General features: G+C 32.2%; 1 protein-coding gene across 4 annotated transcripts; it reads right to left on the reverse strand.

The window, feature by feature from the left end:
* Positions 1-4,212: 4,212 nt before the first annotated feature.
* Positions 4,213-115,430, reverse strand: LOC127737477 (neuroligin-4, X-linked-like). 4 transcript variants are annotated; one of them, XM_052248193.1, is made up of 7 exons: positions 114,828-115,430; positions 21,769-21,918; positions 19,017-19,202; positions 12,254-13,052; positions 10,178-10,275; positions 8,610-8,663; positions 4,213-5,363 (listed from the first exon to the last, which is right to left on the reverse strand). In XM_052248193.1, the coding sequence occupies exons 1-7, from the start codon at positions 115,270-115,272 to the stop codon at positions 4,432-4,434; spliced, it is 2,664 nt and encodes an 887-aa protein (XP_052104153.1). In that variant the 5' UTR covers positions 115,273-115,430; the 3' UTR covers positions 4,213-4,431. The 4 variants fall into 4 exon arrangements, with proteins under 4 accessions (XP_052104153.1, XP_052104156.1, XP_052104154.1 ...); XM_052248196.1 differs by lacking the exon at positions 114,828-115,430 and adding an exon at positions 54,901-55,369; XM_052248194.1 differs by lacking the exon at positions 114,828-115,430 and adding an exon at positions 53,971-54,459.
* Between the last annotated feature and the right edge of the window lie 28,749 nt (positions 115,431-144,179).

Below are 144,179 nucleotides of genomic sequence, written 5' to 3' on the forward strand. Positions count from 1 at the left end.
GTGTCGCTGACCTAAGTCTATTAGCATCCTCAATAATGGACTCTCTTAAACATTGTGGACTTGAATAGAATTCATGACAAAAACCTTTTGTTTTATTGATCTTGTATTGCTGATCATTTTTTCTGTTTACAGTTTCTCTCTATTTTCTTTAGTTTTATCCCAAAACACAAAAAAAAAATATCATTTAAAGGCAATCATTCCTATAGATAGTTAACCAACGTCTTTCTCATCATTTTTTGCTTTTAAAGAGTCTATCTATCTTTTACAGTTTTCAAGATAGTAGGCAAAAACGTAAAATATTGGTAAAAATCGTCATTAGAGAGTAAAAACTCCTACAAGGAGTCGACTGACGATTACAGCTATTTTGCTTATTTGTAGATCAAGTCTTGCTGATCATTTTTGTTTATTTATAAGTTTCTATTTATCTATCATAATTTTTCAGATATAAGGCAAAAACGCAAAAAAATGGTAAAAATCATTATCAAAGGGCAATATCTCCAATAAGGCGTCGTCAGAAAATAAACTAATTTGAAAATCTTGTCTTGCTGACCATTATTGCTTATTCAAGTTTCTAATCATCTATTATAGTTTTTCAGATATAAGCAAAAACGCAAAATATTTATAAAAATTGTCATTGAAGGGCAAAAACTCGAATAAGGAGTCGTCTGACGATTTCGACCATTAGACTTATTTGTAGATCGTGTCTGGCTGAATGATTTGTATCCTGGTGTTTTTCTTTTCATAGTTTGTTGTGTAAATACTATGTCTGTTTTTCTTCAATTTATGATGTTTGATTGAAACTAAAATAATCTCTTTTGTCGTAAGGTTTAATCATCAGTCATCCCTCGTTGTCAATTTATAGATGTAAGTCACCAAACATAAAGCCGACTCAATGGGATAAATGCAATCAAAATAATAACCAAAGTTTGAATTGTTTTTTACAAAGAATGCCATGTTCCTTCCCAAAAACATATTTGTATCTGCGTTTGCCATTTATTTAAGAAACAAATGTGAACTCATTCTTTCATGATGTCTTTTATGTAAAGGCTAAAAATGTCTTCATAATATTGTCCTCTCCTGGTCTAGTTCAAAGTTTGGTGACCATGTTGAACTCGTCGATCCCATTGATCTATAAGTAAAAGATACCATGGATATAGTTATGGTAGCTTCACATCCACACTTACATCTACAGATTTACAATGTTGGTCGGTTGAGAAATGTAGCGACAAAAGAGATTGTTTAAGCTTTCTAATTGTGAAGTTTCCAGTCTATGGTGCATCATTCCAGCAGCGTCTTCATATGAAATATATGTCTCCCATTTGATACGATATTCAAGACATTACTTTTTTATCATCATGTTTTTCTTCATAACGTTTTACTTCTAACAAAGAAGCTATTGAACAACCCGTTCCAAGCAGTAAAGTTGAATCCTCTCTTCAAAGTGTTTACGACGACATCACGAATATCTATGTCAAAAATGACCACGGATACGTTCCAATTGTCTTATCCACCAATCCACGATTGTGACACAATTAAATATTATCATCACATTTGTACTTATCATGATCCACACGAGGTGTCCTACAAGTGGAGTAGTATACTGTCCAGAGAATCTGAGAACACCCTAGGGTTTTTAGCGGGGTTCGTGTAGCTTAGTTTGTAGTTGTTTATGAAGTGGTTTGTGGACGTATGGACTTGTTCGTCGTTTCGTCGTTTTTCGTTTTTTGCCATGGCGTGTAAGTGTTTCTCCAACTTATAAGTTTTGAATGTACCCTTTGTATCCCCTGTCTGTTCTAATCACGATTTTTGTGTTTTACTTTTTTATTTAGTTGTTTTAAATGTGGCAAAATTAGCAAATCATTTAGGTTAACAAGATAGACGGTTGCTGCTTACAAGAACGATGTTGACCAATGGGTTCTGAATCGAAAAAGCCCTCCCGAAAGTATTATATACGCTTCACGATTTGAATGACTGGAATCCAATAACTGTGTTACAGACGAAAATATATGTTTGAATTGTCGTTGCAACCTTATTCCTTAATCATGCAGTTTATGTAATTTGAGTTACAAACAAAAACGGTATTGTCTGGGTCTTTGTTTTTGGAGCAAACCATTTTTCATGTAAGTATTAAAGATCCTTAGCAGTATTTGATTCTTTTGAGATAGATGTAGCATGAGAGTTCATAAACCTTTTTTTTGTCTGGCATAATCATTCTTGCATAATTATAAAAGTTTTGTGGATTTAAATTCAAAATGTGCCCTTTTGCAAACTTCGTGGTGAAGTGTTGTTGACAATGTTAATTAGGTTATCAGTTATAACAGGGCCTGTCGGATTATATATGAAAAATAACTTTGCACATTTTAAACGTAAAGTCGTGTTTGTAATTGAAAACATATGTTAGAAGCTATTAGGAATCGTGCTCGATATACCGAATTGCGGTCGTATAACTTATCGATTTAAGTAAATGGAAAAATGTAATGAAGATACCAAGGGGCAATCAAATCATTTAAGTAGAATAAAAACAGAAACTACAATGGTAAAGAGTAACACGCTCAACAAATATATAAATCTTCTGTATGCGTAAATCCATAACACTTGAACATGTGGAATTTTGAAATGTAAACGCAGTATTTTAAACAAGAGAGAATCAAAATTGACAATGCGATTTTGTCTTCGGTTGATTTACGTAAATTAATACATTTGAACCACCAAATACTTCATTCTATTCCATTTCATTTGTTTAAATATTACAGGTAATATTTCTTTTCAAGTCACGTGCAACGACGTAAAAGTACAGTGAACATGGTATTAGCAGAACGATGAAAGCTATCTTATGACAACTGTTCAGTTTTATGTGAGTGCATGTTGATCGAGCAATGCCTGAGCAGGGCTGGTTACTATATTGACAGTACAGCGGGAAAAAATATCTTTTTTTTTCGTATCCAGTCTAAATCAATGATGGTGAACTTTGATTTTCGAAAAGCGAAATCAGTTCTAGCCAGTAAAGCAGACATGATTGTTTGTGAAATATATATCATTAGAACATACTCACCCATTCTCGTCCAATGGAAAATCAGTATTTTCCCTCATATTTTTCATAGTACATGGCTTTCCATGCACTATAAAATACTATACATAAATGACTTTTCATTGTAGATTAATTATGAAAGTGAACTCTTAAAAACTGCTCTAACGAAGTGTTGATTCCCCAAAGGCAATTTCCAATGGAAAAGAGCCAAAAAAATCATTAGTACTGATGGTTGTCTAATTATTATAAATGACATCAGGAGAACAGAACTATAAAACTATAAAAGCATTTTAAGTTGAGATATTAACATTGTAAATGTTATTTAATGGTACATATATAGACCCCCTCCCAAAAAAAAAAAAAGAAATTGAAAAGGGGGTAAAGGTGTGGGTAAAATACATGAAGTATTTAATCTGATTTTATACGAGACCTTCCTTAAAATCAATGACTGTTGATAAAAGATAAAAGAAAGTTTTAAAAAAATGTATTCATCAATAAAAAAAGACAAGCATCTGATGTTGAAACGATTGTAAATGAAAATTCATTGATTAAGTTTTTTTTCATAATTAAAAATTATACAATTTAAGAAAAGCTGATTTAAATAACATTGTGTGCGTTTTAAAATAAAGGAATTCTCGATATATAAGATTAAATTCTACCTGAAGCAGAAAACATCTCCATTTTTGAATAATTTATCCTTTTTTGTTATCACAAAACTATATCATTGCTCTTTCATTCCATTAATTGAAATGATCATTAAAATGATTTACATCCCTTTTACTAACCATGTTAACAATTCAAGTGAGCTGATATCAAAATTTGATTATAACAATGAGAGGCTAATTTTGTTATGTCACTCGAAGGTGTGAATATGTTCTAAATTTGTCAGACAATACTTGGTCATGTTTTATGAACATTTAAAACCCTCGGCTACGCCTCGGGCTTTAAATCTTCATAAAACATGACCAAGTATTGTCTAACCTATAATTATTACTTGCATAGGATGTTTTTTTGTTTGTTTAGTGCTTATATACGTGACTGTGTCCCAAAATAACTAGTTAAGCTTTTACTGTATTCACTCATTTTTTTCAATTCTCTTTTTAAAGTTGTATTATAGTCTTTGATTATGTTTCCTTTATGATATAAAAACATTTTTGTAAAGAATATCTTGTCATGTAAAGTCCTTGTAGTTTTCAAAATTTTTATTTAATTATCGTCTCATTAAGAATGATATGAAATCAGTTCAAACCGGATATGTAAAGGAATGATATCAACACACAAATAGCACACATACACACTAATCCATTTGTCGCCATGTACACAATGGTAAAATGAAATATGTACAAGAAAAGTTTATCGTTAAATGTATACACACTATATACACAGTAGCTGACTACATACAACTATACTATCGTTATTGCATTATTCGAACCAGGACCAGAAGTTTGATTATGTTTATTTACACTTCGATCACTGCCATGTGGTGAACGATCCGGGGGTTTGCCGGAAATATGATTTAATGAATTGCCACTTTTACTCGAACTAGCAATTGAGTTTGTCTGCGAGTGAGGCACTCGCGTTCGATGCATAGGAGAATTAGTGTTCGTTGGCACTGGTGTGTAACTATATTTATCAGAAGTTTCTGACTGTTTCGATATAACAGAATATACAGGATTGTTTTGAATATCTGGTTTAGAATTCGGAAGTGGTCCAGATAAATGATTAACCGGAACTGTTGTAATTTCGTCGCCGTCTGGTTCGTTGCTATTTCCCCTACTTTGTGAATTTCTACTAGCGTTAGCTGCTTCACCTTGTTTTATCTTCTTAATTCTTTCTCTTTGATAATAAACTCCGGCATATATTAAAATATTAATAAATAATAAAGAACACCCTATTGCTACAGTGATACTTAATGGGACGGAACTTGTTGCTATCGATTCTTGTGTTCTTTCTCCAGCAATCGCGGGGTTCTCATTTGTAGTAATTTCTTTCGGTGGATCTGTAATTTCCTCTTGTGATGTTTGTCTCGGTGTCGATCGATGGTAATTTCGGTCCATCCCATCAAACCCCGGATGATTAGTCACATGAACATCATTGAGAAGCCGCGTTACTGGGGGAGTTGGAGGCGGTAAGGGAAATAAACGAGTGAATTTAGATACCAGTCCGTCTGGATCGTCAAACGTAGATATATTTTTCCAGTCGAGAAGTTCGTGTTGAGACGTCTCAGATTTGATACCGGTATTAGGATCTTGTTTCTTGTTAATTTGTGGTATTAGATTCAACCACAAAGCCAGTTCTGATCCTCTGTAGTGATGTTTTATCTGTGGACGTTTTCCTATAAAATATTACAAAACAAACGATCGTTTATATTTTTAATCATACTTAATAAAAATCGTGTGAATTACTTGGTATTGAAGTAAACAGTTTGGGATTTTGTGATGTACTAAAATTTCACAAAGCATTTTATAATCAACATAAGTTGCTTCAATTGGTTTATTCCTCAATTTTAATTTATCCTTACAGTACATATATTTACTTAAGTCTTTTTAGGGTGTTCTCCTTACAGTACATATATTGATTATAGTCTTTATAAAGTTTTCTCCTTACAGTACAAATATTTACTTTAGTCCTTATAGAGTTTTCTTCCATTATAACTTGGTGCCATTAATTTGGAATGGAGGATTTACAATTTGTTTTACATTCTTCAATCCAGTTCGACTTACTGATTATATTTTTTAATATAAAACATTCTGACAGCTTTTCTTTTCGATCCAATATATATCATTCTACTATTTACCCTGTTTTGAAGGAACAAGCTTGTGTTGCAATATGTAAGGTATGTATTTCCTCAATACTTGAAAATAAAATTCCGATATCTTCCTAAATTCGTGTAAAGATTTACAATATCTTAATTCATGTAAAAGACTATAACCTTTTTACCCAGTTTGTTACAATATTTGGTAGGAATAATCTCCAATATCTTAATAATCTCAATTTCAAACGGCGAATTTCAAAAATGGATATTGAAGTAAGAAAGTAAAAAATGTAAAAAAAAAAGAATGAAAGAACAAAAAAACCTGACAAGATGGGTCGTCTATTATTAGATTTTTTTTCTTTTTGTCTGCACGTTATGTGTATAACGATGTTGTCTGTCTCTAATATTTATTTTTTTTTGGGGGGGGGGGGGCTTTTAAAAGGTTGTTTTGGTGGAATATAGTTTACAGAATGTGTTAGTCTCGTTCCGTTGGTTGATAACGTTTGATTTTGTCATAAACTTCCCCTTTTTGGATTTACTTTGGAGTTCGGCATTTTTGTGTTTTACTTTTTTATTTAGTAGTTAATGTGGCAAAATTAGCAAATCATTTAGGTTAACAAAAAACTGCAATAATTTAGCAGATGTAAACTGGAATTCAAAAAGATTGATGAGGTAAGCAAAATATGTTTTTTTAAATTATCATCCTATACATCGAAACTATTATAGACTAAAAGACCTAAATAGAGGGATCTGTTTTAATCAAAATATAAAAGATATTCTATCAATAAAGATAGCATATCGTATAATTTTTCCAAAACATATGTTTTATACAGAAATATTTCGAGATACGCCTGTAAAATTTCCTATAAAATGTTAAAACAAACCAAAGCATCTGTTTTAACTACATTTGACGGTACTGGTATTACAGGAGGATTCTGCTTTATTATTTTCTGTTATTGTAAATGATGTTATCAATGTTTCTTATTTATGTTCATCATTCACAGCAAAATATATTTAAATATGTGCATGAGCTACTAATTGTGAACGTTTTCGTTATCAAGTCTTTCGTACATTCATGTACCTTTCTTATTGGCAGTTATGAACATCGGGTAAACTACTTCTGCCTTAATATATCATTGCCTTTATATTAATCGTAGGAATGAAAAAATAAATATTTAGAAAGGATTTGAGCAGAGTAATTGATATCTTAGTACTACATGTCTGTTATTCCATACCAAAGAATATAAAATGTGCGCACAAAAAAAAATCTCTTGAATTCTTAAAATAAAAATCTCTGTCTAAAAGATAAAACAAAGAAACTATTTTTTTATTGAATTTTCGATACACTTTTTATAGGAACTAAATGCATTTTTGCTTTTGGAAAACTGACTATCTCAACTCATATAGACTGAAAAAAACTGAATTAATTTAAGTTATTACTGAATATAATGTTCGAATTTCTTGATAAAGTCTAACATATTTTTTCAGCGGCACGTCTATATTTCATTATCAAAAGCCGAATTCAAATTAAACACACATAACACATGGTTCTTGTCTTCATCATGTAGATATTAATAAATCAAAATCGGAATTTTGCTAACATTATCAAAACTGTCTCACCTAGTTTACCCCTAATTACAACATGATCTAAGAAAAGTAAAATAACAAAATACCGAACTCAAGGAAAATTCAAACCGGAAAGAATTTATATAACGAGATTTTGTTTGTTTTTGCCAGCGCTTTGGTCCAATACAACATATTCTTATCAATATCTTTGAAAACAAAATTTGTTATCAAAGTTGTTTGATGAATAAAACTTAAAGAATAATACAAAAACGATTAATAAATAAGTCTTTTGTAAATCAAAGAAAGTCAGTGACTTTTTGTTTTGGACTTTTTGTGTTTTGACTTTCTGGAATACATTCTCATTATAACGACAAAATTAATTAAATAGGCTATTACATATACCTGAATATTAATGACAAAATTTCAAAAGGAGCCGGTTTTAGCAATTTTGCAGTTTGCCTTTAAAAAACGCAATGACTTTGAAGGTCTTAAACAAATAAATAATACAAAATTATAAAAAGATTTACTGGTACATGTATCTGACAGAGTGTCTTGTGAATATAGATGTCATTTGATGGATTTATAACTATACTTTCTCATCTTTGATTATAATGGGCCTAAACACAATTACTTATTTATGTTCTATGTATGCACTTTGTATAACCAAATGTATCTACTGTATCTGCAAGCAAATCTGTATAATTGATATATTGATAAAAATATTTGACCTTAGGATATTTTCTGTATGTAGTAATTAAGCAAGACAATATTTAACTTGATTATATAATATCCTAAACCTAAAAGCAATGCCACTACGTATAACATAGATAAGAAAAAACCTAAACTATCGATGTGTTTCAGAGTTGACACATTGGTAAATTCTAGAAATAAATATGTTAACCAACGAATACAGGTCTTAAAATTCTAATTGAAAGTGTCATGTTTCATTCTTATTGTTAAAAAACGTGCAATGAAGCAAATAAGCTTTTCTGACGGCCAAAATGATCAACAATTCAGAAGGCATTAGTAAGTTCAATATACAGTTCATTGGCAGAAAATATGAAGGAAAAAACCCAGAGTTATTGTTTTGGAAATGTAATTGTTTTTGTCATGCACTTTCATGTTAACATTTATTCTGAAGAAATGAATAGAGAGGACATTTGTACAAACATATTCTTATTAATTATAATGACTTTTAGAGAATATAATTGAATTGTTAGTATTTATTTTATATAGTTTGCATGCACACAGAGTACATACCCAAAGTATCCCAACACGTTTCTTCACCTATCTCCCCATAGCATGGATTAGTCTCTGATTTCAAAAGAGAAATAATAGTTTTACACTACTGATACTATTTGCCATTTTGTTGCAGGATAAGTTGTACTCCGGTACAAAAATGAACACGATATATATCTATATCAATATCTATATATAGCTAGGTTAACGAATTAAGTTGTCAGATATGGGAATTATTTCTCGAGAGTTCTTTACATGTTTAAGTTTAGATTTAGGAAGTTAATATGATGCCTTATTTTAGTTTTTAGTTAATGTAAAACATGAATTAATAAAACAATGATAAAATAGAAAAACCTGTAAATTTAAATGGAGGTACATGTAATATACTAGTAATAAAACAGGAGGACCATATGTCAAATTAATACAAAAATTTAAATGTCTAAAATATTGTTCTAGTCTGATGACTCATTTCCTCGACTAAAACTGAGCACGCAGATTCTACTGTTTCTATTAAGTAGTTTCTAACACTCTATCAGACTATTGACATATCTTTATTCTGTTTATGTTACTCTGTTGAGGAGGTTAACATAAACGGATTTAGAACCACGATGACTACATTTGCGATTATGTTTTCCCAAGTCAGACTGAAGGGTGGTTTAAAATTGGTAGATAAAATACGATCTGTGTTCTTATTTGCTATCATAAAACGATTGGTTATCGTGTACAAAATATCTGAGCCTGTGTTTGACTTTCCGATTGCCATACAACGGACTTAGTAATTTTGTACACATTTTGGTATGTGTTACCTGTTGTATCTGTCGTTTTATCGGTAGCCGGTAATAGGGTGTGATTGAACTATTTCATAAGTTTACATCTAAAACAGTTTTAGGTCCACAAAATAAATCTCTATATTTTGTAACTTAGAAATACAGTACTATAGATCATTATGACAGGTCCGTTTTTATTCCGTATCGGTGGAAAACTAGTTATTCTTTAAAACAAGGAATAACGTATGTGTATGTGTTATCTTAGAAATTATAAACAACAGTATATTTACAAGTACTTCAATTGTTAATATGTTGATTTAGTAAAAATGTGAAGTTATAAATATAAGAAAGTTTTAATAATATTAAGTTTGAAATTTCAACAAAAAAACAAAATGAGAAAAACAAGCACACGTGTTATGGAACTACAACTAATGTACATATAAGGCTTTATGTACCCCGATTGACTATTGCAATGAACACTTTAATAGCATGCAATTTTATATTAGCAAACTTATTATTTCATTTATATCAAAATCGGTTGCACATCTAAATTTTCAAAAAGTCAGTATTAAATTTTGTTTTTGATCAGTTTACTTGAATCAATTTTGAAGTTTCGTAGATAAATTTAACGATAATGAATTGTTTCCAGTGCTATGATGTCATTTATATGGTCTCCAATGAAAGAGTGATGGACTTGAGTAAAAACAGGCCGTTTCAAAACATTCAAAACATTTCATTTCCTACTCTAAAAACTGAAGACCTATAAAGAAAAGTCTACTAGAAGTAGTTGTTTGACCGAAATATACCTCCATTTATACTTACCTATATGAAAATATCTTTGTTTAGCCATGTCATACTTCGGCCAATACACATCGGAAAATTTGTCTTGTTCTGTATCCTTTAACGGAACGTTAGGATCCCTACAATATAAAAGAGAGGCGAAAGATACCAGAGGGACATTCAAACTCATATGTCGAAAATAAACTGACAACGCCATGGAAAAAAAAAGAAAAAGACCAACAGACAAACAACAGTACACAAAACACAACATAGAAAACTAAAGACTGAGTAACACGAACCCCACCAAAAACTAGAGGTGATCTCAGGTGCTCCGGAAGGGTAAGCAGATCCTGCTCCACATGTGGCACCCTCGTGTTGCTCATGTTAGTACAAACCCGGTAATAAGTCTAATTCGGTAGGTCACATTCGGGAAAAGGGGACGGGATTGTAGTTACGGAAATTCCATAACGGTCAACCAACTCGTGATGGCGTCCGTAAAACTTACGAAGGGATGGTTTCTACTTAACCACTTGGAACTCTTGGTTTAATAGCTTCCTTGTGAGTAACAACCCTCTATCAAGGAAATCATGATAGGAAATATAAAACTTCCTTATACCATGGAAAGTGTCATATAAGTAATGTTTATATCATTTATATATAGTCCTAAATACCATAGAAAGTGTCATATAAGTATGGTTTATATCATTTATATATATTCCAAAATACCATAGAAAGTGTCATATAAGTATGGATATCTCATATATATATATAGTCCTAAATACCATATAAAGTGTCAAATAAGTAAGGTTTATATCATTTATATATAGTCCTAAATACCATGGAAAGTGTCATGTAAGTATGGTTTATATCATTTACATATAGTCGTAAATACTATGGAAAGTGTCATGTAAGTATGGTTTATAGCATTTATATATAATCCTAAATACCGTGGAAAGTGTCATGTAAGTATGGTTTATATCATTTATATATAGTCCTAAATACCATGGAAAGTGTCATATAAGTATGGTTTATATCATTTATATATTGTCCTAAATACCGTAGAACGTGTCATGTAAGGATGGTTTATATCATTTATATATAGTCATAAATACCATGGAAAGTGTCCTGTAAGTATGGTTTATATCATTTACATATAGTCGTAAATACCATGGAAAGTGTCATGTTGGTATGGTTTATATCATTTATATATAGTCATAAATACCATAGAAAGTGTCATGTAAGTATGGTTTATATCATTTATATATAGTCTAATGATATCCGAAATTTAAATTGGAAACGGAAATTGATTGCGAAGTTTTTCGCTATTTTTGTCCACAAACCAGCAATATTACTAGTTAGATCAAATGTATTCAATTCAAAACGCCGCATGTAATGATATAGTCTGTGGCGAAAATAGTCACAATACAATTATAATGTAGAGACAAAAAAATGAAGATTCTACTTCTGTGTTTGAGAAATAAGTTATTGATATACTATTCCATCTACCAAACGGATCTAACTATCACATCTTATTCTATTAAGTTGTCAATTGGATACTGAAAACAACTTCTTATTAACTGTTTATAAAAAGGTTTGTTATGGACATCATGTGATGAAAGAACTACAGACAAGATTAGATTCTGATAGTTTAATAGATAACGTAGTGGTCTTCAAGTATTATTTGTGGTATTCATCAGAACTATTCCTCCTCCATACTGTGTTGCTTTATTTTTGAATGAACCCAATATTGTGAACAATTGGTGGTAACATACAGTAATATGTGAATAGATGATTTTCTTAACTATAAAAGTAATGAAATATATTTTGTATTGATCTTTAAGTGTATTGTTGAAGGCTGACAAAAAGAGACATGATTCTGCATAGGCGTAACGTTTTAAAGAAGAAATAAAACATGCTTAGTAAAGGGCCTACTGAAATACTTTTATTTGTTGACTTCATATGGTTCATCAAGATGAAAACAATTTTTCAAGTGATTTTTTTTATTTATAAGATATGTCAAAGATTTGAAGAAAAAAACAAGCAGGAAAATTATAGGTATAACGAACATTACTTGTAGATGACGCAGTAAGATTACGCTAGATTAATATATTGCCTTACCCTGATTTTGCGAAATTTGTCCAGAATCGCATAACAGCTGCACTCAATTTCTTTTCGTTTTTCGTATAACGACTCGGAAATGGCGATATACCATCAACAAGAGGAGCTCCAAATACATACGGTAATTCGTCACCATGGACACCACTAGACCATTGTGGAAAGTTTTCGGATTGTGTAGAATATCCAAAGTTATAAAAGTATGTACCAGCACCCCGTTTTGCATGTTCATGTGCCATTTCTACCACAGGAGCAACATACAATCCGTCACTCAGCATGTCCATGACATTATCACGGGTAGTATTTCTATCTTGCTCTTTATTCCACTCAGTGTACTGAAAGTCAATGATTTCATATAACTTCTGTCTATGGAATTTATACAAATTGTGAACGAAAGTACGAATTATCTGAGCTTTTCTTTCCTTTGTGATTCCTTCCTCAAGTTCCCGTTGCTTAAGATATGAGTAAGCTTCGTTTCTAGTTACACCGAACATAACAGGGATTTGAGAAAATACTGTGTCCCTTCTTTTTAAAAGTTCTCTAACATTATCTGGGAACATTTGACCACCACCGGGTGTTGGTGCAAAACAGGAATAATATTTTGGAGGTAAAGGCACGTGTTCTACTAGTTCAGTAGCTGTTTTATTGCGCAAACATTTAACAAGTAACTCTGAATCACTTAAATATTGAGAGCAGTTAACATTTACAGCTAACCACTGGGTACATGTTACAGCGTCAAATGATACTGCCCATGGACTGAGAGCTGAACCACTCTGTAAAATGGCACGCTGAATAAGTCGAGCTGTAATGAAATTTGATAACATATATTACAGAATAATTATTTCAGTTATAAGCATCTGTATTTCTTTTTTTAATTAACATCAGTGTAAAGTCAGAAGTACTGTAAATTACAAGATAGAAATGCAACTAGTACTCTGGTCTTCTTAATGTCATATAATCGTGATATCGGTGTATATGATATCGTTATAAAATTAAACATAGTTTGATAAAATCGTATTGTTTACTACTGGTTTTTTTCCATTGATCTCAAATAGTATCTCTTTGGATTCAAAATTTTAAAATACAATGATATGAAAATTATAAAGCTCTTAATATCGGTATTACAAAAGAGGATAACCCAGCAAAAACTAATGCTATTTAAAAAAAAAACACGTAACAAAGAATAAAAGCACAATGGAAACGATCTAAGAATATTGCATTTTATAATACATTCATGCTTTCTTATAAAACATTATGAAAATTGTTTTACGAACTAAATTGCGAATCATTGTAGTGATAACAGTTATAGAAAACAAAATCTAGTGAAATATCAAATCTCTGCAGGAAATTGATATATGCATATACAATGTATATATTAAAAAAAAGAGAAAATAAGCACATAAAACCAACCCTAAAATCTCCTGGTCAGTAAACCAGTGGTCAGTATGCTTCTTCAAAAACATTTACCTTTAACGGCGTATTCATAAAAAAGAGAGGCGGGAGTTACAAAAGGAACAATTAAAATTAACATATCGAAGAGAAACCGACAACATCATGGCAAAAAAACCCTGAAAAACGACGGATATAAAAAAAAAATTGCAGTCCAGAAAACACGACATAGGAAATTAAAACAAAAACCGGGGATGAAATCAGTTGTTCTGGAAATATGTAAGCAAATCCAGCTCCACATGTGGCATCCGTCGTATTGCTTATCGTAAAGTGTATTAAGCAAAATGCTTTTTATTTGATTCAGTTAAATGTTGTAAAAAATGATGTTATGTCATTACTTAGAAGTCACAGAAGTTTACCGGTGTTTAAATCTCATAAATTCATTCAGAAAATACACATCAAGGTTAAAAACCTAAACCCAAGGGAAAAAGTAAAATAACAAAAATACCGAACCCCAAGGAAAACTCAAACACCTTATCAAATGGCAAAATCAAAAGCTCAAACACATCAAACGAATGGAAAACAACACATTTTCAGCATAAAGTTTATTTTCGGTAACCTTTATTGTTGGACAAGGAATTGTAACGACTTCAGCAAATAAGTTCAATCCAAGATTTAGCGAACAATATAGATGAAAAAATTGTCATAAAGAGAGTTAAATAGAAATGACACGTAAGAAGGAAAAAATCGTGACAAAAAATTATTCTAAAAGGAACGCAGCACGTGCATGACATCGAGAAAAAAAAATTAGCAAACATCTATGCTAATTAGTTCCACTGATGATATAAACATTTCACCATTAATTTTTTTATGCTAAGATGGCTGGTGATCTACTGTCACAACTTTTGACTCGAATGACGTTTATTGTCTATAAACAGTTATATTTTGTTATTCTCGTTTACATTACAAAACGGGATAAAACTTAATAGTGAATATAACAAGGTTTTCTGATAATTTTTTTATCTTCCAACCTTTTGCATGATTGTCGCTGATTCTACAAATAGAAATCGGGGGAAAGAAATATTTCTATTGAGAATAGAATCACTTTTTATGATGCTTTTTTTTTAAACTGTCATAAGGAGTTTAATTTTGTAGGTTTGATGCACGAAGGATAATAAAAGGAGATGAGTGGGGTAAATGTCAATGAAACCGTAATAAAAGACACATATAACAAAAATACTTCTAGGTTTGACACAAACTGTTAACAAACGTAATTCTTCATTGACATAAATAGTTAACTGCAATTTGCTCAATCACGGATAAAGGAGGCTGAATAAATGTCAATGAAATAACAAACCAACAACATCGACATAACAATCATTTGGCTATATACAATTACAATACTAAATAAATAAATGTGCGTCCATATGTATCTTTACATTTTATCTATACTTTGTGTTATAACCGCTACTCGAGATAATAATGAAGGCTGAGTACTTATTAAACTATTGTACGATTATTGGTCAAACTATGTTTGAGACTATTCTTTAAGTTATAAAACAATTATAAGAGGTACTAGGGTCGATGGCTGGGTCCTCCATCTGTCTGTTCAGACATTAATCTGTTATTGTATAATAATTGGTTGCGATTAATGTAAGTATTACTTTAAAAGTAATAATTACATGATTAATCGTTAAGTAATAGTTTTACACCTAGTTTAAATAAAATCATAGCAAACATGTTGTCTTTTGAATATATATGTGCCTATTAAGAAAAATATAATCAAAGTGTTTATTGTTGTTCCGGTATTCGCGTTTTTCGTCCATTAAGGAATTTGGTGCTGGTATAGTCTCTAATGAATTCAATTTTTCATTTTTAAAATGTCAAGATACTTTTCTATTATTTAAGACCATATATCATATCAACCGAAAGATACATACTTCATATGCAAGTGTCGTGGGATATTGCTACATGTAAAATGAAAAAGAAAAATTGACATTGTCGCTTTTGTCGAACAGATTAGTCCTTCACTTATCCTCTCTGCCAATTTCTAAATGTGAGGCAGAGCTAGCTGTATATGTGGTTTTGATTATTTCAAGTTCAATATATGTGATCAATTGTACAGTCAACAAACTTTGTTGCCAGTTGTTTTTGTGCTTCGTGCCAATATGAAGATTTACGTTACAGTTTTTGTCTTAGTTTGTGTAGTTTCACCACTGTCAAAGATTCGTGGAAGGTTGGGCACTCATAAACATGTTTAACCCCGCCACTTTCTTCATGTGCCCGACTCAAGTCAGTAGCATGTAATTCAGTGGTTATTGTTGGTTACTGTCAGTCATATTTGTTTTTCTTTTATTGATTTGAGAGTTGGTATTACTTTGTTTCATTAAAAAGAATGGCGAACGTAGATACAAGAATCTTGTCTTGGAGAGGGATAAATCCTACTTTGTAAAGAATCACTCTGATTCAAACAAAAAATTCTCTGAAACTGACATTATCAAGATGCTTGATTTCTTGATTGACAAAATATTTGTTACGTTTTGAGGACGTGTTTTTCAACAGACTGTCGGAATTCCAATGGGAACCAATTGTGCCCCTCTTCTTGCCGACTTGTTTCTTTATTATTATGAGGCTGACTTCATACAGGAATTTCTTAGGAAGAAAGATAAGAAGTTAGCAATATACTTTAACTTTACGTTCCGCTATATAGATGATGTTCTCTCACTAAATAATATAAAATTTGGTGACTATGTTGAACGAATCTATACCATCGAACTAGAGATAAAGGATACTACAGATACAGTTAAGTCTGCCTCATATCTTGACTTACATCTAGAAATTGACAATGAGGGTCGGTTGAAAACAAAACTTTACGACAAAAGAGATGATTTCTGCCTCCCAATTGTGAACTTTCCATTTCTATGTAGCAACATTCCAGCAGCCCCTGCATACGGAGTATATATCTCCCAATTGATACGATATTCCCGGGCTTGTATTTTCTATCATGATTTCCTTGATAGAGGATTGCTGCTCACAAGGAAGCTATTAAACCAAGAGTTCCAAATGGTGAAGTTGAAATCATTCCTTCGTACATTTTACGGACGCCATCACGAGTTGGTTGACCGTTATGGAATAACCGTTTCACAGATGATATCGGATATGTTCCTTATGTCGTAACTACAATACCCTTCCCTTTTCACGAATGTGACCTACCGAATTAGACTATTTACCAGATTTGTAATAATATAGGCAACACGACGGGTGCCACATGTGGAGCAGGATCTGCTTACCCTTCCGGAGCACCTGAGATCACCCCCAGTTTTTGGTGGGGTTCGTGTTGCTTAGTCTTTAGTTTTCTATGTTGTGTCATCTGTACTATTATTTGTCTGTTTGTCTTTTTATTTTTGGCCATGGCGTTGTCAGTTTGTTTTCGATCTATGAGTTTGACTGTCCCTCTGGTATCTTTCGTCCCTCCTTTGACAATGTCGAAAATTAGGCTGTTGCTTTTTTCTATTTTTTTTCACATTTTGTAATGTTTGGCCTTTTATAGCTGACTATACATATATGTGTAGCTCATTGTTGCAGGCTGTACGGTGATCTGCAGTTGCTTATATCAACGTCATATGGGCTCTGGTGGATAGTTGTATCATTGTCAATCATACCACATCTCCTGATTTTATGTTTTATTATGTAGCGACCTTCTATATAGCAGTACGTGAAGTAAAACGATATCTTCTTTCCGTTTGTTTCTTTAAAGCCCCTGTATAAAGTCGTCCTCGTCTTAGAAAAAGAAGTCTACAAGAAGACTTATACCTTTTATTCCCATAGAAAAGCAACTGTCCGTTGAAAATAACGTCTACCAAAGCTAAAAAATATTTCACGAATAAGGCATCTTGATGTTAGTTAAAGAAAACTTTCTGCTAAAATCCTAATGTATTCATTTTACAGAGTATGAGAGAGGCGGAAGATACCAAAGGTGAATTCAAACTCATAAGTCGAAGATAAAGTTATAACGCCATGGCAAATTAACAAGAACTAACCAACAGACAAACAACAGTCAACAAAATCACAACATAGCAAACTAAAAACTGAGGTACACGAACCCTTCTAAAAACCGGGGTGATCTCATGTGTTCCGAAAGGTTAAGCAGATCATGCTAATGATTTGTGCTTTTCGTAAATACGATATTTGCATTTACCTACGCCATTATTTTAATGATGATACATACGAATTTACATATTCATCGTTTTCAAATCTTAAATGTTTAAGGGCATTCACGTAGATATTAAAATGAAATAACGTTTTGGTGTTTAATAAGGGAGCAACCATTTAACTTCAAGGAACAAATCTATTTAGTTTTTCGACAGTATCAAACAATATATTTTTTTCAAAACTTAACACTATAAGGTATGGGGGGAATCTGCATTCAGAATATTTTTTTTTTGTCATCTGCTTGAACAGAATATTTTTTTTCATCAAGTTGGGGATCAGAATAATTTTTTTGGAGTGTGAGTCTCCTACTGTCAGTGAAACACGGGTATTGATATGTAAATGTCTTGAAAAGCCAGTCTCCTCCTGCCAATGAAAGGTATTGATTTGTTAATGTCTTGGAGTGTCAGTCTCCTCCTGTCAGTGAAACACGGGTATTGTTTTGTTAATGTTTTGGAGTGTCAGTCTCCTCCTTTTCAGTGAAACACGGGTATTGATTTTTGAATGTCTTGGAGTGTCAGTCTCCTCCTGTCAGTGAAACACAGGGATTGATTTTGAATGTCTTGGAGTGTCAGTCTCCTCCTGTCAGTGAAACACGGGTATTGATTTTTGAATGTCTTGGAGTGTCAGTCTCCTCCTGTCAGTGAAACACGGATATTGATTTTTGAATGTCTTGGAGTCTCAGTCTCCTCTTCTTAGGGATTTAATCAAACATCATCAGTGTCTTACTGAATGTTATGGAGAATGTTAAGTTGTTACAAGATACACAACTGCTACTAAGAACCCTTACCACCGACCTGAACCAAACAAGTGATCTAGTAAAAAATCACTTCGTTTGAATATTTAAATATTGAGCACCAAAACGTGCAATGTGCAAAAAAGGAAATGCTTATTACGCCTTGTAAACAATAAGGGGACGACCATTTGAAATTCGGGATTTTTTAGGGGGGAGAAGGGGGAGTGGCATGAGGATTTTTTACGGGCGGAAAATTCATTTGAACCTTTTGTGAGTTTCGATCATTTTTTTGTGCGATTTGACGCACGAATTTATATTTTCACTTTTGTACACATTTATATCCTTCATTTTGTTGTGTAAAATATTCGTTTTCATTCTGTTTTGGGAAAGGTTATATATTTGCAGTTCTTACTAGAATAGATGAGTACTTACTTGATACCATTGGTGATAATAATAAAATATTGACCAATGCTGCACCGTAACCATGTCCAAATAATGTCACCCGGTTAGTATCTCCACCAAAGGCACCTATGTTATCATGTATCCATGACAAAACAGCAAACAAATCCCATAATGCATAGTTTCCACTGGCTTCATTGTCTCCAGTACTAAGAAAACCTAGGTGAGGAAAAGTATCATTATATTGTTAATAGAATATTTATAGTTTTATATTGAAAACATTGTAATTATATCTTAGAGTTGTTTATTCTTTAATGTAGTGTTACTGTGTAGAGTGTTATGTAGACTATGTTTATTGTCGTCGTATTTCTTCGCATTATGATTTTTTATTTCATCCTTGATATCCTCTCCCACTTTTGTAAGCATTATATCTAAATCTTCCAGAAATAAAAATTACTAGTTGAATGTACCTACCAGCTACATATGCAAGCGAGATCTTTTTCTGTCATGAAAAAAGTATTTATGAATTCAACACTACCGAAAAATAGGTATAATAAATTCAGTTTATGTACTCCGAACAAGATTTTTTGAGATTTTGTCCCTCTATTTGAAATTATCCTGGCCCAACAAGCTGATAGATTTTAACTGCTACTTTAGAAAACATCTTCCTGAGTTTTATTCTAAATTTCATGAACTAAAGGATTTTCAAGTATAAAACTTCCATTTTCTCCGAGAAAGTATTATTAAGTACAATTAAGTATATATATAATATAAAATGACAAAATAGCTGATAGATCTGATTATAGGCCAAGTTTAAAATTATCTCAGTTCTGATTCTCATATGTCAATGTCGGATGATAAATCTAGCTGCAAGACAAACTACAAATATTAAATATGCATGCTGGATACTTCTATTATTTTTTGAAAGAATATCTAATAAAATTAAAGTAGAAGCGTTATACCAGACAGAAAGACAGCGTTTACAGAAAATAAAGTAGGGCAAATATTATAAAACAGAAATGTAGATTGTCAGACCAAGACTGTTAAGATACTTCAGACAGAAAAACTAAAACCAAATCATAATATTCCTAATTTAGGCAGGTAATATAGAATACTCGAAATAAAGACACAAGTGTTAACACATTGTTTGGTATTAATCAAAAAGAGATATGAGAAATATGTCAACGACAGCAACCCTTCATTATAAAATAAAATGCTCCGCTGGGGCGCAGCTTGATACGACCGCAGAGGTCGAACCCTGAACAGTTGGGCAAGTATGGACACAACATTCAAGCTTGATACAGCACTGAATTTGGATTGTAATTAAATATTTGACACAGCATAGGTTTCTCACACAGAATGAAAGTGGTCTAAGAACTTAAAAAATTTTAATTTACCTATTCAAACCATATCATTATTATTTGCTTTTATATATAAATCAGAAATAACCAATTTAAAATGGAAAATTTTAAATAAAAAAAATTAAAAAAAATCCCCCCCAATTTTTTGAACCCCCTATGATTCATCACCCCCAAACTCAATCCCAGCTTTTCCTTTGTGGTATGGTACCTTGAAGTACAATTTAAGAGAGATCCAAACACTTGAACACAAGTTATTGTCTGGAAACTAGAAAAATGCTTGTTTTTTGGCCCCAAATTCCTAAACGTTTAGGGCAATTACCCCCAAACTCAAACCCAGCTTTCCCTTTGTGATATGGAACTTTGCAGTACAATTTCATAAAGATCCATACACTTACACACAAGTTATTGTCCTGAAACTAGAATAATGCTTGTTTTTTTGCCCTTTTATGGCCCCTAATTACTAAACTTTTGAGGGAATTACCCCCAAAATCAATCCCAGCATTCCCTTTGTGATATGAAACCTTGTGATACAATGTCAGAGAGATCCATACACTTACACACAAGTTATTGTCATGAAACTAGAAAAATGCTTGCTTTTTGCCCCTTTTTTGCCCCTAATTCCTAAAATTTGGAGGCAATTACCCCCAAAATCAATCCCTGCATTCCCTTTGTGATATGGAACCTTGTGGTACAATGTCAGAGAGCTCCATACACTTACACACAAGTTATGTCTGGAAGTTACAAAAATGCTTATTTTTGGCCCCTTTTTGGCCCCTAATTCCTTAACTGTGAGTACCATAACCCCCAAAATCAATCCCCACCTTCCTTTTGTGGTATTGAACCTTATGGTAAAATTTCATTGAGATCCATTCACTTAAACTAAAGTTAGAGTGCGAAAACTAATGTGTCTTCGGACGACGACGACGACGCAGGACGACGACGACAACGACGACGACGACGACGACGACGACGCCAACGTCATACCAATATACGACCACAAAAATTTTTTTGCGGTCGTATAAAAATGAAACGATATCTTAAAGTCCACACATACGATCTTCAACAACTGACTTAATGTAGTGTTTATATAATATGGCAAGTTCTGAATCTTCCCAAGACTTAAAAAGAAGTAGTTAATCCAAGAAGATATTAAGTTTGATACCAGTTAATGGTCGAGACAATTATAAAATTGACTATGCAAAATAAGTATTGGTAGAGGGGAATATATGTACTATAGTCTTCCATTTATTAAGATGTTGGATTACCTAATAAAGCTCCGTGACATTATAAGTTTTAGTTACACATGTATATTTGTTAATAAGTCTTTGGTGGATAGTTTTCTCATTGGCAATCATACGTACCAAATATCTATCCTTGTTGTTTCTATTAAAAACAATTAGCAACTGTGATAATGTTTCACATACCTAAGACACCCAATCTGTAATTAACAGTAACAACTATAACTTCTCCATAACTAGCAAGTACACTCCCTTCATATGCATTTCCGGTTCCGATTTCATATGATTCACCATGTACAAAGACCATCACAGGAAGCTTTGACGTGTTGTTCCAATCTGAAAAGACAGGGAATATGACAGTATAAATATATTTTCTATCTTATCTTTGTCTATTTTTTGTTGTGTTTGACATGATAAAACATTTAAATGTCTTTAATTCTATAACGATCTACACTAAAACCCTATTGTACATAAATTCCCACTCAAGAAGACTGAAGTCGGGAATACATTGGATTTGTATTTTGTGCAAATTTCAAAATCATTAATAGACGTAAATTCGACTTTTACTTTCTAAAGGATCTTACTTAAATACTTAATCAATACAGATTACAACAGACATGCCCTACTGATGTTGTTATAAAATTCGAAAGTCATGAAAATACAAAATTGACAGTTATTTGCTAAGTATCATTATATTATTTGTTTTAGTGTTGAAAGTAGACATTCACACGCATGAGCGTACGTATTACCAGCCTTTCCTTTGGTCTCCTTGAATATTGAGTTTGGAATGGCATTTTACAAGAAGGTCACGTACTACAAAAACAGCACTTTAGGATAGATAAATTGATCATCTTATCATTATTCGTCTGATTTATTTATAACGTAAATGACTTTTATCTAACTTATATCACAATTGTTATCACACATTTTTATATAATTTGTGATATTGCAATTATATCGTTCATCGGTTAAATTTCAATGAGCATTAGCAGCTGCGTTTCAGACTGTGAAAAAGAGATAAAAACTTCATACTACTCTTAGAGTATCATCACCTGATAGATTTCACTGAGTTTTAGATGAACAGGAGAGATTAGTAATCTTGAATATAGGTCTGTTTGATCACCATGGCAATAAACGAAAAACGACGAAAAACAAAAAAGTCCATAAAACACGACAAAAAAATCTATAAACCGAGCAACACATACCCAACCAGAAATCGGGGGTATCTCAGGTGCACCGGTAAGGAAAGCAAATTCTGATCCACATGTGGCGCCTGTCATGTTGCTCACAGGTAAGTTGGGAATGTTACAATTTACGCACCTATCTTATTGGGGTTTAGATTTCTTTAAATGTGATAAATACTTGAATCAAGGATAAATATAAATAAGAAGATGTGGTATGAGTGCCAATGAGACAACTATCCATCCAAGTCACAATGTGTTAAAAGTAAACAATTATAAGTCAAGTTTGTTTGGTCTCATCGATTATTTCGTAGTAAAAAGACGAAATAAAAACTTAATATTAACATAGTTTATCATGTAAGGAGTATACGCTGATATCTTACCTATATTTGCGTTTATGAAGAATAACTAGTAATACTAATTATAAAACTATTAACCGTTGTTTGATTTCATGGAATTTGTAAAAACAATAACATTTAATATCACAGTTATAGCTAGCCTCTTTGTATCTTCATTGATAGACTGTGAAGGGGAGTATGAAGTAACACATAAATTTATTTATTTCATTTCTAGCATATGTAATTTCGTCCCCCTGAAGGCTGTGATGATCAAAGCGAAACTTCACAGTAGATCTAGACTATATTTAAAAGTGTTTGATTTTTGTCTCGAAGGCTGTGAAGACGAAATTTACATCAGCTCTGAAACGTTTGTATCATGTGCTGCTTTAATGTTGCTACATAACAATTGCGAGTTCAGAATTAGAAAGTTGAAGACATCTCTTCTGTCGTTAGTTTTCAACCATCTCCAACTGTAAATTCATATGTGCAGGTCAAGATACCTAAATTTATCTATGGATGCCTTATTACAAGTTCGATAGAAAGGAGATTAGCCAACTTAGTCATCAAACCGTAAATTATCCAGCGAGAGGGCATCATTTATATAGCAAACTTTTAAGTTTAAAGATAATGCTAAGGGGCAAAACTCTGACTTGTCTGAAGTAAGCGAAAAAAAAACCCCAAAAAACAGATCAATCATTTCTTCCTATTTTATACGACGTCTTATTCGTCAGATTAAAATTTTTGAAGATTAACAGGAAAGTCTTCCTCTTTGAAACCCTTTTATTCATAAACTGTACATAGACAAACATTAAAAAGGGATTTAAACTGGAAATATTGCCGATATATTCGTCTTTCCGTAGCTAATACTTTCTTGTTGCACCATTACAAGTGCAGTGGTAAATACTCATTATAATGTTGCATATCATGCGGTATGGAATCGTTTGTACTACCCAAATGTATAGTAACATAGAGGATTTTCGTCGATATTATATTTTTATTGTCGAAAACAGCGGTAGGTTTAATTTTAATAACATAATGTATGAAACAAGCATGTACAATAAAACAGTAAGATTCCTTCTTAGAATATTCCAATCTCTCAATCGTTAAAAGGTTTGTCAGTTCATCATAAAATGGTGCGAAATTATTCAATGATTGATGATAGATTGGGTTCTCTGGTGTATTCATTACTGAAAACAAATAGTACACTAAGGAGTAAGTTATTGGTAAAACGTCTTAATAAATACCCAGGATGGTTTACTATCCAACATTAACTGCCTCCTAATTCAATTAGAGACGTGATAACCAATATAGTGTGCTCAAATATGCTCTAACATTTATATAGTTATATATTAGTTCCGATAGAAATTTGAACATTGCGAAAAGCCTCTGTTGTCCAATTATCAGAAGTAAAGAACTGTGTTCTCCTTGCAAGAATTTCATCTTATATGCCCTCATATTGAATACATAAAAAAAATATGGAATATTAAGTTTGTCAATGTATGAGTTGCAAGAATACAAAATTACAACAAAATATTGAATACTTGACTCGATGTGACACATCCATAATTCCAACAAATACAAGACATCAATATTCGCGACTTAGAATTTAACAAATTTTACATCTTATTTGTCAACTAAAACCATCGCGCGTAGCAATAACAAACTACTATCATGCCAGCATACAGACACTGGTAAGTAGATGATCGCAATACCATCAATGCAGGGAAACTGTTATACACGATATTATTTTCGTGGTTGACGAGAGGCAAGAAAGTCGAAGTTAGTATCATATGTTACGTACATCATACTTGTCATTCGAATGACATGAGAGACACTGAAGCCAATAATAACTTATTAGATCTGGTTAATTGTCAGTGAAAAAATAAAAGGAATGAACATATGACAATACATCACATGAAACAATATAAATGACAATAGGATGGAGGCAAAAACTTTCTAACATTGTAATATGCAAGTCTATTACAAACGCATTCAGTTGGTAACGGACCTGAACTTCTTTGTCTTCAGTGAAAAAAGCGTTAGCCAATTATACGCCTCGTTCTGATCAAAAGAAATTCTGTAATTTTCTTATAAACTGTGACAAGTAAATAATAGCAAAACTAGATCACTCGTGCGTTTGTGATTCATTGCTGATTAAGTTACCGATACGATATGATCTGTATATTGATTGAGTTGGCGTCCAGTAAGCGATTTTCAAAAATGAGAAAATGATGTTTCGTCAAAAGTATCGACCCGAAAGTGTTAGTCTACAAAGTTATTTTACTTTCTTCAGTAAGATATGAAATTGATAATCTTTAATGAATTTGACGCAGTTACTGGTTGACAAGTTTTATTAATTTTGCGTTGCCCTTTGAGCTTTTCTATATATAGAACTTTCAATACTGTTATCGGAAAATGACGTTATTATTTACCAAGGTTTTCCATCAGTACAAGCTTAGAAAATTCCAGACTGACTGAGCAGAAATATTTTAACATTTCCTTTCTAGTTTTTACATTTGATTTTACAGCAGGGATTTCCTTCTATAATCAACAGCCTGAATAATTTTTCTTGGCAGATATTAATTTACAATCGATACATCGAAATTTATAGAATCAAAACTGCTTGACCAAGTTATAAAAGAAGAATAGCATACACGACCGTTCGGTACATACATGCTGAAGATAGATCATTATTTTTTATTGATACAGTTAAACGAAAGTTCGCTGTACTTAATATCAACAATGGACTACAATTTAAAACTTGTAGATCTTTTAAAGTCCACGCAGTCATGTCGAAATTCTATTAGAAGGATAACTAATATAATTGAACTGTAATTTGAGTGATTAACACAGACACCTATTTACTAGAATGGCGTCATTTTAATTAAATCAAACTTCAAGAGATATCATTGGGGTCAAATAATGCATCACACACCCACACTTACTCACTCACTCAACACACACACACACACACACACACACACACACACACATATACACACCTAAATAATCAAATCGTTTCCGTTAATTTCTTCTAAAAATAAAAGAATACATATTTTGCGACATCCGGTCTCTGAGACAAGGCCTACAATTTAGAGCTTTCAAATTGATAAAAGCATACGAAGTTTAAGAATTTTTTCACGCTTTCTTTGTCCATTACATCAGATATTCTTAAAACTCATCAACGGACCTACTTTTTATTTCAGGACTAAAGAATAAAACAGTCCTATCAACTTAATCTTGTTAATTGATTTGACCCTACTATCATGAACTATTAATAATTGTATAAATGATTTCAAAGTCAAAAAGGTAATACCATACCACTATTCACAAATTGATATAGATAGCAAATCAGGAAATAAACACATGTCCCTTAAACTTGGTTTGCTTATAATATATAAATCATTGTTGCAAATACAAGAAGCAAAGAAAGAAAGTACAAAACCGTTCTGTGTGATCACTGTGTGATAACTGTACAATGCGTGTCATTTACTTATCTCCTAAGTCAAGATGAAGCAGAGATCACTTATCATTTTATCTTATACATGTTCAAAAAGCTTGCACTTTTCATCCACAAATGTTATCATGTGAAAGATTCACGATTCAACCTAAATCAAAGTATATCTTTTAATCAAATTGTATTGCATACTTCATTTACTGGATTGAGCTACATACATCAATCCGATATAAATTTATCTGACAGTTCTGAGAGGGCTGTATTGATGAGGGTCTACATTTGGTTTTCCAAATTTGATTAGATCACTATTCATGTTCTTTTAGACTGAGAATATCTGACGTGTGTTCATATACCAAATAAGAAAGGATTTAAAGAGAAAATTAAACGGTTTCATCTTAACATAATTTTTAAGAACCATATAAAAATCAAATTTTACACATGTTTTAACTCAATCTTAAATTTATTCCTATACGCAAAGTATTAGTTCACTTTAAATATTCGAGGAACATACTTTCAAGAGATTAAAACTTTGTTTAAATAAACGATGATAACCTATAGTAACTTTAGTTTAACTTCAGTTAAGACAGGAGGGTCATACTCATACTAAATTGGTCTGAACAAAACCCCACAATGATAAATATCAATGACAACAAGAAACTAAACCATGATAATTATATGAGGCAGCTAGAGAGGAAACAATGTCGGAAACAAAATATAGTAAGAGAAAAGAACATACACAATGAACACCAAATGCATAAAAAATCAAAGAAAAACAATGGTATATTTATAAAGCCACAAGATACAAAAGCCCAAAAAATCAGTATAAATACAAGTCAACAAGAGACACAATGAAACAAGAGACAAACCAAAACAATGGTGCTCAGATTGAAGGCAGCAAGTAAAACACAATAACAGACATACAAGACAGAAACCTAACAAAACCAATCCGATGATGAACAAACAAGAAAGCAACAGAACAAACACGAATCATTGATAATTATACAAGACAGCAACAGAACACAGGCCCAATAGATGATAAACATAAAAGGCAGAAACAGAAAAAAAACCAATCGATGATAAACATACAAGGCAGTGATTAGCACCAAATGCAGCAAATAATTTATAGTATGTCAAGGACCTGCGTGTTAAACAAAGGATATGATAGTAAAGTAAAGTCGTTAAAACCATTAAGGGAACATACAACGTGCTATGTGATGAGTTTGGTCTTACGAAATTATACCAAACAAGGCATTCTGCACTAACCCCAAAATACATCACGAAGCTCTACTTCTGAAATTCTAGTAATACAATTTGTTTGAAGTATGTAGCATCTTTGAATTTCAGTCCCAACTGAATCAACCGTTCTTTGTATCTGTTTCATAATAAATAGGAAATGTTTAGTTCAATATGGAAAATAACGTCATTCTTCAATTTGGTGGAACTGAATAATGCCCAAACATTTAGTTTACAATAATTTGCAATGTCTAACGGAGCTACATATTCATTACACAAGAGAAAAACAAATGCTTTATCGGCATGACATTGACATTTTCAAAGACGTTCTATAATTGTATAACCGAACTTATTTAATTTGATTATTAAAAGGAAAGAAATTTAGTCGCAAAATTATTACGCGATGTTGTGTTGTGAAGCAATTTATTCAATGGTTAGTCTTTGCACTTCACATTTCGGAGTATACACATGCCTGCAAAGGCAAATGGCATCATGCAAACATCAATTCCACTTGAAAGAGTCTGTATCATTTTGATAGCATCATTTTCATTGACAACATATCATTTCATTTTTAGACATATAACTATCAATTTGACTATGGAGAAGACTGAACTAAGTTGAAAAACTTGTGTCTAATCCATTTGTTTTGTACAATAAAATATGTTTAAACTATCAATTTGAAAATATCACTACTGATTTGAAATATGTTTCTCTATATTTGTCAACCATGCAAAACAAACAACCTAGACGTAACATGATGCCATAAAAATTGCCATTTCTAGAAATGATTATACATTTTATTTATCTTAGACATTAGAGCAGTAACATGAATGATTCAGTTCCAGTCAAGTAGAAGATGGTATTCTTATTTTAAATCATTATTTAAAAAAAAAAATTTTAACAACTGTTTATTTATTTATCGTTATTTTCAAAAGATGCATTCAGATGTAAAAGAGCTGACAATGAAAACAATAAGATGAGAAGCATTAAAGTGGTGTTAATAGTATGCCGTAGATTTATCTCTTAAGATTTGCAATCGGCCAAAATTTACTTGACTAGATGAATTTATCTCTTTGGATTTACAGTCGGCCATAATGTACTTGGCTAGGTGGATTTATCTTTTTATATTTACAATCGGCCATAATGTACTTGGCTAGGCGGATTTGTCTCTTTGGATTTACAATCGGCCATAACATACTTGGCTAGGTGGATTTGTCTCTTTGGATTTACAATCGGCCAAAATGTACTTGGCTAGGTGGATTTATCTCTTTGGATTTACAATCGGCCATAATGTACTTTATTAGGTGTATTTATCTCTTTGGATTTACAATCGGCCATAATGTGTTTGGCTATGTGTATTTACATATCGACCGTTATTGTACTTGGCAAGGTGGATTACCAATCGGCCATAATGTGCTTGGCTAGGTGTATTTACAATCGAACATAATGTTCTTAGCTATTTATGTACTTGGCAGGGGGGGGGGGGGGGGGGGTTTGTCTCTTTGGATTTACAATCGACATAATGTACTGGGATAGGTGGATTTACAATCGGACGTAATGTACGTGGCTAAGTGGATATACAATCGGCCATAGTGTACTTGGCTAGGCGGATTTACAATCGGCCATACTATACATGGCTAGGTGGATTTACAGTCGGACGTAATGTACGTGGCTAGGCGGATTTACATTCGGACGTAATGTACTTGGCTAGGTGGATTTACAGTCGGACGTAATGTACTTGGCTAGGTGGATTTACAGTCGGACGTAATATACATGGCTAGGTGGATTTACAATCGGACGTAATGTACTTGGCTAGGTGGATTTACAGTCGGATGTAATGTACTTGGCTAAGTTGATTTACAGTCGGACGTAATGTACATGGCTAGTTGGATTTACAGTCGGGCGTAATGTACGTGACTAGTTGGATTTACAGTCGGACGTAGTGTACTTGGCTAAGTGGATTTACCATCGGACGTAATGTACATGGCTATGTGGATTTACAGTCGGACGTAATGTACGTGGCTAAGTGAATTTACAATAGGCCATGCATAGTATACTTGGCTAGGTGGATATACTATCGGCAATAGTGTACTTGGCTAGGTGGGTTTACAATCGGACGTAATGTACATGCTAAGTGGATTACGTCCGTACAAAGTATACTTGGCTTGGTGTATTTGATTCTTTGGATTTACAATTGGATATAATGTAATTGGCTAGATGGATTTATCATTGTACAACTTGTAGGAATGTCGATATTTTGTCAAAATTTCATACTTAACACTAAACACAATATAAAAGATACCCAAGATACACTATGAATGAAAGTACTACATATGAAATGGAAATGGGTCCCTAAACAAACAGGGCCTTTTATGAAGCAAATTGATTCATCTTTTCTAGTTCACAACGCAAAGCTATACGTATTATGAAAGTTCTACATCTGTACTGTTTCCAAACGAAACTGTCCTTATAATGAAATTAATCATCTGTACTGGTTCAAAACGATCCTGTACTTACAATAAAAGTACTATTGGTTCACGTGAAAAAGTATACTTAATAATAAGTTAAAATGTCAAATATAATCATGGCTTAATGATAAATTGTTAAGTTTAGTATTTATAATGATCTTCTTTTTACAAAAACACCTTCAATATATATCTAGCAATAGAATATATATTAACAAAAAGCAAGACCCGTTCCATATAAGGCGAATTACGTATGCCATGAAAAGGAACGACTTCAAATGTATCTAATCTATTAGAAAAAGAAATCAGTAGGGAAAGCAAATATCAAAAGATTGTATCAATACATGTATAAATCCTCAGAAGAGAAAGAACAACTTCAGATTTAAACTATTTATAAAGTATTTTACATCATTGAAGATATCTCATTTATTAAATTGGAAATAACTTTTCACGCGATTACATTCGATTATTATTTACCTCACGCATCTAACTTAATTCAATAGAGATAACTGTTAACATCCCACTGCCAACTTTGTAGATTTTAAGTAGATTTAAACTTTTCTTGTATCAGTAATAGATAAATTTTAAATTTCGACTGCCTGGTTATAAGTTGATAGATAAATGATACATGCAGCTCTGGATATTTTATAATATAATTTTCATTTAAAATATTGACATTTATACAGAAACACCGATAACGTATTTTTTGCGATCTTGGGAACAATATAAACCTATAAAATGAACCGTACGTTAAAAATAATAAGTATTGGCGTCTTTTTATGGTTAATTTAGTTGGGGGCGGTTATCTTATTGGCTAACAGCCTACATCTATTTTTTTCAGTTTCGTTTAAAATCAAATGAAAACTAAATAAAAGAATTAGCGATTTGTCAAAATCTCCAAAAGATATAATAGTAGAAAAAATTTGGAAGAAAAGTTTTGAATGAACTTTTAAAATGTTTACAATTTTCTTTTGGTTCTGTTTGTTTTGTGCGTCTTTTTTCGACTTATGTTGTTCTTGCTGACTTGATATCTTCTTTTCTTTATAGGGTGATGCAAATTAATATATTACTTCAGTTCTGTTCTTCTGTTTAGTACTGTATAGAATAAGGAGACGTGGTATGATTGTTAATGTATCCTTTCAAAACCATAGGACAATGATGTGAACAGTTATAGGATTTATACTACAATTAAAGAAAAACAAATATGGCAAACAGCAACCAACTAAAACCACTATGTTACAGGCTCTTGGTTATAAACAGATTCATAAAGAATGTGGCGGTGAAATTTATGTTCGTGAGCGATCAATAGCCCCTTCCAATTCTGAGACTTCAGTGAAAAAATACAACATAAGAACACACTGAAAATCAATCTCAAAGGGCTTGTTTTGAAATTTGTCCTCATAATACACGTATTTTGTGTCTGAGCGTAAATAAAGAATGGGATTTAAAAAGACCGGTACTAAGCACAAAAACAAATCACAAATACACAAGTTCAAAAGGTCAAATATAATTGTGGCTTAATGATCAACTGTTAATTTAGCTTGGTAATTATCAAGATGCACTATTTAACACAATACATTGAATATCTAACAAGCAATATATGTTATCAACATCAAGACCTAGGCCAAAATTCTACAAATAAAAAAGTATTTTCTACGTGAAGCGAATCTGATAGCATAACAAAATTGTCTATTTCTTTCTTCTGATGAAGACAACAGACAGGTGCCAGAGAAATAGTTATGGCGGTTAATGAATCTGAGCCGTTATAATGTGACAAAGTGGGTTTTCACGCCATTTCTTTCAGTACCATAGTTCAAAGAACTATCTTTATTTTCAGTTTTTGTGTTTTTTTCTATAGAAACGTTTCAATATCAACCATCCATTCGAAGTTATTTAGTACATTTAGTCGAAAGATGGGATGCGAAAATGATTTGGAGTAACACGAATTATGTTTGTCAGATGAGAAAGTGAGAATGGGGAAACTTGTATAAATGTTAATGGAAAAACCATGCACCAAAGATTTGCTTCTGAGACATCGATGTATGTTAAAAAACATACATCAATATTTACATTCTTTGAAGGAAAGAATTCTTTTGAAATATGCAGATTCTTTCATATCACTCGTTTAAATCTAAAAGTGATTTATACTTGATGCGTATTTTCTAAATCATCTATAAATGATACCAGTCTTTTGAACGATTTCTTTAGTGTCAAATCAATTTTATTCCAATTAAAATTAATGTACCTTTAAAATAGGTTGTTTCCCTGGAATTATAGACGAACGTGCTGTTTGGACGTTCCATCGTTTTTTATTGTTTTTTTGTTTGTTAGGATGATTTCTTTCTTTCTTTACAAAAATGTCGACACATCCATATAAAATTTCAATATTTTCTCCATAACATGTGCACTAATGTGTGCAATATACAGAAATCAAATTATTCGCAATATACAGAAATCAAATTTTTTGAATAAAGTGTTCTCATATTTCATGGGGAAAATCTTTAATAAGAAACAAAGTTTGTTAATATTCATTTATCTAAAAGTTAACAATTAAAATTTGTGAACCAAAGTCTCGTCTGTCTTCATATTAAGGTATACTGAAGATGCATAGCAATATTTTTATTGTTCGTTCTTATTTTTATTACATACGTTCTTATTCATATTGTACGTTCTTATTTTTATTGTAGTTCTTATATATCTTTATTGTAGTTTTTATCTTTATTGTACGCATAGCAGGATAGTTACGCTTATCCCGTCGACGCATCCGGTCTCGCTCCGTTTGGAATCAAAGTGATTCCCTCCAGTTTTATTTTTGTTTTTTGTTTCACCTTGATTTGTATGTTCTGAACGGATTTTTGAGATTTGCATCTAACGTAAACGTGTATCTATTGTTATTCTACTACTTGAGACAAAAATAAAACGGGGAGAAGGAAATACTCAGAAAGAAAAGAAAAAAACAATGGATATATCTATGTACCGATTCAAAGTACGAATCCACGTAAGAAGTTGTTTTTACATAAAGGAAATGTAATTCTGTGGAGAAAATTGTTTTCGGGTACAACCTTACTTAGTAAAACACATATCGAATAATCAGCTATCAAAGGCCCCGACATAACAAACGAGAAAACCAACGGCCTGGTTTTTGCTAAGACAATAAACTAAAAGCTAATATTACAAATAGCAAAAAACGACAACCACTGAATTACATGCTCAAACAGTGTGAGAAAGGCATGACATTGTGCAATGCCAAAACATAAATGTTATAGTGTTCTTTTTATTTGTCTTTGTATATTTTAACCTTTACTGTTTAGTCCATTATTTGATATATACTTTTGGCGTGGCTAGGTATTTATACATCCTGCCATTATGTTATTGTGCAATGGTCATTTTGTATTCTTGTCTTTCATTTTTGCTTAATATGTACTTTGTCTATAGAGTGTCTATATGCTATTTTGTTTTTCTTTGTTTAAATAGTTATTTGTTTTTATAGTGATTAAGATTATACATAATGTTGACTGCTGTACCCCATGTTTTAACATATTTACCTATTATGTCTGTTTGTTTTGCTCACACATTGTTGTTAATGTAGTGGAATGCTATATGACTGTCATACAGGTGAGAGGTTTAGCTAGCTATAAAAACAGGTTTAATCCACCATTTTCTACATAAGGAAATGCCTGTGCCAAGTCAGGAATATGACAATTGTTTTCCATTCGTTTGATGTGTTTGATCTTTTGATTTTGCCACTTGATAAGGGACTTTCCGTCTTGTATTTTCCTTGGAGTTCGGTATTTTTGTTATTTTTACATAAAGATAGGCCAATAAGTGTTCATAACTGTATGGCAATACATATTTAGTTATGTTTTAATTTGATTAAAAAAAACACACAATCAATGTTAGTACCGATAATAACAACATTCAAAGATTATTCTAACTTTTTGTTAAATTGATAACCATTAGGAATAAGTTTATTCAAAGAATCAATGAGTCTACATGGATCGTATCTAAGTTTATTCAAAGAATCAATGAGTCTACATGGATCGTATCTAAGTTTATTCAAAGAATCAATGAGTCTACATGGATCGTATCTAAGTTTATTCAAAGAATCAACGAGTCTACATGGATCGTATCTAAGTTTATTCAAAGAATCACTGAGTCTACATGGATTGTATCTAAGTTTATTTAAAGAATCAATGAGTCTACATGGATCGTATCTAAGTTTACGTCATATCTGTTCCTTGTCAAGAAACTCGTCAGTACATTGTACTTGTCTTCAGTTATATATTAATGTTTTCTGTCATTTAAAAATTGATTTTAATGACAGATGTTTGCTTAGATCTTTACACAACTTCTCTAGACTGTAGGCGATTTAGAGTTTGACATATGGTATAGAAACTACTGTAAACAGTGGCATGACCTTCCAACTGAGTGACACCAGGTCTCCAGCAGGGTCTACTCTATTGTAAACAGTGGCATGACCTGTCAACTGAGTGAGACCTGGTCTCCAGCAGGGTCTACTCTATTGTAAACAGTTGCATGACCTTCCAACTGAGTGAGACCAGGTCTCCAGCAGGGTCTACTCTATTGTAAACAGTGGCATGACCTTCCAACTGAGTGAGACCAGGTCTCCAGCAGGGTCTACTCTATTGTAAACAGTGGCATGACTTTCCAACTGAGTTAGACCAGGTCTCCAGCAGGGTCTACTCTATTGTAAACAGTGGCATGACCTTCCAACTGAGTGAGACCTGGTCTCCAGCAGGGTCTACTCTGTTGTAAACAGTGGCATAACCTTCCAACTGAGTGAGACAAGGTCTCCAGCAGGGTCTACTCTATTGGAAACAGTGGCATGACCTTCCAACTGAGTGAGACAAGGTCTCCAGCAGGGTCTACTCTATTGTAAACAGTGGCATGACCTTCCAACTGAGTGAGACCAGGTCTCCAGCAGGGTTTACTCTATTGTTAACAGTGGCATGACCTTCCAATAGAGTGAGATCAGGTCTCCGGCAGGGTAAGCATTTCCTGATAGGAATCAGTCAGGGAATCCGATAACAATATAGAGTAATAAGTGTCAAAGCCATAACAAAACTAGTTTTACTATCACAAAGAAAAGATATTGAACAATTAGGATCTATGACAAATCAGAGTGTCTCTAGTGAGTACACATACATCGAGACACTGACACGATATAAACTGTTCACCAGAATTCGTGACGGTGAGCATACAACTAATGCAGTATTTCAAGTAGTTCATCCTCATAGTCTTGCTGCAGTAAATCCTAGTTTTTGATTTGTCTATCAGTGTCAGTGTCTGGATTTGAAACAGACAATCTTGTCGCAGTAATTTCCGTAATTTCAAACTTTATTGGATATATGTTCTCACTAAAATCAGGATTATTGAGCGATGACGTCATCAATACATTTAAAAATTAAATCAAATTAAGCAACAGTCGTTAACCGATGTTCAAATCTCAAATCGATTAGAGCTATTTTCCTAATGCATGTAGTTTAAAGGTTTGGTTGGCTTGCTTGCTTTATTTGTATAAATGTTTGCTCAAGCATTGTAATTAAGATTGACATCTGCAATCAATAGAAAGTTGGGCTTCAGAGTGTATACCTTTTACTTAAATGTTATTGGATGTTAAGTATAATGCATCTAGTATAATGTATACAAGCTGGAGCCCCGCCTATCTATTGATTGCAGATGTCAATCTTAATTACAATGCTCGAGCAAACATTTATATAAGCAAAGCAAGCAAGCCAACCAAACCTTTAAACTACATGCATTAGGAAAATAGCTCTAAGAAGACAAACCAAAGCAACGAACAAATACTGAGGGAATCGCATGAACTCAAAATTGGGCGAGACCGGATGGGTAATTTTGCTAGATGGTTTTCTTTCCTTTTTATCAAATTGGCTATATCCATAAGTTCAATGTTTATCCAGAAATTGACAAAACTAACCATTCTTTTACTTTTCACCCTTATCAAAATGGTCAAGGATGCGATACACCTTATTTAATCTCTCACAGTATCTATTAATGATTATGTTCTTTTTAGTTTTCCCCTTTTATTAGTCTGAAAATTAATCAGCGAATTGTAAAAAAAATATCGCCGTGTACGTTTTAGTTTAAATCATACCCTTTGCAATGCAACAATGACCAGACATGTGTACCCTTCTAATTTTATTCCATTTATGTTCCACGTAGAATTTGTTAGTCATAATGCATGTGACGTAAACGGTGCCGTTTTATGTTTAACATAACGAATATCAAATATGAAACGTTAATTTTGACAGTTTTAGGTAAATGATTTATTTCTATTACATTTCAAAACATCTTTGAAGTCAATTTTGCTTTCTAGGCCCTGCTTTGCCAACAAAGAACATACAATCTAGTTATTATTATGGTAGCAATAAAGTTAACTGGAAGCTTATCACTGAAGAGAGAAAAGTAATAACATTTCTTTTGTCAGAACCGCCAAGTATCGTCAATAGCTAAAGGTTCCTATAAAATGTTACGTAACCAAGAGAAAATCTGATTAGACTGTATACCCAATGTCAATTTCATCCTCGCTTGTAGTGAATGTAAGTCAATTTGCATGTAAGTATATATTCTACAGGATTTAAACAGTGCCATTACAAGTTGACATTTCAGCAAATATACTAATAAACAAGTGCTTCGATTCGGATATACATTGATTTTTTATGAAGGCCTCATTTGTTCTGGACTAGGGAGGTAAATTAAGGCAGCAGTAATATATCGATTTTCAAAGAAAAAAATTGATATATGAAAAATATTTAAATTGAAAAAATAATAAGAAATAAATGGGGAATGTGTCCATGGGACACAGATGATGCCCCCGCTTGCATATCATATAAAGTTATAAAGGGACATAACTAAAGAACAGTAAAAGTGACGCTGACCAAATTTGTACTTGATCTGAGTTTTGTGGTAATAAGCATTTTGTATAAGTTTCATAACATTTGGTTGAGGCAAACTAAAGTTAGAGAACGGAAACGAAAAATTCAGCAATTTTTATGTTTATAAAGGGACATAACTCAAGAAAGGTACAAGTGATGCCACCCAGTTTCATACTTGATCTGTATTATGTGGTAATCAGCATTGTGTATAAGTTTCATAACATTTGGTTGAGGCAAACTAAAGTTAGGGAACGGAAACGAAAAATTCGGCAGTTTTTATGTTTATAAAGTGGTATAACTCAAGAATTGTAAAAGTGATGCCACCCAATTTCGAACTTGATCTGTATTATGTGGTAATAAGCATTGTGTATACGTTTCATATCATTTGGTTGAGGCAAACTAAAGTTAGACAACGGAAACGAAAAATTCAGCAATTTTCCATTTGTAAAGGGGCATAACTCTAGAACGGTTATAGTGACGCCACCAAAATTCAAACTCGATCTGTGTTTTGTGGTAATAAGCATTGTGTATAAGTTTCATTATATATGGTTGAGGCAAACTAAAGTTAGAGAACGGAAACCAACTTTGGGGCGTACGGGACGTACGGACGTACAGACGGACAAGGGTAAAACTTAATGCCCCCTCTGCTACGGCGGGGGCATAAAAATGGTATTTGAGGAAAAATATTGACCCAATAATTAGTCACAATATTAGGACAAAATGTAACTATGGTCTATTTTAAGGTGTGTGTTTGTTGGGGAAGGGGGGTTATAACGAAGGAAGTAGTTATCATCGTTTGATGAGTTGCAAAATCTGTCTGTTTTCTATTTATGTGATTTGAAAATAATAACCATGTTGATAGTTCTTATGTAACTTAAAACATTTCTATCTGACATGTTTTTATATCAAATAACATAATTGCAGTCGGAAATATTTGCAACTAATAAAAGACTTATATATTGGTAAAACGTAATTATTCAAGAGATGATTTACCTAAAGGTCATATAAAGATGTAATTTTCTCTATTAATCACTTCTTATATCTTACAGAATTTTTCAAAAAACGTTTATGTGAATTCTTAAAGAAATTGTTGGGACACAGAAGTAATCGTTTAAAGAATATATAGAGAAACACATAATTCATCCAAATTTCACTTATTATTGTGAAAACTTAAACAAGCTTCCCAGTTAGAAACCTGTTTCCTTGAACGGTGAGTTCACTAATTTGTTTTTATCATTTTTGTTTTGTTTTAAGTGGATTGTTCCTCTACATGGATGTGGTTCAATTAACATGGATATGTGTTCTTCTTTTTGTCCTTGATAGTTTTACCTCGTCTATCAGATTGTTAGAAGGGAAATATTGTGACATCTTGACAGAAATGAGATTCATGTTTGATAAATACAATTAATGCTGGTCAAGTAGACATATCTGACAGAACTTTAAGTATGGTATCCACGTTATACAGAGTTGTTTCGGAAGGTTACTGTCATGTTCTGTCATATACGAACGGAAGTAACGTAAGCTAACATTAATGAAATCACCACATGAAACTCTCAGACATGATGGAATTTATTCAAAACAGCATTTACCCCCTGTTTTACAACGTGCCGTTTTCTAATATAAAAGTCTCATTTTGTGCTTTCTTTTGTCACATATAGATGAGTACCCATAAAATACACGATACGCCTGTTACTAAAGTGGACACGAAGATCCGGATACGACTCTTGATTTATGATTAGACTGTCGCGGACATGCAAACTATGAGACTAGCCATAAAAGACGTTTAACATGCAAACACGACATGTTTTGTCTGATTGACGTTCAGTTATTGTATGTTAGCATAAGTAAAAGAGTCATAAAGTATTCTCGAATTGATCGGAAATACAGAATGACAATCATAAAAGCAATCAAAATATACATAAAATTGTCTTCAAGCTATAAACGAGGTTGTTGTCAAAGCCTCAGAAAGAAGCGAACTCTGTTTAAACTTTATCTTTTACCAATCTACAGTAATATAGATTTGTTTCTATTCATGACTATTATTCGTCCGGAATCTCATGATTTTACTGTGACCAATATAGACGTCAAAAAGCCAATCAAAATTGTGCAAAGGATGTTTTTATGATATTCTACAGACAAGCTGTAAATGATCTGTTTTACATTAGAAGCATCTATAGTTTGAGGACCGTTAAACGTTGAACAGTGAAAACATACGTTTTAAGAACATTAACAGACCAATTACCTTATGTAAACAGTTAAAGCGACAGACAATATTGGTTTAATTATTCCTGTTCCTATCTCATTTCTCTTACCCAATTTATCGGCTGGTTTATAAGTTTAATAAGCGCTGGTTAATACAATTTAGACTGATACTAAAGTCATCTAATTTATCTATACAAGGAGAAAAAAAGCTTTGTTCAAATATGCAATCTATTTCTCCCCCAGATATTTCAAATGTGCCCACAAAAATGTGTTAACTCTAATATGTATATTGTTGAGCAATTAGTTCCTTCTGAGAGATCAGTCTTTCGGAAAACTTAGCTTGAGTAACATAACACCTCGTTGATTCTCCGAAGAAAATAATAATTCCTATTACATTTCTTTCCCCGATGACTGTAACAAGTTCCGACACAATACTGATATGGTATCTTCTAGTTATCCAACATCTTTAAATGATTTTACATCGAAAATGCGTAATAAAAACTCCTGCTCCGATATTTTATCGGAGTAAAGGTCAATAGTTCTCTTCTTCAATATAAAATTAGGAGATGTGGTATGAGATAAGTCCAATGAGACAACCATTTCCAAGAGATTTAAGCAGCTAAAGGTTACCGTACGACCTTCAACGCTGAGCAAAACCTATACCGTACAGGCATCTATATGCCATGCCCCGACATGACAAAATGTGAAACAATTTAAACAAAAAAATCAACGCCATGTCTTTTGACAAAACGATTAAAAAATAAATGTAACAGACAGCAATCAACGATAACCACCGAATAACAGGCTTCTAACTTGGAACTCTTGCAAATGTGATGTCAATTTTACATACTATTTTATTTTTATGAACGATAACATTGTAAATTAAACGTTTCCAAAATGTTTACATTTTATGAAGCCCTTATTTCTCTCATTAATTTCTCCTATTTTGGAATGCTTTAGTCTCTGACTTTCTTATCAACTTTTCATGCAGAGCAGCGAATGATGATCGATACAGATGCTATTAAATTCATTAGAATGTTTGTTCCAGAGTCTGAAAGATATCTAATGTATACAAAAATTACATTTACACATAAAATTGCAGTTCTTCTCTTTGAAATATCTTTTTATCACTAATAAATATGTTCCAATATTTAAATTTTATCTTATTTTAGAAGTTTTAGACATTTAAATGATATGTACAGGTGTAAAATCAATCTTAAGTAGCAAAAAAGTTCGTTTACTTCAGTTTTTTACTGTATGTAATTTGAAATCAATAGTCATTATAAAACCTAAATAATGATATAATACTAAATCAGATAGAATGTGTTATGGATCAGATCCAATCAAACAAGCTTGCTAAAGACTTTGCTTTTCTTAATTGTAACGTCGCTTAAATTCTATTAGTATTCAGTATTCACTTATAAATGTTCATTTTATGATACTTGGATAACATATTACTTTATATTTCATTAATCAATCTGAAATAAACAGTACAGTTCTGTCTAATCCTTTGAAGGCTGGTTGGTGTCGACGGGTAAGTGACAGTTCTGTCTAATCCTTTAAAGGCTGGTTGGTGTCGACGGGTAAGTGACAGTTCTGTCTAATCCTTTGAAGGCTGGTTGGTGTCGACGGGTAAGTGACAGATCTGTCTAATCCTTTGAAGGCTGGTTGGTGTCGACGGGTAAGTGACAGTTCTGTCTAATCCTTTGAAGGCTGGTTGGTGTCGACGGGTAAGTGACAGTTCTGTCTAATCCTTTGAAGGCTGGTTGGTGTCGACGGGTAAGTGACAGCTCTGTCTAATCCTTTGAAGGCTGGTTGGTGTCGACGGGTAAGTGACAGTTCTGTCTAATCCTTTGAAGGCTGGTTGGTGTCGACGGGTAAGTGACAGTTCTGTCTTATCCTTTGAAGGCTGGTTGGTGTCGACGGGTAAGTGGCAGTTCTGTCTAATCCTTTGAAGGCTGGTTGGTGTCAACGGGTTAGTGACAGTTCTGTCTAATCCTTTGAAGGCTAGTTGGCTGGTTAGTGGCGTGGTATTGGTCTTTTTCCTCAACACTAACAATAGTTGTTTTTTTTTTGTCCACTTTGGCCATTGTTGTCTTTTCCCCTCCACATTCGGCCAATGAATAACATGTGATTTGAATAATTGTAATTTTTTTGACCCATTAAAACAAACGAGTCCGCTAAACATATGACTCTTTCAACTAACATGTAAAATGCAAGAACTTCTTTTGATATGTAACGAGTACCATGATGCGTGGTAAAAATTTTGTGTTAGAAAATATTTGGATACTTTTTTGTAACAACATATAAAGATATTGCTATTAAGTCCATATGACCAGTAATATTGTACATATGCAACGTGAGCTATAAGAATAGAAGGATATTTATTGAATCCAATTAAAGGGCCCGTTTCCGAGCATATACATATATATATAGTATTAATTATACAGTAATCTTTAAGATATATATATATACCAGATGGTGTTTGAAAATAAATAAAATAGAATATTAACCCTCTCTAAGACATAAAAAATTAAACTACATCACTACTACATGTATATTTAGTTTCTGGAATGTGAATTTTCTCTTATTTAAAAACAAGTACTAATAAATCTTGACACTAAAATATTAACATTTTCAGACTCACAGGACATCAACCAAATAAACTGTTCGTACTTTGAAAAAAAAGGGAAGTTTTTACATTGAATGCATGCTTCATTAAGAATAAAATTCCTTTCCTTTTCGTATGCAGTGCATTCCATTAAAAAATGAAACTCGTCTTCAATCTGCATATATGTCGAGAGTACACACAAACGAGTCAGTTTTAGTAGGTCCTTATTTAAAATATATACACACTTCTACCTTTTATTGATTATTTGTTAAAGAAGACAGAATGTCAGCCACAGACTAGAGAATAATCTTTAGAAACAGCGCTATTTAAAATCATGAATATAGACCGTGCAGATAACCATGTTTTATAAGTTTGGCTGTCATGCTTTTATATATTTTTGAATTGTTTTCTTTGTTTAAAAAAACAACGCTTTTATACTTTACAAAAATCCATGAAATCGCAGAATAATGAAATGTGACAGTAGACATTTAAACTTCTATAAATTCTCCACATTTATCTGCTTGTGACGTACGTAGTTGGGCAGGATTTTGAAACCGTGTAAATGTTTAAACTTAGAAATATTATAATGAGAGTAAAGGTAAAATGCAATTTTCATCTTTATATATTTTTATATCAGTTTCATAAGGAAAGATGTTTACGTTAAGGAGAAAAACAATAAAGTGAAAATTAGTAGGTACTTTATAATACATTTGTAGCAATTATGCTATATTATACATATAGGAAGAAGCAGTAAATGAATTGTAAACTAATGATATATGTCTTTATTATTACAGGAAAGACTCAGCTAAAATCATAATTAGTTCAAAAGGATAACATTGATGACAAGAGAAGTTTTCAGGAAAGACAAACATAAAAATATCGCGTAATAGAAATTTGATTGTATAAATGTGTCCTATTCTCAATGGTTCTCTCCAAACACTTGAAATATGTACAAAATGTATGAAGTGGGTGAAGATCTTGGAGGGAGGTAGAAAAGATAGAAACACTCCCAAACAAACATATGGCAAACTTTTCTCAAGGAAATAATTTTAATCTGACTGTGAAATTTTTTATCATAGTATACATATCTATAGAGTTGATATATACTGAATCAAAAGGCGGTGTGGGATATACGTCAATAAGGCAGAAACCAAACAATACGTAAAAAAATAGACAAAAATCTATTCATATCACCCTGACATCGCCTGGACAAGTTTTGAATAAAAAGAGAGAACCGATCTCTTCAAGTAAACCACGTTTGTTTTTATTTTATGTTGACTGATTTGCATGCTAGTTTATGGTTAATCATGATATGATGGATGTGTTCTATACAGTAAGTGTGCATATTTATATCCGAATTGTCAAGTTTGCTTTCAAGTACCTTTAAACGCCTTGCGGTATTCTCACATTTTTGTTATATCTTTATTCCCATAAAGCCAATGCATAAAATCAGTACAGAGATAGCAACAACAATAATTTACAATATATACAAAACAAGGGATAGAGGTTACAAAAGTCACTAGCCAGGAGGACAAACACGAGTATTTATATGTTTTTATAAATGAACAAAGCTTCTTCAGGACTGGTTTTCGTGTACTCGACACAAGTTCAGAGAATTTAACTGATTATGACGTTTTACAAATAAGAGGTTAAATACTCTTTACGTTTTTGATCGAAAAAAGTACATTCGAATATATAATGATATTCGTCTCCAATTTGGCAAAAACGGTTTTCTCTTGATACGTTTTATAATGAACATGTTTATTGTTGGGCAATGATAGAATGTGTAAGTCAACTTCTGATATCGATATCATTGGAACGCTGTGAAACGATGTATACAAAAATAGGATAAAAGAACACGGAACAAGAATGAGTACATTCTTCTCATGCAATTTTGGTTACTCGTGGATAACTATTAACTTTGTTCAAAGGATATATTTCGGGTAATCATTATATCATCTTGCATGTTAATAGTAATCTTCTTACAAGAAAGTCACAAATATGGACGTATGTTTTCTTAAGACAATATTCCATAACCAATCATTTCTTGAATCAAAAGAATATGGTCTTTGATGTTGAAAAATAGCATGACGATGACAATTTATAACATACTATTGAAGTTTACTGCGTCCACAAATTTCTACCATCAACTTATTAAGGAAAATAATATGCTTTTGATAAAACAATAAAGAATAATTGTCAACTATAATTACTAAATAAAATACATAATTTGTTACTGAAATGAAAAATGGAATCGTAATTTACAATGTGTAATGGAAATTTTTCGGAAGAAAATATTCCATTTTAATTTGCTACATGATGGTAATGAAGGAAATTTAAGTTAATATGTTATACTATGACAAATTTGTAATGAAAGTTTTAATGCTGATTGCATTTAAATACATATTTATGCTTCGGAAACCGAAGTTTATTTTCAAAGTGGTAATTGTAAATTTCATTAAAGGTTGATATTCCGAATATATTCAAAACATTCTTTTAGTTTTACCTGATGATACAATTGAAATCCCAGTATGAAGAACATTTTTGTATGCGAATTAATGTTTTTGTAAACTGTAATTGATTGATAAGAACACAAGGGAACTTTAGTTTTATTATTTGAATGGATTTAAATTATGTCATTCGGGGCCTTTGATAGCTGACTATATGGTTTGGCTTTTGCTCATTGTTGAATGTCGTACGGTGATCTTTAATGGCTTATATATCCACGTCATTTGAACTATGGTGGATAGTTGTCTCATTTGCAACCATGCAACATCTTCTTATTTTTATATATTAGTGACTTTTGAAAACTGTGTTGATGACATCGTTTAAAATAGTTTATGGTGTAACATGCGAATTTCGATAAATCTGAAGGTACACATGTATTTTGTAGTACGACAAAACAACACAACATTTTATATTTAGGGTATAATACGTTTGTCTATATCTTTGAAAAAAAACATACAACTGTAACATATAACTACGGGTAAAACTGTAGTACTGTTAGTAGTCTATACACCATGTTTCCTTTCGATCATCGGTGCAACAAAAGGAGATTGACTCACAATTAAAATGAGTTCCTGAAAAATACCTTACTCAATAAGAATTGTATAACAAACGATAGAAACAAAGCTACAAATAAAACTACATCAGATACTAGTAATACAAAAGTTAATATGTTTTCACTTAAGTGAACTCTAGAATTTAACCTGGTAAGATTCATATTTTAAAAATGTAACTGGGTAGCTTGCTATTTCTAAAAAAAAAAAAACAAAAAAAAAACACTTGCTTAAAGTATTTGATCTATTAAAATGCCTTCTTTCAAATTGGTTTCCACGTGTAGTTAGGTTGATTGATGCTGACCCCCACCTCATAATAATTATCTTAAATAAAGCTCCATCAAATTGAATATTTGTTTTATTTTAATAACTGTTACTTTCTCAAGTATACTATTGGAATTCTATGTTTATTAAAATGCTTACATATAATTGAAATACAAACGTCAAATGAGAATTTGAAGCATTGGAATTCAACCCGTAACACCATTTTGCTAATGTATGGTTATTAGGATAGAACAATTGCTAAAATGAGAACAAACCTGGTTTTGATAAATATGCATGTAGACTCTAACATCCTGCTTTTTACGGTCAATATCACATGCATGAAGGATTCTATGAAGAATAGCGTATTTAAGATTAACTACTATTAATATATATTTTAAAAACTAATATTTATATATTCTGGCTAAATGGTTGAGAAATTTCTTCAAACGACCATTAAATCGATTGACTGTCATTGTCTTGACCACACACTTCCAAATGAAGGATGTGGGTCGAACCATGTTTTAGAGCACACGAAAGTTCCCGCTTGTACAAATGTCACCTCAAATCCAATTTAACTGTTTCTTGGAGTCAATGTTCCAACCGATCGTGGCTGTGTATGAATATATCCTACATAGTCAAACAGACACCAAAATCAAAATTGTCCCAAGGACGCTTGTGCATCTAGAGCCTGGCATACACCCACGCATTGTTTTTAACTAAACGTTCCCCCAATATGTGAACAAAAAATTCTTTAAAGACGGAATAAATTGGGCACTAACCAGAATCATTACACCATTTGTTTTACACTTCTGAGAATAAAATAGTCATTATGAGAACTATTACAATTACTGTCTTTTATTGTGGTAGCAAGGGCTTAACTTCTTTAGTCTTCTGATTTAAACTCTATGGTTTCAGATGTTATGATAAAGTTGCATATTAATAGCACACGTGCATGTTTTATTCAATTGTTTTGCTTTCGCTTTTTCTACAACAGATGTATCCCGTATCCGGCTTTAAAGAATATTTATAAATTTTCCTAATAAATTAGTTGTTAAAACGAACAAGCAACATAAAAGCACGGTTATCAGTACAAAACACTCTATGTGTGTAATTCTCTCTATCTTTCGTCCATTAAACCTCCTTATTCATCAATTAATTAAATGGATTTCAGAGACTTAAAGGTATAAAAAATACAATCGAATTCCATCTGAATAATAAAGCAATCCCGTTTACATTTTAAAACATTTAAATTAGGAATTAATTCACACAAATTTATATTCCGATTGCAAAGATGGAACTTATAACGAGTTTGAGTTTCGACAGAAATACTTTACCAGGAAAATGTCTTAAGATTCTAATCCTATTTCCTCGTGTGTACAAGGGTACATGTTTCAAAAAGACCATATGATCATTTACAAAATCAGAAGTGTACTTGTCTTCAATGTACTTTATAAGATAACTTTATCTAAAAAAATACAGAAATGAAGCGGTCTAAATAGTCTATCATAGAGCTCTTCAGCTACTGTCGTTACCTTTGATTAGTCAATTATTTCTAATACTTGAGCACAGACAGAAGGACTTCATTTGTTAATAAATGATGTTCTACAAATTAGAAATTTATTTTGTAACAAGTAGGTTCCAAAAATATCCCACTCTCTATTAACTTAATGACAGCGACATTGAAGGAAGGTGAAATTTTGTTGATACTGGTGAATGTATAAAACCCTCAAGCTAAATTCAAACCATTAGAACTGAAGCTATTCAATCTTATTCACAAAAATTAAGGAAACTGACAAATTAAAATTACATAATCTTCTTAAAAGCCATCACAATGACGGGGATATTTTAAATTAGTACGCACGGATACACAGTTTATTCTAGCCATTACAATGTAAATCCTATTTCTCTAGAACTTCCCTCTTTATCAAATTATATAATTTTATTGGTATGAGAACATAAGGCTAATTCATCGTAAAAAAGTCACACTATATAAAAAAGGTACTATGTGTTGTCAAATAGAATGCATATCCTTTCACACTGTAATCTATATTTCTAAAAAAAGTTTAAAATAGGACTGACTGGTTGTCATATACAGATATAGTTCTAACAAAATGTCTTTTCTGTTTCAGTCAATTTGAACAACCCTTGTGCGTTGACTCCAGTTCAAATGAAGTCGTCATCAATTTGACCCTTAATGAGTGTTTACGTTATTGAGAAAATGAAATAGAAAAGCAATAATTATAAGCTTTTGTGTACATAATTTCCACGTGCTATCAACATTTATTATACATTTATATCCTAACTTAAAACTACTTTTAAACGTATCCTTGAACTTATTTTCACGCACCAGTTTATTAAAAAAAGATTGTTAACTTAGGGATGTGCATTGTATGTTTGTTATTGTTATCAGCAATCTATATATCGCTAAGTTTGTCCAACAGCTTTATTTGTATCTTAAATTGAACGGCTGAATTCTCGCACAGTATGTAGATCAAAATGTAACTGTCATCATCTCAACTGCCTCAGACTACCTTACATTTTATATATAAACTAGCTGTTAACTGTCTTTACCTAAGGACAGAATAAATTAGAAGTCACTATTTAGAAATGAACAGTAGTCATTACTGGGGAATTTAACTTCGTTTTATGTCAAATAAGTTGAATAACGAACCTGGCTCATCGGAAATTTCAACACTCTACAATTTATATACAAAACAAAGCTAATCAGTCTTCAACGATGTCTGGATTGACTTCTTATGTTTCACTGACCAAGTCGCTCATTTCTCTAGCAATCAACTTTGGGCGGATAATTATTTCCGGAAAAATGAATATATAATACTGACAATTAGGATATAGCAATCGAATTTTCCCAACGGTTTATTAAGGCACATACTGATGGAAAAGTCTATGCATTGAAGATAAAAATCAATGCGCATGACTAACGATGCTTTAAACTTTAAAAACGAATTAAACGTCGCTAATCCGGAATTGGCTTCGGCGTTTAATGACGTAATTAGTATCCTGTATCGTTGTTTAATGAAGCAGTAAATGTTGGAGTGACCACCAAACAACGTTCTGTGATTGACCACTTTATGATGAATAAAATGCTATTTTCTCATGAAGGGGAAAATGTTTTAATGTGTTTTTGCTTTTGTTAGTCCAGTATTGATTAATGTTTTGTGAGTAAACGGAAATTGATCTATCAGGAAAGATAAATATAATTTGTGATGCGTGCTAGTCTTGCGTCGAAAATAATTTTCCGCCATCAACATTTTAGTGACTACTGTTAGTTTCTTTGTTACTTGTGCATGCACATTTTTAACGGTGTATCTGTAAAAACGACACTGTGATTGGCTAAATCCTGTTCAGATGTCAGAAGTCAAAGCCAGCAAGATTAAAACTGTGATTTGTTCCTTCTCAATACCTTGATGGTTATAACTTTTCGGTACAAGTTGTTGTACAACCTAAGGGTGACATGTACTTGTTGACATCTTGTTCTTTGCTTCTCATTAGAAATCATACCACATCTCCTTATATATCTTGAATCTTCTGTTATATATAATACTGCAATCTGCTTCGTCAAATACTAAATGTTTATATATTAGTTGTCGTCACACTGAAATTACTTGTGGTTTTTGTATGTGGTTCGGGGCTGTCTCTTTAGAATATATTCTCCATAAGAGTCTATCCTAAATTGAGGTAAATTATATGGCCTTCCAAATACCGTTTCGATTCCTAACATCACTGAAGAGACATTAATTGTCGAAATCCGGATATGGTGTACAAATTTTTGCTTGGGATCGTTTATTTGGCAATCGCCAATGGCAGTAAGCAGGGTTTAAGAACATCCGTTGTTCGACTGTTAGTCAAATGCGTTTGTTTAAATATACTTTTTCACTTTTTTGGGTCTTTTGGAAAATGTTGTTTGCGCTGTATTTAGACCCCTCTACCAAGAAATTTGTTTTGCATGCACACGTATAAAAATGGCGGTTTTTATCCAACGCAATCATAGGTTTGAACGTTGTTTTCAATTTAGACTTTTATGTATATATATATATAATTACAGTACTACACTAGAGCAATTATAAGAAGCATGTCTTTTCATAATCCTTTAAGAAATTTAACATTGAAAATAATAATTTATAATGCATTATAACTGACTAACTGTATCAACCTTGCCTTGAACTTTGCCAAGAGTTGTGTAACAATAAAGGAAGTAGCTACCATCAAAGTAGTCTGTAAATGTTCATACATTTCAATGATCAAAGTTATAATGGCCTAAGGAAAATAAATAGATTATCACACAAAACCTTTCATAGAGAGTAACAAGGACAGTTCCATCCACATGAGAGTCAATGATGTTCGTCTGTTAGTCACGCGCACTTTCCATCTACAAAAAGCAGACGTTCTTCTAATAAGCGCGAGGAATCAATCAGCACGAAGATACAAACAACATGTGCGAATAAAGAGTAAAAAATTACCTTAATTAACAATTTGTCTAAAAGAAACATATTCATTATATTATGAAACATGGTATCTCTACCTCCCAATTGTTGCTGAGGATGAAAAGTATGCTGTGTTTGTGTTTCAACGAACGACAGGTGTGAAAGCTTTCTCCATACTCTATGAAAGAATACAGAGCCTTAGAAGATATGTTTCATAATAAATCAGAGTCAATTATAAATGAAAATAGTAATGAAGCCAAGTATAAAAGTTGTTAGATGCAATTTCTTTTTAGTATTAGTACTGGCGCTATCAAAGCACTATAATTACACATAGCTGTCCAATAATTTGACTTATTGCTGGTTTCTGCTCAAGTTGGCATAAATATTCATGAATTATCAACATTATTATGACGTGTACTGTTTAACAGAGACAACTATCTTATAATCTTTCTTTTTTTATATCACTTAACAATATTGAATTTTACATAATATATAAATGACAAAAATAAAACATGAAATACATCGAGTTACTATGAAGCGTACAGTGAAATCAACAATAAAATCAAATTAAAAAAAAAAAGAATCTAAATTATTAATCCATTCAAATGCAATATTTACGCTATATATCCAAAACGTTTGATCTTAAATGTATGTTAAACTCCAGTATCTGAGAATTCGGTGACGGATGAAATGTCAAATACCAAAAATATGTATGTATCTGATTGGGAATACACATTTAACGATTGACTTCTTTTATTCTCAGGTCAATAGAATCTATATCTAATGTACATGGTCTAATTTGTATACAGAATTATTTTTTTCAGATATCTTTAATGGTGAAAAGGGTTAAATTAAGGGCACAGAAATCTTAATGAAATTGTATACCTTATTTTTTGGAAAGGTTAACTTTTGGCATTGTTTGAGTCATTTAGACGTTTGAGAGTCACTTTAGTAATAACGAGATATGACAACATTCGAGTAAAAATTCAGCAGTTTTGTTTTGGCTGAAATTACTGAACAACTATTTTTTCGGTTGACAGTTCTAATCTGCACATTCTGCAGTAATATTTTGATGGTCAAAGTGTAAGGTTTCGTCATTTTTACTGTTACCATATTTGCATATGATAAATGGATATAACGATCGTAATATTATATACACACACGAATGAAAGAATCTTTGTTTCCACCATGTATATAGAAGCAGACAAAATTAAATGCCGAACAGGGCGCGCCTTTTCTGTCTTTTATTTAAATAATTGATATTATTATTAGTTAATAATCTGGTATACACGTATTCACAAGTTCATTTTGTTTTGTTTCTAATTTATTTTGTCAGTACACGTATTGGATAATGAAATAACCACCAACTTAATATCATTTTTTAATCGCTACATTACAGAAGTGTCAAAAGTTAACCCTAGTCTATCCAGACAAGTCTCTCTTTCGTCACAGTGAAGATTTGAAATACAGGAACTATATACTAGTAGTCTATCCAAGCAAACCTCTCTTTCATCAAAGAGAAGCTTTACAATAAAGAAACTATAAAGTCTATCCAGGAAAGTCTCTCTTTCAACACAGTGAAGCTTTGAAATATGAAATAAAGAAACTTTTTAGCCTAGCCAGGCAAAACTTTCATTCATCATAGTGAAGCTTTGACATAATGAAACCACATAGTCTATCTAGACAAGCCTCTCTTTCAGCACACTGAAACTTTGAAATATGAAATAAAGAAAATATATAGCTTATCCAGGCAACCCTCTTTATAAAATATTCCAAATGATGAGAGTCAAAATCAACTACTAGTATAATTAAGATTGCTGCTAACCAGAAATCTATTGATAATAAGGTTCCTAATCGTAAAGTTTGAGTCTTTCCTTGGAAAAGATTTTGTTGGCATCTATGAAATATCTGCGTCACTGATGACGAAGGATATGTTGTCCGTGTCCACGTCCTATTTTCTTCAATGATAACATCCCCAATGCGACTTACCATCAAAGTGTAAGAAGCCACTAGTTGAAAAGGAAAAGTTTACCCTTCCGAAGTTCATGAGTTCATTCCTGGTTTTTTGTGGGGTCTCTGTTGCTCAATTTTCAGTTTTTTGTTTTATATTTTGTTTTGTGTTGTTGGTCTTTTCATATTTAAAAAAAATTAAACCAAACTGAATAAAAGGAGATGTTGAGGAATTAAAAAACAAAACAAAACAAAACAAAACCTTATAAGCGATATGCATTTAAGAGTCAATATATGTGGTCTTCAACAACAGACAATTGTCTATAGAATATGTAAAGCTTTTAAATGCAGAGAGTCTAGAAAAGTTGTCGTATATTTAACAGAGACTATCAACAATCCATCATAAACAACAAATTCCCTTAAGGACAAAATCATTCCTGACTTGTGACAGGCATAAGAACATGTGTCAGGGTTAAACTGGTTATAGCAATCCTTCATTATTGAATTATTACATTGGAGATGTTCAGAAATCATCCATGGCCAAAAAAATATTTTAAAAAGATGATTTGCCCAAGTTTACCATGGCCAATCAATTTTTCATTTTCGGTGAAGATTTGTCGAAATTCATCATATTCGATTCCAGTTACCGTTTTCTATTAAATAATTAGAATGGTAATGTTTCAAAATTAGCCAATTATAGTTATTATAGTTCAGCGTAATAGTTTTTTTTTTTAAATTCAATTTACGTTTTGCCGACTCGATAAACATGTGACAAAAGGACTATTAATAGAGCATAGCTCGGATTCCTTGGCCGGCTCGACAAACATGTGACAAAATAACTGTCAATAGAGCATAGCTCTGATTCCTTGTCCAGCTCGACAAACATGTGACAAATGGACTATTAATAGAGCATAGCTCTGATTCCTTGTCCGACTCGACAAACATGTGACAAATTTTATTTTGGTTTTGGTTTTATCTGCCCTTTAGCGTTTTTATGTGGTTTCGGTTTTATCTGCCCTTTAGCGTTTTTATGTGGTTTCGGTTTTATCTGCCCTTTAACGTTTTTATGTGGTTTTGGTTTTATCTGCCCTTTAACGTTTTTATGTGGTTTTGGTTTGATCTGCCCTTTAACGTTTTTATGTGGTTTTGGACTTTCAAAATAGTTTGCCCTTGGGCATCACTGAAGAGACATAAATTATCGAATTGTGCATCAAGTGCAATTCAATTGGTACCGTTGATGTTATGAATATTGTGGAGAAAAAGACATGGTGTAAACATGAATAAGACAGCAAGCAAAAAACTTAATATAACCGTCCACATAAAAAAAAACCCAAAAAACACAACAACAAAATAACCACCGAGATGCCAATTACTGGTCTAACGATGGGTAAATGTCCGTTCTGTATTGCAAATCGTCCGAGTCTATAACTAACAAAAAAAGTGCAGTGTGCTGCTTTCTTGATTGACCTTCATCAGAAATGGCCAAAAACATGTGCAGTAAAAACATTGGGAACTAGAAGCAACAGAGGGTAAAATGCATTGTGAATTGACGGGTGTCAGACAGCTAAAAAGGGTGATATACTAAGGGAGTTGGACATCAAAAGAGGGTAAAATACATAATTTACACGGTGAAAGAGTTTTGGACAACAAAAAATAAATAAAGTCTACACCTGAATGCGTATATGGACATGAAAAGAGGATAGAAGACATGGAAAGTTGGACAGAAAAAAAGAAGCTGAATATATGGAGTGGAACGGCAAGACAAAATTTACATAAGGAAATGGACAATAAAAGATACCAGTAAGGTATAATTTGGAATAAGATAAAGAGAATTAAATAAACGAAAGGTTGTACAGCAACACTGGGGAAAATATATTGGGAATTGGACAGCAACTATTGGGTCAATATATTGGGAATTAGACAGCAACAGTGGTGTAAATATATTGGGAAAAACAAGAGGAACTGTACATCAATGGGGGTAAAAGGGGGGGGGGGGGGGGGTACAGTGAAAAACATCTGAGAGTAAAAAGTACATGGTGGTATGAACGACTAAATTATTTTTACAAAGCTTTTTAGTTTGTTTCAGCAATGGATGGAAAAAATGCTTCCCATTTTTTTTAAGTGATCTAAAGTCCAGTATAACTGCTATTCCCTATAATATTATATTTTAAAGTTAATGGGATGGATATTACATGGAAAAGAAATAAACTTTTCCCGAATGGTACATCCAAATTTGTACCTCCTAAACAAAAGTACAAACACTTACCTGTTTTTGGAACGTACATATTCAGCCTTAAACAGTCCTCGGTTATCTTATGAGCAAAGGAAGACAAACGTTCAAATTTTGAAACAAATCCTTCAGGTAGTAGTACATTTAAACGTTTTGTTCTGACTTTCGGCTGAGTACAGACAGGACCATTAAAATTTTTAAAAACCCTTACGATATTCCAGCGCTCCTTCGGAGTGTTTGGCACAGAGAATCGAAGTGACACAGTCTGGATTGAAGCGTATTGTAATCCAAAATACCCTTCAACATATTGCAAATTTGAGTGACGAGGAAACTCAATTAATAATCCTCGCATTTCACCATAAGGAGTTTTTATTCTAGAACTTCCGTATTGTTGTTTGAAAACTGGTGCAATGCAAGTATCAATTAATGCAGCAAATAGAAACAAAACTTTAATACATGATTTTTTCATGTTTGAAACTTCCTCCTGTGTAAATAGCTCAAACGAAAATCTTTTGGCACATCCCATCTTAAATTAGCTATCAATCTGGAATTGCATCTTACGTGCCGCTTATGTAGCAACAAATCAAAATCGCTCAGGACACTCAAAATTAAGCAAAACGATATCTCCCCTCAGTATGCTTTTGCCTTATCAATGATAAAATTGAGAGAGCTATGCCAAAAGGCTTACACAACAGTAAAAGGAATTGAAATGGAAATTGAGATTGCGTTCAACATTTAATGGGAATGTTTCATCCTTATTTTCAAACTACTGTTATATTGCATCTTCTAACAACATTTAACCATAAATATTGTTAAGTGAAAATTAACTTTAACGACTAAAAAAAAACTGAAAGGAATTTTACTTAAAACTCTATTTGTTAAAATGATAATAAAACCAGGCGTGTTTCAACTTCTTCTAAAATGTGTTAATGATCAAGCCAAATGCAATATAAATAAAATTCTTACCAGTTGTTGGAACATATATATTAAATCTCAAACAATCCTCAGTGACATCGCGAACAAACGATGTTATATTTTGTATTTTTTCAACTACAGCAGCGGGCCACTTCCTATTTAATTCCTTCAGTTTGAATTTCCTTTGAGGACACGTAGGAACGTTTGTTTCGTTTATATATTTTATTGTGTTCCAACGTTCCTTTGGAGTGTTGGCCACTGAGAAACGGAGAGAGCCACTGGGACTGCGAATGGACGCAAACTGTAATCCAAAATACGCTTCCACCGATTTCAGATGTGCAAAATGAGGGAGTTCCACCAAAAGGCCCCTTATTTCACCGTATGGGGTTCTTACTTTTGTACTGGCGTGGGATTTAATCAACACAGGTGCAATGCAACCAGTAAAAAATCCAACAAGCAAACATAAAATTTTTGTCAATAAAAAATTCATAATTCCAATTGCTAAGTATGTGGTAACGGAAATATACTGAAGGAGAAATGATTGGCACTTTTCATCTTAAATGATCAATCAATTAAGATAAACTTCAAAGTAATACAACCGTGTCATAAAACCATAAGCCATCTCTGCCAATACTCACGTTAAAATCCAATAAATTTCACATCCATCTTAAAACAGGGAAAAAAATCAAAAGTTGCAATGAAAACATTTTTTACTTGGTAAAAATAAAGAAGGCATTTTCCTGTTTGACAAACTTAATAGAATAGTTGTGACTGCTAGTGTCAAAACTATAAGCCATCTGCTATTTTAATCACTCGGGTGATTTCCGTCCAGAGACGCATGCGTTAAAGAGGCATATCGTTCTCTAAAAGAAAGACATGAACATACTCCATAGAACAAAATTTTCTTGTTACTTTCTTCTATTATAAGAATCGATCACAATCTCGCATTGAAATAGTTATTATTGACTGCATTCGCTGATCTATAACGCTGGTCTCTCATGGTGATAAAAATCTTATGTATCAAAATGGGTTGAATATTGAAAATGTCATTATGTTTCCCGACATCGACTAAGTAACTTGTTTGGCGAGAGACAATTAGACAAGCTTTCAATTTATACAATATACGAACATAATTATAGAGCAATAGTTCATTAAAATCAAGCTTTGCAAAACTTAGAGTAGTGCGTTTTTATTAACATGAACACGTTAACGAGTTTCGGAATAGCAAGACATTTTAATTCTTTTGAAATTCAACTTGTCTCATGAGCAGGTGTATAAAAAAAAATTGTATCATTGTTCGATATCAATATGAATATATTTCACTGTCAAAATTAAAATTTTTACAATACTTAATTTGAGTGACTTCAGATAATTGGCACACATCTTTGGAACAGTATTACGGGTTATACATCTATGATAGCAGAAGATGTTTAACCACGCGGACGCATTTACATGTAGTCATGCGTTTGGCTCTCATGCAATTCTGTCTGCTTGTGGCATGTGATTTTGAAATAAAGTAAACATATTACTGATATATTTAAATCTGAGATTTCTTCATCAGCAGTGTAAAATTATGACGTCCAACTGTAATATTCACTGCTGGATTTGCGAAAAAAATGTGTTAGTTTTTTAATCAGTAGGTATTTCAAAGTTAATAAATTGCAATTTCAGGGTCAACATGAATATTGGCACACCGTGAACATACTTCTATATACAAATGATAAACATGTATCTTTGATCTATATAGCATATACATTTAGCAAAATTTAAAATGAATGCATGCAATGTTTACTACAGTTTGCTTCAGTTTCCGAATGACATACTACAAAATATAAAGACTGTGCCTTTTAGTTATGTTATAAATGAAGTCTGTCTAATGAAGAGAGTCGGTTGTCCTCTTCGTCTTTTACCCTAGGCAATTTAATGAAAAACGCCTTTTAAAAAGCGATTACAAATCTAAAATGTGCTACATGAATGAATTCTGCCTTTTTTTTAAAACATCTATATGTTAAGTGCCCGTCCTAGAAAATATTTTATTTGCACAAAAACACCATTTAATTGTTTTATGTCTTGTTTTATCGCATTTTTAAAAGCAAGTTGAGTGTCAACCTTCTTCAAAGGAAGATTTGATTATGCTTATGAAACAATGAAACAACATTATTGGAATCACTGGGTTGTATCAGTTGTCTTTCGAATTCAGTTTGTTTAAATCTAAAGCTCATAAAGTCTTCAAAAGTAGTTTATAGACATCGAATCAGATTCGTAGACATCAATTGTCATTCTCCAAACGGAGAAACATGTCTGATATAAATAACTTTGACATTAAATTCATAGAAACAACATTTTGCTACATGAACTGTCTCAATATAAAACTATCGAACTTAAAGTCTGCCACGTACAAAAATATCTCGTATTTGAAATTTTTACTCAACCACGCAACACAAATAACTATAATGTTTATTTAAATGTGTTTCAACTGTTTTTATGTGTTTAAGACAATGACCACAAATCAATGCTTATAATGACTGGTTCTGATAATCAATAATATGTGATTCCTCGTCAGTTTAAGTCTTAGTTAGTTTTATTTGTTGGTCATATGAAATTCCAGAGTTTTGTATTGATACACCAGCATCCTTTTGAGAGTCAAATTTTAAAGACTGCAATCAAACTAGTTCGAAAAATAACTTCATTTATTCAAAACTATTCCAAAATAAGTAAACAGCTCGCCTTTGATAGACAACATTGTAAACAATATTTTGTTGATGTCAAGGGACAGAATATGATTTAAGAAATGCTTTTTCATATTGCAATAAGATATTTTAATGAGTTTGTTAGCAATGAAATAGACATAAGATTGTTTTATAAGACGGGTGATTATTGACAGGACTGAATATTTGAAGTGTATGAATGCGGTAATGTGTCATTTGCATCGCAAAACTTTACTGTACTTGGTTATTAAACTGTTATAATAAATCAGCATGGCTATGGCGAATAATTCAATTTCATTCTGCACTAGTGGTGCCAGAGTATTTAATTAACATATTATAACAAGAATAGAGCAATATCAAAACTTTTCAAGATGGAATAGGATCCCAGTTACAGGATACCAGTCCAGTACCCACGAATGAAGTCCCTTAATAAATCTACCATCTTTTAAATGGGATATTGTACCGAGATGAAAACTATGTAAAGATACTTAAATTTGTAGTATATCTAAAGGGTATTAATCAAACTTTAAACTTCTGTTGAATTTTAAGTGATTCTGAAATGAATAGGGTGGATGATTGTCTGAGTAAATGGTCCAAATTTTATTTTCGATTTTAACCAGGAAGTTATTAAAATGACCCTATTAATACTCAAAACAGTATTGCTCTTTTAAATGCCGGTCATGACCCTATAAGAATTCTCTATGAAACCATGAAAGGGGCTACTAGTATGAGCAAGTAATTGAAATGATGCAGTCTAAAGTAGGGAATAAAAATCTGCCCCTCTATTTGGATAAAATTGCATTGAAGTAATGGGGAAATAATTGGGTCCCCGTTCGAGATGTTAGACAATGTGCACGAATCTGGTAATATGTGGTGACACGGGATGGACCTTTCGTACCCCCCGACGATGGTGTAATGTCCTTAGGCTTTTACATCGAATTATGAGTGAAAACTCCAGTAGACTGCATTGCCGAATTTTTATATGGGATTCTAATACCTCTAAAAAGTACAAAAACACTTAGTATAATGATCTGAACGGTCAATAAAAAATTGTGGACAAAGCAATACAACAGATAGACTTAGCAAAAAGTTCATAGATAAATTTTCTGAAGGCATAAAAAAATATGATAATTTCTGTGAAACTTGAAAAAAGTGGCGTCAATAAGATGACCAAGGTAATGACTTTTACTTGTCACTTACCGAAGCCCAACTGTTGGTCAACTCATGTCACTCTAATAACATTCAGCAATCGCCTTGGGTACGGAGCGACACCTATAGTAGGGAATTAAAACACTTTTCCTTCTGCTTGTAAAATGTGCAAATCTTTCTCGGTAGAAGACAAACATATTTTCTTAAACACTGTCCAAAATACATGCTGAAAGGAGATCATGTTTTGTTAAATTCAAGTTAAAATATAGAGTAAATAATAATGTATCAGTTTGTACCAGTCAAAGTGAACAAAGTACAGTTGCATGCATGTAGGTAATCATACCATATCTCTTTATTTTATATCTAAAGAACGTATGTATGACCCCAAATGTTTGGTAAGCTCTATAAGATACCTGATGACCAACAATATTGGGTTAATATAGGGGGAGGGTTGAGATCTCACAAAACATGTTTAACCCCGCCACATTTTTGCGCCTGTCCCAAGTCAGGAGGCTCTGGCCTTTGTTAGTCTTGTATGTTTTTTTTTTTTTTTATTTTAGTTCATTTATATGTTTCGGAGTTTAGTGTGACGTCCACTTTCACTGAACTATACGCATTTTTATTTAGCCTAAGGGGCCAGCTGAAGCCCGCCTCCGGGTGTGAAATTTTCTCGCTGTGTTGAAGACCCATTGGTGGCCTTGGGCTGTTTTCTGCTCTTTGGTCGGGTTCTTGTCTCTTTGACACATTCCCCATTTCCATTTTCAATTTTAACTCATACGTAAATCTCATGACCCACGTTAATATATACCCCTTTAAGGACTTCATGTGACCTACAATGTGCGGTAAGTTCTTAAAGTACTTCATGTGACCTACAATCACCTACAATGTGCGGTAAGATCTTGAAGGACACCACATGACGCACACACACTATTCTAGACGCCTTAAAGGACTTCATGTGACCTACAATGTGCGGTAAGATCTTGAAGGACTTCATGTGACCTACAATGACCTTCAATATTCGGTATAATCTTAAAGGACACCACACGACGCACAAGATTCTAGACGATTTGACCTACAATGTGCGGTAAGATCTTAAAGAACACCACATGATCCATAGCATTAATTGTCAACATCTAAAGGATACCATTTTATTTAATTGTGAAACTTTGAAAAACCTACAAATCTGATAGCTTTTATAAGAGACTAAATAAATGACAAAGCGAAAACAAATTTAAAGAAAAGAAAACCATCGACTAGCGTTCACCTTTTAATTTGAGTCATACCTATCGTTTAAGGGTTATGGTTGGGAAACTTTCCGCCTTTTACCTAACCTAAAAATGTCCAAACTGCATAATAAACATCTCACAATCTATTTTAAAATCATATGTAATGTTTATAAAACTACTTTGCATCCAAGCAATGCATTTATTCGTTATTTGTAGACAACATTAGGGGGAAGCCATTTCTCTCAGTTTAGTTATAAACGTAGACATTTTACTGTGGTTTAAAAAAGATCACAACAGGTTATATGTCTTAAACCATACATGAGCAGGTTGCATAGCATTTCACAACCATTAAGGCGCTTACCAGACATAAACCATTTAGTAGATTAGAAGGAATGGCCTGTTTAATTAACTTTCATCTGTCCAGTACTAGACTGACACAACATGGAATGAAATAACATCGATTTTGTCAACTATATTACTACTCTATAACTTAACGTTCCTCTTGATAAAAATACAGATAGCGAAATTGATTCTTTTGATACAAAATGATATGAGATACAATTGGTGTTTGTTTGTAAGAAATAACCTTATTCAGACTTGTCTGCTCGTTTAGCTAATTTAATTTTGTTTTTGGTTGATTGACTGTTGGACATTGGCTACAAGGTTTTTTCATAATGATGCTTGTTCATATATTGATGTGCTTGCTTTCGGACCAATACGTTTCTTACTTTAAAAAAAGTATTTGTAGTCAAGGCTTTCTCCCATTAATTATGGCATAAACAACTACCATACAGTGGATACTTAACTATTTTGTTATGAATTTTTTGTTTATAGAAATGACGGTTGGTGTACATAATATTTTGGGTATTTCATTAACATTTAGATTTGTTATATGGATGTAGATATCCTTAAAATTTAGTTTTTGTTATCTAGATGTAGATATCCTTAACATTTCGATTGATATCTGGAAGTAGATATCCTTAATATTTAGATGTGTTATCGGGATGTAGATATCCTTAACATTTGCATTTGTTATCAGGATGTCTTTGTCCTTAACATTTAGATTTGTTATCTGGATGTAGATATCCTTAACATTTAGATTTGTTATCTGGATGTAGATATCCTTAACATTTAATTTTGTTATCGGGATGTCTTTGTCCTTAACATTTAGATGTGTTATCTGGATGTAGATATCCTTAACATTTGCATTTGTTATCAGGATGTCTTTGTCCTTAACATTTAGATGTGTTATCTGGATGTAGATATCCTTAACATTTAGATTTGTTATCTGGATGTAGATATCCTTAACATTTGCATTTGTTATCAGGATGTCTTTGTCCTTAACATTTAGATGTGTTATCTGGATGTAGATATCCTTAACATTTAGATTTGTTATCTGGATGTAGATATCCTTAACATTTAGATTTGTTATCTGGATGTAGATATCCTTAACATTTAGATTGTTATCTTACGGAAGCCGGTTAGTGTCAGGATGAAGTTTTATTTTGAAGTCGTTATACCGACTTAGCTAACTTGTTATAACGACATAGCTAACTTATTATAACGACTTAGCTTATCTAACTCGTTATAACAACTAGGCTAACTTGTTTTAACGACTTAGCTAACTCGTTATAACGACTTAGCTAATCTAACTCGTTATAACAACTTACCTAACTTGTTATAACGACTTAGCTAACTCGTTTAAACGACTTAGCTTACTAGCTTACTCGTTTAAACGACTTAGCTTACTCGTTTAAACAACTTAGCTTACTCGTTTAAACAACTTAACTAACTCGTTAAAACGACTTAGCTTATCTAACTTACATATCTTATGTTAAAACGAGTTAGCTATAATAATATGTTTATACGAGTTAGCTAAATTGTTTAAAAGAGATAGCTTAGTTGTTTAAACGAGTTAGCTAAGTTGTTTACACGAGTAAGCTAAGTCGTTACAACAAGTTAGCTAAGTTGTTATAACGAGTTAGATAAGCTAAGTCGTTAGAACGACTTAAAAATAAAACTCCACCCTGACACTAACCGGCTTCCGTATTATCTGGATGTAGATATCCTTAACATTTAATTTTGTTATCTGGATTTAGATATCCTTAACATTTGCATTTCATCAGGATGTCTTTATCCTTAACATTTAGATGTTTTATCAGGATGCCTTATCCTAAACATTTAGATGTATTATCAGATGTCTTTATCCTTAACATTTAGATGTATTATCTGGATGTTGATCTTTTTAACATTTAGATGTTTTATCAGGATGTCTTTATCCTAAACATTTAGATGTGGTATCAGGATGTCTTTGTCCTTAACTTTTAGATGTGTTATCTGGATGTTGATATCCTTCACATTTAAATTTGTTATCTGGATGTAGATATCCTAAATATTTAGATTTGTTATCTGGATGTAGATATCCTTAACATTTATATGTGTTATCTGGATGTAGATATCCTTAACATTTAAGATTGTTATCTGGATTTAGATATCCTTAACATTTAGAATAAGTTGACAATTTCGTATCGCTTTAAATTGGTTTTATTTATTTCAATAAAAGAATTTTTAAGGTGTCAATTAAAACGTATTTTAAACGATATAAAAAAAATTCTATCCTATCACACATGATGATTTAAGATGAAAACAGTCACAAACACAATGAATTATTTCCAACTATGAAAACGACCAGGCAGTTCATATCCTAAACTCTTTAGAATTCGAAAATTTCGATTCGGCAAAAATTCCAATATACATGAATTTAGATCTTTTAAAGTTAAATTTAAAAAAAAAGAGAGGCGGAAAATACCAAATGGATATTCAAACTCGTATTGGAAAATACCAAAGAGATATTCAAACTCGTATTGGAAAATACCAAAGAGATATTCAAACTCGTATCGGAAAATATCAAAGAGATATTCAAACTCGTATCGGAAAATATCAAAGAGATATTCAAACTCGTATTGGAAATTACCAAAGAGATATTCAAACTCGTATCGGAAAATATCAAAGAGATATTCAAACTCGTATCGGAAAATATCAAAGGGATATTCAAACTCGAATTGGAAAATACCAAAGGGATATTCAAACTCGTAATGGAAAATATCAAAGAGATATTCAAACTCGTATCGGAAAATATCAAAGAGATATTCAAACTCGTATCGGAAAATACCAAAGGGATATTCAAACTCGTATTGGAAAATACCAAAGGGATATTCAAACTCGTATTGGAAAATATCAAAAGGATATTCAAACTCGATACCAAAGGGATATTCAAACTCGTATCGGAAAATACCAAAGGGATATTCAAACTCGTATCGGAAAATACCAAAGAGATGTTCAAACTCGTATCGGAAAATACCAAAGAGATATTCAAACTCGTATCGGAAAATATCAAAGAGATATTCAAAGTCGTATCGGAAAATACCAAAGGGATATTCAAACTCGTATTTGAAAATACCAAAGGGATATTCAAACTCGATACCAAAGGGATATTCAAACTCGTATTGGAAAATATCAAAGAGATATTCAAACTCGTATCGGAAAATATCAAAGAGATATTCAAACTCGTATCGGAAAATACCAAAGGGATATTCAAACTCGTATTGGAAAATACCAAAGAGATATTCAAACTCGTATTGGAAAATATCAAAGGGATATTCAAACTCGATACCAAAGGGATATTCAAACTCGTATCGGAAAATATCAAAGGGATATTCAAACTCGTATCGGAAAATATCAAAGGGATATTCAAACTCGTATTGGAAAATACCAAAGAGATATTCAAACTCGTATTGGAAAATATCAAAGGGATATTCAAACTCGATACCAAAGGGATATTCAAACTCGTTTCGGAAAATATCAAAGGGATATTCAAACTCGTATCGGAAAATATCAAAGGGATATTCAAACTCGTATTGGAAAATACCAAAGGGATATTCAAACTCGTATCGGAAAATATCAAAGGGATATTCAAACTTATATTGGAAAATATCAAAGGTATATTCAAACTCGTATCGGAAAATATCAAAGGGATATTCAAACTCGTAATGGAAAATATCAAAGGGATATTCAAACTCGTATTGGAAAATACCAAAGAGATATTCAAACTCGTATTGGAAAATACCAAAGAGATATTCAAACTCGTATCGGAAAATATCAAAGAGATATTCAAACTCGTATCGGAAAATATCAAAGGGATATTCAAACTCGAATTGTAAAATACCAAAGGGATATTCAAACTCGATACCAAAGGGATATTCAAACTCGATACCAAAGGGATATTCAAACTCGTATTGGAAAATATCAAAGAGATATTCAAACTCGTATCGGAAAATATCAAAGAGATATTCAAACTCGTATTGGAAATTACCAAAGAGATATTCAAAGTCGTATCGGAAAATACCAAAGGGATATTCAAACTCGTATTTGAAAATACCAAAGGGATATTCAAACTCGATACCAAAGGGATATTCAAACTCGTATTGGAAAATATCAAAGAGATATTCAAACTCGTATCGGAAAATATCAAAGAGATATTCAAACTCGTATCGGAAAATACCAAAGGGATATTCAAACTCGTATTGGAAAATACCAAAGAGATATTCAAACTCGTATTGGAAAATATCAAAGGGATATTCAAACTCGATACCAAAGGGATATTCAAACTCGTATCGGAAAATATCAAAGGGATATTCAAACTCGTATCGGAAAATATCAAAGGGATATTCAAACTCGTATTGGAAAATACCAAAGAGATATTCAAACTCGTATTGGAAAATATCAAAGGGATATTCAAACTCGATACCAAAGGGATATTCAAACTCGTTTCGGAAAATATCAAAGGGATATTCAAACTCGTATCGGAAAATATCAAAGGGATATTCAAACTCGTATTGGAAAATACCAAAGGGATATTCAAACTCGTATCGGAAAATATCAAAGGGATATTCAAACTTATATTGGAAAATATCAAAGGGATATTCAAACTCGTATCGGAAAATATCAAAGGGATATTCAAACTCGTAATGGAAAATATCAAAGGGATATTCAAACTCGTATTGGAAAATACCAAAGAGATATTCAAACTCGTATTGGAAAATACCAAAGAGATATTCAAACTCGTATCGGAAAATATCAAAGAGATATTCAAACTCGTATCGGAAAATATCAAAGGGATATTCAAACTCGAATTGTATAAAATACCAAAGGGATATTCAAACTCGATACCAAAGGGATATTCAAACTCGATACCAAAGGGATATTCAAACTCGTATTGGAAAATATCAAAGAGATATTCAAACTCGTATCGGAAAATATCAAAGAGATATTCAAACTCGTATTGGAAATTACCAAAGAGATATTCAAACTCGTATCGGAAAATATCAAAGAGATATTCAAACTCGTATCGGAAAATATCAAAGGGATATTCAAACTCGAATTGGAAAATACCAAAGGGATATTCAAACTCGTATTAAAAAATATCAAAGAGATATTCAAACTCGTATCGGAAAATATCAAAAGATATTCAAACTCGTATCGGAAAATACCAAAGGGATATTCAAACTCGTATTGGAAAATACCAAAGAGATGTTCAAACTCGTATCGGAAAATACCAAAGAGATATTCAAACTCGTATCGGAAAATATCAAAGAGATATTCAAACTCGTATCGGAAAATACCAAAGGGATATTCAAACTCGTATTTGAAAATACCAAAGGGATATTCAAACTCGATACCAAAGGGATATTCAAACTCGTATTTGAAAATACCAAAGGGATATTCAAACTCGATACCAAAGGGATATTCAAACTCGTATTGGAAAATATCAAAGAGATATTCAAACTCGTATCGGAAAATATCAAAGAGATATTCAAACTCGTATCGGAAAATACCAAAGGGATATTCAAACTCGTATTGGAAAATACCAAAGAGATATTCAAACTCGTATTGGAAAATATCAAAGGGATATTCAAACTCGATACCAAAGGGATATTCAAACTCGTATCGGAAAATATCAAAGGGATATTCAAACTCGTATCGGAAAATATCAAAGGGATATTCAAACTCGTATTGGAAAATACCAAAGAGATATTCAAACTCGTATTGGAAAATATCAAAGGGATATTCAAACTCGATACCAAAGGGATATTCAAACTCGTATCGGAAAATATCAAAGGGATATTCAAACTCGTATCGGAAAATATCAAAGGGATATTCAAACTCGTATTGGAAAATACCAAAGGGATATTCAAACTGGTATCGGAAAATATCAAAGGGATATTCAAACTTATATTGGAAAATATCAAAGGGATATTCAAACTCGTATCGGAAAATATCAAAGGGATATTCAAACTCGTATTGGAAAATATCAAAGGGATATTCAAACTCGTATTGGAAAATATCAAAGGGATATTCAAACTCTTATCGGAAAATATCAAAGAGATATTCAAACTCGTATTGGAAAATATCAAAGGGATATTCAAACTCGTATTGGAAAATACCAAAGGGATATTCAAACTCGTATTGGAAAATATCAAAGGGATATTCAAACTCGTATTGGAAAATATCAAAGGGATATTCAAACTCGTATGTTGATGATAAACTGACAACGCCATGACATTAAACCATGATATTAAAAAGGAAACAAAAAGAAGAAAAAAGACCAATAGCCAAAATAACAGAATACAAAACACAACATAGAAAGCTAAAAACTGAGCATCACAAACCCCACCAAAAACCGGGGTGATCTCTGGAGCTCCGGAAGGATAATCAAATGCTGATCCAAGTGTGGCACCCGTCGTGTTGCTCATGTAACTACGAACTCGTTGATAACTCAAAGTAACATTTTATAATACTTGATACGACCAATAAATGATTTATTTTAGCTAGATAATAACATAATGTCATATTCATTATTTTCCCAAGAAAAGTCATTTCATATATAGTAGTTAGTTTAATCAGACAAATCAAACACATCGTGATGATATCCCACATCTTTATATCGGCAATATAGTTATGATATGGGATATCGATTAATGTGATATTGTGGTTAATACACTACATTTGTCAGTCTGGAATATGATTTTTATACAAATAGTTTACAATAGTTTTTGCACGCTTGGTCGCTCCCTTCTAGTTAATTTACGTCTTTTTTTCTCAGGGATGGCAGTTTTAACTAAAACAAAAGATTCTTTACATTAAGTCGTCAATCGATCTCGATGATATTTAAGAAAATGTCGAAATAAAATCTGATATCTGAATAATCCAAGATTGCTAACAATAAAACCAAGGAATCTGATCTTATATTGAGATGAATTCCATTGTGTTTAAATGAAAAGGTTTTAACCAGAGCTTTACCTTTATTATAAGACTCATCATCTGAAGCTCCTGTTTTATATTTACAATCCTAATGTAGTTTATAACAACAGATAGAATCAAATTCAATTGTAGAACTAGGAATGCAAATGGTGATTTATAAAATTCTTTGCTTAATTCCACAATTACGATATGGAAATAGCATTTGTGTATTGCATGTTAAACTGATTTTAAATAATGGTAAGCTGATGATATGATACAAAGTTCGCTTAGAATGAAAAGAAATTCCATCGACTTATAATCTACAATGCTGTGGTGATTTGCATGTTTCATTTACATTAACATTTGAAAGGCAATAATAATTTAACTACACATCCCCAATATTTTGTAATTATTTTGTGAAGCTTCTAATGTTTATTATTTAAATAGCGATTATCATTAAAATTAGCGAATGCATGAAGACAAACGGTGGTAAACGTTGTATTAAATAAAGATTTTAATATCCTACCATGAAAAGCCATAAAAACATTAAATAGTTTAGCGCATACTACGTTAAGCAGATTTCACGATTACACAAGCATACATTGACTGTCGAGCTTACATAGCAGGAGATGTATAAGACAAAAAATAACAATAATTTTTTCATCTTTTTCACAGTGAAATAAGTAAGTTTGATACGTGATCGTTACACTGAGGATTGGCCGGGTTTGAGAAAGGTTGTAGTTATTGTTGTTTGTTTAACGCCCATGCCACAAGACGTTAAAAGCAAACAACAACCAACCAATTTTAACACCCGAATATATCATGCATATTCATGACTAGTTTACGACCATTTAAACTAGAGTGAACTCTCACATGTTAGTTGACCTTAGCTGAAAAAAAGCTATTCTTTTTATGCCCCTTTTGGTCACATAGCTCCTAAGGTTTTTACATATCTATACATCCAAATGTTTTGGTTTGAGTATTCCCGATGAAGATAAATCCACAAAAGCTCTTCGGACGTACACTATTTATAAAGTATTATTTTCATTTAAAAAAAATGTGTCTGTATATTTTGGTTTTTGTAATGTAAGATTACTGCTTCATTGACGTACATCCCGTACGTATTTCCTTTGTGCATGAACATACATTGTATGTAGGAAACAAGTTGTGAAGCTAATATTGAGGTTAGATTTGTATGAAAAACAAGTAGTGAAGCTAATACTGAGGCTTCATTTGTATGAAAAACAAGTTGTGAAGCTAATACTGAAGTTAAAGCGATTTTGTTACGTTATCGTGGGTACTGCTATCAGTAATTTATTATATTTGTTGAAATCTACTGATTCCGCTCACACATTACCTAACTACAAACAACTGTGCTCATAAAACAATTTACCTTAAAAGCTTATAAGACATATGTTATGGCAATTAATAAGATCTTTTATCTTCTCGGAAAATTAAAGCAATCACACGGAAGATGTTTGTACATAATTTTCAATCTTTGTTTGATACAACAACAGAACGTAACCGTTGTAACATGCTGTGTTTCCTGTCTCGGCTTCCGATCTATTTCTTCTATTAGACGCTGTACTTAAATATATAAAATCTTACAATAAACAAACATTAATAGAGATGCAAAAGTCACATATAAAATTATCTATTCCGCAAGACAAGTTAGTTTTCATACTGATTATTGTATATTTAGATGTAGCGCAAAAGTGTTTTCCAGGAATGGAAACTACATGTATATCCATAAACGATTATGATGAATTAGTGTTTAAGTCCAGTGGCAAATATTCTCACTTGAGGCGAGCACACTATCATGAGACCACCGAGGTGGTTCCATGAATAATTGAGAATATGGGGTAAAGAAGTGTTCATAAGTACCACTAAAAATAGACATATATAGGTCACAATAATACCAACAACGATGGGCTAGCATATAAAATAATTGTTATTTGTTCTATCTGACGAAGGATTCCTTTTAGATATCATCATTTCCTTTCCATATAATTTATATTGGAACATAAGAATGATTGGAGACATCCTCTTAAAATTACATTTCTGAAATACATCTCAAATTTCAAGATGCAAAACTAAAACGTGCATTCCAAATGAATTCGCGTAATATTGATTTCAGAACGAACGAACCTTCCAGAGTTTTGATAAAATCCAATAATTTTATTAATATTTCGCCTGAATCAAAAATGATTAATATTGAAAAATTTCTCAGCGTATTTCTTCTAATTATCTAAAAAGGAAAACTGGTCCCACTTTCTTTATATCAATTAAATGATCGGTCCTAGGAACAGTGCAAGGCTAAAGTTGAACAGTGTGATTTATTAGATATGCACAACCTTCCAATGTTTTCTTAATTGAAAGTTTCGTTTGATAAATTTATACATTAATATTTAAAGTCCAGCAGCAAATATTGCATACACAATCAGGACATAATGTTTCATTTTAATATATAAAAATGTTTTTCTGTTACAAATCATGATGTATTGTTTTATGTGTACATGTTATGCTGCCCATCAAGGGCCCTTGATTGGAATAATAAATATTCTTATTCTTATAGTAACATTAATGAGATAGGATATGAAATATTCTTTTCTACTAAAATGATACCTTTTCAAATGTTCTAATTAATAAGGTACACAGTTCTAACAATTTGAAATAAGGAAACAAATTCAAATCATGCACGGCCCGAAACGCTGCCTTTTGAATTGATGCTTCCCTTGCACAACTAACCTGCAGCGGTACCTACCAAGCATGAAATGTTTTAGCAGCGGTGTGGTAACTTTTTCTAGACGTTGTAGGGTATAAAATATTATGACAATATATGAAAAACTATATATCTAAACAGCAGAAATGAACTAGATACAAACTAAAACTGCAATATTTCACGAGAAATTAATATTGTTTGCCTTGATCCAAACGAGCGAGTTAAAATGAAGCGAATATTAATGACATCGTACATAATCTTCTTACAACCTCCACGAAATGTAGTTCCAAGCTCTATTGTTAACTAACAATTACAAATCTTATTCTCTCTAAAGATAACTACATTTACTGTCAGTTCGGCTCACAATTGATCACATAATAGACTTATTACTGCAATATAAAGCTTCCAGGATAAAAACAAATTGGTGGAGTCAGTGCATGGAAACGAGTTCTGTATCTTCTTAAATTGTGGAAATGTAGAACGAACAATCTGAATTAAAATTCAATTGGTCATTTGACGATATTCTTGTGAATTAATGGTTTTATAAGTGAAATACTACAAACTAAACATTTATTGGTAATGAATGGATATCAAGGTCATTATTGGTAATGAATGGATTTCAAGGTCATTTTTCATATCTCATAACTCATAAAACTGAAAGTATTTCAGCAAAGTAAATGTTAATTCGAAAATAGATCGATTCTAAATTCCTCCGGTTACGTCATTGTAATCATGTTGGTTTACGTATATATAAGATATATTTCAAAGCCTCAGTAAATCTACAAATAATAAACAGCAAGTGTAGGCTGCTACACTGTATCTTAACAAAAACGTACATCACTATTAGTTTGTTCTCTCGCTCTATTTGAACATATTAAGTCAAGGAAAGAAAGAAGAATAACAACAAGCACTTACACGTGTACGTTAATTTTTTTTCTTCCTTGGAACATATAATATTAAAGTAATCGGTACAGCAATGTGAGCAGATTAATTTTAACTGTCAATTTACCGCCAGCCTTCTTGTGATTGAATTTAAAAGTCAAGATATCTAAAGCAAACATCTAGTATAAATATCAACTGAATATCTTGTTTTCCTCCACCCACCAATCAATGAGATGAGGTTGGTGGACTATTGCTTAGTTAGGCATATTCAGGGATGATTTATTTTGTGTCATCGATAAATGCCGTCGGACTCGTTGATTAGGTTGATAATAATTTCACTTAAGAATTATCATCAAATCTATCGATGGTACAGACTGTATGTAAGGCAATTTGTTTTGCCTGATGATAGGGTTTGGAATAGCTTGTTCATTATTCAGATTGCTTCATGATGAAGGCTTACAGCGAAATCATTATATTAAACGCCGATGCCCTTGAAGCAAAAGTTCCATTCCGTGTGGTATAACATTTATAAAGATTCTTTATCAACTGCTGAAAGAGAAGTAGTATAAGATATTAATTTATAAAAGGTCAGATGATCGTCCATTAAAACAAGTGGAGACACCGTTAAAATACATGTTTTTTTATTAAAGATTCCACGATAGAATGAATATCAAAAATGAAATAGAAGTATAACAAAATTAAAAGACACGTAAGAACGTTCATTTCGCTCATTTCATTTAGAAGGCAAAGTTTAATTTGTGCTTAGTTTAGTTTAGTTTCTAAACGATAAGCTCCCACGTCACCTCTTTAAACGAAAAAAGTTTTTTACTGTTCCCAATTTTTTTTTTAAATGTGTTACTATGATGTCAAGACGATTTCTATGTGTTTTCTTGTTTTGTATCCTGTGTATATGTCTTATGGATACATTTACTAGTTACGAGGTTGATAGCTACTTCAGCTGTCCAAAACTGTCCAAAACTGATCAAATGCAAGTTACTCACGAGTTACTAAATAGTACTTAAACAGTTCAGTATTATCGTTACGTGCTTAACTCTCTCTTCAAATTTGTTTTATTTCTTGTTATTGTTTTTAATGTTTCTTGAGTAGGTTATCCCTGAAATATATGTGGCCTTCTTTTAATCATGATCGCCATCTTTACTTTAAATTCAAATATTGCCAAAATTTTATTCAAATTATTGGAATAAGCATATAAATTGCTAATTGAAACAAAAGTATGACCTCACATTTGTATCAATGATATGTGGTTTTTTAAATCTTAAGGTGGTACCTAACACTACAGGGAGATAACTCTGTAAAAATCAGCTAAACGTTTTAATCACGTTGTATTGTTGTAGGAAATATTAAGCTTCTCAATGATCAAAATTAGTGTTTGTCAAACTGCTATATAACCAATGAAATTTTTCTGATAAAGTGGTTAGTTCAAATTTTTTGAAATTTTTATATTTTTGTCAAAGGGTCAAAGTAAACATTTTGTCAAAATTTTATGAAAATTAAACGAGCCAAATTAATATAAGTCAAGGTGTTGGGTACCACCTTAATTTAGATAAAAGAGATTGCAGCAAATTTGAACATTGAATTTTAACTAACCTCTGCTTAGTAAATATATAAATAATTATAGAGATATCTCTCTTTATAAAATAAGAGATGTGCATAATTACCAATGAGAAAACCATCCACCAGAACCGGGTTAAATAAATCGGACCCTACCTACGACGTCTTCGCAAGGCACTGGTTACGATATAGTCTCCAAGGAAAAGGGGTCTGGCGGAGGTGAATCGTAACCCTTGGCTAGCGAAGATGACCAAACAAGTGATTTCATTGATTATGACTATTTGATTTATCTAGGGATTCCTGATAACCCTTTTAATATATTTCCGGGAAAAAATGCCCCACTGAAAGTACTGATTCCTTCTAGTCCAATGGGTAATAAACAAAATCACAAACAAACGATGCTTCCATCATTTTTTCGAAAGAAAATAAACGACTAAAACATGATTAGGAAATCTAAAACAAAAGGTGAGTTTATTTTTAAAAAATAACCTCTTTTTAATCTAAGATTCCATTAAGCATTACTGAAGCCTTATGCAAAATTGTACTTTTCACAAATTTAACAAAGAAACATTCTGCACGGGAAGAGTTATTACCGAACTTCATGAATATATCATAACAGTGATCGAGCCACGATCTACAGAGCTATAAGTCTATATAAGACGTTTAAGAACACCTGCTAATGTTGTCTGACTGTTGTGGGGTGAAATATAGGCCACTATCCAACATAACTTCCTTGTCAAACTTTGCTTAACCGACATTTTTTTTTATTATTGATTATTAAATTATTCTCATCCTGAATATAAATGAAGTACTTGTAACTGGACGCGAAATGGAAAAGAATGTCAGAAATAATAGTTCACTGGTTTGTGTTGGATAAACTCTCTTTTCTTTGTTTTAAGAATTTTTTTTTTTATATATATATAATTTTCAGCCAAAACAGTTTTTAGTTACACAACATCATGTTATATACATCTATGATTTTTAAATGAGTCTATAGACGAAACAATCACCTCTGTCTATCCCCAGACCATTTAAATTGTCTCTGAAACGAGCCTCATCTCATTTATTTGAGAATTACATGAAATGTCGCATCGAAAATAGACGACGATAAGAGAAAAGCAAATAGGATATCGCCACAGAACGTTGCCTATCAGATATTTTTAATGAAAAAATACGCTAAGTCTAATGGAATTGTTGGAAATGCTTTAGATAAAAAAAACACCTTCTCCGAGAGATTATAAATCACATGTGAATTTACTTAAAACAGGGAGTCGTATAAGTAGTTAACTAATACAGTCACACTATAATAGCAATATGAATAGCATGACTGCTTCAGTAGTAATTTTATATAGATAACACAAACGCAGTTTGTCAAAAGATTCAGAACAAGAAAAGACAAACTTTAACCTTCCAAAGCGTAGAGTTAACTTTTTGAAATAAGATGTTTCATATAAATGAAGGTTAACGCGGATATCTTTTATATACAACAAGAGCATATGTGTGGGTGTACCAATTAAATATACACACAAATCTTCAATCAATTTTTTAACGATTTTATTTGCACTTAAAACATTTCAGTTTTCTTGTTTTACAGTTGTCTCGATACTCTTGAAGTCTATACCTAGTTATGTTGATATAAGATTGTTTCATGATTTTGAATACAGCTTCCGTACCAAATTTTTCGATCAAAATATAGTCATTGTTAAGTTAGATTGACTCATTCCATTACATTGCAAAAATCAACGATGTTTTCAGGGAATTTTTTTATGATGCATATTAACAATAGAAAAGGGTAGTGCCGAAAATGTTACCAGCTAAAGCTTTCTGTTATGTACCACTAAGCGACATCAATTAACACAATATTAATAATCATTATTGTATGATATATACACGAATAAAATTAACATAAATAGACAACAAACACAACTCTAAAGGGGAAAAAAAACAATCGTTGGTAAAAAGAGTCAGCATCCGAAAGTTGTAAACTCATTTTTTTTATTTGATAATTAGCTAGACATCTTTTACAGAAATAACACCATTCCGTATAAAACTTTCCTTGTGTTGAAAAAAACCCACAGAAATCTAAATAGATGAGAATACATATCAATAGAAGAGCGATAACTCGTTTTAGTTAAGGAAGATTAGTTTCGATTTTTTCAAAGCCTGCAGTTGGCAAGTTTAATAATAAAAGGTCAGAAGAAACATACAGAATTTAGCTTGCATTGTTGAATAAAAACAAAAAGAGCTCATAAGTGAAGAATTTTGTAGATTTCTAAGACACAAATGAAGAGAAGTCACTGTAAGTTGAATATTATTTCAGCGTAATAGTAATGATGATCTGTAACGTGAGGGTACACAAATTTCACCTACATGTAGTTTGATTAGGTTTTTTTTTCAAGTTTATTCAAGAAACAGAAAAAGTTTCAATTCTGTGTTTATTTTGTAGATGTACCCTTACTTGTTTATAAAGTTCCACAAATCTCATTCTGAATCCATACTGAATCATAGAAAAATAAGTTTACACCGACTTCCTCACGATCCAAGTTACTGTAATGAGGAGTACCTAAATTGCACCAATGCTTAAATACTCATCCTTACAAATTAAATTACTAATGTTTTGTATCATTTCTCTAGATTTTTTTAACAATTTGACAGTAGTGTCATGGTTTTTTATGGATTTTGCAAGAAAATGATGTCTGACATATTTTAATTGCTAATTTTTTTAAAAGTAAACTTCTGTGGACGCTCTCGTTAATTTTACTTTTTTCACAAGAGACTTTTCTGTTGATATATAGAACCATTGTGTGTATCTTTAACTATTATAGTTAGCTGTGTTGAAAGACATGCATGATTACAAATGACAAAACAACCAATTATTTAGTTTCTTAGAAGTCCTTTAAGATTTCCGTCATTTCTATGCTAAATGGGTGTAAATTGGGCACTCGGTGCAATTTTGGTACTGTAAAGTTAGGTGAGGTAAGTCATTATAATATTCAAAGACCGTAAACTATTTGAAGTTAAATGGTAATGATGATCTGTTGGTGAGATAAGCTGAGTTTGAAAGTAACAGCTTGAGAATGAACAGGAAACACTTTGTATCTCTGTTGTAAGATAAGTTGAGTTTGAAAGTAACAGCTTGAGAATGAACAGGAAACACTATGTATTTCTGTGGTAAGATAAGCTGAGTTTGAAAGTAACAGCTTGAGATTGAACAGGAAACACTATGTATTTCTGTGGTAAGATAAGTTGAGTTTGAAAGTAACAGCTTGAGATTGAACAGGAAACACTGTGTATCTCTGTGGTAAGATAATCTGAGTTAGAAAGTAACAGCTTGAGAATGAACAGGAAACACTTTGTATCTCTGTTGTAAGATAAGTTGAGTTTGAAAGTAACAGCTTGAGAATAAACAGGAAACACTTTGTATCTCTGTGGTAAGATAAGTTGAGATTGAAAGTAACAGCTTGAGATTGAACAGGAAACACTATGTATCTCTGTCGTAAGATAATCTGAGTTAGAAAGTAACAGCTTGAGAATGAACAGGAAACACTATGTATCTCTGTGGTAAGATAAGTTGAGATTGAAAGTAACAGCTTGAGATTGAACAGGAAACACTATGTATCTCTGTGGTAAGATAAGTTGAGATTGAAAGTAACAGCTTGAGAATGAACAGGAAACACTTTGTATCTCTGTGGTAAGATAAGCTGAGATTGAAAGTAACAGCTTGAGAATGAACAGGAAACACTTTGTATCTCTGTGGTAAGATAAGTTGAGATTGAAAGTAACAGCTTGAGATTGAACAGGAAACATTATGTATTTCTGTGGTAAGATAAGTTGAGTTAGAAAGTAACAGCTTGAGAATGAACAGGAAACACTTTGTATCTCTGTGGTAAGATAAGCTGAGTTTGAAAGTAACAGCTTGAGATTGAACAGGAAACATTATGTATTTCTGTGGTAAGATAAGTTGAGTTTGAAAGTAACAGCTTGAGAATGAACAGGAAACACTATGTATCTCTGTGGTAAGATTCTACTTGATTTGTATCTGCTATTTATCTTAACGAATATTTGTGAATGTACGATGAAGATTGTAAAACAAGATGGAAACAAATAAATTACAAAACTGAAAGATTTTTGTTAATTGTAACAGCAGACAATCTATACGTATATTACATTATTTTATACGATATGAGACCCCCAAAAATGGGGCATTTTACTGCAGATTTGGTACATTTAAACAGTTATTCTTATTGTCATGGACTGGGAACTATTTATGAGATGACCAGGGAAATTTACCGATGTCACTCCAGTTAAATCCAATGGTACATTTAATGGAAAAATCTCTTAGAGTTATCTTTCTTTACACTGAAGTATTCAACATCATAGCAGTCTAGAAATAATTGTAACAGATAGCTACTGATATGCTTCATTTTTAGAAGTCGTAACCCGGCTTACCCTTTCTTGTTCCATGACTCAACAACGAAACAAATGTTTTACTTTATTTTTGCATGCCATGATGAACATCACGACGAGTACCGATACTGCGTCAGGAACGGTTTCCACTTTCGATTAGATTTCTACAGCATTGTTCATTGGCATCGTGTGAAGAAATGTGGCAAAAGACAAACGGGACAATAAAAAATCGTAAGTTGAAGAAAAACCGACAGTACCATTGCACAAAACAAAAACAAAAAGACAAAAAAACAAACAAAGCTCCAATAAAATTACATAGAAATCTAAAACCTGTAGTGTACTCATGACAGTGTAGATGCACTGTCGATATCTGTACAAGGAGGAGCTATATTGAACATGTACTTGTATTGCCGATATGTGCACAAAGAAGAGATATCTTGGACATATACACACATGGCAAATTATTAAACAATTCTATTGATTTCAAATTAGGCAACATATCTCCCTTAAAGTAGAAACTTAAATGTTTTTATACAAACACTCATGTTGATAAATACAATTATAAAACCTTGTTATATTCATGCTAAACATATACATGTAGTAAAAAGTAATGACATTTTGTATAGCTTCAGACAGAAGCTGTTGAAGTCTTTATTTGTCTTGTCTTTTTGCTATCTCGGTGACATACTATAACGTATATCTCTTTTTGCAATCTCGGTGACATACTATAACGTATATCTCTTTTTAATGGTGCTAGTCCTTATTTGGATTCCATATTTTTAACTGTCAACTGTCTGAATAAGACTGTTGTCTGAATAAGACTGTTGTCTTTCGATGCTGTATTGAAGTGTACTGGTTTAATTCGACCTGATTCGGTCTGATTTAGAATGATCGGGTGTAAATTATTACAGTTCGAGAACCTCATCATTTTTCAGATTATTCTTATTTGTAGTGTAAACTTTATATTTCGATGCTGTTTTCATATCACTAATATTGTCATAATTAATTTGACGTAACTTTACAGCTGACAGTTTGAATAAAACCTTAAGTACAAAAAGAATAAAATCAAGAAGAGCTTTAGGGTATATGTGAACGAGACAGCATCCAAACAACAAGTCAAGACAAGGCAAATCAAGACAAAAAAGGATATCAATGACCTTCAGTCTTCCACTATTGACAAATGTATAGTGTATATACATTATATATATATATAAACATGCGTATTATTTACCAGATGAGTGTTTAAAACCTATTTGATGTGAAAGTTAAGTTTATACATTGACATATGATGTGATATACACTTCAAAGACTTACTTATTATCAATACAGCTGTTTAACAACCAGTTTCTATAGGTTTATTTTAAATCGTAATAATTAGAGAAAATATTTTGAAAATTATACATTGTTATCATTTCCCAATTTGTATATACTGGCGTAGTATCATCGTTGATCAAAGCAATACAACATAAATTTTGACGTGATCCATTAATTCTGCTAGATATGTGACTTGATGTAGATCTACGTATTACGGTGTCAAATATGTTTGCTGCCAAAATGCATAACCTCAAAAGTGCAGCCATACAATTACAAGCTAAACTTACCGCCTAAATGAAGTCATAATGTCGCCTGATATTATGATTATTTCTCTAGTAAGGAAACGCCTCGAAGCAAAATTATTAATTTCTTTTTTAGGCGATTTTTCATTTTTACTTTTGATAATTTTTTAAAGAAGTTATATATAATATATTTAGGGGATGGTTGATCCATTCTATTGTCTATAGACACACACAATGTAATTTTCTATTCTCAATTATTTCGGAATATTTAAATAAGTACTAAATAGGGAGATCTCAAAATAATTCGTGTGATAGTATGTAAAAACTGCTTTCATAAATTGGAGAGAAACTATATGTTTACGTAGTAGCTTTACATGTTCATCCGACCGATTGTCCCCCCATCCGACTTTGACTTTGAATGGGGTTATGGTGTGATCGTATATTCAATATGTATAAAAGGAGATGTGGTGTATTCCTCAGTAAACCCAACACTCCAATATCGGTTACTGTAATTCAAAAGTATATGTCATTCAGAAGTGCAGGAAAACAACTTTTTTTGCAGAATTTCCTTCGTGAAATAAATAAAAAAAAAAGAGAGGATTGAAATTAGGTCCATAAATACCTGACAAAATAATTCCACAAAATACCATTATCAATAGCTTTATAAAGACTAGCTTGACTGTATGTTGTAAAACTAAAACACGCAATAAAAAAACTGTGCAGTGCAGCCAACAATAGATTGACCTCTAACTTTAACAAGGAAATAAAAAATAAAACACATGATTTGGAATGCAGGGTCAAAGAGTGCTTGGTACTACAGAAAGCTAGCTAAGATAGCTAAAGCTGTTTGTTGGATATTGCCGCTCAGGATAAACAAATCTGAAACAACAGTCTTAACAGATTTCATAAAGTCTCATCATAAAATTAAATTGAAATTAAAAAGTATTTGTGAGAGGCCAGAAAGCATTCAAAGTCGTCAAACCATCGGACAAATGAACCATTTTTACCGAATAAGTTAGTCTATCAAGGCTGAAGAACTTGTTAAAAGATTTAAGAAATTTATCGAGTTTAAACATAATTTTTCAGTTGGTTAGTTCTATTAACGACATTACAATAAAGAGAAGGACGAGAAAACCGACTAATATTACTTTTTTAAGAGAAACCAGAGACATATATATGTAGTAGTATATGTCTCTGTAGAAACTGAGATAAGATGCTGATAATGACTGTACAATTTGTTGAAAGCATTCAAAAGTTTGTGGTATATGTAAAAATTAATATCCATCATTTAATGAAGTGATATACGATCACAGCATGTTTTTGCTCTTTAAAAAAAACTCCAAGTAATTAAATGCTGTACTTCTATGAAAAATCCTTCATCAAACTGTTAGATTGATTGATTGATTGTTGGTTGCTTAACGTCCAGTGGCAAATATTTCATGCATGTTCAGGACGAGAAAAAGTTAACAATGAATACAATAGGTAGGTCCTGTAATAGAGGCCGTCCAGGATGAAGGTCGGGGAAATTTGGACTGCCACGGGAAAATGAGGGTATATTGGATACGTACAGAAATTTTGCCTTGCAACAGGCCACCTACGGACCCCTCAAAGAGTTGTTGCAAGGGTTCTTAACATGCAAAGAACGTGGCACTCTCTTTACACGAGGCATCGGATTTAACGTCCCCATTCTGACCGGACGTGACTGCGAACTTGTACATCCCGCACAGCCAAACGGACGCCCCACTTTAGCGAGGGTTTTACCGTCGGTCGGAGGAAGACCAATGGCGACCATATTTCTATCCCCAGTCACCCTTGGGGGTTAAACTGTTAGAGGTCAGATGTCAACTTACAAAGGTAAATAAGATTTATAGTTTTTACTTTTTCTTTTTTATATATTGATAATCAGTATAATTTCCAATAAAGGTTACTCAAACATCATCTCAACAAAACGGTAAATAGATAAAAAGTTGAAAATTGAAGTTGTATTTCCCGGTGAACTTTTCACCATACTGTCGATTTTAACTTACATGTGTTTAATTACGATTTTACCTAAATGTGAGTTTAATTGTTATGGTTTGAGATAAAATCATAGCAAGTGATCAAATGAGCGAGATTAATTGAAATCACTGCTTTGCTTTATGTCTCAATATGAAAATTAAAACAATTTAACGAGATTTTTATAAAAATTGTAGACAACTTATAGGATAAAAGGTACGTCAAGGGAAATGTTAAAGTACATTATACTGTTATCACGGATATTCGGTAAATATTTATTTCTTCATTAAATTTACGTTAAGTTCTCATTGGAACTATTCGTCGAAAAGTTCACCAGAGTTTATGTTTGTCAATTTTCCAAATCCAGATAAAGTTTTACACCCGTACTTAATTGATGCTTTTGAGCACGAGTTGTTATTTCAAAGTTTTTGTTATCAAATTCCAAAAGGTAATTTTCAAACAAGACCTTTTTTTCAATAGCTATAAAAATAAAGAGTTAAGGTATGATTGCCAATGAGACAGCTATCCACCAAAGTTCAAATGAAGTGGATGTAAGCAATTATAGGCAACCGTACGGCCTTCAACAATGAGAAAAACCCATACCGTATAGTCGGTACATGATATATGTTTTATTAGAATAATAGGCACTTTACTGACAACACAATGACAATATCTACTTAAGCTTGTCATATTGTATTCACACTATTGTTTAAGACTATGTGTTGATCTATCTGTTGTTTAAGTATATGTGTTGATCTATCTGTTGTTTAAGTCTATGTGTTGATCTATCTGTTGTTTAAGTCTATGTGTTGATCTATCTGTTGTTTAAGTCTATGTGTTGATCTATCTGTTGTTTAAGTCTATGTGTTGATCTATCTGTTGGTGTCTTTTTCTAACAATTGATAATCATTTTACTGATACATAAGTTATTGTATGTTCTTTTTTATCTATTTTTTTTTATTTCACTTCTTTTTCTGCTGTTATATAGAGAAAAATACAGATAAAGAATTGAAACCTGTGATAGCATTCTTTGGATTCCAAAATATACATTACAAGAACCATGCTAAACACTGCATAGTTTCAGTGTAAAATACATTGCTTTATTTGTATCGTAAAATTCCTTGGTGAACCTTCATCGAGTTGGAATAATCAGCAATAATATCATGTTCGTTCGTTCGGAGTAATTTCAGCTTAGCTTGACTTCTGATCGGATGACTGACCTCTAAGTGTCTTCAATGAATCGTATAAAATATCAACTTTACCTCCTTTTACAAATTAGATATTAAAAATAAAACATCAGATTGCAAACGGGTTGGCAATAAATTCTGTAAACACAAATCTGTAATTTGTTCTAACAAAATAGCAGAATCAATACTTATTTCTAAGGTTTCTGGAATAGGCTTTGAGGCTGAAAGTTTCAATAAACATTAAAAGCATGTTGATCTTTTTAATTGGCAATAAAAACTCATCCCTAATGTTATTCAAACAGAATATTAATTTAGAATAAAAAGAAGACTTTCAAAGTAGGAACAATTAGTGGAGAGAGAAAAAAACACTGTCGTTGATGACATTGTATTTGCTACAAAATGAAAATGATAAAATACAGAGTCATCAAAAATCTACTGAAAAAATGCAAGACTGCAACGTACATGGAACGCATCAAATATGACAAAAGAAAATTGAGAACACAGTATAACCCCACACAAGTGTAAATTTTAGAGTAAAATAAATGGGGAATGTGTCCATGAAACACAGATGATGCCCCCGCTTGCATATCATATAAAGTTATAAAGGAACATAAATGAAGAACGGTAAAAGTGATGCTACCCAAATTTGTTATTGATCTGAGTTTTTTAGTAATAAGTATTGTGTATAAGTTTCATAATATTTGGTTGAGGCTAACTTAAGTTACAGAACGGAAACGAAAAATTCAGCATTTTTTCGATTTTTAAAGGGGCATAGCTCTAGAAAGGTTTAATTGACGCCACCAAAATTCAAACTTGATCTGTATTTTGTGGTTATAAGCATTGTGTATAAGTTTCATAATATTTGGTTGAGGCAAACTAAATTAGAGAACGGAAACGGAAAATTCAGCAATTTTTCCATTTTTAAAGGGGCATAACTCTAGAACGGTTAAAGTGATGCCACCAAAATTCAAACTTGATCTGTGTTTTGTGGTAATAAGCATTGTGTATAAGTTTCATAAAATTTGGTTGAGGCAAACTAAAGTTAGAGAACGGAAACCAACTTTGGGACGTACGGACGGACAAGGGTAAAACTTAATGCCCCCTCCGCTACGGCGGGGGCATAAAAAGAACTGTATTAAATGAGAATTAGGACACTCAAGAGGTTTAAAGTAAATTCTGAGACCAAAGGTTGCATTGATAAAATATAATGTAAGTCAATTCTAAAGTTTCAACTTCCTAATCCGGGAAATAAAAATGTTTTTTATTGTTTGAACTCGTGAACCTAGAGTTTATTCAATTAGTACAGTTACTTGTTTAATTAACTGATGAATTACTGTCAGAATGAATCGTTTGAAATATGACAGTATTGAAGCACTATTCAATGAGCGTAAGATACCCTCGGACATTGACAGTAATCCAGCAGTGATACAAAGTCAGATATACAGAGAAATGAAAGATACAGACGACAGCGCACATACGCGTCATTATTTTACGGTTAACACATTTTGTGAGATAAAAAGAAAAATATTTGTATCATCGAACATGAGCTGATATCAGGTGGTCTTGTAAAATTTCGAAAATGTGTTTCATTTCCAGACAAAGCAGTTCTAGTCTTCTCTGAAAGCCAACGATGCATATCACTTCTAACACTTGAAACCAGTAAAATCTGATAAATCATTTCCAGTTTGAATGGTATACAAGAACAAACTTAGATATCTTTTAATCTAACCTTGTTACATGTACCGACATCTGCTGATACTGGTATCATTATATGTATGTATGCTATAACAAAATCTAAATGTATATGTGGTTTAGAATATATCTGCATGTGTTCCCTTATCTGTATTTGTGGTTTATGGTCCCAAATTGGTTTCCATACCGATTGTGTACTATAGCATGGTCCAAATGCGTTTAATTTTCTTTATTGTTGAACATTTATAGCATGGTGATTCTATTATACATATGGTAATTGCCTTTCATGTCTTTTCACCTTTTATCCGTTCGTCAAATTAGAAACGACATGGCTGTTCTTTCTTTATAGACCAAGCTATCATCCACATTTCAGAAATGGCCAGTCTATATGTATGCGCACTCCGCATTCGTGTGATATTATTAGATACATGTACATCATCCATTTTTATAGTTTAAACAAGCAATATTTGTCATTCTGTGAAGTAAGCTGGGTCGTTTTTTTTATATACACTATGTACAAACACACATAGCTTAAACCCATGGCCAGCAATAACTTTGATATCAGCATCGAAATCAAGGGCTGTTCAATAATTTCTTTGATTAGATGCACGCTACCTTTAGTTATAGTTTTTTTTATAATGATTTGAAAAGTCCATATTTAACACTAACATAGCATCGTTTATTTAATTATAATTTCCAGGGAGGATACTAAACGCTAGTGTAGCTATCATTATGATTGTAATGTTTGTTATAATAACTATATAACAGGATTTAAAACTAATGTTTAGTTATAATGCTTCAAAATGGATTTCTTACGCGTTTTGGTTTTTATTCTGCGGCAAGAGCTGAGATAGCGTGAAAAATGTTTCGGAATTGTCGATTACATAACGCCTTTAAAACGATTTAAATTCTGAAAGAAGCCATAAAATATTGTTTAATGCGGCGACTTGCAATATATCACGATATAAACATTGATCAAACAGCAAAACGTCATTCATCAAAGAAAAATACAGTAAAAATGTTCTGTTTGAAATAGTTTATGATAATTTACAGAAATACAATTAAGAGGAAATAATATCATTAATTTTATAAGAATATATATAATTTGAACAGGAAATCACGTTATACTACATGGAATTCTCTTAGATGATTAACAGTAATGCTCTATAAGTTAAAAAAAATAAAAAGAGCGGTAACTATCAGAATGAAGAAAAAAAAGATACAGTGCATGGCCATAAGAATTTGCCACTTCAATTTTTTGCTGCATATTTCATATCAAACCACGTTTTAAATAAAAGATATTTGTGGTGTCATTTCTGGTTGGATTTTTATCAATTAGGTACTAATAAAAGTAGGATTGTCATGGGTCTTTTTGATTATATTTTTTATTAAGTGTTCTAATTTTCTCATGATATTAACAAAAGTATTATTTTTCCCGGAAATTTAATATATGTTTCAAAATTTAAATTGTGAAAAAAAAAAACGTTCTTGATGTCTTTTGGTTTCATGTAAATTTGGGTTGCTGTCTCCTTGGCGTATACACAATATTTCCTAATGTTTATAGGATAACAATATAGTTACAACTAGCGTTATTCAGCAGAACCTTAAGACAAGACTTGGGAATTCCCTAGTTTAGCGCGAGTTTAACCCGTTACAGATTGCTAGTGATGAACGTGCTTCTCAATTTCAGTTTTTGTAAATATCACTTTTTTGTCTTTTGGTTTCATTAATGATACCAATAATTTATTTCTACTTAACAACTCAAGGAGTAAACAACTGTAGATTTGTGTACTAAGATAAAGGTGTCTCATATGCAATACATAATTCAATAATTAACAAATAACCTAAATGTAATTTTCATCACAAGATATCAGCTCGTGGCAGATTAATGCAATGTAGTTTTAGCAACTTTTTTTCAGAAGAGGAATGCATATTATGGAATGCATTCCTCTTCTGAAAAAAAGTTGCTAAAACTACATTGCATTAATCTACCACGTGCTGATATCTTGTGATGAAAATTACATTTAGGTTATTTGTTAATTATTGAATTATGTTATGTAACAGTTATTATGGAGTCGTCATAAGTACGATTTAAGTAGAAACAAATTAGATGTTACAATGGCACTGTTCTTTTCCTGATTTCATTCTGTCTTATAAGGGGTGAAATTGGAAGGAATGAGATAAAAGTTACAAACTTTGAGAGGTATTTATAACTACAAAAAGTACATATTTAATCATAAAATGTTGAATGCATTGTACATACACTTGCTGTTTTGTGAGTCTTTTGATGGTTTATGTGATCATGCACACCTGTAAAAATATACTTTAAAATTCCAGAACAATCATTTGTTTTGACGTTACTATCGGATTTTCAATTTACATTACATTATCAACACATTGAATATGTTCAAGAGTAATGATGAGGTCCTTAGGTAGCAGTATGTTATAATCAGAACGGTAAATCTGATGAGGTCCTTAGGTAGCAGTATGTTATAATCAGAACTATAATGGTAAATCTGATGAGATTTTTTACACCCTATGCGATGTAAATGGTTTGATAAGTATCGTAATGATGTGAACTCTGCGTATTGTACTTTAAATGTCTTTTCAAGCACATTGTCTGAAATACTTTGGCACTGAACTGAAATTTACATTGTTCTCTATGCTTTTTCTATTATAAAGAGAAAGTATGGTCTACATAGAACACGTAGTTGTTGGTATCGTTATCTTTTGGTGTTTTGTGGTCAAGAAATGGTGTATACGAATATCATATAGCCCTAAAAGATGGACTGCGTAGAAATCATATAATGTATCGTTACAGAGAATTCATTCAAAATATATATATAATTTGTTTTACACAAAAAGTCTGTAAAATATAAACACTTTCATTTGAGAGGTCGATTCTACATATTCACGTTAGAAAATCAAACAAGAACTATTCTTAAAAAAGAATAGTAAAACAAATCTCGAGACAAATCTAGCTTCGAAAACGAGAATCTTCTGTGCATTAATGACGGAGTCGTTATTAGAGTCGTCTGGATCAGCAACATACATTCATTATTTATACTTATCATGCTATATCACCGTAAAATAGACGGTTTGAAATAAAATTTCTAAAGATGTATTTAATTGAGTTTTTATAAGTATAAAGTAATACAATGGAACTTTTTTCAAATACTGATGATAATTCATCTACGATATTTTTGTTTTTATTTCACTTTTTCGTGATATTGGAGAGGATTTTTTACAATTTGTTTTACAATTTTCTCATGTTTGATTAACTCTGATGCTCCTATTCAACGCTCATATCTGTCATATTAGGACATGATCTAAGATTTTATTTCCATTACCTGATTTTACAAGTCTTCTTAAAAGTAGAAACGTTCAATTCTTTTTGCCTTGTATTTTCAACTGGCAGCATCATATTCCTTTACCAATCATAAAAGAACTATTATCAAATTTTGTAGAATAAGATTGCTGTTATTTAATTTATTAAATCTAAAACATCAATGCTTATAGATAAAATCTATATCACTCATTCAAATTGTTCAATAACTAGTTTCCCACAAACAATGTACAATAACAAAATTACCCTGGCTCGAGAAGAGATTTATTTTCATTTAAAATGTCTTGATGCCTAGTAATGATTTTCTTGTAATTTCAGTAATGACCAGATATTGCTAATTACCACAACAAAAACAATGTCTGATTGTAAAAAGTAAATTATTTCCACAGAACCATTCTGATGTCAGAAGACATTTGTTTAGAAATAATTGATATGCCTATCTTATAATACTTAACAGAGTGAGCGTTGAAAGTTATAATTGCAGTGATCTTACTTGTTTGTAGAACAGCTTATTGCTTGTTGGAAAATGATTTGTTGCTGTAATCACTTGGGCGCCATTTATGTTGGAACATTTATTGGATTATAAACCAAAGTTTTAGGTCATGTTTATAGATTCCTGATTAATTGAAAAAATTATTTATTGCGAGTATTTGTGATAAGTTCTGTGGACTGAATATATAACCGTTAAGGGAAAAAACGAATATAATAAGTTCTACTGTAAAGGTAATTGGAATTTCGACTATCATGTAAGAATCAGCTTTCTAACCAGTGTAAAATTATGTACTTTTACTCTGTAAAAGTTTTATACTTGTACATTGTAAAAGTTTGCACTTGCACACTGTAAAATTTTGCACATTTACAAAGTACAATATTGGAACTCTGTATTGAAACATTTAAACTTTGATATGTGAAGCAAATTATGAAGTCTTCAAATTTCAGAATTTCAAAACAAAGAAAAAGGAATTGAAATATGTCAGATGATATCTCATTTTCTTCTTTTCGGTATTGTTTTATTAGAAATATTATAGTATTGTCTTTGATTTACATGGATGCTGTTCCTTTGCCTTTTTTTCGTGTTCATGTAGCGATTTTGTGTCATAAATTGATAAACAATATCCTTTCTTTTCCATCATGTATTGCACACACAAAAAAAGAAATTGTAGTGCATATTATATCAATTTATTTAAGGGAACTGTCATTGATCGATTGATTGATTTTGACTTTTTTTCTTGAGACTAGGATGAGGAATCTTTGTAGAGCAACACAAGTAAGAAATATTTGATACAATCATTTATTCGGCCATTAGATAATGATTATGTTCCGTATAATTTTGGAAGTTTTATATGATTTTAGATAGGCAAATTCTTCGTAATTGAATTGTGATTACTGTAATAGCTGTTTTACAACTTCCATTAAAAAACAAGGAAATTTTTCTTTAATAAAACAGATTTATGGTCATACAAACATGTGGCATTACGACAATTCTCATATACGCTTGGGTGCATATTTTATATCCCTCTCAACTCCTTCTTTACGTACAGAGCAATCAGTTTATTTTTCTATCAAAAAAAAAAAAGAAAAATTCTAGATTTATTCCCTGCAATCTCTTTAGATGACTGACAAAGGAATAATAAAATTATTTTTTATTATTTCACATGGCAACAAAGTTATGTCTATAAAACTCGCCAGGGAAAACTTCATTTCTACAGATCAAACGAAGCTTGCGCATGTTACTGACATTTTCAATTATAACTCCAACCGCCATGATGAGTTATATATCAGTTTCTGCGGTCCTGCAACAACAAACCCGGATATTGCTTGTATTGATTAAATTGTTCTTTAGCGATTTGTATGGATAAGCGCGTACAAAGTGATCTGCCCTTTCTTTTTACATATTTTTTTATAGGAACAAAATCTCAGCGAGATATCATAATTTCGTTAAGACGGCAGTTAATAATTTTCTTCTCTATTAAGTTTGAAGCTCGCGCCTGGTTAATATCAACTTGCCATTATAAAACTATAGTGTTATTTCCATACGAAATGCTCTATTGTAGTCGCTAAATGATGCAAATGAAACAGCACTAAATGTTATTGTTCCTTTATACTGACTGACACAAAATTGGAGTAAGATTTATATCGTGCTCTGATATGTCAGTTTTGTTTCCGAAAGTATTCCATCAAAGTTTTAGATAATTACCTATTACAAAACTAGGTCAATGCGATAGACTCGTCGTAAGTATTTTTTTTTTGGAATCCACAATATTAGCGTCTTTTATCCGAGGTTGATTTTGTTGTACGTACATCGGTCCGTACGGTACATATCTTATGATAAAAGAACAGTTCATAGAATAAGTGTTTTGTAGATCTATATTATATGTATATATATACCCAACATCTTGGGCTGAAGGTTATATTACACCAATTTTTAAAAGCAACGATACAAGTGACCCTAACAATTATAGAGGAATAACAATAACAAGTGCAATTGGAAAGCTTTTTAATAGAATATTAAGTCTAAGACTGGACAAATTTCTTCAGGAACATAATATTATACATGATAGTCAAATTGGATTCACAAGGAAAGCCAGAACTGCAGATCATATGTTTATTTTAAACTGTCTTATTAACAAATACTGTAATTCAAAAGAAGGTAGACTGTTTGCCTGTTTTGTTGATTTTCAGAAGGCTTTTGATACTGTTATACATACAGGGATCAAGATTAAACTACTAGATATTGGGGTTGGGTCTTATTTTTATAACATTATTAAAAGTATGTATGAAATTAGCAAATCATGTGTCAAAATTCAAAATCAAGTAAGTGATTTTTTCCCATTAGATATTGGAGTCAAACAAGGTGACAACCTCAGTCCGGATTTATTCAAGATATTCATAAATGATTTGCCCAGATATTTGTCAGATACTAGAGACCCAGTTAATGTCAATGACAAAGATCTACGTTGTTTAATGTATGCTGATGATATTGTTTTATTATCTACATCAGCTGAAGGACTACGAGAAAAGCTGGGTATGCTTGATAAATTTTGCAAAGATTGGTGTCTCAATGTGAATACTAATAAGACAAAGGTGCTGATTTTCAACAAGGCAGGCAGACATGTAAAACAGATATTCACATTTCAGAATATAAATCTGGAATGTGTTTCAAAATACAAATACCTAGGTTTATATTTAAGCTCATCTGGTTCATTCAGTTATGCTCAAAATGAACTATACAAAACATCCCTGAAAGCTCATTTCAAATTAAGGAAAGATCTTTTATCACTTAATCCTGATGTAAAAACAAGTATTCATGTTTTTGACCACACTGTAAAACCTATTTTATTATATGGTAGCGAAATATGGGGGATGTTTAATTCTCTTTCCTCTAAATGTAAGAAGGAAGATATATCTTTTGAAAAATTATATTCAGGTTTACCCTGTGAGAAACTTCATATAAAATTTTGTAAATTTATACCTCGGGTACACAAGAAAACAACAAATGCTGCAGTGTTATCTGAACTTGGAAGATTTCCAATATATTTTAATATTATAAAAGGAATGTTATTGTACTGGTATAGATTAGAGAATTTAGGTAATAATTTTCCTCTATTAAAAGAGGCATATACACAATCAAAGACACTACATCACATGAATATAACATCATGGTATGGTTCAATAAATGTTGTTTTTAATATACTTGGTATTGACTATACAAATGCCATAAATGCTCCATTTTGTGAATCCTTATACAAATTTAAGAAATATATACAAACCAAGCTATCAATATTGTTTATTAGCTGTTGGAAAAAACAAATAGATAAATTTTCAGACAGTAAACTGAAAACCTACCTTTTATATAAAACAAATTTTGGTTTTGAAAAATATCTAACATTGATCAAGAATTTTGAACTTAGAAGAAGTTTTACTAAATTACGTGTATCTTCTCATAGATTACAAATAGAATTAGGTAGATATCAGGGTATTCCCCGAATTAACAGAATATGTAATAAATGTTCTTCCAATACTGTCGAAGATGAGGCTCATTTTCTATTTGATTGTAACAAATTTGAGGATGATAGAAATTGTATGTTAGCTAGTATTGCAAAATATAATTCTTATTTTAATCATACGAGCAGTCAAAGCAAAATTATCTGGTTATTTAGTGTAGAAAATGTTGAGTTACTTAAAATAATATGTAATTTTATATACAAACATCTTCCTTAGTGAAGATTAGTTAAAGGAAATCTATGTGTGTATATACATTTGATTGGACATAGAAAATTATATTCATCTGAATATCACAAACATACTAGCCGATTAAAAAAAAAAAATAATTGTTAAGATATATTATTTATTCAAATGTTCTCTTATATCCTTGAGGCATCGTCCCCTGGTATCAACTGCATTCAAGTTACCTATGATGCTTCCTTGTTTGCTTTTGATACAGGTAGGAAAGAGACATTTACACACATTTTACATGCCTATGGCCCATAAGGTATCGCCCCCTGGTGTCAGCTGCCTTTAGGAAACCATAATGCTTTCCTATTTGCTGCTGACACAGGATGAGTCATGGACATGCTTAATTTCTACTTTCTTTTTGGCTAATTATTATATGTTTAATTGATCCAACTTTTTGTGTACTATACATATATGGATATCTATTTTTCTTTTTTTCTTTTTGGGCTGCTTGTTTGTTTTCTATATCAACCACACTTGCGATAAAATGCATTAGTATTAAAAAAAAACATACTATAGATTCTTTATCTACGTATTCTTTAAGAACTTAAATAGTTCTCGTTTAACTTTTTTTTTTTTTTATTTCATTGTTTGTATTGTATTATGAAAAATTATTGATGTTGTAATGTTTATGCCCTTTGGGGCCCATAATTGGAAATAAAATATCTTATCTTATATTAGGCTCGTGATTAGTGAACCTAACGCTTGTTGATACATATAATACACGTACTTTAAAGAGATTAGGCCCGCATGAGGTCAGAGGAGGGTGTACAATTATTTGCCCTAACAGTTACATTCAATTTGAATGCACTTAAGGTTACATTTAGATGTGAAGTGTGTATTGACTTTGAATGCACTAAAAGTTACATTCAGAAGTGAAGTGTATATTGACTTTGAATGCACTAAAAGTTACATTTAGATGTGAAGTGTGCATTGACTTTGAATGCACTAAAAGTTACATTTAGATGTGAAGTGTGTATTGACTTTGAATGCACTAATAAAACTTAATGTATATATGTATACGCTTATTATTCGCTTTCACAATTTAACAATTGCACATGCAGATAAGAGTATTTATACTTTAGAATATCTTCCAGAGCTCGAGGGAATGTAAGAAAAATCCCAGATTACCAAAAAGATGGGAATGAAGGGAAAATCCCAGAATTACCAAAAAGAAAGGGAAATGTAGGACCGTGATTAGTACAAGCCAACTATTGCTTCGTAATTTTGTTATAAATACATTTCTTATTCCATCTGAAGCAACTGATAATTAGGTGTAATATCTTCACTCGATTACATATGACAAAACATTGCCACAATGACGTGTTGTCAGTAGATCTTTTTATAACACAAAGACATTGTGATTTCCAATCAAATTAAATTTTAAAAAGCTACTCTCTACAGACGTAACTGTTTTCAACCAACAATCCTTTCCACAAATGAAATTTGAATTCTCTTTCCGCTAACTATCCTCAATGGCTTACTTTATTCTGAAATTGATATGTTATTTAAAAATCATGCTCTTATCCGATCATTTAAGTATTTTAGGGACTTCCTTCCTTTCATCTTGAGAGTTAATATTGAATTTCACAATAACTCAATGAAAAAGTAATCAGGCAGAATAACTTCCATACAACATGGGTCCAAATCGATGACAAATTGGCTATTTACAATTCTTCGGAATCAAATTTGCAAAGCAATAATTTTAAAGTTATTTTATTTTCCTATTTAAAACACGCAACTGTTTCTGTGACAAATGAATCTTTGAGCGTTTACTGAATAAGGTTTACGTTCTAATGTGAGACTCCAGACAGCTGCAGTGGTATTTATTTTCGTAAATTAGCCAATTCTAAATTTAATTATATCAAGTCAACAATTATTGAACTTTTTATCAACTACATTAGATTAAATGGAGATTTCGAGTATAATTTCACGAATTGGAACGAATAGGAACATAGTTTAGAGGAAACCAGTCTGATACTATGTCTGAAGTCCCTGAATATAAACTATCTACTGAAGTGATATTGAATTAGTATATAATGATCAGTATATGACGTACATGCTACACGGAAGTTTATAAATTTTTCTACAGTTGAGGTCATGCGATCCACAGAGGTTAACTAGTAGACAACTCTATCATTACCATATGTCAGCTGAGAGGGTCTCTTCTGAACATTTGAAGGTCCCTATTATGTATTAAATACCTTAACAACAAAAAAGAACCTGTCAAATACTGTTTCATCTCGGCTTCTAGAAGGTGTTCTAGTTAACCCTTCCTTCCTTTTAACTAGATCCCTGACTACAACTAAAGAACGTATTTACTATTGTAACAAAGCATATCACACGCCTCGGAAATACAAAGATTGTGTTTGAAAATTTAGCTGTACCTGTAGAAACATATTTATACATGATCATGTGACTGGGTTAAACTTTTTTTTAAAAGAACTAACCATCCCCTCTTTATCTCTGTCAGTCAAATAACAAAATGTACATAGAAGAACCAACAATGAAATGTAATGCAGACTATTACTAATAAACAGAAATAAAAAAAATTCTTACAAAAAGGAAATACATTCCATGAATGAAATACAATATTTCAAAAATACTACTGCATTTTCCCTTGCAGTATGCATTTTGTTAGAGGTCTTCAGCTGGGAATAAAAGAATTTAGGAATTGATTGATACAGATATAATTATATATATTTCTTTTTCAATTACCAAGCATTTTTCCATCATGTCAAATTTTCATAAAAAAAAAATGATCAGCTGTTACGGTATACAAAACGTATTCAGAAGACGAATTGGTCATTTCTGGAATGGAATAGCAATGCCTGCTACGAACTACAATGTTCGGCATGTTCAAGACAGTAATTAGCTTGTTGTCAAGTCTGTTGGACAGTGTGATTAAGGTCACATTCGTCAAAGGTAAAAAGACATTTCAATCTGCATACAGATTGAATATATTGATTACTGGACATACTATTAGGAATTAATGGATAAACAACCACATATTTACAAAGAAGCTTAATAAACTGTAAATATGTAATTATCGTATTGTATTTATATAAATTCATGTGTACATTCCTGATATATTATGCCTTGAAGAACCAGACCTTAAAGTTCCATTTCAACATTTAAGTATTGAATGCTTCTTTTTGTGATTTTATTGAGATGTAAAAGCGTTCACTGAAGCACAGTTTGTATGAAGCGTATATGAAAGCACTTCATACTTAAAATGTGCACACGTTCAAAGCTTAAACAATCCTATAAATAACGAAATTACAGAATCGTATGAAACTTCTATGTAATATTTATAATTATATAAAAAACAAAATAATGAAAATGCAATTCATAATATTTCCGAGGAAAGCTAATTGTTTTGAGAATCATTGACATGTATTTAACAGGAAGCAGGTTTTAAAAGGATATATTCCTATCTTTATATTGTTCAGAAGGACTGACAGGAAGGAAACAATTCTCTACTATTTCACCCCATTATCCCCTAATTTTTTATGCCTAAGGACGAAAGTCTGGACAACTTGATATTTCTCCATTGAATTTTAATGTTTTCAATCATACAATTATATATACTTAGTTAGTTGGAGGTTTTTAACGTCCGACACAACAACTTATGCTCTAAGTCGGACGGATTAAAACCCATGCTTGTTATAATAGTGGCTTTATGTCCTTCAAGTTAAGTATGGCAATTAAGTTATCTTAGAAATTTAAACATGTATAGTGCTAGTAAATCTATTTATCACGTTAGATCCACTTGAACATAATTTGAAAACTTATTTTTGAACATTTTGACAAACAAGTTTCGAAGCAAAAGGCAAGGGATCGGAGGAAGATTATTTAACACATGGACATAAAAAAAAAATAATAAAAGATAGTGCTAAATTCATCAGCTAAATAATTATTTATTTAAATTATATTCAGTATAAAAATATGAAGATGTGGTATGCATGTCAATGAGACCACTAATTACCAGAGCCCAAATTATGAGGATGTAAGCAACAATTGAACAAATAGGACGAGCATGTAAACAACAATAGGACGAAGGTGTAAACAACAATAAACGAGAGGGTAAACATCAATAGGACGAGCATGTAAACAACAATAGGACGAAGGTGTAAACAATACGACGAATGGGTAAACAATAGGACGAATGGGTAAACAATAGGACGAGAATGTAAACAACAATAGGACGAGGGTGTAAACAACAATAGGACGAGCATGTAAACAACAATAGGACGGGGGTGTAAACAACAATAGGACGAGCATGTAAACAACAATAGGACGAAGGTGTAAACCAATACGACGAATGGGTAAACAATAGGACTAACGGATTAACAATAGGACGAGAATGTAAACAACAATAGGACGAGGTTGTACACATCAATAGGAAGAGGATGTAAACAATAGGAAGAGGATGTAAACAATAGGACGAGGTTGTACACATCAATAGGAAGAGGATGTAAACAATAGGACGAGAATGTAAACAATAGGACGAGAATGTAAACAACAATAGGACGAGGTTGAACACATCAATAGGAAGAGGATGTAAACAATAGGACGAGGTTGTACACATCAATAGGAAGAGGATGTAAACAATAGGACGAGGTTGTACACATCAATAGGAAGAGGATGTAAACAATAGGACGAGGTTGTACACATCAATAGGAAGAGGATGTAAACAATAGGAAGAGGATGTAAACAATAGGACGAGAATGTAAACAACAATAGGACGAGGGTGTAAACATAAATAGGACGAGGGAATAAACAATAGGAAGAGGATATAAACAACAATAGGACGGGGATGTAAACAACAGTAGGACGAAGGTGTAAAATGCAATAGGACTAGGGCTTAAACAACAATAGGAAGAGACTGTAAACAATAGGACAAAGGTGTAAACGTCAATAGGAAGAGGATGTAAACAACAATAGAACGAAGGTGTAAACATCAATAGAAAGAGGATGTAAACAATAGGACGAGGATGTAAACAATAGGACGAGGATGTAAACAATAGGACGAGGATGTAAACCACAATAGGACGAGGGTGTAAACATAAATAGGACGAGGGTGTACACATCAATAGGAAGAGGATGTAAACAATAGGACGAGGATGTTAACAATAGGACGAGGATGTAAACAATAGGACGAGGATGTAAACAATAGGACGGGGATGTAAACAATAGGACGAGGATGTAAATAATAGGACGAGGATGTAAACAATAGGACGAGGATGTGAACAATAGGACGGGGATGTAAACAATAGGCCGAGGATGTAAACAAAAATAGGACGGGGATGTAAACAATAAGACGAGGATGTAAACAATAATAGGACGAAGATGTAAACAACACAAGGACGAGGAACAATTGGGCACTGTACGGCTTTCGACAATGGCTAACCCCGTATATATGTTTCTGGTTTGTATAAGACTCTTGAAAAGAATTGATACATTTTGATTACCACGTAAAACTTTATTTACTTCTTTTAACAATCAATATCCCGATTGCGGTTGACACAGACCCAGGACTAGAGCTACATCTTTGGTAAATGGTTTCTGTGACGTCACTTATATTATAAATTGAAGTTTCGCAAACAGTGCAAAATAATTTGCCTTCAACTATAAAATGTCCAGACATTATAAAACGTTTAATATTGACTGCATATAAAATAACCTTAACACAAAACCAACATAAATATCATCTTCTGTCTAATAAAGATGTTTTGATAAAATTGCAATCTGCCAAATAATAGGAAATAATAATATTGTATGGTTCGAAAGTACAACAGATCACTGATAAATCAAGTAAGATGAGCAGAGTATCTAATATGTGTTGTGATAAAGAAAACAATATTCAACTCTTATGTTTTGCAATCCAAAGACATGAGTGACAGAAATCCAGAATTTAATAACATGGAAGCTACGAACGGACAGTATAACAGTAATCAATGGATGTGTGTTTTACATATTTGGGTGTCCGCTTTGCATATGACATTACACTCGCTGATATATATTTTACAAAAAGTTTCTCCTACAACCTATTTACTCCGTACTTGATTTAACTGTTGAGTTGTAAGTACGTGTAGCTGTTCATACAGATATGACAAAGAATGAAATTAATCAAATTGATAAGTTTAAATAACATCTGAAAAGAAACACAAAGAAGAAAGAGGAATAAAATGATGTAAAATATTTGAGCGGTTCAGTAATCAAAAGTTTTCTTGTAAGAATTCGATATTGCAGACATATTTGTCTAGATTTAAACTGAATATAAGAGACCAGTGAATTCAAAGTTAATATTATTATTGGCCTCACTCGTCTATCTAATACTTATATTGGCCTCACTCGTCTATCTAATACTTATATTGGCTTAGAATTAATTTACATGTAGATATTCCGAAGTATAAAACAAATAAAAACATTATGTCTGGAATTATAGTTCTAAAATTTGATAATAATTTTTAAATACATGCAAGATTTTTATTTATACTTAAGCATTTAGCATTAAAATGCTACTTTTGGATCTAATCATTTATCATATTTGATTAAGAGTAGGAAATTAATATACGATGTTCTTTGTTGTCAAGTGTTTGTTTATACACAGATTCAAACCCTAAAAACTAACAAAAAAAAACGAAAAATTATATAATGAATGTAAAAATTTTGAAAATAAATCTTAACTGCGTTTAATAAGCTGACGCTATTTATCTTCATATTTATAACTTATTATATTTTTCAGCAAAGCTTCATACTACGCACCAAAATTTATAAAGTATAATTTTAATTTTCTAGCATTGATCGATATTGTAAGTCCTCGAGATTGTCATCAGAGAGAGTATCATCATATCAGTATAGACTAGTCAATGCTTCGGTAGTGACATGATTTTTAACATGATCTACTAAGTTCCAACTCCCTACCTTAGGTCATTTAACTTAGACTAGTCAATGCTTCGGTAGTGACATGATTTTTAACTTGATCTACTAAGTTCCAACTCCCTACCTTAGGTCATTTAACTTAGACTAGTCAATGCTTCGGTATTGACATGATTTTTAACATGATCTACTAAGTTCCAACTCCCTACCTTAGGTCATTTATCTTAGACTAGTCAATGCTTCGGTAGTGACATGATTTTTAACATGATCTACTAAGTTCCAACTCCCTAACTTAGGTCATTTAACTTAGACTAGTCAATGCTTCGGTAGTGACATGATTTTTAACATGATCTACTAAGTTCCAACTCCCTACCTTAGGTCATTTAACTTAGACTAGTCAATGCTTCGGTAGTGACATGATTTTTAACATAATCTACTAAGTTCCAACTCCCTATCTTAGGCCATTTAACTTAGACTAGTCAATGCTTCGGTAGTGACATGATTTTTAACATGATCTACTAAGTTCCACACCCTACCTTAGGTCATTTAACTTAGACTAGTCAATGCTTCGGTAGTGACATGATTTTTAACATGATCTACTAAGTTCCAACTCTCTACCTTAGGCCATTTAACTTAGGTTCCTTGTGGTTATATAGCACCTCAGGTCTTCAAAAATGTATGCATCTTTGACAATCAGTTTTTGGTGTTTAATGGTTCCTGATAAATGGTAAACCCAGACAAATGCTCCGGACGCACCAAATTTATATAAATAATATTTTCAGTTTTTGACTTGTATTTGTAACTAACTTTACACTCAACCTTTACTTTAGTTGTCGTCTTTACAATCTCAACTACAGTATAACCGTCATTGACAGAACTAACTATACATACAACCTTTACTTTAGTTGTCGTCTTTACAATCTCAACTACAGTATAACCGTCATTGACAGAACTAACTAGACATACAACCTTTACTTTAGTTGTCGTCTTGACAATCTCAACTACAGTATAACCGTCATTGACAGAACTAACTATACATACAACCTTTACTTTTTGTCGTCTTTACAATCTCAACTACAGTATAACCGTCATTGACAGAACTAACTAGACATACAACCTTTACTTTAGTTGTCGTCTTGACAATCTCAACTACAGTATAACCGTCATTGACAGAACTAACTATACATACAACCTTTACTTTTTGTCGTCTTTACAATCTCAACTACAGTATAACCGTCATTGACAGAACTAACTATACATACAACCTTAACTTTAGTTGTCGTCTTTACAATCTCAACTAATGTATAACCGTCATTGACAGAACTAACTATACATACAATCTTTACTTTAGTTGTCGTCTTTACAATCTCAACTACTGTATAACCGTCATTGACAGAACTAACTATACATACAACCTTTACTTTAGTTGTCGTCTTTACAATCTCAACTACAGTATAACCGTCATTGACAGAACTAACTAGACATACAACCTTTACTTTAGTTGTCGTCTTTACAATCCCAACTACAGTATAACCGTCATTGACAGAACTAACTATACATACAACCTTTACTTTAGTTGTCGTCATTACAATCTCAACTACTGTATAACCGTCATTGACAGAACTAACTATACATACAACCTTTACTTTAGTTGTCGTCTTTACAATTCCAACTACAGTATAACCGTCATTGACAGAACTAACTATATTTACAACCTTTACTTTAGTTGTCGTCTTTACAATCTCAACTACAGTATAACCGTCATTGACAGAACTAACTAGACATACAACCTTTACTTTAGTTGTCGTCTTTACAATCTCAACTACAGTATAACCGTCATTGACAGAACTAACTATACATACAACCTTTACTTTAGTTGTCGTCTTTACAATCTCAACTACAGTATAACCGTCATTGACAGAACTAACTAGACACACAACCTTTACTTTAGTTGTCGTCTTTACAATCTCAACTACAGTATAACCGTCATTGACAGAACTAAATAGACATACAACCTTTACTTTAGTTGTCGTCTTTACAATCTCAACTACAGTATAACCGTCATATCATTACATCAGTATTAGAGAACATAATATTTAAAAAAAAAAAACAATAATCTAAGCAATATAATTTAATGAAAACCTAATGTTTACAAAGGCGTAAGGATTAAAAGTTTAACTATTCACTGAGGGTCATTATAGGATGCAACGAATTTATTTTATTAAGGACATTTTCTTGTCAACTATTGTTAGGGACAGTCGGTTTTGCAACTTTGTAAATTACAGTCTGGCAGACGAAAATATTTGTTCTGACGGTATTGATGTGACGGAATGGCTAAGGCGATGCCATGTTTAGCTTAAAGTGTTATCCTAGGTAAAGCCCACGTATTTTCGGAGGCATTTTAAATGACAATTTAGCACAAGCATTCGATTAATCAGTGATGCCTATTTAATTTTCCGAAAGAGGTTCTCAAGAAGATCATTGTGTATAAAGACGACAACAATATTCTAACAGGAAACCGATAAGTCGAGTATCGTTTTAGTATTCGATACTCGAATACTCGAGTACTCGTTGACATCCTTAATTATTATGTAAATCATAAAAAAAAATTCAGAAAAGAAGGGTACATATGCCAATAAGATACCAAACCAATGATAGAAAAACCAAAATAAATTAAGGGACCGGCACACGGTATTCAAAGATAGGCAAGTGATATATAAAGCTCAAAATCAATCCCAATTTAGCTATTGGCATGTTATATGTGAATTAATTCGACAGAGAGTATCACAGGTTAGCCAATATCCCAAAAGTCGTAAAAAAGAAGAAAAAGAATTGCAGGATAGAAGTTAAAATATATACTAGTAGGATGCTTCATTTGGGATAAGACAATAGGTTTATAATAACGGTGAAATAGATGACAACACACACGTACACCAAATGTAAGACACATACTTTATGATTATTCTGTTTAAATTATTAATAAAAGAAAGTTGACATTAGTTAAACTGCCGAAAAACTATACTAACAGGGATATACAAATTATAAGCTGGTAAAAAAGTTCTAACTTTTACAATGATTTATTGTAGGGGTGATTGCAACTGCAGTAATTTAATAAAAGGGGGTTATATATGGTTATATATTGTATATATTATCTTTTAAGCCAGAATGTTTAGGGATAATTGTTGTTTGCCTTATTTGACTTTTTGATACTGTTGCTATAATATCATTGCGACATGTACTTTGTTTTAAATTGACAATTTAACTGTCTTTGATACTGGATTGTTGGTAGGGCATGCTTGTAGTTTTTATCTATAGTGATTTTTCTGTACTGATTTTTTATTGTACGTTCTTTTATGTACATGTAGTTATGTTGTTCTGCTGATGGAGGCAATAAGAGGAGTGGGTACAGATATCTATGGATACCATGTTTGTCCTGACGCAGCGTTAAAATAAAGATGATTGCAAATGAGTCAACTTTCCACCAGAGACCTAACGACGTAAAAATTAGCAACTATTGGTCACCGTACAGCCTTCAACAATGTGCAAAATCCATACCTCATATCAAGCTAAAAAGACACCGACATGACAAATGTAAAACAATTTAAACGAGAAAACGTACAGTCTAATTTATGTAAAGAAAAACAAATATGATATACAGCAACAAACGACAACCACTGAATTACAAGCTCCTGACTTTAGATAAGCACATATAGAATGTGGCGGGGTTAAACATGTATGCGGGCAATAGGTTCATGTGTTTGTCCAGTGGTTGTCTTTTGATACATCTAAATGGTTTTTTTTTTGTTCTTTGGGAAGTGTTGATCGCACATTTCTTATTGCCTCTGTAATATTTCTTTACAACTTTCAGAACGGTTTAGAGATTCCCATATGTATACAGACACCTCTATATTTTTAAAATCATATGTTAACCTTTAGGTGTCTTTAACTGTGTGTGGTTATTCTAATTGACATTAAAAATGTTAATTTTTGTTGCTTATAACTTGTAATCACAGTGAATGTTATCATAATGTAATAAATTAAACTGCTTTGGTGCGTCTCTCAGTCAAAAAAAGTCTTCAGTTGTTTCTTTTGAGGTAATCAGAAAATTTTATGTTCGAATGAGCGTAGCAAAGGGAAAAATAAACGAATGTTTGAGCAATCAACCCTCAACTGCCTGAGATACGGAAAGGTTTATAGAAGTACTCAAGGTACAATAACATTCAGTCTTATGGAATTACATAGAGTTTCAAAATTCTGGTATCATAGACAACGAAAAAACATGGGTGGCACATTGTGAGGTAAACAGTACTTAATGTCTCCTGTTCAATTTATTATTTATCTCGAAGTACAGACACTGCAGATAAAAATCATGCCGCCATACACTACAATGACATCCAGCTTGATAACAACATTATCATGAGCATTACCACTACCGTTGGCAGATAGATAAGGACAGTCCCTAAAAAATCACACACACACACACACACACATACACAAACCCAACATATATTAATCCTTCTTCAAAATATAAATATGACAACGTATACAAATAATAAATCTTTTCAGCCACAAGGAAAGATTTGCAGGAAACTGCCTTAAGTTGTTGACTTCATTAATAATATAAATTTAGAAAAGCTAGGTATGACATATAATGTTGTATTAAATTCCTGCGAATGAGATCATAACTCTACAATAATAACTGCATTTTCATTATAATATATCGTAAATGGTTTGACCGATTTATCAGAGCTGTATCCCTGTTCAAAAAATCGCTTTCGTAATGGAGATGAGTTATTTAAAAAAAAATGGAGGATCATTCAATAACTTGGGCTTTTTAACAACGGACAATTCGAATTGTCACTTGCTTGTTTAATCATGGACAATTTATCTAATGTTTTTTTAAAAGAAATTTTGTAAAATTAAAAATTGTTACTGATAATCCTCTTGTTGGCATTGCTTGATTTCAGCAAACGGGTGGCTAATACACAGTTATATTAATACATTTATTTAATGGCCACAATATTGATATTAACCTGATATTGAGTGATTGATTCATTAATATTTGATAAACGTTCAAATTAAAATAGGAAAAGGGATTCAGACTTAAAAAAAATAAAGAAATTATACGAATATATTAAGACACATATTTTTAGTGAATCTTCAATAGTTTTCTTCCATCAACTTGTTAATTGATCTCATTCACACATTAAGGTTTCTCCCTTTAAACGTAAAAACCTTAAAACAGACTGGCATAAAACTAAAAACCAATAAAATTGCAAAACAGGCTTCATTTTATTGGGGTTATTTCTGTAAGCCTCCGCAAACTAGTTATATTGCTTATTATGTGCAATATATGATAACAAGTTCTCGAAGATCAAAAAAAAAAAAACGATGGTAAAATATATATATATATGGCTTTGTAAGGCGCTACTTTACAGGAATAACTGTCAATAAATAACATGACAATACAGGAATAACTATCATTGGGAAACTGTGTATTACTTACAAAAATAACATCGAATCATTAAAGGGCACAAAATTCATTACCACACAATTGACTCAAACTCTTTAATGTGATTTACAACATACTAAAATATTCACCAGAATTACAAAAGATCCAAAGGAAACAACAAACATTGCATCAAATCCTAATGAAGTATTAGCATTTCGTGCGTATTTCAGGACTAAACGCCCATCTAATTAACCATCGAGATGAAATCCAAAGGTCCAATATAAACATAAATATCAATATTAAAAGACAGATTAGTATAATGACGATTTTTAAGGTCTTTTTGATAGATAACATAAACATATAAATCGTCGTTTTACTAGTAAAAGAGTTTTGTTGTCGGCCGAATTAGTCAATGAAATGGTTCTTCATAGTGGCTCTCTTGTTTCATTTTTCAATTTTGACATTTTTCTTTCCAATAACTAAACAATGCTGAGCACATGCGCAACTAATCTCTAACTAAATATAAAATCAAAGGTTTCATGCATACGGACTCAAATAAGATCGAATCATTGTCTTGCAACACATGCCTTTATAAATCAACGATATCTTTAGCTTACTTTTACACAATTGAACCAACTTGTTACTAATCGCAATTTCATTTGAATATTCCGCTTCTGTTAATGTTTGAAAGAGAGAAAAAAATAATATTTTGATATTTTTTTCTAAATCTTAGCTAAATAAAAATCGGCCCTCTCAATCTGAAGTAAATGCCAATGAGACAACACCACGACAGACACATCCAAGAGAAAAAAAAACTAATGCTGTTTGACGGCTTAACTTCACTTGCATGTTTCATCTTTCTTATGTCTGGGTCTGGGGTTTTGTTAGTTCAAGACTACTTTTGTTTCTATTCGTGTCTTTCCTATATTATATAATATATATATATATATATATATATACTGACCTACATAACATTTATGAACCAGCGCACGCAAACTCTGATCTTCTTTCATTCTTAGCAATTATTACTCATTCAACCGACTTTGTACCGTAAAACAAAAGACTTAGCTTTATCTACATCATAACGGCATCTTGGCAATAATTATTGTGGTCAAGATGAACATAATCACAAAAGGAGATCCCCTGGTGTATTACTATATATGGCTTATCAAGATTGAGAGAGACAAGTCATTAATTATAACAGTGCTCTCCGTCTGATCAATGTATTACCATCTAAACCTACGAGGTACTGCTCCAACAATAATAGATATATCAAAGTTTTATACATTTTCACGTGGAATGGAATTATTATACAATACGATAACAATAAATGACAATATCATATTCTTTAATGTTCTTGTTTCATATGTCTGTCATTTTGTGGTATGATATATGTCTCGTGTATATTTCTCCAACAGCGATCTATTCATTTTTCCATGTTAATGTTGGTTTATCAGTCAACTATTATAATGGATTTGTTTTAAGTATATACATTATTTTACATATTCTAAAGTGCGTTTGTTCATTAATTATGTTTATGGATTACTTTTATTCTGAGAACATTAGATATTTTTAAATTTTCTTTTCAAATTAAAAGTTCCTCGTGTAATTAAACCATAAATTTAAAAGAAAGGCTTGAATTTCGAGACAAAGAATGAGGCTATTGTTGAAGATTGAAATTTTTTTAATGTCCCTTTGGTAGATGTATATTCCGCCTCTCTTGTACGAGTAAATGTTGCCTTGTTAATGTCAACGCACACATCACCTGTTTTCATCATTGACAATGACAGTCTGACACTCAAAGCACTATAAATTAAAAAAATCGGTAAGCTTTATGTTAATATAAAAATCCTAAATAGTTAAAAGAAAATAGCGATTGTTTTCGTATAGATGGATACATGTATCAACGCGAATACGAACATTAAAACTAAGACTATTATAAGATATCAAGGAGGAGACACCTTTGCTTATAAATATCTATACAACTTATCAAGATTCAAACAAGTCCGTGCAAACACGATCATACTTTATATTATAGATAGCTTAACTCTGATACACAATAAAAGACATCAAACTCCACATATACGAGCATAAAACACAGGAAACACCGCGAAAACTTCAGGTCCATATACGCCTTAGTAGATACGATTAGGATTCCGTGCACACTATCATAATAAGACAATCAACTTCGGATCCTGGCGCAAGATCATAAAAAGACCTTACAGTCCGCAAGCACGGTCATAAAAAATAGTTTAATTCTCTGTACACGAACATACTTAATTAAATCTTAACCTCTTTACACACGATAAGTAACAAGACAGCTATTTCTGTCTAATAACAAGGTAATTAATTATAATTAAAGTACATACATGTACAAACTTTGCAAAACGGTAGTTAACGCGAAAAACTCGAAGATTCGAAGAAAAGTATATCTAATCCTTTAAAAATGGAAGAGGATTTTTCAGTGTAACAGATTTTGTGTGTCTGTAAATTTATAATTATAGAACAATGTTAATAATGTATAAAAGATATCTATATTAAATGCATCCATCCATTTAAGCCCTAAAAAACATTCCTGAAGTAATAATTAAGGGTCAGGAAAATAAATGTTTTGAACATCCCTACATGAAATGGCCAGGAAAAGCAATCGATCTGTCCTCATACTGAGCATCACAGCGAACAAGCAAACAATTAACCCATCATTTACACTCTCAATACACAATATGACACCTTATCAATAAGCCAATCAACAAATTCATTATCATCTTTCATTGCATTCAACTTTGATATTGGATCAATCCGACTTTTTCCTATTACAAAAGATGTAGATATTCTTCTCAACTAAGCCTTCTCATTCTGAAACTCATTAAGTCTTCAGTAAAGCGCCAATTTCAAAATGAGGTCTGTCAACGGTAATTAGTGGACTAGTGATACCTAGACATTCATATTCTTCGCACAGACATGTGAACACTATCTTCCTAAATCATTTTTGATGTTTGACTCAATGATTTAAATTACGTACTATTAGTATTATTGACTTTATCATTTAAATTACGTACTAAACAGAAAATAACACCCCAGCCATAAAGAAATACCATTGTACCATAAATAGAAATTCTTCAGAGGGAATAATAGACGTGAATACTTACTGATGATGTGTGTCTTTTTGTTTCTTATGTCTTAAATTGTAATTTCTGACATGCGTTTATGCGTATTTCAGCGATGACCCTTTTGCACTGGATTTGATACTGAATAAGATTAGTTAGTTTATTAGTTTGTTAATGAAAAGAAACTTTTACAGAAATAAGGGTCTTAGTCAATACACTTACATTTACAATACATCAACCTAATCAAAATTCAGATCGTGTGACAACGCTTCGGTTCTGACAACGCTCTGTTTTTCTTTCTGTTAGACAGACCTTTCTGGATCAACGGCTTTTGTCGTAATGATTCACACTTTCCGACATATGAGGCAGACATTCAATTGTATGTCTTAATAATGATCAAAACAGAGAGAAGAACGGATCGCTTTCAAATCCTTGTAAGCGGAGTATGGACACAGTATCTGCTGTACTTTAATCAGATTGAAGTCAAATATAATTCTGTACGTATAACATTTTTCTTATTGGCTACCTTTCATGACATAAAATCATGTCTAGACCAAATCCTAAACCCAACAGAATTGTTTTAATTGTGTTGACCTCTCATTGATGATGTAACAATCACAAGACATAGGTAAATTGAAAATGTGAGCTTATGAAAGTGATGGTCTGTTTGTCGTTTTTATTTGTAGCCAATGTGTTGCCTGTTGTTTTATTTTTAGCCAATGTGTTGCCTGTCGTTTTCATTTTTAGCCTATGTGTTGCCTGTCGTTTTCATTTTTAGCCAATGTTGCCTGTTGTTATTATTTATAGCCCATGTATTGCCTGTTGTTTTTAGACAATGTGCTGCCTGTTGTTTTTATTATTTAGCCAATGTGTTGTCTGTTGTTTTTGTTTTTAACCAATGTGTTCCCTGTTGTTTTTATTTTTAGCCAATGTGTTGCTTGTCGTTTTTCTTTTTAGCCAATGTGTTGCCTGTCGTTTCTAATTTTAGCCAATGTGTTGCCTGTCGTTTTTATTTTTAGCCAATGTGTTGCCTGTCCTTTTGTTAGCCAATGTGTTGCCTGTTGTTTTTAAATTTAGCCAATGTGTTGCTTGTCGTTTTTATTTTTAACCAATTTGTTGCCTGTCCTTTTTATTTTTAGCCAATGTGCTGCCTGTTGTTTTTATTTTAAGCCAATGTGTTGCCTATCGTAATTATTTTTAGCCAATGTGTTGCCTGTTGTTTATTTTTACTTATGATTTTTTATTGCCCCTTGGTTTCTCCTCTCCCAGTTTTGCTAAAAGTTATGAACATTTCAAAAAGATATCCAGAATGGAATTTAAAAAAAAAACAACATTTAAGTCTACATGTAGTTTCAAATCAATGATAATTCATGTTTTTTCAATCATGTCTGAAAATTCCAGACTAAAAAATTGAACATTATATGTTTATAACCTTTAATAATAAAATAAGGGAATTCCCAAATAAGTAAACCTTATATATCCTCATTAAATGATAGGTGTAAGATATTAACATTAAATATTAGTGGTGAAAAGCCACATGCCGTAAACACCAGCAAGTGTAATCACTTTCAATACAAAATTCTTGGTCCTCTTACAATGGCGTTTTTTTCTAATGTGATCAGAAAAGTTTTGGACAACTGAAATTGTTGGACTCACATAACCATGAAATGTTTTGGACTAAATTGTAAGCAAAATTATTTGTATGGACCAACATTCACTTCACAGACCTTTGGTAGTCACATAACAGATGAAAACATAAAATACTAATCACATAATTGCCTCTTGTTATTCAAACATTTTCCCAATGATTTTGTCAGTTCAAGAATTACTCACGTAATCGTGAAACATGTTTTCTGCGACTCTTTAAAGTCTGAGAATAGCTGTTTAGCCTAACACTATCACGTAACTTGATAAAAAAACAAAGACAATTGTATTTGATAACTTGATATTCAAGACAGAATAAAAGACTTGCTACTTTATTAGGTTACTATTCAATAAAATAATATGGTGTCTCAAAAGGCTAAAGCATAGTCTATGAATATTTCTATCAAGACACAAAGATTCCGAAGAAAATTATCCTTTACGTTCAATCAATTTCCATTTATATTAAATTTAGAAAGGAAAAATACAAAATGTTCAAAATAAGAAGGATTGACTTTGGACGCTTAATTTTTCCATATTTGTCTTCAGATACAATATACTTGTAATAACACATGTATGTATTTGAATTTCAGCATTTGTTCAATGAAAATTGGGATAAAACAAGTACGGTTGATTTTTTATTATTAGTGCAGCGCAGCTCATTTTCGAACAGTTCGTTGGTATAAGTGAGCCACGAATTTTAAGTGTTTAACAAAATGCATATATAATAGACTCTTAAGGAAATCAAATATTAATGCAAGAAACAATCATTTGTCCACAATATACGAATATTGGTACCAACGTGCACGAAATTAGATAAATCAGCAGTAGCCTATACATCTATTATGTATGCAAGGAATGCACATTGGTGCTTATAACACAGAATATACATTAATGATGGCATGACGGGGTGGGTAAGGAATGAACATTGATTAGATATAAGAAGATGTGGTATGAGTGATAATGAGACAACTCTTCATCCAAGTCACAATTTGTAAAAGTAAACCGTTATAGGTCGAAGTACGGTCTTCAACACGGAGTCTTGGCTTACACCGAACAGCAAGCTATAAAGGGCTCCCAAAATGACTAGTGTAAAACCATTCAAAGAGGAAAACCAACGGTCTTATCTATATAAAAACGAGAAACGAGAACACTTATGAACCATATCAACAAACGACAACCACTGAACATCAGGTTCCTGACTTAGGACAGGTGCAAACAAATGCAGCGGGTTTAAACATTTTAATAGGCGATTGATGCTTATAACACGGAATATACATTAATGATGGCATGGCGGGGTGGGTAAGGAATAAATATTGGTGCTTATAACACAGAATGTACATTAATGATGGCATGGCGGGGTGGGTAAGGAATAAATATTGGTGCTTATAACACAGAATGTACATTAATGATGGCATGGCGGGGTGGGTAAGGAATAAATATTGGTGCTTATAACACAGAATGTACATTAATGATGGCATGGCGGGGTGGGTAAGGAATAAATATTGGTGCTTATAACACATTATGTACATTAATGATGGCATGACGGGGTGGGTAAGGAATAAACAGTGGTGCTTATAACACATTATGTACATTAATGATGGCATGACGGGGTGGGTAAGGAATAAACAGTGGTGCTTATAACACAGAATGTACATTAATGATGGCATGGCGGGGTGGGTAAGGAATAAATATTGGTGCTTATAACACAGAATGTACATTAATGATGGCATGGCGGGGTGGGTAAGGAATAAACAGTGGTGCTTATAACACAGAATGTACATTAATGATGGCATGGCGGGGTGGGTAAGGAATAAACAGTGGTGCTTATAACACAGAATGTACATTAATGATGGCATGGCGGGGTGGGTAAGGAATAAATATTGGTGCTTATAACACAGAATATACATTAATGATGGCATGGCGGGGTGGGTAAGGAATAAACAGTGGTGCTTATAACACATTATGTACATTAATGATGGCATGGCAGGGTGGGTAAGGAATAAATATTGGTGCTTATAACACATAATGTACATTAATGATGGCATGGCGGGGTGGGTAAGGAATAAACAGTGGTGCTTATAACACAGAATGTACATTAATGATGGCATGGCGGGGTGGGTAAGGAATAAATATTGGTGCTTATAACACAGAATATACATTAATGATGGCATGGCGGGGTGGGTAAGGAATAAACAGTGGTGCTTATAACACATTATGTACATTAATGATGGCATGGCAGGGTGGGTAAGGAATAAATATTGGTGCTTATAACACATAATGTACATTAATGATGACATGACGGGGTGGGTAAGGAATAAACAGTGGTGCTTATAACACATTATGTACATTAATGATGGCATGGCGGGGTGGGTAAGGAATAAATATTGGTGCTTATAACACATTATGTACATTAATGATGGCATGGCGGGGTGGGTAAGGAATAAACAGTGGTGGTTATAACACATTATGTACATTAATGATGACATGACGGGGTGGGTAAGGAATAAACAGTGGTGCTTATAACACATTATGTACATTAATGATGGCATGGCGGGGTGGGTAAGGAATAAACAGTGGTGGTTATAACACATTATGTACATTAATGATGACATGACGGGGTGGGTAAGGAATAAACAGTGGTGCTTATAACACATTATGTACATTAATGATGGCATGGCGGGGTGGGTAAGGAATAAACAGTGGTGGTTATAACACATTATGTACATTAATGATGGCATGGCGGGGTGGGTAAGGAATAAATATTGGTGCTTATAACACATTATGTACATTAATGATGGCATGGCGGGGTGGGTAAGGAATAAACAGTGGTGGTTATAACACATTATGTACATTAATGATGACATGACGGGGTGGGTAAGGAATAAACAGTGGTGCTTATAACACATTATGTACATTAATGATGGCATGGCGGGGTGGGTAAGGAATAAACAGTGGTGGTTATAACACATTATGTACATTAATGATGACATGACGGGGTGGGTAAGGAATAAACAGTGGTGCTTATAACACATTATGTACATTAATGATGGCATGGCGGGGTGGGTAAGGAATAAACAGTGGTGGTTATAACACATTATGTACATTAATGATGACATGGCGGGGTGGGTAAGGAATAAATATTGGTGCTTATAACACATTATGTACATTAATGATGACATGGCGGGGTGGGTAAGGAATAAATATTGGTGCTTATAACACATTATGTACATTAATGATGGCATGGCGGGGTGGGTAAGGAATAAACAGTGGTGGTTATAACACATTATGTACATTAATGATGACATGACGGGGTGGGTAAGGAATAAACAGTGGTGCTTATAACACATTATGTACATTAATGATGGCATGGCGGGGTGGGTAAGGAATAAACAGTGGTGGTTATAACACATTATGTACATTAATGATGACATGACGGGGTGGGTAAGGAATAAACAGTGGTGCTTATAACACATTATGTACATTAATGATGGCATGGCGGGGTGGGTAAGGAATAAACAGTGGTGGTTATAACACATTATGTACATTAATGATGACATGACGGGGTGGGACATCCTTATTAGAAGATGCATATATTGTATACATCACATACTTTGTCGGTTGCACTTGCCTGATACCATTAAGTAGCAAGTTTTAGATTTTGAAGCAGCTAAGTTAGATACATACTTGTTTAAGAAATTTAACAAGCCAAAATATATATTTTGAGCGTTAATGTATTGAATCAACACTGGGACAGAAACAAAAATATAACAAGTATTTATCAACTATAATTTCGTTTTAAGAAACCAGAGACCTTGAATATCTTCCGAAGTGACTGAAAGTAATATCAATCTGTTAAACATTCAATGCGTTCTTGAACTTTTTCGACAACTAACATTTACAATTGATGGTGAATATATATTATTAACTGTTTCAAAGGTTCGATAAAAGTCTCAATTCGAAGAAAAATTGTAGACATTTAAGTTAAGATTTATCATGTTTTTAAGGAAACGTAGAATTAAAATATTCATTACAATTTATCACCCTGAAATTCCTGACAAACATGGCGATTTAGAGTTTCCGAAAATAGATAAAATATAGGTTTTCTGCTAACTTGTGTCAGCTGAATGTTTATGCTTTAATTATTATCACAAGTAAATAAAGCATTCTTTGTCTCTTTAGGAATTTTGCGTTACAAAAAGACACTTGTTCAGTGGAAAGTATTACATAGTACAAGAAAATACAACAAACATTTCTAGACCACTAAATTAAACCAGAAACAGACTAAGATATTTTGATATACATTTTTAGTCTTTTTTGCGCATTTCCAGATTCTTTTCATCAAATTATTTTTTCTCATATAATTTTATATAAAATGCAAAGTTTATTTTCAAAGTGATCTGGTGCTTGCGATTTTTATGTTTGAACTATCATAAATTCATAATTGATATATTTTCTAAATTTTCAGATATTTATAAAAACAATTCTTAAGAAGATTTCGAACAAAAGATGTATACATTTTCAATGCACAGTTCAAAACATTAAATTTGAACTATTTGTATCTCCGGAAGGACTTTAAGGAAAAGGATTTTTCTTTCAAAACGCATTCCCTTTACGTTTATCGTTTATTTTCATGCACTTCTTATATGTGTGTAAATCCATTAAAGGAGTAATCTACTAAGCATTCCGCTGAATCCGGTTTTATCTAGGTTTGTTTGTTTGTTTGTGTTGTGATGGCGGCCATTCTTTATTGATGAATGACGCAGGAGTACCCTGAGGTAACCAACGACCTCCGGTAGGAAACTAGCAATCCTTGTCAATTAGGATCGGAGTCGAACAGCTCGTCACGAGCGGGATTCGAACTCACAACCTTAGAAGTGACAGACCTGTGATACCTGTAAATGAACTTCTTTGACCACTTTGCCATAGAGGGGTTCGTGCTGCCAAAATTGGACTTGTCTGAATAAGTGTTTGTGAACTGTTGTTTTTTGTTGTTGTCGTTTTTCATCTGGCTATATATGGTGATTTTTTATGGTTCCTTTGTAGGTTTTTCATTCTGTAATACGACAGATTGAAATCAAAGAACACTTTTTTTTACCGTTTAGTTTTGCACACATACCATTACTTTTTTTGCTGATACGATGGTTTGAAATCAAAACGACCGAAATAAAATCTTCATGTGTGGTTGTTGATTGATTGATGGTCTATTTTAGTATTTGCGAGAATTCCTATGATACAAAAATGTTTACACGTACTTATTTTTTTTTTTGTGTGTGTAATAATTGGGATTATTTGATATTCGTGGATTTAAACCAATTTATATTGAGAACTATCAAATGTTTGTAAGCCACAACTTTGAATAAGATTGAAAGTAAGCCTCAGCTCCTTATTGCATATCATAGTATTTCAAAACCAGGTATCATAAGATAATATGCTGTTGTATTTTATACTTGTTTTCATATTTTTGGTCTTTTTACAGTTTTATTATTTCAATACATTATAATTGCCTTCAAAAGTTTGTATTACTTGTAACTTTTTTATCGACAAATAAAAGAACAGAAAACCGTCTCGTATGAAAAACCTTCTCAGAAATCTGTCTTGTATTGAGAACATGTACTGTCTGGAAAATCAGACTAGTTTTGTTCATGTTTAATTTTACAATTTGCACTTGTCTTCAATTGTTCTTACATTTATATTTGCATTTACTATTTGGTATCGGTTTTTAGTTTTATCATAGTGATTTTTTTTTATATATATTTCTCAATTTATTTCGTTTTTATAATACATCGATTTTTAATCTTGTTCTTTTTTTTATATTTATTCGTACGAAAGAAAGACCCAGAACATTCACTTTTCTCATTGTCATTGTATGATATACAGTGGATACCTATTTTTAAAATCTTTTATGCTTCAATTACTGTTGATAACATGCGATCTGACATATTACTATTTGTTAAGTTTCGAGGTGGCTCTTAATACACAGACTACCATTAAACATTTAGCAGTATTTATTTCTAGAGCCGGAAAATATATTCAATTTACGATTAATGAAACAAACTGAGTCCAACAATTTCTTTAATGAGATCCTTGATTTCAAGGGCTTTTTACAACTCTTTGATAATTTCCGATTTTTCTTTGATAGTCAGCTATTCTTTGCACTGCCTTTAAAGTCCAACAGAAGTTAATCATTAGAGACGGTACCATTTGTTACAGATAGAAAGAATTTCTCACGACTCAGTGACTAGGAGATCTTGTCATTTTCATTAGATTTCTTTGATATCTGCTATTGATTAGGTTCAAATACGTTTTTGTAAGAACTCAACAATCATTCGGAATGTATAAGCTTATATTGTCATGATTATTGTATGAGAAAAACATTAAAAAAAAACAATCGTCAGAATTTAATGGCGTCTTCACAACACCTTAAAATCCACATACTGTATTCATTCAAATTGTAAAGAATTATAAATTATCAACCTTGACATAGAAATGGGAGGTATCAAACAAAGTTATGAATATCCAGGGTAATTTCAACATATATATATAAAGTAGGAAAAAATGAAAACATAGTAGAACAGTCTTAAAATGTGTAGAAAAGTTTGATTACTTCAACTTGTAATGGCTTAAAATCCCCAAATTAACTATTTAAACGAAAAGCATTTAAATATTAGTACCAAAGTTGTAATTGTATCAATATTGTTCAGAAATGGACCAATGTATGAAAAATTCGTTTGATTTACAAGTAAGTATAAAGCTATTTTATTTAAACAGTTCATTAAACAGTCGGCGGGTTAAGCGTTTTATCCTTCACTATATTTTAATGATGACTGGTTGTTAAACTGTAGCTTTGAAAGTATAGACAAACACAAATAATATGTAAAAGAGTGAAACATAAAAGAAAACCGTAAAAAGTACTTACCCCTGGGAGGTACGAAAATATTCAAAAAGAGGCAAGATTCATGTTGTCGATTTGTTGATTGCATTATCCTATAAAAGTGGATCTGGGAACCTTTAGGTTTCTCACTTCCAGCAAACAACCTGTCTCGCCATTTAATTTGAGGACATGCTAAAGAATCATTTGCTTCTTTAACAAATTTTGAATGCATTATTACTTCAGACGGTGGCATAAATCTTAATGACCCAGAGGCGAAAGGTATTCCGAAATATCCTTCAACTGTGCGGAGTTGAGATTCCCTTGGGAATTCAACTAACACCCCTCTAATCTTTCCTTTCGAGGTAGTAATTGGCCTTTGTGCTAGTTGATGAATTGATACCGGTGCTATACATCCTTTAAAAATTACCAGCCACATACAAAGTAACGAAAACCGATAATCTGTCATTGTTGTAACACCCATTTTCATCATTTGTTCAAGAAGCTCCCATAGTTTAGTGTTCCTATGAAGCTAGAGGAATTACAAATCCAATATTCCTTCAACTGTAGAAAGTTATTTATTGTCATAATGATAAATATTTTCCTGATTTTATAAACCAATAAATAGAGTAACGTAATCACCCGATCACACGTATTTGTTGACATAAGACTGCAAACATTCACCTATGGATCAAACAAAACATGGTTCATTCTGCAGGCACTAATTGAATGGCGAAATTAAATTTTTCCAATTGTATCAAAATAGCGGAATCATCATCAAACAATGAAGAAACACTCTCCAGTGCAATATGATTACAGTATCTGAGTTATATCTTGGAGATCGTAATAGTTTTTCTAAGGCTTCCAATATTTTTATATTCCGTCAAGGATTATTGAAGTGGGAATATTTCATGTGCAATATACCTGCATGAGTTTGACTGCTAAACTCATCTTATAAACTACGATGTATTGGTTAATTAAATCTATATCTAATATCAAAAACACTTCTATAACGATTTGATAAACTGTACAACAATCCGGCGTCAACAGCATGGAATAAACATCAGACACGACTTGTTGTTACTGTGCAATCACTGGATTGATGCGAGTATGATGGATTAATCACAGAGGGTCATTAAAGAATAAAAATCATGTCCCGATAGAATCGAATACTTGAAGTTTTGACAAATACTGATCAATTTGTAAAATTTTGTTCTGTGTCAGCATCGATGCATTGATATTATTCACAAAATGCAAAGAAGTAGAGATAAAGAAGAAAGAATCACGACAAAGCAGGCATTGTTTCCAGATAATCGACTAATTTGCATTCTGATGGGTGAACATGAACTTTTTGTTTATACTACTTGTCTACACGATGTTAAAAAATTCTTCATTATTTTGTGATGAATTAGCCAGCTTCTACTTTCTGAAGATGTCAAAAATAATTTCGGCGAAGACGATATGTAACAACATTTACGAGAATTTTAACAAACGAGGCTTTTGAACATACATTTGTTTATTACCAGAAATTAACAAAACATCTCATTGAATATATAAGAATGCACAATACGATCCAATAAACGTCTTTCACGTTGTTTGAATGATATTTGTAATTAAAAAGCTTGTCAGAACAAGCATAACACTTCTAACGTCTAGAAAATTATTCAAAAATCCTTCCTTAAATACAAATTCCAATATGTTCACCAGAGTCAAGTAGTATAATTGCTAATCTATTTAATAGTTAGTTCACATTATTAATTATATATTGAAATTCAAGAATACAGATGGGCGATTACTTCTTCCCCTAGAACACTACAATAGACATTGACTTTAGAATAAGCAGGATGAATTCCGGAATATATATAGACATATATGTTCACTTAACTGGTGAATAATAGACAATTCCAGGCACTGCAGATTGCAGAGATCTGAATAAAACAAATCTAAGCTGGCATAAGAGTCCTTGAATATTAATTAACAATCATATCAAAACTAATGATATAAAATATTGTATTAGATATTTTTTTCTTGAAATCACAAAAGTCAAGTATATCTTTTTGTGACTACAAAGCAATGATAAGATGATGTGCCTAACCCTGAAAAATACTAGAAACAACAAATCATACTTATATTAATAACCAAGCGAACTGATTTAGCAGATATGTCAGACATAATTTGTACGAAAACAATTTAGGGAGGTTTTTGAGATGTTGTGCATTTGCCATCGAACTGTCACAGTCATTACCGCCGTTAACATAACGTGTCCAGATTTATAATAATTTCTGACGGAATCCTCTATTGATCATAGTATTTAACTCAATTACCAGATCTTTATACAGTACCCTATTATTGTCCACAATACCGAAACGCCAATCACGGCGAATGCTAATTTAATAAGTTCATATACGAAACAATGGTTACAGAAACTCTGTTTAATATACTGAACTTCCCGTGGGATTGATATCCACTTTGCATCTAACTGTTCGTGATCCTAGACAGTAATTAATATTATTAAAAGCTTTTTATGCTAATTGATGTCTTTGTATTTGTGATAGGAATCAAATTAATTTGAATCAATTTTTGTTGCGTTTTCGATGGAGTATGGATCGTTCGTTTTTATGGTTGAATGCAAATAATTTACATTACAATGATTATGTTATCCATAAAGCTTTCTTATTAACTACCACGGACAGAATGGTCCTAAAATATATAAAAGCAGGTGTTCTGATCTGTCAGGTGTAAAAAAACATACATATCCAGTCTCCTTTTCAAAAATAAGTTTTGATCAGAGCATAATAAATAATGTTAATAGTTTATCAATTGTGTTGGTACAATAGAAAAAGTCAAAAATAAGTAGAGCATCATACAAGATTAAGAACGAGATTATCATAGTCCATGAGTATGTAATTGATGATGAATATTCCCGTAGGAGCAATGTCTATTAAGAATTAAACAAATTCTGATCAAAGAGAAGTAGGACACACCGTGACGAATCACAACAAACAAGTAACCTACATGGAAACACAAAGCAATTTACCATATGTCTGTTTCTCACATTTTCACTGACAAAGTTCATAGTTTGTATATACTATGAGGAAAAATGCTAGGAATATAACAAAAAAACACCGATTAGAGTGCTACATTAAGGCTCGAAAAATAACTTTAACGTGTTTATATTATCCATAGAGTTAAAATTGCAAATGCTCAATCGAGAAGTTGGATCTTAAATCCTTCACAATAACAAAAACATCAAAATCAGGCTTAACTCGGCTTCTGGTAAGATGAATTGGTGGATATGTTTTAAATATGTCAATAAATAGAAACGAAATAACAACAAAAATCCACCTCGAAGGCTATCACACCAAAAGATTCATTCTGTCCAACTACTAAATTCTAATTTGAACAAAATGTGGAATTGTCTAACCAAACAGCTGAAACATCCATCAGAGGTTAACTTTGGTTTAAGAGTTACCTTAATTAATGTGCATTTAATAGATTAATAAACTGACAAAAGAGAAAGAAGATATAGAGGGAAACATTTTAAAACAAACAAAGCTACAGTAAAAAAAAAACCAAACAAAATCGACGGAAAAACAAGAGTCCATAAAAGACTGCACTGAAAACTAAAGTTGGAGCAACACGAACCCCATCACAAATCGGACTTGAACTCTGTGGTGTTCCGTTGAAAGAAAAACATTTTTTAACGCCACTACATACTTTTCGTGCATATCCAAAGCCCGATAAAAAAAATAAAATCAAAAAGGACAATAATAGGTCAAATTAAAGCACCATTGCCAAAAAAACCGACAAAATGAAAAACAAGTCCACAAAAAACTGCAGAGAAAACACGAACCCCAGGGCAGTGAAAAGACCTTCCGCAAACCCCAGGCAAAAATACGGGAGTGATCCATAAGGCTCATCAGTGATACTGCAGTTGTTGTTAGTTGTTGTCTGCGAAATTTATCTTTTATTTATCATTTTTTTCATATATCGGATTTCTCTTTTGATTTGTTCTTGCTCATTGTTGAAGGTCGGACGATGACCTCAATTCAAACACTTTTCCTTAGACTTTGATGGGTATTTGTCTTTGGCTATCATATGACTGCTCCGTATTTTGAAGTTAAATCATGCCACTATCAAAGCTCTTTTTATTTCCCGGGGAGTGTCTGCCAAAAAGCAATGGTTCTGAGATGATGGTAGAAAACATATGATACCGTTTTTTGGTCATATGAAATTTGTTCAGGGAATAAGTCCAGTTATAAACAGACTAACATAAAAGTAAAAACAGCTAGAGTCACAAGAACAATTGCACAATATGTTTTTGATTACGTGGCTATCATCTAACATTCATTTGCATCGACACAACTCCAAAGTCATAAACCGGAATCACATGAACATATATAGGCATCAGATTCATCAAACAGTTAAGTATTTCCTAACATACATACATTGACTTTCTCATGGTTCTAACGTGATCAGAGGAATGCACGAACACCGTGTGACACCAGATTTATCCACTTGGTGATCATTATCTGACACGTATATATCGACTACATGTAGCACACAGTTCCCAAGTCATAAGCCGAAATCACATGAACACTAAGTGGTATCCGATTCGTCGACTAGGTCAGCATCTAATGGAATACAAAACTCGACTTTTTCAGGGTTCTAAGTTCAACAGCTTTAACACATAAACACAGAGTAACATTCAATGAACAGCTAGCCATCTCCTAACATGCATACACCCACTTCATCGTGGTTCTAAGGACATTAGCAGAATCACATGAACAAAGTGTGATACCACGATTCCATGGTCATATCAAGTAATAAAAAGTAAAATAACAAAAATACTCCAAGGAAAATTCAAAACGGAAAGTCCCTTATCAAATGACAAAATCAAAAGCTCAAACACATCAAACGAAAGGAAAACAACTGTCATAAACCCGACTTGGTACAGGCATCTCCTTATGTAGAAAATGGTGGATTAAATCTGGTTTTATAGCTAGCTAAACTTCTCACTTGTATGGCAGTCGCATAAATTTCCATTATATTGACAAAAATGTGTGAACAAAACAAACAGACATAATAGGTATAACTGTCAAAAATAGGGGTACAGCAGTCAACAATGATTGTGTTTTAATCTTAATCACTATATAAACAAACAAATTTGTAAATAAAGAAAAACAAAATGGCGTATAGACAAAGCACATAAGCAAGAATAAGAGACAAGTATAAAAAAAATTACCATAGCACAATAACACAATGGCGGGATGTATAAGTACAAAGGATATTACAAAAAATGCACTAAACAGCAAAGGTTAATAATTTACAAAGACAAATAAAAGAACACTATAACACGTTTCTAAGAGGATAAATAACGTCAGTACCTAGAATCAATACTTCAAGACCATCATGTATTATTTGTTAAGTTGATACGGAATATTTATCAACTAGGACTTGGTATCTTCTGATGAACTTTTTTAGAAAAAGGAGGGGACGTTCTTTGACATAACCCTGTTTCATCAACTTTCTGCTCAGATACTGGTGACGTTTTATATAGGCTGAGTAGCGAATGAGTTGGGAAATGTATATCCCATATACAGGTGAAGTTGGTATATTGCTACTAAGGTGGGGGAAATTGATAATTTCAAAATTGAAATCGTCTCGTTTGTCATAGATTCTGGTACTGAGATGACCGCTTGTGTCAAATTCGCGGTATAAGTCTAAAAATGAGACAGAGGAAGCCGTGTCTGTTGTTTCTTTAATTTAATGTTCTGGTTGATATATTTATGGAACCCATTCAAAAAAGTTTGGATTGGAAAGAACATCATCAATATATCTGAATGTGAAATCAAATGATCTGGCTTCTTTGATCTTCTTGTGTCTGAAGGAACTCCGACTCATATGAAAATAAGAAGAGGTCAGCAAGGAGAGGCGTACAGTTCGGTCCCATAGGAATGCCGACAATTTGTTGAAAACGTCTACCTCCAAATTAAACAAATATGTTGTCAATAAGATACTCCAGCATACTGATCACTTGTTCCTCTGTTTTACCTTTTTGCTCACTATTAACAAAATATGTCGTATGGTATCCCAAAGTTATAAATTTAAAGCGTATGCTACCATATTTATATTGAAAAGCATTGTGGATTATTTCTTTAAGACGATTTTTCAATTTCTCATGGGGAATGGTGGCATACAGTGTTGAAAAATCAAAAGTTTTGATAGAATAAATTTCAGAGAAAGATCGAGATTTAAAATTATCCAGAAGTTCTTTAGAGTTTTTATAGAATCCACATATGGTTAATACCACTACGCGAGTAAACAGTTTCACAGTATTTCTGAAGACCCTCTTTCACTGCGGACAGAATTTTTGTCAATCTGATAGACAATTCTTTTATTGAACATGCAGATGAGCCGGCAATGTACCTGTGGTCGTTGTTTGTACTTAATTTTGTGAAGTTTAGGTATCCAATACAAACAAGGTAAATATCAATGCGAAAGACCTTGTAGGTCACCAAGGAATTATACTGGAAATAATGAGAAGATTGGTAATGTGCAAAAAAAAAAACAAGACAAAAGGTTACTTTGAATAGGAAAAAGAATTTACTGAATCTAGTTTTTCAAACTTATTCATTATTCTTTCCTGGAAATTTACTAATTGAACTGTACTGTCATCTTTAAAGACCATGCACTATGTCGTTGTATATTTAGCAACTTAGCGTATACGAAATCGTTTAAAATGATTGTCTTAAGCTTTAAATAAGTCGAGTGCAAATAAGCATGTTAACGTATTAAAGTATTCAATTACTAAATTTTGCAATCTAGTGAATTTGTGTATGTTCATTTATATCTATTGATTCGTTAACGTAAATGTTCAATATGGTTACTCGTTGATCCGTAAAAAATTGACAGAATGGAAATATTTATCCAGAGATGATGTCAGAACCTCTTTGTTTTGATAAAGTATGCAACGGTTGATTGCAGCATATTTTTGTAAAATTCACAAATTATGTCCTTGGGAGTATGTTATATTATATTTTGATAAATAATCTAATTTTGACAATAAACTTTTCGTTATGGTTGTGTTCAGATCAAAGCAGTCACACTTTATTATATATTCAAAGCAGTTTTTGGCATTTATCATTTTAGCCTGATAACCAATGACATCGATTATCTCATTTTTCTTTTTAAAAAAATCATGATATTGCAATGAGGTTATTCAGCTTGACAGTTGTCTAGATAGAAACAACTTCCATATTTGTGGAAGGTTTTTCTGCCTTGTGTAATTATTCATGCACTCAATCTCTAGGAGTGCATTAAATATATAAGCTGTTGTTCCTGAGGGTACCTAGTTTTAAGTAAACATGACATCGTTCATTTAAACTAAGATTGTCTTATGTACATTTATATTCTGATACGGGATTTTGTAACAACCCTTTCTTTCATTCATTCATTTCTTTATTTCAAGAGATTCAATGAACAACTATATGTTAACAGATTAAATAAAAAAGTTTACAAAACAGATAACACAATACAATATTACAATCTGTACACTAACTATAGTTATGTAAATATAAATTACCAAAAGAACATTTTAAGAAAATTGCTCTCAGTAACGATAATTCATTTACTGGCACGCTACCGTATCGTCCTTCTTGTTAATCTGCTATACTCAGCACACACAGTGTGCCACGTGTATGTGGTAAAGCTAAGAAAACTGTCAGTGTCGATATTGTCTGTTATTACGTGCTTGCCCAAAAGAATGCAGTATAACTGTCCATCGTCGTATAAATAAAGTTCAACAAATAATTGTAATGGAAAGCTTTCAATAATGAGCTTCCACCATATATCTCTGATTGATTGAGTTCCACAACAACTACAACAAGCATGTACGTATACATCTAGAAATTGTCTGTCGCATTGTTCGCACTGGGACACTCAAACTCACAAGTCGAAAATAAGCTGACAACGCCGTGGCAAAAAAGAAAAAGATCAAAAAGAAAAACAACAGTTCACAAAAAACAACACAAAAAGCCAGACTGAACAACAAGAACCCCACCACAAACCGGGGGTGATATTATTATCATATTTTAGTTGGAATTTTAAACTTTATTCATAAGATGACTTTTGTTGCTTTATATTTACACGATAAAGTTTAGTCCGAAACAGTATTAATAAAAAAAAGCCCGTTATGTTATAATTTGTTATTCACCAAAAAAAAAACTTGTTTTGGCATTTTATTTGACAATATTGGAACTCGTTCTTTATTTTAAGGGCTGCAACTCATAGAATAGGATGGTCATATGTTAGCTACAATAAACAATTTAATTTCGCATACAATGTGCCAAACAAATAGTGAAGTTAATAAAGCTCCTATCGTTTCTACGTGTTTATATACATCACTGACTCTCAAATGTTTGGGTTTGAGCATTCCAGAGGAAGGTAAATCCAGAATAGCTGAGCATTCCTGATGAAGGTAAATCCAGAATAGCTGAGCATTCCTGATGAAAGTAAATCCAGAATAGCTGAGCATTCCTGATGAAGGTAAATCCAGAATAGCTGAGCATTCCTGATGAAGGTAAATCCAGAATAGCTGAGCATTCCTGATGAAAGTAAATCCAGATAAGCTGAGCATTCCTGAGGAAGGTACATCCAGAATAGCTGAGCATTCCTGAGGAAGGTACATCCAGAATAGCTGAGCATTCCTGAGGAAGATAAATCCAGAATAGCTGAGCATTCCTGAGGAAGGTAAATCCAGAATAGCTGAGCATTCCTGAGGAAGGTACATCCAGAATAGCTGAGCATTCCTGATGAAGGTAAATCCAGAATAGCTGAGCATTCCTGAGGAAGGTAAATCCAGAATAGCTGACATTCCTGAGGAAGGTACATCCAGAACAGCTGAGCATTCCTGAGGAAGGTAAATCCAGAATATCTGAGCATTCCTGAGGAAGGTAAATCCAGAATAGCCGAGCATTCCTGAGGAAGGTACATCCAGAATAGCTGAGCATTCCTGAGGAAGGTACATCCAGAATAGCTGAGCATTCCTGATGAAGGTACATCCAGAATAGCTGAGCATTCCTGAGGAAGGTACATCCAGAATAGCTGAGCATTCCTGATGAAGGTACATCCAGAATAGCAGAGCATTACTGAGGAAGGTACATCCAGAAAAGCTGAGCATTCCTGATGAAGGTAAATCCAGAATAGCTTAGCATTCCTGAGGAAGGTAAATCCAGAATAGCTGAGCATTCCTGAGGAAGGTTAATCCAGAATAGCTGAGCATTCCTGAGGAAGGTAAATCCAGAATAGCTTTTCGAGATCGCCAAATTTAATAAGTGTTATTTTCATTTTGTACCTTAAAGTATCTCCGGTTTAACAGAAAAGTTCTGTAACAAGTGCCGATATATTTAGCAAACTAGAATCTGCCTGAAGTTGTATGCTAAAATCGTTTCATTATATCATGTAAATATCGTGTGAACGCATTCATTTTCAGTTTTGGGGCATCAAGTTCCAAAACATTTTACTTGTCAATTTAGGTATCAGACTGTATTTTTCACCTCTGTGAACCCTTACCCTACTTTACGGCTGTCGGTTATATTAATATTTGATATCATCCATATAAAGATACCAAATGGCCATGTTACAAGTAACAATACCGTTATATACCGATTACTGAATGCTTTAGATTTGCCTCATGTTTGGCCAATCAAAATTTGTGGTCATCGAGTTGATTTACTGTACAAGGTATGACCGCATATATTATAATAAAATGAAGTTAATTCTATCTATATAAAAATATATGTCTGGTCTACACGAGTCATAAAATCTCGCGACAAGTCTCGTCGGAAGCAGTCTTTTTCTAAGGACTAGATACAAGTAGGTCTAAACTGGAACAGAATTGTCCTTAACATTGACCAGCCTTATCCACAAGACAACAGTAGACCGTAATGAAAAGATCGGATTAGCTTACCTTCAAATACATCAAATATATAAAGTTAACTTGTAAGCAAGTTAAAATGTGCGCCCTTAATAATTTTTGTGCAGTTCAGGACTTTAATATATGAACTCAAAACGCATTAAGATTAATTAGAATACTTCAACGTAACCTGAAACTTTTCAAATCGTAGGCTGGCTGCAGGGAAGAAATAGTTACGAGTTCGATTTCATTTATTTTGCACGAATAGTACAAATGTATAGAATTTTTAAACTTTCCAAATAATTCTTGATAAAAACAAAAATTATTTACTTTTTATAACGTTAACAAGAGGCGATGTTAAAGGATAATGCTGATTTGTTTTTTGTCATTAATATTATCATGATACATGTAAGCTTAATGTGAAACATCCATATGGTTAATCTACCACCTGAACTATTACTACTTCAGTTAATTCATTTATTTGTGGTACATCGAGTTAAATTTTAAAATTACATATTCATGAAAGCTAAATCCTAATTACGATTGCGCAGATTTTACGTATAAATCCCTGTTCTGACAAAATGTATGATTGGTGAATTCGAATTTTGTTAATTGTACTATTTGTTAAAGGTATATGTGTGATGTTATTTTTGCTATATTCAACTCTCAAAAGTAACTTATCTTATGGAAAAGAGCTGAAAATATTACCTTCAAAACACAAGTATTGCTGGTGGTCTTAGAATAAGTAATATTCGTATGCACATTGAGAATGTTTATATCCAATTATAAATAAATTCATCTCAAAAATACCAAAATGCACAAATACATCAATCATACATCATAAAAAACCACAAACAAATGATAGAAACAAATCACATTTCTTGTTTATTTCACGCCCAAAACAACCAACGAGAAGTATTTTGCATTAACTTCCATTCAATCAACCTCTCAGTACAGGTTAATGCATATGTTATATGTGTTTATATCAATTTAATTAATCCATTACTACAAAGCTGTAAAATTGTTTTCGACTATCAGGGCTTCCATACATTTTTGTTCTATTGCTCCTGTCATGGTCAAAGGCTTTTTTGTAATTGATGTAACAAACATGTGACACACACTGTAAAAATTGACTAGATTTTTGTGAAAAATCTGACCTCAAATATTGCTTAAACTATTTTCTTCTGTTCTTGCAGGAAACCAACGTGTTTTCATAATTTCATAATTTCATTTCTTCAATTGTTTTATCAGACATAATATACCGTATGTACTAAGTTAAAAAATTAATTAGAACAAAAGGTCAATGCAATGGCAAAGTAATAATTTTTCAATCAAACATGAAACCACGTAAACGAACAGATATCCTTTTAAATTTATGACACAATGGTTCTTCATTAAAAAAAAATGGCAACCAATCCTGTTTTGTATGCGACAACTCTCACAAATATGTAAAACAATGACAAATCTATACATTTATGTTTAACTTGAAAAAAAAACTCTATTAACTTTTATCTTTAGTTTCATTCCCGTTCCTATCCTCTTCAGCAAACAATTGTTGGTCCTTAAGTTGTAAATCTTATGTTGAAATGACTCGTTGTAAGTAGCAATGTCGAAAGTCTATTTATTACATATCAAGACCTCTTTGTGGCTAATTTAGGTGACAGTAGTTACATTTTCTATATTTACCACTTTTTGCAACAAAAACCTGAATAAAACAGTTATGTGTAATACTAGTACTTTACTTTTTTGTTTTAGAAATTGAAGTCAAAAGGTGGCGTGACTCTCTTTGAACGGAGCGTGTTTATATTATTTATGGTCACACCGTCATTTTACATCAACCTTATAAAAATTTGGATACTTGTCGAGTAATTCTCAAGATTCTATAAATTTTACTTCCTTCAGCTACCTTGGGTAAACAAAACCCAATCTTATGCCAAGAAAAAAAAAGAACACTACTTTTTCTCTAGAAGATACAAATCAAGGTAAAAAACAAAATCTGAGTGAATCACTTGAACTCCAAAAGGAGCTAGACCGGGTAGGTCGACAGGGTAAGCGTCTCTTGCTTTGCATACATTATCCGCCATGCGAATCCGCACTCAGTTAAAATGTCACAATCGGGAATAGGGCACAGTCAGTAAAATTACAGATCACAATCAACTAATTTAAAAATGCTTAAAACAGCATATAACAGATGTTTTAATGATTTGGTATTTAGTTAAGGGCTTGTTGGAATTTCGTGTTATGAATAAAGACGCCTTATCCAAAACAAAATTTGAAAGGAATATTATCAAATCTGTTTAGTTAAGAGTATATTTTTGTTAGTGATATTGTAATTAAGGAACATGTTAGTGTATGTAGTATTAATTGCAATATTGACAGACAAAAGGGTGGGGCACATGCTGCATGGTACTTCTAGTTTGACTAATTTGTAATGGTGACCGTAAAAAGATAAAACTTCAGTCGATCTTCCTGATAACTCTGTTGGAGCAGTTTTTTGTGTCGGGAGCACAACCCTGTTAATCGAGTCCGATAAGGCAAAATTGCGTGCACGTAATGAATTTAATTGAGATATGTAAACACTATACGTTCGGGAAGAGGATATGTTACTGAACTTGAAATAAAGGATACCACAGAAACAGTTCATTTTGCCTCATATATTGAATTTCATCTAGAAATTGACAATGACATTCTATTGAGAACACAACTTTATGTAAAAATGTTGATTTCAGCTTCCCAATTGTGAATTTACCATTTCCATGTAGCAACACTCCAGCAGCGCCTCATAGGGAGTATATTTATCTCACAATTGATATGATATTACTGAGTAATTTATTTATCACATACATATATCAAGACCTTGGGACTTATTGAGACGACAGTAGTCTACCTTTGTCAAAATCCTCTGAATCGACCAAGAAGGAAAACGTTGCATACAGTTTCTAAATATACCACTTTTTATTATAAATACCTGAATAAAACAGTTATGTGCGATGTTAATACTTTACTACTTTGTTTTAGAAATTGAAGTCAAATGATGGCGTGACCATCTTTGAACGGAGCTTATTTATAGTATTCATGGACACCGTCATTTGACATCAACCTTATGAAAATTTGGATACTTTTCGAATAATTCTCAAGATTCTCTAAGGTTGACTCCCTTCACCTGCCTTGAGTACACATAAGCCCAATCAAAGTCAGGAAAATGAAATACTACTTTTTCTCAAAAAGAGACAAATCAAGGAACTAGTAACAAACAAAACGAAATAAAGGATATTACGAAAACTGTTAATTCTGCCTCATATCTTAAATTTCATCTAGAAATTGACAATGAAATTCAGCTGAGAACACAACTTTACGTAAAAACGATTATTTCAGCTTCCCAATTTCCATGTAGCAACATTCCAGCATCGCCTCATATCGAGTATATTTATCTCCCAATTGATACGATATTACTGAGTTTGTCTTTTATATCATTATATCAATGAGAGAGAGATATGCTACTTACACGGAAACTGTTAAAGTAAGGGTTAAAAAAAGCTCAAAAATCTTACTGACGCAATCACGAGTTGGTTGACTGAAATTGGGATATATGGGAAGAGATCAATACCGTAGCTGCTATGTAGGGCTACGTAGCTTTTCACTACTGAACGTATAGCTTGCCTAGCCCCTTCATAGATTAAGATAGCACAAACATTTCAATATAGCTAGAGAATCCATTATGACGTCAGAGAATCGAAAATGACGTCATGTATCTAAATAAACGAAAACATGTAATAAAGATATTTATATACTCTGCATGTAATTGCAAGCGTACAATAGTTGTACAAAAATTGGCACAAAATTCTAGCAGAAAAAGGAGTATTTCCATTCAGCAGAATAATCTTACAATCGACGCATTTTTGAAAGCGAGATAGCTACGTAGCATGTCGTTCAACATAGCTAGATTTCTAGGGCAAAACGGCAATGCAGGCTGCTATCATGGTGAACGCAACCCGGTTTCACTGATGACGACAGATATGTGCCAATTTTTGTAACCACTATCCTGTCGAATGTGACATTACCGAATGAGACTAATCATCGAACTTGTACTTTCATGAGGAATACGAGAGGTGTCAAATTTACAGTAGGATCTGCCTACCCATCCGGAGCACCTGATATCATCCCTTGTTTGTGGTAGGGTCGTGTTACTTAGATTTTAGTATTGATTTCTATGTTGTGTTTTTTAGACTTTTTCACCTTTTCGTTTTTTGTCGATGACGTTGTCATGTTGTCTTCAACTTACGAATTTAATAATTCTTTTGATATCTTTCGCCTCTATTTTACTGTTATTAAATGCGAAATTGACAATTGGAAAGTCATAGATTCAAGTTTGAAGTCGAACTCAGTGTCAATATCGAGGAAAATATTGACGCAGACATTATACTTTCAGTAGTACATGTGATCTCAAGTGCGCTGGGATATATAAGATGCAAGCATTTGCTGAAATGTGGATTATAGAATGACAGGACATCGTCAATATATCTAACGGTAAAATTAAAAAAAAATTTACAGATTGCTTTTTTTTCCTTTGTCTTTGAGAATTTGCTTCATATTAGTATTAAAAAATCGGCCAGTAGCGGTGCACAATTTATACGCCTTGGAATAATATCTATCCACCAAATCGGTAATGGTAAAACAGGTTTAACCTCGCCACAGCTTGCTATGCGGTATGGTTTTTGCTGATTGTTGAATGCCGTACGGTGACATATAGCTGTTAACTTCTATATCATTTGCATGGTCTCTGGTGACAATAATACCAAATCTTCTTGTTTTTATATCATCAACATCTTTGTCGATAAGAGAGAGGATAAAGTATCTACAACTTTGAGATTCTTGAGAGGGTTGTAAATCGTGTATTTTAAATGCGCCTCTGATTGATAAGGTGTCTCGTTGTTTGGTTCATTCGGCTCGCGCGCTTTAACATAACTAGGCATATTTGAAATGATATCATGTAAAAGAAAATATAAATTATATAAAAGAAACCTATCTAATTACAACGGAAGTGACATGGTAAAACCGAAAGCAGTAAATAATCTGCTTTATTTTGACGTCAAAGTACACAATAACCATACATTTTATTCATTAATGAAAAGGTAAGTCAATAAGTAACACTGATAGAGACATTTATTTTGTTTAAATGTAGTTAGCTAAATATCTCCCTCATATCACAGACAGGAAATACAATTTCATATTTTGGAATAAGTGTAAGGCAAGCTATCTTCTGATTTCGGATGTGATATTTTAACCAAAGTTTACAGTTGTCTCACTCATATCATTGTCAACAAATGCAAATGTGGGAAGATCTTTTTTTCAAAATGTTTCCCTCTTGAGAATGTTTAAAAATATATATCATTTCCATGCTATCAATTTGATAAACCTTCATCAGATACGATATACACAAAAATATAAAAACAGTGCAGTGGGAGAATAAATAAAGGCAACAGTAGTATACCGGTGTTCAAAAGCCATATTCCTGACTTGGTACAGGACATTTTAAGAAAAAATGGTGGGTTGAACATGGTTCCATGACATGTCAAACCTCCCGCTTTATGACAATGTTAAAAAATATCGCTAAAACACTACGTGACAGAAATACAGCACACACACACGTAGGAACATTCATAACAGAGAAACGCACAAACAAATAATATAATAGTCGACACAACATGCAATCCACAAAACAACAACGAACATATTCCATCATAAAAAATAACCTCGGATTACCAAAATGTGTCATTAGAATCATCCAATTACCGAAGCACGAGATATTGGTTACAAAAATGACATGGAATTACATTTTTCAGATGGGTTGTTGATAACTAGGTCCTCATAAATGGCAAGAAAAATTGGGTTATAAGAAGTTGAGAACAAACATAAATAAACAAAAAACATCTGCAGGGCACGATAAGTCTCAACAATAGATGATTTTACAATATGTCAAACTGTTATTCGGTCCTACATTAAAACATTGTGAATAAAAAAGCAGAATTTATCAAAATTTGCCTTCAGCATTAATTTCGTAAATAAAAAAAGGAACAAAAAGCCAACAAACAAAAAACAACACTTTATTGAGACAGTAATGTGTGATTTGATAGTGATTGATGTTTACGACAATATCTTTTATCAGCTGGAATAACAATATATTTTAAATGCAGGGTGCTCAAAGATATGTTTTCTGGGTCTACCGATTTCTATACATTTCTATACGTAACCACAATAACCTTAATGGAGTGCAAGCACGCTGCAGGTTATATTCACTTATTTGGCTTGTTTTAATAATTCAACAAATATAGTGTTTATGATTAGAGAATTAGATGTCTGATTTCCCTTTGGGTGCCACTACGTTTAACTCTTCCTTCAGGTTGTTATCATTCGATATTGTCACATGTAATATTCATAATTAAACATGCTGCTTTCGCTTCAGAAACTAAAAAGCTATTTTAGATTACTCAATAACTGAATCATTTATGAATGATCCTTGCTTAATGTCATATTCAAAGTTTTAAATATTATCAACTGAGCTGTGAGAAAATAAATGACAATCAAAATGGTTTTCTTCATTTCAAAATAATATCGGATGTCTAAATCCTTGCCCAAATAGTTGTTTTAAACAGGACTTAATTTTCGGTTTTCAAATCTTTTACAATGTCTAAATATAAAACAATTAAAAAAATAGAAAAAAGGCTTCTATTTGCCTTGTGAGATTGAAGAAATAATTTCGGTACAATATTTTTTTTTCATTTTGGCATGCCCTTTTTCTAAAAATAACCTTTTCTTTTAAAAAATATACTGCTCTTGTTTTATATATTCATTAAATATATAATTATAACGTACATGCACTTGATAAAGTTAAGTCAGTTACATATAAATTCCACTTAAACCGTACTATAATTGTATTTTATAAACTGGTATTACTTTCACTCTCTCGGTCAGGAATGCTGTTGTTGGGTCGCACTTCTCGTAATGTTTCATTTGCCAGTTTTGAGGCAAGAGGTAAATGATATTCTTTGACTGTAAATAATTGGTTTATACTTAACATACGTCAGAAAAGTACAAGCCTCATTCCTAAAGTACCTGATATAAATTGGGTATTGACAGAAGCTTGTTTTCCTATAATTTTTTCATTGAGTACTTATTCTGTTCGTGAATGTGTTCCTTTTTTTGTCTGCACATCTTACTTTTTTTTAAATTTTTCTCTCACGTGTATTATTCTCCTATATGTTTTGGCTATTTGCAAACATTTGTATCGAAATAGAACCGATAATGTATGTTAATTATAAACTCAATATTGGTATATGACATGCTGCTGTCTTTTGATTTGCATACCCAGAGCTTTAATAAGAACCACAGCATTTTCTAGAAAAGAGACAAATAAATCTAGGAAGCTGCAGACAAAGAGAATGACAATGGTTTTGTCTGGTAATCTCTGTTGAGAGCAAAAACTTACAAAAACACAAGTGATCTCATTTAATACTAAAAGTAATGGCGAATCTTATGTGGCATGGGTGCTTTGTCATAAGCATTAATGATTTTTTCTTATTGTCGTAGACCGCATGGTGATCTGCATTTGTTCCCTTTTTGTCCTTTGGTCAGTGTGTATAGTGGTCTCATTAGCAATCATACCACATTTCTTCATTTCCATATCAACTAGTTTTTAGAATTGTTCACTTTTGTAGTGTCTCATTTAAAATGATGGGAAATTCCTGTTCCCAGAAAGTGTATCATATCAAATAAAACAATTTCAATGTATTAATAGATTTAATCAGTGTTGGTAATTCAGTATTCCTCTTAACATAAATGATTAAAAATCACGGAAGTATGATCCTGACAGCTTTATCAAGCTTACAGCAAAAATTCTAACTAAACTTTGCTGTTTCATTTTACAAACGTACATTGAAGCATGTTGAGCTTCAATCTTCGTTAACTTGTAATTTTCATACAATGAATAGAACCAACTTGTCTCAAAAGATGCTGCCATATTTTAGAATATTTCTATTGCGATGGAAACTTTTTAACAAATTATGAAGTGTTGACAATAAGATACTGATTTAAGATGTTATATATCATATTTAAGATTTTACCAGTTGAACAACATAGAATTGCCATTAGTTATGACAAAAATGTCATATCAAGGGAATCATAAAATGTAGATTAACCATCTAAGAAATATTAAATCAAAATTTTCTGTATTTTTCATACAGGAATTTTCATAAATCAGGATAGATGATCACAAATGTGATAAGACCAAGAAGCGATTCAAGACTGATAAAAGGCCTACAAAATCAACCCGATCTTTAACTTCTTTTTTTTTGTACCTACACTTACAGTTAAAGTGGTGTAAGTAAAATGTTTTTTTTTCTGATTTTTTTTATGGCAATATGAACATCAAAAAAATATTTAAAGAATCAATAAGATCGAGCTTACATAAAATGAGACAATAAAACAATTAATTGACAGCTAAATAGTTTTGTTTCAATCAGTTTCTAATAAAATCTGATGTATGTTTTTTATTCAATACAGTTTTATTGTTGTTTTATATTAAGCATTTATTGTTACTTATAAAGTAGCCATAGTATCGGCATTACTTCGCTTATTAAATTGAATGCATCGTTAATGTTCTTTTCAATATGTTGCAGATACCGAGATCAAAGAAAGAAACAACATCAGACAATACTAATGCTATATTCGTTCTGACAATAAAACATGTACAAATTCTGTTCTAAAAATACTCTCCATCATAAGAATATATATTATCATATTCATCAAAACCACTGGTAAATCGTATTAGTTTTTCATCTGAAAAACAACAACAAAACACACGCATTTCTATCTCAGGGCAAACTATGAAAGGAAATATATCTTTTCTTGAAGGAATTTAATACTACAAAAATTAATTATCCGAGGTTTGGTAAAGTTTAATTGGAACAAAACTCTCACTGAAAAGACATAGATCTAAAAGCATACTCCCATTTTATGATATATTGAAGAGGGGTATCGTTCTGTTTAATGTATATCGTTTTAAACTACCCAAGAACAACATTTCAGAAACTGCATTGGCGCACCTGTATTGTATTATTGAATTTGTTGTAAAAAGCATCATTCATTCACAGAAATACTAGTCGAATTGATTTATTCAATCACAAAAATACACTGATTTTCGTACACACACGATTTACGTGTAAAGGCTCGCTCGACACAAAAAGATTGGGAAGTCAAACAATTTCAAACATTGCCAATATTAAAACATAAAAGAAGTTAAGACAGCCAACAACATGTGAGATAAATTTTAAATACGGAGGATTCAAGTATAGTTACATAAAAAGTTGGGCATTATCTCGAGGTGACTGTATCTTCCATATTTTGGAATCGGTGAACGCGTATATCTTAACGTGTGTATTATAGAATTGAGAAAAACATAACTCTTCTTTTTAGAGCAAGAAAATACTACAAGGAGTAGTAATAATTTGGCGAGCACTTTGGGAATAATTTCTACGTTGCTACAAAATTAAGCTAAATAGTGAAAATAACACTTTATAATTTTAGTGCGTCCGAAGCATAGGTCTAGTTTTACCTTCATTGGAACGCTCAAACATTGATGTAAAAACGTTAGGAGGAATATGGCCAAAAGGGACATAAACCAAATTAATATAAGGGGTATCACCAGCCCAGTAGTCAGCACTTCGGTGTTGACATGAATATCAATTATATGGTCATTTTTATAAATTTCCTGTTACAAAACTTTGAATATTTCGAAAAACTAAGGATTTTCTTATCCCAGGAATAGATTACCTTAGCCGTATTTGGCACAACTTTTTGGAGTTTTGGTTCCTCAATGCTCTTCAACTTTGTACTTGTTTGGCTTTATAACTATTTTGATCTGAGCTTCACTGATGAGTCTTATGTAGACGAAACGCGCGTCTGGCGTATTAAATTATAATCCTGGTACCTTTGATAAATAATTATCTTTACCTGAGGGAATCGGAACCTCATTTTCGTAATAATTGATTAATTTTTAAAATAGTATATTATTAATCATGGCAGTACTGAAGCACTGACTATCGAGTTGATGATACTTTCGACGAGGATTAAAAAAACCACTAACAAATAGACTTACAGGCTCCAATATCGATGAAAGCGTCTGTCACTATAATAGCAATTTTAAAACTTTCACTGCCTTTAAATGTTACCTGGTTCAAATGTCTTTGTCGAATATATTTACATTGCTCTACGATTTAATTGAACACACTACTTGGTATGTAAATATCTTAAACAAATTAAAAGTAAAATGAACACAAGAAACTAAGTCTAGCACTTTCTCCTCCACTCTGGGGATATTTCAAGACTCTAACATATATAAATGTGCAAAATAATGGCATGCATTTCAATTTCCTTTTGTCCATCAGAGACAGACTGAATATAATGCTTATGATAACAAAGTGAATAATAAGAAACATTTAAATCTTCATATAATATTACTTCAAACGAAGATTTATTATCCAACAGCGGATCAAGGTGCATTTACAAGAAGTTTTTATAGAACCAGATTATTATCTTCTACCATTCAAAAGCTTTGATGGATCACAGTTGTTTAAAACGTCTTTTGATATACAATATCACAGAATATGAGACCATAATTGCTAGATAATTTTCCTATTTGATTTTAGTACAGTTATAATATACAATAGTGTTCGGCAAATAAATAGTCGTATGAGTATTAAAGGCGAGACAACTCCGATGATGAAGAGGAGATCCAGTTTATTGATAACATAGTTTGAAAAAAAACAGTAATTGCTTCTACATTGAACTTCTAACGCAAATATAATTATATAATTCCAGCCCTTTTTGTAGTATAATAAGATCGTAATACTAATATTTTTTTCCAATGTATAATTGTGTAGGTAAATGAAGCAGGTAAAAATATGACAGCAAATTCAAATCTTTAAAAACTAGTTATTATACTTATAGTAAAATAAACTAAGCTTAGTAGAAGAGAGAGGCGAAGGAAACCAAAGGGACCTTCAAACTCATAAGTCGAAAATAAACTGACAACGCCATGGCTAAAAAAGAAAAAGACAGACAGACAAACAACAGTACACAAAACAGTAGATATAGTTATCACAGATACCATCGAAACAAAAAGTTGAAATGGTGAAAGTCCAATGTCAAAAGCGAACTTGACCTGTTCGTTTTGTTAAACGATGAACGATAGAAAAGTTTAAATGGAAAATGTTGGAAATTATTTTATTTTAAGAAATATATCTCCCTTATGCAAAGCTCCGATTGTTTGCCTGGATTTGGGTTTTTTTTTGTCTATTTTGGTGTATAAGCTCTTCATTTGTTTTATAAGTTTTGGATATTTAAGTATTTTGGACTCGAGTATCACTAAAGACATGTATTGTTGAAATACGCATTTGACGCAGTAAAATTTGTACCGTTAATGTTATTACTATCATCCAGGAAAAAAACTTAGAACTAAGCGGTAGATCTTTCTAAATCAAACTTTACCTGTAGTTTTAGTTTAAGGTCTATGACATCATAATATAATTCATGTATATGCTGTCAAGAGGTCCTTCAGCTATCTTCTATTATTAAGATTATTAAGTGTAAATGCAATACCCATCAAAATCAAATTAAATCTGTATTATATGGTCCGTGGCATTTTAAAACAAAATACATGTAAACCCTTTCGGAATCTGAACATCTAAACATTTAAATAATTTTTAGATTTCAGTTTCCAAAAATAAACTATTCTTTGATTCGTCAGTAGCCTTCAAACAACAGATATGGTTACTACTAGTCAGTAGTAGCAAACATAAATTATTTTGACGCGCTTTCAATGCAAGGCCATACATTTTTATACAGTAATTAGTGAACTTTATCATAATCTGACTGCAATATCCTTGTTTTTCTACTTTTAATTACTACACTGTGTTATTTAGATGTAAAAATATATGAAAAAAACACGTTATAAGTTTCATGCGTCCGAAGCGCTTTTCTGGATTTACCTTCGTCAGGAACGCTCAAAGCCTAAAATTTGAAAGCCAAGGATATATAATGTATCAGAACTGTAAGGTTATAATTGAGTCTTGTGAAACTTGGTAAAAAAGGATTTTATTTGACCTACCGTATGCCCTTCGTTAGCAGTTGACTTACCTGTTTATTGATTGGTGGTGTACTTGTTACTCACTGATATTTAGTAATATATATAATTTGTTAAGAACTTTTTTTCTTTGTTTTTCTTTCTTATCTAAGTGTTATCTGTCGCTGTTTGACTTATGCTATTAATATTGGTCGCAATTTGGGAGCCCCTTGGAATCTGTATAATTTATAATTAAACAGCAATCCCAACATGAATAGACAAGATATGCCAATAATTCTGGTTTCAACTATAGAAAAGCTATATACTAGTATGCGGTATGTAGTATGCGTGTTAGTCAGAACAGCCGTTTCATAAGTACAAAGGGGTCCTCGGTGGCCAAGCTGTCTAAGTAGTTCATTTACAGTAATTACTAGCATGTCAACACTGAGGATGTGACTTCAAACCACGCACGTGGCAGTTACTTAAACATAAACCAGGACGTCCTCTTTATCACACATATGCAGAGTTAACCAAGTGACTAAAATAACACAGTTTTATCAAAGAATGATAAAGCATACAGACGAAAGATTTCGGAAATGGAAATTGAAGCCATTGATATCATATGAGTTCAATGCGATGATGTAATTGGGTGCATAAATAGATACGAACTCAACCAATTGGCGACATTTACTTTAGGCTTTCTAGTTTTTGCTTATCTATAAAATAGCTGAACGTGAAATTTTATAACATGGGGCTCCCAAGAGCCAGCGACTCTTTTCACAAAAAATCTTACGATTAAAATTGATCGTAAGTTATACTGAAATGTTCATGACTTACGAATAATTTAACTCTTAAGATTTTTTGGGAAAAGAGCCGCTGAGTCGCTTACCTGTTGAAAAATATGCCATTTTTATATTATTTTCCCCTTTATTGCAACCAGTTACTAGTATGTTTGCTTATTTGTAGACATTAGTTTAAAGGTCATGTATTGATGATCATTTTACTGCAACCTATCTATTAAAGTATTGAGATATGAAAAAAGGTCATTAAATGGAAAAAAAATAATTCAGTGGTCAATTGACGATTTCAACCAAGTTGACTTATTTGTAGATCTTATTTATTTTACTTGACATTTTTGTAATAAATTTGTTGTCCTCTATCCATCTTTGTTTCTACAAAAAAATAAATTCACAAAATGGATAAAATCGGTGATTTTCACTCTCCAAAGATTCTTTATATAAGAGTAAAAATCATCCGGTCATACGACTGTTTCAGTCAAATTGGCTTATTTGTAGATTTTATCGTTCTGGTCACGTTAACTGTTTAAAGAATTCTCTCTATCTGTTATAGTTTTCAAGATAAAAACAAAAAAACGTAAAATTTGCAAAACACTGACACTTCAGGCGCATATACCTGCAAAAACGGTTTGTCCGATGTTTCTGAACATTCTGCAGATGATAGCCCTTGACCTGTTGATGATATCCACCCTTTGTCCTAACTCCTTTAGTTTTTGAGATATAAGACAATTCAACCCTTTGCTCTAGCTGCTTTAGTTTTTGAGATATAAGCAAAAGTTTTGAAATTAAGTAAAAATTCACATTTCATGGGCATAACTCCAGAATGGGTTGTCCAGCTTTATCTTCAGTTCTGATATATAAGCCAACAACTGCATTTTACCCCTATGTTATATTTGGAATACATCGGCCATGTTTTTATGATTGATCAGATCCCTGGATACAATTTTGAAACAGACACCCTAAGGAGCATTCATGTAGTTTCAGAGGAGAAGACTTTGAAAAAAAGTTAACGACGACAGACGCCAAGTGATGACAAAAGCTCACATGGCTTTTTTGGCCAGGTGAGATAAAAAGTATCGTGTTCGAGTAAAGGCAAAAAATGTCATGGCCAATTCATCCCATGACAATCGTTTTACTGACTTAAAAAAATTAATAAACCTCAATGTTTTGTAATTTTGTTTTTCCCAATTCTTGTGTACATATTCCATTGATTGATGACCTAGTTTGTTTAATTGTTTTTCTACCATTGTTGGAAATTAAATTTCTACGATTGCAAGGATTGCTAAACGACATGTTCACTTTGTTTGACATTTAGTGCTTCTAATATTTGCTTTTGTCGCCATTAAATGTCAGGTAATTGATACCACAGAACGCCATTTGCTATCCAATTTATATATGAAAACTCCTACCTTAAAATGCGTCAGCCAAGTATTGTGTAGACTTACCTAAAATAAAAACAAAATAAAGAAATTAACTTCGCTGCATGAATATGCGTAAATAGAATAGAAATATGGACAATGGTTTATAGAATGAACGAATGAATGAAATTCATGATAGTTACGGCTGTATATTGCCATTATACAACAGAAATGTATCAACGTTCTAAACTCCTTACCCGTATTGAAAACACCAACCAATAGAGAAAAAATCGGAGTGAATTCAACAAATTCCAAACGGAGCAAGACTGGCTGCGTCGACATGGAAGCATCTTCTTATGTACTTATAGGTGAGTACAGAGAAGAACATAATGAAAAATAAAAGAATATCTCTGATGAGGTTGATTCTCGTCAAAAAGTTCAAATGAATAAATATTACATCTGACGCAAAAAAAAAAAAATTACTGGATTACCATAACGCGTAAAACACCTTCTGTGAAATAAAACATAGATGCATATTTATTAACACAGAGAACAAATTAAAGTCATCATCAAAACCTCCTTATATTGATGAATGGTTGATTTGTAGAGCAATTATCAACCTACTGTTAAGTCTATTTCCATAATGAGAACATAATCCGTAAGAACTTATCTACCCGTTTGCTTCAATTATTATCAGGTGATGTCATAAATATATATCATAGAAATATGTTTCTTTCGAACAATCAAAATGTTTTTTAAAACTTTTTTATTACTGATTTTCTTATGCAAATTATACACTTTGAATATAACAACTTTAACAACTTTACACAAATTTACTATAAGATGTTTCTATTGCTTACTTTTAAACAAACAAAATATTATTCAATTAATCCAGATTGGTGTGCAATTAGTTAAAGAATTTGATGTATGATAAAGTTTCTTAAGCTTGTTTGGATTAAACATAAACAGGATAACAGGCATCACCAAACATATTTACCAGTACGAGGCTTGATATTCAGTATTAGTGTCAATGAATTGTAATATCCCTTTGGTACTGTTGCACATTTATTGGTTTTGAAAGATACTCTGGAGTAGTGTTTGATAAAAGACAGCCATGTCTATAATCAAAAGTTCTAATTTCCATATTATCTATATCTATTTCATCAAATTGTGCAATTGATGGAAATACATATACACAAGAGAGCGCTTTAAAACTCAATACCAACTTATTTGATCTTTTCTTTAATAACCTCAATACTGGTTAAATCGTTCAAACAATATTATGTTTCTTTCCTGCGATGAATTATATCGATCTGAAGAAAGTGGATACCAATTAAATGTTGCTTCGTTAAGAATATTCAACTGATACTATCAAATTCCACTTACAAGAAAACATTTTATAAAGTTTCGATATCAGGCTGAAAAAAATATCTTCTAAATTTACTTATTTTTTGCTATAAAAGGCGATATGAAACTTTAACAGTTTGTATACTAAAAGGTCGTTAGAAGGGAGCGTGCCATTACGCATGCACCACATTGTTTGTAAAGTACTTTATTAAATATTTATACAGGTTGGTTACATATACGCTTTTCCATGCTTCCTTAATATATCAATTCACAAATTGACTATATCAAGGCTGTACGTTTTTGTTCAGTCAGCTACTACATATAAGACGATTACTTTTTCAAAATAATAAGATATAATTCCAATGTGGAACAACAAAATTTGATTTGATAAAAGTGTTATTTAATTTGTTTTCAATCTATATATATGATGGTAATTAACATTATTATCCTTTACGACAGACAAAATAGCTGATCTGAAAGGTACACCATCTACTTGCCACTATACATCATGTACTGTGTTTCAACCCTAGATAAAGCCGACGAGAAAAGGCATTACATCGACCACCGAAAGCTATATTTGGAAAGCTATATATTCAATTGAACACATTAAGTCTTTGCTGCTAGTATAATTATCATATTTTAAAAGATTGTGTTTCTACTTCAATTGAACACATTAAGTCTTTGCTGCTAGTATAATTATCATATTTTAAAAGATTGTGTTTCTACTTCAATTGAACACATTAAGTCTTTGCTGCTAGTATAATTATCATATTTTAAAAGAAAATGCATGATATAACTGTACTTTAATATTACACAATGAAACAAAGTTTTTAGTGCCGAATATATAAATCTTAAACGAAAAAGCTTCTTCTGAAATATTGTCCTGCTGACAATATCAGTTACAAATTTCCTCATGTTAAAAGAGCTATGCTTTTCTGGTAGATAATAGTCTCATTTTGACAATCATACCACATCTCCTTATTTTATATTGATCACAAACTCAGATTTTTGTAGATTTTGAAAAGTTGAATAGGTAATTTCTTAACATTTGTTTCATACGATGACCATTTCCGGGTGAAGGCCCGAATATTGAATTCCCTTGCCAATGAACTGACAGAAGACTTTGGATACTGATGGATGCAGTTATGAACTATGTAGAAATTAGGTAAGTGAGTGCAAAATTAACTAAAATTTGACACTTTATTTGAATTGATCAAAGCTATTCGATTGTGTATTCGGAAGTGCATTAAAATTCTACGACGAACAATGGGCACACCGGGTTTCAACCGTTTCAAGAAGCCCGAAGTTGTGGATGCTTTGTACATTCTTAACGACAAATATAGTGTTGTTCCAGGGGGTAAAGCCTCTAACAATATTGTTTTGATATGCAAATATAATGCACAGCAAAACTTGGAATCTCACATACACCTTTACATTATTCACAAATTAAAAAAGTAGATTTAGAAAATCACCAATCCGTTTTTCTCTCCTTTTGTATTAACATAAAAAAAGACGATGAAAATCTCCAATTTTTATATTGTTTACCTATATTCACAAAAAAGTATATAAAGAACATCATAAAGCCGGGTAGTCAAGATGTTCGACTTTACATCTTTCTTCAGTTCTAACCACCATTCGTTATACATTAAAAACTGGCTTAATAAATATTGTGATGAAATACATCGTCTTAATAAGGAGTTTTTCTACAACAATGGGGATCGTACAAACAAGATTTTTGTTTATGGTCAAGTACAACAAAAATGATATACTAAGTAATCAAAATGCTGAACGTTCTGATCGACACCATGTTTATTTTGTTTGGTGGTTTGATATTTCAACAGACAGTTGGTACAAATTTTGCACTCCCACTGGCCGATTGCACTCCCACTGGCCGATTGCACTACCACTGGCCGATTGCACTCCCACTGTCACGGAATAGAAGTTCCTACATAATATAAGTTCCAAATGGAAACAATATTCTGGAATATTATTTCCACTGGAATAAATATTACAGTAAATGTTCCTCACGGAATAAATGGTATAGAATATCTGTTCCAACAGGAACAGATATTATGACATTGTTTATAACAAAGTTTCCAGTGGAACTTCTGTTAGGCGGAACAAATATACGTTGACACCACTAGCCGATTTGTCTCTGTAATCATATGAAGCAGAACTCTTACAAAACTTTCTCAAATGCAAAAAGAAAAAAATAATATCTTGCAAAGTTCTTTTATTTCCCTTTCCGTTGTTTTGATGATGTCCTTTTAAAATAATACCCAAATTTCAGTGAGCGCATCTCGTATATGCCAGTTAACGTGAAATTAACGAAACAAGGAGGTCTGCGACATATCTTGATCATTTCCTCGAAATGGCCGCAGATGAACGACTTCAAATTGGAATTTATGACAATTATTTTCAATTTTCCAATTTCGAAATTCCCGTTTATCACAAACAAAATACCCATCTGCTTCATCGTATGGCATTAACATATCTCAATTGATACGTTAAGCTGGTGTATTTTCATTCTATACGTACTTCATAAGCAGTGGTATGCTCCTTAAACAAAACCTTCAATAACAGAGTTATGAGGAAGAACGACTGAAATCAACTCCCTCAGTTTTTCCAGGTAACCTTATTTTGTTGTATTAATCGATTTATAAGTTTTGAACTTCAGCTAAACTACTGTTGTGTATATTCAATCATTGATATATATATTTTACATTTTTCTAGAACACTGAGAGTAACTAGTAAAGTCGCGCACAGTATCTCAAAGAATGACATTCACTACCATAGAGTTAACTTCTAACAAACTGACAATTGATCTTATTTAACTTCTTTAAAGCCACTTTATATAATTTATATAAGTTATTTATGGTGCGTGTCAGACGTCTTTTTGTGCATTTAACTATACATATTTAGTTAATATTCAATATATTTCAAAACACTATAATACTTTTTGAGTCAATATCCTTACATGCATTTATTTTCTGTATTGTCTCTCTTTGACATTTTTCTATGATCGATATAATGCATAGTGACTTGTATATCATTAACTAACGTTTTTATTAAATAATATAATAACTTATATAACAAGTACTTAAATATTGTTTTGCTGCAGGTCGGCTCTTTGTGAGGAATTATTCTGCCTAAATTGTGATTTAAGTCCTTCCAAACCCATGATCGTTGAAAACATCACATTCTGGCACAAACTTTTCCCCTTCGATAGACAAAATTATAGTTTTTATCAAATTTAGTAGCAATATGTGGCATGACAAATACTGTTTAAATCCAGACATAAGCTAAAATCATGGATAACAATATAAAATGTGCCATTACACGATATAGCGATAACAATTACGTCAATAATTGTAGACTGCACCATTAAAACCTGCAGTCTACAATAATTAATGAATCCATTTCGAATAAATGCTTCAACGGACGTCGATGTATTAAAATTTCCTGAATATTTTTATTTCCTCTCTCTTCGTTTAAATATCGAAATAAAAATGCTTTACATTATTTTGCTCTTACGTTTTTATAATTTTTTTATTCGTTTTTTAGGGGGATTTGTTAGAGGGGAAGGGGTGTCATGTATAATATGTATAAATAGCGTGAAAAGTAATAAATTGATTTACTCTGTGTGTGTGTTTTATTTTTCACCTATTCTAGAAACTACATATCCATATGTTACTCCTTTTAAAGTTCGTCTAGCTCTCTCAGTTGTTTTAACTTGGTTTGAATATTTCAAATAGTTTAACGACATTAGAACTTCTGTACACTACTTTTGCCTCTTATTTAAAATCACAAATCGTCTCTATTTTTAATTATAATTTGAAAAGGGTAAAATACAATGTCTTGGTA

This window comes from Mytilus californianus, unplaced genomic scaffold, assembly GCF_021869535.1.
Source record: "Mytilus californianus isolate M0D057914Y unplaced genomic scaffold, xbMytCali1.0.p SCAF_4, whole genome shotgun sequence".
Lineage (NCBI taxonomy): Eukaryota > Metazoa > Mollusca > Bivalvia > Mytilida > Mytilidae > Mytilus > Mytilus californianus.

What these genes read in the sequence shown, in the direction of transcription:
- LOC127737477 (XM_052248193.1), bottom strand. Translation starts at nt 115,272, where the DNA reads ATGATGAAAATGGGTGTTACAACAATGACAGATTATCGGTTTTCGTTA. An exon ending in TATTTTCGTACCTCCCAGGG is followed by an intron (nt 21,919 to 114,827) that starts GTAAGTACTTTT and finishes CTGTCTTTTCAG; the next exon opens with ATTGGAACAACACGTCAAAG. An exon ending in ACAAAGATATTTTCATATAG is followed by an intron (nt 8,664 to 10,177) that starts GTAAGTATAAAT and finishes TTTTGAAATCAG; the next exon opens with AGACTAATCCATGCTATGGG.